The sequence below is a fragment of the Saccostrea echinata genome, unplaced genomic scaffold, assembly GCF_033153115.1.
Source record: "Saccostrea echinata isolate AGI-Se365-2 ecotype Australia unplaced genomic scaffold, CSIRO_AGI_Sech_v1 ptg000025l, whole genome shotgun sequence".
In the NCBI taxonomy this organism is placed as follows: Eukaryota; Metazoa; Mollusca; class Bivalvia; order Ostreida; family Ostreidae; genus Saccostrea; species Saccostrea echinata.
In genome coordinates this window covers 26,134,502-26,278,680 of record NW_026889774.1, presented here as the reverse complement: position 1 = coordinate 26,278,680, position 144,179 = coordinate 26,134,502, and the positions used below count along the sequence as shown (strand labels likewise).

Here is a 144,179-nt window from a genome sequence, read left to right as displayed (position 1 = left end):
TAATAAATTCGGAAACCTAATTTTACCAGTTCTTGGACTTTATATTGGAAGACCATAAGGAATACGGCACCTTTCTCGTTTGAATTGTATTACGGCCCCACAGCGCCGCTACTTTATTACCCGCCAACATTCCTTCTTCCCCGTTTACGATAAAACAACGGATACAGTCCAGGAATTACTTTTATAACTTTATAACCAAAATCTAACTGGTTATAATTTATGACCACGTAGTGTGGGTCAAAAATATTATATGTCGTTGATCGGGTAAGAGGGAATGTTGGCGTAAAACGAGTGGCGCTGTGGGCCGGAAGAAGTAGTGCCGTATTCCTGGGGCTCTTCCCGAAATAACATATTATAAATCCAAAGTAACGGGTAATTTAGTTTCCGAGTTTATTAATAAAAGCATTTAATTTAATGATGGACAGCAATTTTAACATTCAAGAAATACATGCGGGGAACACAGACGGAAGTGGCCAGTATTGCGTCAGGCCTCCGAACTGCCACATACAATTCAGATACTTCTATATATACTGATAAAAGAGTTCTTTGAAAACAATTAGTAAATTGAGTGACAAAATGACATATGTTGAGTAAATTACAATCTGTGAAAAGTTTTGATAAGATGGACATGAAAGAAAGATAAATTAAATAATTACACGAATGTTTTTATAAGGTATCAGAAATTAGTAACGGCGTTGACACTCTGTCCCTTTGTAGTTCTCAACAATTGTCCAGAGAGTGTCACTATGCAATTAAGTAAATAATTCGGTATTTCGTAATCCAACAATAAATAAAGATTCAGAACTAATTTCAATGAAAATAATTGACAAAAATTGTATCAAAATTCAAAGTTCAAAATAACAGTTCAAAAGAGAATTTGTAAAAAGGGTCAATTCTGCACGGTGATAATTGTATCATGTATTGTATTTTCCAGTTTTCCTCTGACGATTATTTTACACACAAATGTTTACACATTTGTTCCCCAAGGAGGGAAGAGTGTAGGAAAACTGGTTTTGTTTACAGCCAAATTGCTTACCTTTTTATCTTTACATCTTTAAACTTGATTGTTAAGAGTTTTTACCTCATTATATTGGTGCTATTTCAACGTATTTAACTTTATGTCTTCAGATGGTCGGCAGGCTCACCGCAGCTAGTTTTTGCTTAGTTTTATAAAGATTAACTCAAACACATTCACAGAGATGAATAATGTCATTTATTTAAATGACGGTATAAAAGAAAATACTTTACACAAAAGAAGGAAGATCAGACTCACAAGCTCAGATTGAATGTTACGTAAGATATGAAAAATGTCTGATCCCCCAAAAAATGACTAGAAAAATTTCCTATAAAACAATAAGATCAAACCTTTTAAGAAAAATATATCAAAAAGATGGCACATCAAAACAAAATGGGCCACAAGATGTGATATGCTTGCTATTCGCATCCGTGCCATCCAAGGTGAGCATGCACACAAACACAAAAAACAATAACTTCTTTAAAAATCGCAGTAAATCTGTATGACAGCAGTTAAACACTGACCTGTCCAGATAAGCTATTTAACAATAAACAACAGAAAAATAAACATTCTAACATACTCTTATATAAACTATAAACACTTTCTAAGATATGTAGTTCTATAGAAGGGCAGCAGTTAAACACTGGCCTTCCAAGCTGAAACTTGCGAATAATAAAAAAAAAAAAAAAAAAAAAAAACAAAGACATTATATTGTAATACATAATTCTCATTATATTCCATGGACAGCAGTTAAACACTGGCCTGTCATAGATGCCTAATAAAAACATTGCAAATAATGACTAAATATTATCATATGAGCCAGCAAGCAAGGGACGTAAGGAAAGGGTACCAAAAAGAATTGACAGCAGTTACTCACTGACCTGCCAATGACAGCAATTATACACTGGCCTGTCTCGACCATGCAGCTGCAAAATGTTAAGAGCCAGGTACGTTAGCTAATGTCAACAGGCCCTGCAAAATGCTTAAAAAATAAAGTTTGTGTTTCCTCACTAACCATGTATATTTATAAATGTTATGATCGGCCACGAAGAAATTTAAACCAGAAATACTATAACATAAAAGGGATTGATTTATACAGGTTTCGTTCTGGCCGTGGGCTGTGGCCACATTGATTTTTTACAAATTCTGATATTATCAGTCGTCTGCTATACAGATCTTGAAGTGAGGGGAATGGAATATTAGCTTGGTATTTTGATTATATTCGTAGAAAATAGATAATAATTGAAAACATGTTTATTTTGTAGAAATCTAAATGATAAAAGTCATTATTTTAATAACTCAGTTGTTAAAAATTCGTATCCGCGACCACCTTTTAACTTTCGTTTTCATTCTCGGACAGGCAACAATTCGGGAACAAGCAAAACACAGGTAAATGTCATGGCCGTAGGAACCGGGGGGGGGGCACGGGGGGGGGGGGGGCGTGCCCCCCCCCAAATAATTTTGCCGATATATAGATTACTACTGAAAAATGTATGGCTGTGCCCCCCCCCCCCCCCCGAACTGAAATTGCTTCCTACGGGCCTGAATGTACATGTATAACGTCTAAATTTCAGAAGGTCTATCGTATAAAGGTATAACTGAGATGATATTAGGTTACTAAATTTATTTTTAAAAAGTATCTTACGTTAATTTTAATTCAAAACCCTAACGTCTCTAGGTTGTACATCGAACTCTAAATATAGACGTCCTCATTGTTTACATTGACAACGTACAGTAACGCGCCAAAAGTTTTTCCCATTTTTTGTCATCTCCCTCGGGAGATGACACATTAAGTTCGTTATCCGGAAGTGAAGTCCTTGTGTAAGCTGCCATCGATAAGCTGGTGCTCTGGAAAAATGTCCTGAAGATGACACGATTTCTAAATATAGAGATGTAAACAAAATTGAGCGTTCTGTAAATGGCACATCTTAAAGTAAATCTACACAGGGTTCATTATGGATAATAGAGGTAGAATCACTTGCGTGGTGGTCTTCAAAATACACATAAACATTGTATCTAGGCTATTGCGTTAAACGATGGTCAGCGCGCGGGAATCAAAATACACAAAACGTATCAGCCAAGGCGTGGATCCAAGATTTACTGACGAAAGAAAACAGTGAAAACATTCACGTTAAATGCATATATATATACAATGGCAAAAACTTAATTCTTATGTGTACGTACTAGTCAATCGATAATTACTGCCGTATATACGTTGTATGTAAAATAAAACAGAACTTATTCAAAAAAAAAAAAATCGAAGAAAAGAAGTTTTACCTAAAAGCACAATTTAAGCAGAAACATAAATGTCTCTGATTTAAGTAACTCAGTGCTGCAGGCATTGGAATAAAGATCATAAAGAATCATTACGAGTATTTTCTCGGATGTCTGCACTATTCTTTTTTATTATTATTTAAATTTACCCCTGCAGAAAAGTTTTAGGAAAAACACAATTTTCTTTACTTGGCTAAGATTTTTTAAGGATTAATAAGTAAAGCAACTTACCATTATCTTTATGCAATTCTAATTGCGTTTTTTGCTAAAAGGAAAGAGTAAAAAAAAAAATCACTCCTCGTATTCTTGAAATAAAGCCAAAATTACAAAAGTGTGTCTCATGGAACAGCCTATAAAATCGATGTTGGTAGATTGGGGTTCTTTTGATTGTGCAAATGCTTAATTTTAAATGGTAACTTTTCAATTTTATAACTTTTCTATGCATGCTATTTTCCCAGGAGCGTATACATGTACATGTACTTATACATAATATAGCGTCAAAACATCAATCGGCATGGAAGGGTATGAGGCAGGAGAGTCTCAATTTTTCCCTTGATATTCCCAGTGGCTCGATGGCCAAGTCACTTCAGAGGATACGATTAAGGAAAATAAGGAAAATCTTTGGAAATTAATTGAGGTTCGGATTACATTAAGTTAGCGCTTTAAAATTTCTTTGCTGCCGTACAAGGCGACTAAGAATTAAAGTCAAAGGGAATGCTAAGGTTTTATATCCATCTTAATAGGGAAAAAATTGTTATCTAATTTTTAAGAATATTTCTCAGTGGTTAGATTTTTACAAACATTGTACAAACAATATTTAAAATGAATAAAGCATATTTACAACAGGTAAAATAATACAGGCCCCTTCCACTTTTCCCCCAATTAAACATTGAAAACATTCATTGAAAGGCGCGCCCTTGCCCCATATGCATATTCCATCTTTTGTTGCAGTATCGTACGTCAAATCATCCCATGGGAATGTATTATAAAATATGTTTGTTGGAAAATTTGTAAACCCCCCCCCCTTCCAAGAAATGAAAATGTTGAGTTTGGACAGCCCCTTTTTCCCCTTGTCAAAGATTGTTCAGATAAGTCGTTGATTTTTTCTTTTGCCCCCCCCCCCTTCTTTTTTTTTCAAAAGCGATACTACTGCTGAGAAAATGATATAACATTCCACTGTTTATTCTGTGACATTCATGAAGCCAAAGAGATGACATTTCAGGCTCTCTGGAAAGCCAAACTTGTCAGTCTTTCGTTCGATATTTTACTGTAAACAATACGTTGTTTTATCAAATATTTTGATAAAAAAAATGATTGAGAATTTCTCATAGTAAGAGAAAATTGTAGTCAGATGATTCATTTTAGATATAAAAAATCTCAAATTAACGACTTTTTATTATCTGTAAAAATGCTGGAAAGTTTACATGTTTCAATGCACAGATGAATTATTTTAATATTATAGCACTGACATCCTTTCTCCAAAAGCTTGATTAATACATACTTATACTCAGTATATTTAAAGTATGATAATCTTTCAATGAATCAAATTTATATACCATCACCTAGAAACGAAAAAGAAAACATACACCATTATATATGTTTTGAAATCTTCTTGAAGAAATTACATAATTATAACTATTAAGTTTTCCTTCAGAGCAGTTGAGATGAGAATGAATAAAATAATGTTCGACTAAAATGATACTCATTATAATGAAAACTTCTGAATGGGACAGCTTCATATAATTTTATGAAATTCTAAGATACTAAAGCTTTTTTAAAATTTATTTTATATATCTGTATTTTTTTCGAACGCAGTTATTTTACACTCTCCCTTTTGTAACAGGAAAAATTTTATTTGCAAATTCATTGATTCCTACTAAATCAAATAATATTAATAATAAAAATGTCTTCCTATGAGAAATACATGTATACAATTTGATCCTATACAATTATTACATGACATGAGGAAAATATAAAGTTTTATTCAGCCAAGAAAAATTAAATGAATTTTCTTGGTTAAAAAAATCTGCGTGTTTCCTTAACAATCATGCAATAAATTCTTACTATACCGAAACAAGCAAGGTCTTTAAAAAAATAACCACCTCTTATATAAACACGGTCTTCTACAATAAGGATACTTAAACCAGAAGTCTCTGACGAGACTGTAGCTCTACTGGTTGTATTTATAAAGGAAGATAAAAGTAGCACTTGGACTTGAAACGTTGCAACAGCAATAAATAGAATAATGATCCTTAGTTTAGTCTCTTTTGTGGCAAGATTTATTATTATATCAGACTAAAACTGTAGGAGGAGTAGCCTTTTAAAACAATTTTACAGAAATTTTGATTTAAGTAACCATGGCAACATCATTCAACAAAATCAAAAAACAATAACACCAATTATGTATCTCTGTAGTCTACTTGTACGCTACATTATACTGAAATCAGACAAAAAAGTGTAGGAGGAGTAGCGTTTTAAAAGTATTTCAAGAAAATTTATATTTTTAGTAACCATGGCAACACTGTTCATCGAAATCTGAAACTGGTACAGAGAATTATGTATCTTAGTGTAGTTTACTTGTGTGCTAAGTAATACTAAAATCAGACCAAAACTGTAGGGGTAGCATTTTGAAGGTATTTCAAGGAAATTTCTATTTTTAGTAACCATGGCAACAATGTTCATCAAAATCAGAAAATCAATATAAAGAATTATGTATCTTAGTGTAGTCTACTTGTTTGCCAAGTTATACTGAAATCAGACCAAAACTGTAAGAGGAGTAGCATTTTGAAAGTATTTCACAGAAATTTCTATTTTTAGTAACCATGGCAACACCGTTCATTGAAATCAAAAACTGATACACAGAATTATGTATCTTATTATAGTCTATTTGTGTGCCAAGTTATATTGAAATCAGATCAAAACTGTAGGAGGGGTAGCATTTTGAATGTTTTTCACAGAAATTTCTATTTTTAGTAACCATGGCAACACTGTTCATCGAAATCAAAAACTGATACACAGAATTATGTATCTTAGTGTAGTCTACTTGTGTGCCAAGTAATATTGAAATCAGACCAAAACTGTAGGAGGAGTAGCATTTTGAAAGTATTTCAAAGAAATTTCTATTTTTAGTAACCATGGCAACACCGTTCATTGAAATCAAAAACCAATACACAGAATTATGTATCTTAGTATAGTCTACTTGTGTGCCAAGTTATATTGAAATCAGATCAAAACTGTAGGAGGAGTAGCATTTTGAATGTTTTTCACAGAAATTTCTATTTTTAGTAACCATGGCAACACCGTTCATTGAAATCAAAAACTGATACACAGAATTATGTATCTTATTATAGTCTATTTGTGTGCCAAGTTATATTGAAATCAGATCAAAACTGTAGGAGGGGTAGCATTTTGAATGTTTTTCACAGAAATTTCTATTTTTAGTAACCATGGCAACACTGTTCATCGAAATCAAAAACTGATACACAGAATTATGTATCTTAGTGTAGTCTACTTGTGTGCCAAGTAATATTGAAATCAGACCAAAACTGTAGGAGGAGTAGCATTTTGAAAAATTGTTTACAGACGGACGGACAGACAGACAGACAGACAGACGGACGGACGACGGACACCTTACTATCGCATAAGCTCTTCTGGTCTCTGACCAGTAGAGCTAAAAAACAAAAGCAAAGACATCTAAATGTGAAGTGTGTCATTGCATTCAACGCTATTATTTTAAATTTTGTGATGCCTGCTGTTTTCGGGAGTTTTCGTCAACGAACGATTTATTATATTGCGAGAAAATGGTTAAATATGATGAAAAGCATGACGACGGCAGGGAAATATGAAGGCCCGTTACCTGACAATTTAGAACCAAACAGATAACACGTTGTATAGACTAATTTCAGTGGGGTATGATAATAAGATGTATGTTTGTGTGTGTGTGTGTGTGTGGGGGGGGGGGGGGGGTCCCACTTAAATTAGGCTATTTATAAGCATATATATATATATATATATATATATATATATATATATATATATATATATATATATATATATATATATATATGTATGTATATATATATATATATATATATATATATATATATATATATATATATATATATATATATATATATATATATATATATATATATATATATATTTAAATCATACTTAAAATCTCGGAAATCGGGAAGTTGAACTACTGGGCCAGGGATCTCAAGGTAACCCCCCCCCCCCGGCCCTTGCCTCTGACACCCCCCCCCCCTTCACCAACTCAGGTGACGTACGTACTAGGAAGAAACTGTATGTGTACTTTAAAAAGCGGGCTTCATATTTAAGCGACTTTGGAAAAGATTGATTGATTGATTGTATATTGTTTTACGTCCCATTCGAGAATTTTTCACTCATATAGAGACGTCACCATATACCGGTGAAGGGCTTCAAATTTTGACCTTTACTCGGCACTCAGGGCCATTGAGCAGTGAGGGATCTTTATCGTGCCAACGCCTGCCGTGACACGGGGCCTCGGTTTTTAAGGTCTCATCCGAAGGACCCGCAACTTTCAATTCAAAGTGCCGAGCGCATGGCGAAGGAACAGTTGCTACCCTTTTTTTTATCGACTTAGGTCTGTCGCGGCCGAGATTCGAACTCACGACCTCCCGATCACGGAGCGAGCGCTCTACCGACTGAGCTACCGTGAACGGTCTTTGGAAAAGACAACAATGCGCTATTCATGAATACCGTAAATAAATCATAACTGAATACAATGCAAGGCCCTTAAATCGGTAGTGTTAATTTATGGTTACGCCATCTGGTACATAGGAAGTCATTGCGCTAAATTTTGAATACGTTAATTTATGTACACGCACTTTTTGATATAGAAAATATTTAGCGTTACAATATAAAGACTCAGGAGAATTATTTTCAGATCTTAATTTCTTGTTGTTGTTTTTTTTTTTTTTTGTCCCCAAATGATCAACAGTCAGGTTCTAAAGCTGAAACCACGAGAGGAATAAATTCAACATGCCCCTGGTTGATGCGTTATTAAAAGTCATGTTCGTTTAACCTTATGCTTACAGTCATTTTGAATAATCCCGCGTTTCGAGACTGGTAACCTTATTTCTGTACTTTGCATCCAACTTAAGACAACCCAAGTAATAACTTTTTTTGTAAAAAAAAAAAAAAAAAAGAAGAAGAAAAAAATCGCCATCTTTAAGGTCGCAGATAGTGCGTATGGCCTAGGGTTGAAATGTTACAACTTTTTTATGAAGGGTTGAAAAAAATATACCTATCTTAATTATATGTCTCTATATAAACCAAGTCAAAGCTTAATAAAAATTGAATATGTCGTGTGTGAAATGAGTCGACCGTCTTCATTTTCTGATATCTTTGATATCAATTATTGGAGGTATGATGGATATGTTCAGAAAAATCACAAGTAATGCCCATGAAAACAGGACAGCGGCCAATCATAAAGTTTAGTGTTGATATGGTAAAAACGGCGTCAGAGACATAATTAATGATTGTAAAAATTACTGGGAATACTCGAAATATTTTTTAGCTCATTTGACATTTTTTTAAGCAATTCATCTCATATTTCTCAAAGTTTTGGAAGAAAAGTATTGTCTGAATTCCCAATTAGACAAATGAAATTAAAGAGGGTGTTGCAGACACTCGCGATTATTCCCTATATAAAGAAGGACATTTAAATACCCACGACGCCTGAAGATAGATGACTGTTTACGGCGGGTATTTCCAGCTTGATATAGCAAAACACTTCACATTTTACGTTTATTTCATGCATAGTTTTTCCTAATGTAGGAACCGATTGGCGACATTTTAGTGAACGTTAACCTTTTCATTTTTTATTTTACATATATTTTTACATGTGTCAACATCGCCGTTTTGTACGAGAAAGGTTTGAACAATAAGAAGCACATGCAATGGCCAGTGCACTTTGCACAGCATTTTGAAAGATATACGGCAGACAACGTACGTCCGTGAATATTTTTTAAATAAAGAAAACCATGTCCCATAATCACACTGTTTATGCTACATCCAGGACATTCCATTTGTTTCAAATCAAATCTTGGCCAATAAATAACAGACCAAAAATGAATCAAAATGAGTAAACTATGTGAAAAATAAATCATTTAAAGCAATATTTTATTTTCCAAGACATCGCCTTTCAACTAAATAATAGCATTGTGTAGTTAGTTTTGGGTCACAGTATCAAGGAAGACAATTTAAATCTGCATGCGTTTAAAATATTACTCATTAACTTCTTGACATTCTCTCTCTCACTCTCTCTCTCTCTTTCTCTCGCTCTCTTGAAATAGATATTTTATTGCACTTCCATATATGAAAAAAGTGAGGAAGAAAAAAAAATGCAAAAATGACCAATTCCAGGATTCGAACCCATTCTCGGGTAAAAAGTTTGTTAGGAGTCCACCAGCATATCCACTAGACTATTTCAAACACTATTTATATCTGCCTTATTTTATGTACACATTTGGCATTTCGTATGGATAATAATTTTTATTCAATTTTTGTGTTTTCAAAAAATATACCTCTTTGAAACAAAAATCGGAAATGGCAGTTTTGAAGAAAATTCCTGCCTCTTTGTGCATATATCAAAATTATTCTATTTCAAGGAGGCAGTTTTTCAGAACAACGGGGATTCCTTTTTAAAATACAGAAAATCTTGTATATTTTGCTATGTTACTTATTTACACTTCATTAAATGGCAAATTGGAATTCAATATGCAGCTTCCAGATAATGTTCTACATTGTGCTGTATATCCCGTTGTATCTGTAAAAAGATAACACCGTTTTCAGTAACTTAAAATTCTTCTTTTAATCTGCTACACATTTAGGGAAAATAACAAAAGAACTGCAACACCCTCTTTTATCACTACAGTGCACTATTATTTGAATTTACATTAGCTGTTTTGTATGGCTTTGCAAGTTCCCTGTTGGTAAGTTAGGAAGATGATTTTAATTTATTCTTAGTTAGTTGACACCTTTGTCTGTGGTCCAAATTCAAAGATCAATTTGCAAGGTCATCGTAAACAAAAAAAAAAATGCTGATGGAAATGATGAAGGCCTGTCACCTAGAGCCCGACTCTGAATCAAAGATATGTAATTTAGATCCAGTCTATACTGTATGTATGAGTCTTGACAAATAAAAAAGTTAACTTTGACGTACAGTTCACATGGGACCTTAGGGTCAACTTAGATTTTTTTTTTGTTATTTGTTATACCTGTGGCTTACTTTTACCCCACTTCCACCCTTTCTCAGTGCAATAGCGACCGAGAATATGTTTTTACTATTAACAAAATCTTGGAGAATTTCAGGATTCTGAAGTCAATGAATTTTACTATATATTTCTTAAGCTGCAGGCACGTAATATCAGATTTGAAATGCAGGGGTGTGGGTGGGGTGGGGGGGGGATCAAACTTGAAAATCTTATTTCGTGGGAGGGAGGTCCAACTTCACAACTTCTTCCACATCAATTTTTTTCAGACATTATCATATAACCCTGCAACAGAAAGTGGGGGGGGGGGGGAGCAACTTGCCCTTGAATGGACATTTTCGATAGAAAGGATAATGCTTGAAAAAAAGGGGAACCCCCCCCCCCAATACTTCATGCCTGAGTTGTCATTAAATCCTGGTGATATAATTCCTTATCATTTTGCTGCCCATTGATATCTTTTACATGAATAATTTAATACTGTTTTGAATTGTATTGATTAATCTTGAAAAGGGCAATTTCGGTATTATAATTTGAACCTAAGTGCAAATAGGTCAAAATTAATTTTAAAGCACATTATAACATATTTCCTCATGTACTTTTATTGTTTGTTAATAAAAGCTTCATTTCAAAGATCGTTTTGAATTCTATATCTATTTTTTTAAACATTCCTGAAAAAAATAATTTGTGGAGAAAAACAGATTGGACATTATGCAAGCAATTTGACTGCAGTTATGATATTTAGATATATCAACACTATGGAGGTTATTTATTATGTAAAACGTTCTTTTTTGTGCAATATTTTCTTTTAAGTAAATAAACAATGCAATGTAAACATTTTAATATGAGATATCTTACATATAGCATACATTGATACATTAAAGTTGTTATTTAAATATTCTTAATTGACGGCAATTATGACGTCATAGTGCTCAAAGCAGTTACATGCAATAAAATACATTCCATCTTTAGAGGGCTATTGCAACTTAACTATAAAAGATAGATCAAAATTGTTAATATATTTATAAAGTGTACATCCTCAAGTCATTTCTTTATAATTATTTTAAATTTTCAAAGAAGGGCTGATTTTCACTACTAACGTACCTGGCTCTTTGTTTTTTAATGCAGCTTAACGTGCATCGCTTGAAGAAGACATAGAGCAGCAGTTAAACACTGACTGAATGTTAAAGACCCTATTAAAATTGAAAAGATTTTATCCTTATATATCTATGTAAAGCATTTGAATTCCAACGTCCCAAATGTTGAATACAGCTTTCTGAATATCCTATTTGCGCAGCATGAGTGGCTGCGCCTATACGAAAACTGTGACCTTTAAAACGCTTTGGGTCAAATCCTGCAAAGGATATGGCTTTTAAAAGCTGAGAGCTGACAAACGAGTAAGTGACCGGGGGGCCGTCTACAAACTGAAAAAAATGGACCTGCTGAGTGGGGTGATTTTTTGCAATACTCATGCAGGTCTTGGACAGGACAAAATTCACTTCCCGAACTTCCCTGAATAGAGATAATTATAGGATCATTTTTCTTTTGTGTTTTGTGGTGACGAATGACAATTTCAACACTGTGTGGCAGGTACCCATCACCATGGAATGTGACATCCTGTACTTGCAAAACCCGACCTCTGTCTGCTACTGACTTTACAACAACCTCACCTAACCGTAGGAATGCATTAAAATAAAGGAGATACAATGCTTTTAACAACAATTGATTCAGTGGCTGAGATACTGTCATTTTAGTTGCCTTGATAAGTTTGTGCAGGATCTCTTTAGTGATGGGTAACCTACTATCTTGTGAAGATAACAACCTACTACACCCTTTAAGTAATTTCTTAACAAAAAAGGTTTGAGTTGGGTCAGGGAGGTTCAGGAGTTTATGCAGGTAACTCAATGCAGACACATGTGATGCAATGCTACTGGCACTGTACTGTTTTTCGAATAGATAACCGATAAAATTACAAACATTTTGTAGACTCAATGGAAGAGAGCTAGGGCCTTTATTCATAATTTGAAATAAGTTCCACAACTGCCTGTATGCAGCACGTGAAGCTCCCGAGAGCGACGCAGCCAAAATGGAACAAGTAGTTGAGTTCAGATCTGCAAGAGATGAGAGGGGATAGAAGTTGGCAGATGGTCCAGGTGAGGAGCCTTCTCCCTGACTGCCTGAAATTGAAACGAGATAACTTATCTGCTATAATATTAAATTTTCCTGGAATATGCTTTGCTCTAAACCAAATATTGTGCAACAACGAAACAAGAACTAAGCCGCGTACTAAACGCATCAAAAGTTTGTCCATTCTAGATTGTTTATTTATGATATGCACCACTGCCATGTTATCGGACATGAATAGAATTTTCTTATTGCTCATTTTTGAACCCCAAATTTCCAGGGCTAGGACGATTGGGAACAATTCGTTTATTGCAATATTAATATTGGCAAGGCTTTGATCTCATTCACCAACAAACCAATGAGAGTCAAAAACTGCAGCGTAACCAAAAGACCCTGACGCATCCGTATATAATTTGAGGGTGTCTGAGGATTCCCAGGTCTCATGAAACAAAACCGATCTCCCGTTAAAATGCTCTATGAAGTGAAGCCACATAGTTAGATCTGCTCTTGCTTCACAAGAAAGGCGAATAAAATGATCCGAGCTTTTCATACCTATATCAAGCGCCGTTAAAAGGCCCTTCCAGGAACTACGACTAAACAAGCAAAGTTTAAAAGACCTATAAGAGACTGAAGATCTTTCAAGGTGACCTTTTTTTTTTATAATATTGCAGAAGCATGTTGCGACATTTATCGATTTTTTCTTGCGGTAAACGACTAACCATCTCCTGAGAGTCAATTTCTATTCCATAAATAGTCAAAGAAGTAACTGGCCCAAATGTTTTCTCTTTGTTAATAGGGATGTTAATTCTCTCACACAATGAAAAGAAGTTGTCTAAATCATGCTTGCATTTGTCTGAATTTGCCGGGCCTATAAAAAAGAAATCATCTAGAATATGTGACATTCCTGAAGCACCGAGCTTAGACAACATAACCCACTGTAATGCATCACTCAACTTTTCAAATATTTGACATGAGCAGCTAGCTCCCATGGGTAGACAACGTTCAAAATAAAATTGTCCTTTCCATGCAAAACCAAGAAGGTGGTAATCGAGTTCATTTAATGGCATGATACGAAACGCATCTTTGATGTCTTATTTCGCCATCAGGGACCCTTTACCAAATTTACGGACCAGAGCAACCACATCATCAATAGAATCATAAAAAAACTTCAGCATTTTCTCTTGGAATGTTGAATTTACAGAGTCCCCCTTAGGATATGAAAGATCGTGAATGATCCTAAATTTATTGGGTTCGGATTTGGGGACAACACCTAGAGGAGAAGTTTTAAAATGTGGAAATGGAGGATATAAAAACGGCCCTGAAATCCTTAAACCTATCATTGGCTAAAACAGCATTAATATAATCCTCAACAACCTGAGGATGATCGATAGCGGATTTGTGTTTGTGAGGGGGGTGAGTTGATGGGGTTGTTGTACATCCAAATCTAAAACCATATTTGATGCCATTAACTAAGTACTGTAACTTGGAAGTGTCTTAACCCATTAATTCATTTTGTAAGTTTTCCGGGTTTATTGGTGTTGGTAGGGGCCTCCTCCTGTGGGGTAGATGCCTGGGAAACTTTGACTCCAGAGCATTGTACTTTGGGATGGGGGGCATTACAGTTTTGGCATGAATGGGAATATCTACATTGTTTGGCGTTACACTTGAGTCCTCTATGTATCCGTATCAAAATTTGTTTGCACGAAAGGGCTGAATTTTTTCCCACATTAGGATGAGATTTATTCAATGACCTAGCGGCCATGGAGGCTGCTTTAAGGCGGAGTTCTGTAACGGGTTTTTCCCAAGGCAAATGTGCCGATTCTCTAATCTTTCTGAAAGATTCATCATAGTTTCTCCAGGCTTGATCAACATGAAGCCTGCTTATTTCTCGGACTGTATAAGCGTATTTAATCAGATTGCATGCCTCTTGGGGAAATTTTTGTAAGTAAATGCAACTAAAAATATGTAAAGCATCTGTCCATTGATTTATTGATAGTGGGGTTTTGCTTGTAGATGCTTGTTGAAACTCAATTTTGCCTGCCTTTATTGTTATTGATAAGGGGTCTTCATTTGTGGATGGTAAAAGTAAGCGCATCTCCACATATTCATTATTCCATATTTTTTGCTTGATTTTGGGAGATACCATTGCCCCAAGAGGCACACAATCACTTATTTCAATGGGAACATGCTCATATGACCTGCTTGCTGACTCACCTGCAAAAACTGTGTCTAATAATGATGTAAGTGATGAGACAAGTGCGGATGACTTTTTTGTAGATAGTGCTGGAATAATCTGTCCATTTGGCTGGCTTTGAGTTAACGCCACAGGGGGCAACGCTGTTGTAGCTTGATTCAGAGTTAGAGGTTGGGACGCTGTGTGCGTACCTAAATTCTGTTGTTGTGCCAGTATTTGTTTTGCCAGCTCAGCATAGTCAATCGAGACTTGATTTGACACTAGAGTGACAGCAGGCCGAGGTTCAAGACTTGTAGTTTGATGAGTGGCTCCTTGAGCTCCATCAGATGGTTCTCCTGTGCCGTTATTCTGAGGCAGGGTAGGTACAGATGTAGTTGGTTCTACCACTGTGATCCCCGGGGACTGAATCCTCCTCCTTTTTCTCGGAGTTTTTTTCCAGCTTGTTTAGGAGGCATTGTTCCTGAAACATACCAAAATCGTGTAAAACATGCCAAATTTGTAACCGTGCTTTATAATATTTACCTGGTTATATGAATGGCAAATCATTAAAAAGAATACCCAGCATTCGCTTTTATATATATATCTTGTCAACTTACGATATGTGCGAATATATGAGAACTTTGATTAAACTAACACTGGGTAACGTATCAACGACTACTTAACTAAAGCAAACAGTGCAGTAGCAATTAAAACTTTCTCAACACAATCATTAACATTAATACGACAATATATAACCCATTATCTCAATTGATCTATAGGTAAATTTCATTCATATCAACACAGTTAATAAACTTGATAACAAAAACCAATTTTTAAAATTCCAAGTGCGACTGGTACATATAAAGACTAAACTCTGTACTATCATTTAATATGTGGATAGGTACATAAAAACTCTGAACCCAAACCCCCGCACAATGAGTACATATATACGGCCTACTCTGTACTATTGCTAAACAACGTGGGTAGGTACAGGTATACTTTGTACCTAGACTCCAACACAATAAGTACATAAATACGGCCTAACTTTGTACTATTGTTAAACAACGTGGGTAGGCACAGATAAACTTTGTACCCAAACTCCCACACAATAAGTACATATAAGGCCCAAACTCTGTACCATTGTTAAACAAAGTGGGTAGGTTCATATATAAACTTTGTACCTCTACTTCCACATGATAAGTACATATGGCCTAAAACTCTGTACCAATCTTAATCAAACAGATAAAATATAGACTCTGTACGATAGTTTCCTACATATTTTGCACCGAAGAATAAACAATATAGGAAACTTGGATTAATCCGTTACTATGTCCAAATAACTAATCGCTACATAAGACGGAAACGATTGTCATTATGAGCAACCTGGTCCTTAACAAAGCAATCGAGTTTAAATAACAGAACAAATGGGCCAAATCTGCTTTAAAAATTTAATTATGTCTTCACAGAAACAAGCTAACCAAACATGCCTGTGTAATTATAAATATTTGGAACATATTTAAATTCCTAACAGCAGACAGTCATCTACTTGCCTTTAATTAACGACATTGTCTGACAGAGTATCTAATTTTATCTTTACGACCTAAATCTTCGTAGCCTATCACAAGCATAAGCACCCCACTGTGCAATACATGTATAATGAGACAGAATGTTATACTGGCCTTAATAAGTTAGGCGACTGAATCACTGCATTCCTTATACTTCGAAGGAACTTCCGCATGGGCTGGTCGTGCGAGGGGGTGCAGCACAGATGTACGCCATCTGGATCCAGATAGATCAAGTCATGCCAGAAATCCCTGTGAATGAATCCCCGGCAAAGACTGGGTCCTGATTTCCAGCTGCATATTTGTCTTTACTACTTTGTCATGAAAGCCTTTGCAGGTTGCGAAAGGCAATCGTCGTATTAACTGTCCAATTATCACCATTTTTACACATTTTTACATAGTCTCCGGCTAACTTTTCACAGCAAGTCAGGTCACTTATATGAAATATATGGAGATAACGAACAGTATCCAAGCTCAAAAGTCCATTAAACAATACAAAATAGGAGCAGAGCAAACACGGACCTCCAAACATCAGAGGTGGGATCAGGTTCCATGGAGGAGTGAGTATCCCCTGCCGACCGGTCACACCCGCCGTGTGCTCCTTGATCGGGAATTAACGGAAAAATCCGTCGACAATTCAGTGTGTAAATAATGGCCTAACAATTAGTATGAAAAACGTCAGTCAGCATTTGACTCAATGATAAATTGTATTTGCTGACAAGGTCATTGTATCGACCATAGAACTTACAAAATGATGACTTTAAACGAGACAGCTGATATTCTTGTTTCATTAACTTGTTTGTCAATAATTTACCTCGTTTTAGAAATTGTACATACGTAGAGCATGCTCTTGCGTATCGAATCAACTGAGAAATATATACCCCGTAAGCAGGTGATGAAGGTATATTGCTGCATAAGTAAGGGAAGTTGACGATTGAAAAGTTAAAGTTTCATTTTATTTTCCTACAGGTCGGGGAAAATGAAATATATAGAGATAACGAACAGTATCCAAGCTCAAAAGTCCATTAAACAATACAAAATAGGAGCAGAGCAAACACGGTCCTTCAAACATCAGAGGTGGGATCAGGTGCCTTGGAGGAGTGAGCATCCCCTGCCGACCGGTCACTTCCGTGTTTGCTCTGCTCCTATTTTGTATTGTTTAATTGAATATTTGATAGAATTTTATTCAAAGTAAGTAAGGCATAATTCGAATAGATAGTAAATAAAGAGTCGAAAGAAGAAAAAAGAAACAAAGAAAGAAACATATTTGATTTTGTTTACAGAATCTGAACCGTTTTTGCACACCTGAGCCAAGACTCAAGTGAACTTCTATAGTCAAAATTAAATTTGTCCGATGCCCATCACTGTCTTCGTCAGTGTCGTAATTTCGACGAAATTTTTTTCCCTATTTCATCTTCTTCTCCAGAGACTCAAACATTCTGAAGAGCATTGAATATTTGATAGAATTTTATTTAAAATAAGTTTTTAACAAGGCAAATGTTCTAAATAATTCGAATTGATAGATAAATAAAGAGTCAAAAGAAGAAAAAAGACACAAAGAAAGGAACATAAGTTTTAGTGGAAAAATGTTCCAAAATATCTAAATAATTTTTAGAAGAAAGATAATTCAAAAATATTTAATTCAAATAAGAAATTTAATTAATTTCAAAAAAAAAACTGTTTAGGAAAGAAATTCCGAATGAGTCAATGACTCAGTTATCAAAAATACACTGTAAAGTGAAAGTAGCAGAAAAAGAGTGAGGTGCTGAAACAGTACCTGTACGGAGTGTTCTGCCGGACAACTCCAATGAGAAAAATACAAGACTGTCCTTTTATACTTTATTGAACAGTAGAAAATCAATGAATCGATAAGTTTATATCAAACAAAACTATTGGATTCACATAACGCCAATTAGCCAATCAGAGCGGACTTTACAAAGGTAAGTGAATACACAATACAGGAAGTTGCATTGATTGTTTACAAATGGAGAACCGGCAACATGTGTTTGACTTCGCGTTGTGTTTAAAACAGCATTTTTTCTTTTAGTGTAAAATATTTGAAACTAAGTTTCTATATATTATATTACAGTGTTATAGATAACGGCGTCTGTGGCGTAATTGGTAGCGCGTCGGACTGACAATCTCGGGTCGATCCCCGGCGTGGGCGCTGTCGGATTTTCTTCTGAAAAAGAAGTCGTGCTCTATTTCGGCATAGTATGCTTACGCTATATTACGCTAATCCTTAGACCACAATGCGAAAATAGTTGGGTATTGATTATATTGAGACAAACTGACAGGAAGCATAATAGATATAAAATACATGGTTACTGTCTTAAAATATAAGCGATATTTGGGCGAGGATAAGAAAACGTGATAGAGGGCGAGGCTTGCCGAGCCCTCTATCACGTTTTCGACCCGATTTCAAGACAGCATTCATGTATTTTGTATATCCTCCAATAAATTTTTACATCAGAACTATAAAACGAGCTATTTTCAACCCAATTTAGGCACATCTCTGCAATTGAAACTAAAACAGTATGGCGTAAACATTGCAATATTTATGACGTCACAATGGTTTTAGAACGTCTGAATACATGCACGAGGCTTTAGTAGGACATTGACCGAATAAAGCTTTGGTTTATTAGGTTACCTTTATTAGGTCAATGCAAGGGGTAGTTGCAGGATAATTGAATTTATGTATTAAATGCGTTGTATTTACTGTTTACTATATAGAGGATATTCAATGTTTTGTAGTTGGATATGGAATTTATTTCACGAGTGGGACAGATTTTTTTTTATATATTTTCACGAGTGGGATGCACGAGTGAAAATATATTTTAAAAAATCCGGTCTCAAGAGTGAAATAAATTCCATATCTAACTACAAAACATTGAATTTTCTGTTTATTACATTTTCTTCGATTTTCCCTTTGCCACTGTCTTTTCTTAACACAGTGTCATAGGCTGTGACGTCAGAGTTGAGCAGTTGAGACGTCATAGCATTGAAAACATTGTAAAATGTATTTTGAAGAAATTGGCAGTTTTAGCTCTATCAAGATGGTTTAGTTACTATCTCTATCTTATTACAGGTCAGAAATTATTTTTTATTTACTTTGACATCCTTTATACTGTGAGAGAATATCATTTTGATATCCTTTCACACTGTGAGAGAATATCATTTTTATTCAATAAATAAATCACAGTATTTCACTGTTGAAAATGTAATAAAGCATGCTGGGATATTCAATGCTGATGCTGAAGCATTTTTTTCTACCTTCAATGATATAATATTCAACGACAAAACATAGGACAGAAACATTTAATTTTAAGAGGAAATAGAAGTTTTTATCATTATAAGAAACGTTTCAAGATTTCAATATAAGATTTTTTAATGTTGATATTTAGGTTGTATTTTACATTAATCATCGATTTTGTTATACTAAGTAGTTTTATTTCATTTCAATGTATTTAGGCAGAAGATTTTATGCAATCACCAGAGCGTACTATTCCGATTAATATAAAATGAAATTTATCAAAATAAAGCACCTTCTCAATTTTGATAATTACAACAAGAAATCCATAAGATTAGTCAAGGAGAACCATTTATTCGTAGATACGGGGAGTTTTCCCTAATCTTTTTAAAAATCAAAGTTTCACAATTGTAATTGCAACTTTTTGAAAACGATCGAAGCCTGTTTTAAATAATCATTTTGTTCTCCTCTCACATAATTTATCTATTAAATTCCAGTCTTTATCTCGATGATAATTAAAAGTTCTTTCTTGCATATCACAACCTAACTAATTAGCTTTGCTTTTGAATTTTTTTTCACTTAGCTTGATTTCTGTTTTTCTTTTTTAATGTTGAAAGATTTTTCTAAAGTAAAATATCTAGTATTTTTTAACATTTGGTCTACATTGTTGTTTTTCCTCTGTTCTACCGAAATATATAATCAGGTTAAATTGTTTTAAGGTGTGAAGCTAATTTGTCTCGTTAATGTTCTTCGAATCCCTATCCTTACTACTCACGAAAAATTTAAATACAATCATCGCTTACGATAAATGAAAAACGTGTTTTGTCATCATAGACAACTGCTTCCTCATTGAAATTTGAATGAGGAAAAGAACTATATTCAGTGAAGACATAACGCTGCCCTATATAGTAAAATTTTGAAAATCTCTTGAAACGTGCAATAAATATAAATATACATTATTATAACAGTAACTTGATCCGAAGAGTCGTATCACGTCGATGATCCGCGCCTGTCAACGAGACGTGATACGGCTCTTCGGATCAAGTTACTGTTATAATGATAAATTTATTATATACCCCTTTACAACTAGCAAACTGTAATAAAAGGTAACTTTTTGGATAAATTACATAACTTTTATACATTAAACAAACCATTTTTTCAAGGAACTTTTTGAAGCGCGAGAATAAAAACGTCATTTATCTGTGTACTACGTCATCAGTTTCAGAGAGGTGTGATATGGATTCAGAAAACCACCGTGTGGTGATCCGGAACGTCAGATCACACCGTCATAAATTGCATAAATTCAACAGTAAAACTAAGTGACAAACAGTTGGGTATATAATAATGTATCGTATAACTATTTTCCCTGCGTATCCTGCGTATAATTTTTGCAAAATGTTCCAAAACACTTTTTTTTTAAATAGCATAGTCCTTTTTTTGCGGTTCTCCCTGTGAAATATAAGACTAATCTATATAAACTATATGGTAAACAACTGGTGACAATCATGCGAATTTATTAATTTCATTAATTTTTTTTTTTTTTTTTTTTTTTTTTTTTTTTTTTTTTTTTTTTTTTTTGCGATCTAAAAAGACGCTTGCAAAAAAGTGCAAACTGGACTATCGCAAAAAACACCCTTTATACGGTACATACCGTATGAGTTAACAAAATATATAATTAATTGGAAACAATTTAATGGCATATTTTGTTTCTATGACGTCAAAAACTATTGAATTTCATCGAGAAGAAAATGTACAAATTGTGTTTAATTTTGACTACAGCATGCACAGAGCATGAACTTGCTCAGGCGCTTCATTCACATATTTGAGTGATAATATCATTTTACACATTATACTAGGGTCGATCTAAAAGTAGTGTCACAACCCCTATATAATCGTTAATAATCCAACAAAATATTAGGTATGAATACCTCTAGTCATTTGGACTTCTGCTTAAGAATCTCCTTCAGATATAGGCAATACTTTTTATAATTTTAAAATAAACACAACTTTGGGTCTTTTCTATCGCCACACAGCAAGAATATACCGACATATTATAATTTACATATAAACGGATTTTTTTTTTTTTTGAAAACCCACTACATGAGCACAAGTTAAGAAAACAATTGCTATTTATTATCAATTAACATTTTTTTTTCTTCCAGTAAAATTTCGACCCGATACATCCCAATAAACTCAAAATAAAAGACACCATGAAGTCTGACATATCTGTTCCATATTTTCATTTAATTTTATATTCAAGTAAATAATAATTATTTAACAAAGCTCTTTATTAGGGTTACAAACCTGATGAAGGATCTGTATTTAAATATGAATCGATTTAGGGAATAATCACGAGTTTCTGCAACACCTTCTTTCTACTTTTCTTAAGTATTAAGGATAAAGTTTACCTTGTGAAAGTGCAAGAATGTGTCAATGAAACGCGTCTCGAAATTTGTAGTTTCAATAATTTCCAGATAAAATAAGTTTTTTTTTTATTATATTTCCGTGTGAAATGCTATAGCAACATGTAAGTCATGATATTATACAGAAAATTTGAAATATATCAACTTCAAATGTGTGTCCAGGCCCCTTTTAGTAAAGTTTTTAGGATTCCAGACACTAAATGAAAAGAAAATTAACGTATGCATCAGTGCCTAAAAGTCGTAACATACTTTATCTGAAATGTGTCATCTTGAAGTAAATATTTTATGTAAATTCATGCTTCACCGTGAAAAATGATAAAATTGGCTTCGTGACTGTTTTTCAAATTTGATTTTTAAATATTATAGTATAATCACTGAAAGAAATATATAAAGCGTAAATATAAAATGTTTAACTTCATTGGTTTATGAGGAACTCAAAGTTCTGCCATCATGAAGGTAAACTTTGTTTACTTCTCCTTCTCCTGTTTGTTTACATCTTTCATCACTGGAATCAATTTTCAAAATATAATTATGGTTTACAAAGTTACTAAGTTGACATTACTAAAATAATGGTTCTTAAAATCAAAAATATTCCATCCGAAAAAATAAAACAGACCACAACTTTGATAATGTTTATTGTAAACATACCGGAATAACATTTAGCTGTCTATTCTATTTTTTACTGTAAACATACCGGTATAACATTAAGTTTTGTGGTCTATTTAACTATAACTATATATTGGTACAGTGAAAACTGTCTAATCCGACACCTGTGCAATCCGTCACACTGTGAATTCCGACGTAAAATTTCATTCCCACTTCACTTTTTTCCATGTTTTTTACACTGTGCAATCCGACACCTTGTCTATTCCGACACAAAATTCGTCTCCCAGTGCATGTCGGATTAGATAGGTTTCACTGTATTACATTTACTTGTGTGATGTATTTTACTGTAAACATATATGTATTACATTACCTGTGTGTTTTATTCCACAGTAAACGTGCCTATAATACATTTAGCTGTGTGTCTTTCGTGAAAAAGGTGTCTGCTAAATCCATTTCAAGAACACAGCAGTTTCTTATCTGATTGAAAATTTCTATAACATAGTTGTCTTAAGTATCCTATCCTATGTTCTTAAGTTTTGTTTTAAATTTTCAATCAAAAAAAAACTTTATTACCTTTTACGAGAATATACCTTTGTCTCTTTTTCTATTCAAAGTTTAATCAATTACAGTGGCGCCGCATTTATCCGGACGCCATTTATCCGGACACTTCACCATCCGGACGATATTTTTTGGGAACCGATTTTTTCCACGTTATTTTGTCTCATTAATCCGGAAATTCGCGTTCCGTATCCGGACGGTCAATTTCTACTACAAAACATAATAGTTCATTGAAAAATGACTCGTTTATCCGGACGGTAATTTTTCAAGTGTGTTTACCCCAATTCAATCACACGTTTATCTTTATTATGAAGCTCAAAGAATTTAGCTGACACTGTGCTTTAATTAAATAATAATCCGTTCAAAATCATATTGCTAACCGTATATACATCGGGAGAATTTTGGAGAGTTGTAAATAAAATGAACAATAAATAACGAGCGATTTCGTAATGCTCTTTATCATGTCGATTGCGTTAGTTTAAAATAAGATGTTCCATTTCTAAAAAACGTAAATGTATTTGAAACCCTTTTTTCCCTCAAGACAGTATAGAAAGGTACATAATTGAAGAAATATCTCTATTTAATGTACTACCGTTTACAAACGTCCATTACATATAAAACTGGCGTTACGTACAGAAGTTGATTACGTTTTTCAAGGTATTTTTTAATGATCGAAATTCGAACTTTGCGTCTGTAGAAAAAATTATATTGATAATCATGAAGATAGCTTGTGTTTACGAATGCTTTTAATACTTTGTTTGAATTAGCTTGCAGTGTTCAGTTAATTTTATAGTGACCCTGTGTAATGAATATACCGGGAATATACAGGGTTAGTTTATATTTGAACATTTTCATTGATGATGCTGAACAGTTCTGTCATATCATATATGAGCTTCAATAATTATGATATATGGCGAAATAAAACAACATATCAGATCAAAATTTGCTCAACCCATGAAGTCACATGCCAAAGAGAAGCTAAGCGAATTAATGAAAGGAGGTCACGGCATAAAATTGCCCATCCATTTTTTTTATTGTGTAAATTACATTTTAATATATTTTTTCATTAATCAATTACTGCTTTTAAAACATTTAACCAAAATATAATTTAAAAGTTTTTTTTTTCTTTGCTTTCACATTTGAAACAAGAATGTGCATATATACATGCTTAGAGAGAGTTTTTTTTGGATGTGATTCAATTATCCGGACAATTCATTTATCCGGACATTTCGTTGGGGACAGAGTCGTCCGGATAAACGGATTTTCATGCAAATCTTGTTTCAGTGTGCTTTGTTCTTAATTGTAACATTCCTCTGTGTTACCAATCTTACCGATGCTTGAGAGAAGGAAAGTGAAATAAGATTCGGGAAAGGGAGATATGACATTGAGAAACAATGCTGGACGGAAAAAACTACAAAGTCCCGCTTGGAGGTCCGTTCTGAGTGTCAGTCTTTGACAATCAGGTCAGAATTCACTTCATTTGCAGTAATCTATCACATTTAGAAAATAACTAGAACAGTATTTCATTGTGTGTTATGAAAGGAAAGGCAACCATGCAATTAAACAATAAATGACTAATAGGTAGAGTTTTAATTTTTAAATAAGCAATGTAAACATCTCACATATAGATGTTCCTAATTATAGTTGTTTCTTTGATAACGTTTTTGCTTCTGAAATAGAAAAATGAATTTAATTGCTCAATTTTTTTTAAATTCATAACCTTATGAATGTACATGTTTCGCACTATCACAGGATTAAACAGAATTCCACGATAAAAGGACCGATTCATGATAAAAAATATTTACTTCAAATTGCAAATTGAACAATATTATTCTCTAAAGGACAATTCACTGCACTTAATTTTTTTTTTTTTTTTTGAAAACTTACGAATTATCCACAAATCTGGTATCGTTTATATTTTACAATAATTTTTATATTCCAGCGATCATAAGACCATTTTCAAAACTTAATGCTTAAACAGGACTCATTATACCTGCAACTTCTTAAGAGTTTTGACTTGTACATAATTTAATGTTTAAAACCCATTCCAGTCAAAACTTAATGTTGCTTCACTCATTTACAAATTCAAAAAGAAATTTTTAGTTGTATAAGCATTCGGAATTAATTGCATGGAATATTGCAAAGGAAAGTTTTTTCTATATAAAAAGAAAAAAATCTCTTCTCACAACAAATTCATAGATCTTGTTTCATGCGAAATCATAGCATGTCGCAGAAAATAAAGTAACTTCCGTAAAGTTTTCTTTTTAAGTTGGTCGCCCGCGTGGCGCAGTGGTTAGAGTGTCTGCTCTAGAGTTGCGGAGTAAGGAGTTGATCCTTACTTTGCAGTTTCGAATCCCACTGCGGGACGTGGAGACCGGTCCTTCGGATGAGACCGTATAAACCGAGGTACTGTGTCGCAGTAGGTGCTGGCACGAAAAAGATCCCTCATTGCTCAATGGCCCTGAGTGCCGAGTAAAGGTCAAAATTTGTAGCCCTCCACCGGCAAGTGGTGGCGTCTCCATATGAGTGAAAATTCTCCAGAGGGACGTTAAACAACAAACAATCAATTAAAAAATCTTTCCAAGTTGCACACAAGCCATGCAGATATGACAATGAACTGGAACTTGCAGAACCATACAAACTGGCTTACCACGGTCGTCTTTGACCAAACGCTGCATACCCTTTCATGTTTTTTTCTGAGTTTTTAATGAATGCAAACATAAACATAAAGAACACAATTTCAAAGATATTCTTTTAAAACGTGTGAGCACGATTTTCATGTACTTCTATGACATAGTTCAGTTATTAATTATTATTTACCTCTTTGGGCATTTAAACATCTTAACTTTAAATGATGGTTACCTATTTATATATCAGATAAGTGACATGATAAGAAAATATATTCTTTGTTCATGTTTTTGAAGACTTAATGAAAAGTACTTAAATTTGGCTAAAAACATGAGTCTAAGTCATCCTTCAATCCCATTAAGGGACCTGTAACATGTTTAAATCAAGGTCCAGGGACATGTTTCATCATGTTCAGATACGACTTTTTTTCTTTATCGATTAACATAGTGACAAATATTGATGGTACGCCGTTTTTAAATTTAACATTTAATACATTTTAGGAGAAAGATTCTTCGTGCCTTGAAACAAGCCAGGAATAAGGGAGTTTCTAGAGCAAACTTGATTGTAAACTAAGGTAAATGCTACTCACTCCGTTAATGTGTTAAGATTATGGTCCATACTGATCATTTCTGATTGTGTTTGGCCGACAAAGAATTTTCTATTTGTACCGTTGATATGTGAGACTATTTTCTGAAAGTTTCTTGACATGCACTTTTCTGTTTAAAATACCCTAGAATGTTTTTTTTTTTTCAAGGAAAATGAAATATAAGTTATTACTCAAGATTTTTAATGCGAAAAAATCCTTTTTTATTTCAATCACTTAAAAAATGCTTTTCGTTTGTGAAAAAAATTAGGACTAGCAAACTGGATTTGGACTTTGTATAATACAGTAATTGCTTTACAAAGTAATCTGAAATTCAACAGAAAAAATCTTTCAGGAGATATTCTGGACTGAAAACGTTTGCCCGCACAAATTCCAGTATGTAACAAGGAAAGTCAGATACAGAAAATCATGCTATGTTGCATTTCCGCACAGGCAATGTATAACATACGCCAACTGTGAAAAGAAAGAGTAAGTAAAACCTATGTTATTCATCAATCTTTTTCTCTCCTCAAAATGAAGTTTGGGAGGAGAGGATATATAGTGTATGGGTGAGTGGTGCGTAACGGAAGTGATAATTTACATCGGGTTCGATGTCATTTGCTGTTCTGCTGAATTGAATACTATGTATTTCGTATTATAACTTGTTTTTGTTAATTTTAGTACTGCAATTAACAAAAATGAATAAAACAAATTAAATAAAAGATTCAGTATTTTAGCGTTACTGTTCTTTATTTCTAATATGAATATTGAGTTGTGTATAATTGGATTCGTTATGATACTTCGACTCGAATTTGACAACTCAATGATTTAAGTCAATGGGACTACAAGACTTGTATAGCTTTTTCAAAAAGCTTTGACGTCTTTTAGAACAATTTTCAGAAGTAACCCGTATCGGACCGTATTATTATTCTTGAATATTTCTTGTCTTTGTATTTACTTGACAGACATTAACCCTACCATATAAAAAACAAGGGGAAAAGAATAAAACACAAACTGTAACTTTTGCATGCAAACAAGAACATTTTTATTAACTCTGGAAATATAAAAAAAACACGTTTTATAATTACGATTAAATGTTATAGTGTCAGTTTCATTTAATGCATTTTTTATCTTGTTCGTTTTCTCATTTTTTTAAAGAATGGAAATCCTTAATTACAGGGGTTGCTCGAAAACTGGTCGCGAAAACTGGTCGCGTAAAGAGTGCTTGTTTACCTGATCGACACCACATTTTTAATGTCTGGGTGAACTGTGTAGACAAGTATAGATTTGAGCTGGAAACTTTAGATCGAGTTACCCCAGTGCTGTACCTGTAGCGAATGCTCGCTTTGCGATGGAGATGGCGGTGGCGATGGCGCTGGAGGGCATTAATGATACTAGAAATCGTAATGTGAGCATAGGATGGAATAAAAAATTTGAGGCATTAAAGAAAGTAAAAAAAATGAAAGTGAAAATATTTGACAGAATGTCATGAGTTTTATAGAAGCAGAACCTTTAAAGTACGTTACAGTTTCGTTTCTAATGATGTGTTTTCTCCACAATGGTTATGAACAGGTAAACAAATGCCAGTTATTTCTTGTGGAATGAGTCATTACAATAATGAGTGTATAGTAAGAATGATAGTAAGAAATCAATACAGCTATGTTTATTGACATTTAGTTTTATTTATCAAATCATTATTATCAATAAATGACAGGATCTTTATAGGAAAATATATAGAGAGTATACCTCATTCCGACTTTCCTCCACTTGACAAAGGAAATTCAATACAAAATGTAAACACAGCATAAATGGTTCAATATAACTACATTATTACACAGCGAATATGCTTATCTCTGGTAATTTGGATAAATAATAAGACCAGTCACTGATAATTTGGGTAAAACCTTACAATTGCGATTCAGTTTTCATGTGAAGCGGTAAAAGCTGGAAAGTACGTTCGGAACACCGAACACCGATGTACTCGGGTGCGTACAATAAATTAACTGGACCCGACGTTTTCCGGATATTTGAAGTTATGGCACCAAATCATCATACATTGGACGTCATTGAGGGTCTTACTGGTATAAATACGAGCTCTGCGAGCTCAGTTAGTCAGACGTCTGCAGTCTCAACTCCAGAAAGGTTCTGAGAGACATAAATTGGCTTAATGACTCTAACAGAGCATAGCATCGAGGAATATAGATGGGTAATTATCATTAACCTGATCTAATACTAAATTTGTTAGCAACTTTTGATTGCTTTATTATTTGTTACTGCATTTTATGAGTTCTACTCAGACACAAGTAGTGATCTGAATTCACCGTTGTTAATAACTATTTACTCAGGCAGAAGAAGTGACCTGAACTTAATATTTATAACTCCTGACATCATTATTAACAAATGCATGATGCATTGTATATAATTCTACTGAAAAATTAGCATTACTTTTTATCCCTGTACAAATAGTTGTTCGCAATACCCTCTGATATTTTGCATTTTATACTCACTCGTGAAGAAATCACCAGTTCAATCTTTTAACTCAGATCTAAAGGTCTTAAGTCTATTCGGCTTTGTTTAAAGGGGGGGGGGGTTAAATTAACATTTGGTGGAAAGGGTGGTTGTTTTGTTATTATATCAGATGCAGAGCCAAGGAAGAATGTTGTGTATATTTTTTTTGATAAAACAATCACACCCTCTTGTCTTTCGTTCAACATTCAGATTAAGGAGACCCACAAAGTTACCTCGCTAAACATAGACAGCTGTAAGTCGTAACAGATGCATAGCTTTTTTTAAAACAAAAAAGCATCAAAGATTTAATTGTTTAATTAATTCTTTCTGAGAACATTATTGTCAATTCTATTTCTCTTCACTTCATGGTATTCCGTTGAACCATCATTCAACAATATTAATAATATTAGTGAATTTGTGGATCTCCTATACCCATGATAATGATCAACGGTAACTTTGACAACGAATCGTTCCACTGAGTTTTCCGTGTATACAAATTACCCTACAAATAATGTCCCCATGAAGGAGTAAAATTTTGCTTGCCCACGAACATTGATCCCCCAAGAACTAAAATGAATCCACTCAAATAAGGTCACTATATTTGGTTCCAAATTTCATAGGGATAAGAGTCCAGGATTATTATTTTTTCTGTCCACCTATAAGTAATACAAAAACATTTATAATTGGCCCTGTTCAAACAGAATAACAAATATTGAGAGGGGTATCCCCCCCCCCACCACATTTCAAGATAAGCATCCTAAATTCTTTATCTGATAAAAAGGGATACACCCGTAGGTGTTGTTCAACATTCAGGCTTTATCAATTATATTAGCAATTTTGAGCTATTTGAGTTCTATGAAAAAAGTCCTTTTCAAGCAACCTGTTTATGAGTATGTATTCCGTGAGTATTACAAAAGCAATTCTACTAGTCGCCTACCGGTTAATGTAATTAGTCTGGTTTCTGCAATTTTGATTTGTAAACTATCAAAATAGACACACATAACATATATTATCTCAATATCAGCAAGCAAGTATGATAAAAGAGCGGAAAACCAAGTTGGATAGACCTGCAGAAGAGGAGGAAACCTATCGTCACCTTCGTTTACATCGGTACGGGACTACTCATAATTCTACATCCCCTTTTCTATATTTAAGGTGCAGTTGTGCCTATCTTACTCTTCTGTTATTTCTTGATCTTTGATATTATATGTTTTCGAAACGTCCATCAATGAAGAAACATAAAAAAAAAAGTCCGTTGACATTTATAAAAACAAAATTAAATACATTGAGAACTTGGGATCAAAGACAATTTTCATCTAATTTTGTAAATAACAAGGTTTTTATATAGATCTACCACTCTATACTATAGATATAGAGGGTAGACCTATATAGACATATATATATATATATATATATATATATATATATATATATATATATATATATATATATATATATATATATATATATATATATATATATATATATATTGTCCATGGATCTGGTCTAACCTCGCTTTTTTTTTGTAGCTGAAGTTTACCATTTTACGTGTAGTTTTTGCAACACTCTGACGCTATACTAGACAAACAATTGACGTCATTGTAACAGCAATGGAAACATGGATTCAACCCAAATATCAGAGTAAATTTTTAACTTGATATCATGAACAATGATAAAATAGAATTCCAGTTTCAAAAGCAAACAATATTTTTTTCTGTAATATCACACTTTAATATATCAATACGAAATATAACACAGTGATTCTGATTGTAAGGTGGTTAGCTGAAAGGGAGGTAACTCTTGCCTATTATAACGAACTTTAAATGAAATATATGGAGATAACGAACAGTATTCAAGCTCAAAAGTCCATTAATCAATACAAAATAGGAGCAGAGCAAACACGGACCTCCAAACATCAGAGGTGGTATCAGGTGCCATGGAGGAGTGAGCATCCCCTGCCGACCGGTCACACCCGCCGTGTGCTCCTTGTCATGATCGGGAAATAACGGAAAAATCCGTCGACAATTCAGTGTGTAAATAATGGCCTAACAATTAGTGTGAAAAACGTCAGTCAGCATTTGACTCAATGATAAATTGTATTTGCTGACAAGGTCATTGTATCGACCATAGAACTTACGAAATGATGACTTTAAACGAGACAGCTGATATTCTTGTTTCATCAACTTATTTGTCAATAATTTACCTCGTTTTAGAAATTGTACATACGTAGAGCAAAACAAATAATATTGAGGTCCCCTTCGCCACCGATTTTTTTTTAATCTGAAAGATGATATATTTCTAGGTTTCTTTTAGATTTTAAAAATCTGTTGAAAACGTTTTAGATTTTTCTTTTGTTTCCATCCTATATTCAATGGTTTATATAAGGAAATTCCACAAGACAAAACATTACAATGTTTAAATTTATGTTACATGTATTTTCAAACAAATGTTCAATTAAATTAGCCTACATAGACATATAATTTTCAAGAAACAATCAAATAATTGTCATATTTGATGTGCAGCCTTTTCTTTCATATTGCCTTGTTTTCTAGTGAACTACCTCTTAAGTGTTACATGTTTGAAAATATATTCACTTAACAGATGTATGCTTTATGTAATACTGATTTGTTCCACTGCTCAGGAAGTAAATATTGGCTCCATGATCTATGAAATGTTGAAGGACCTCTATGTGTTTGTATTCTTCTGCATACTGTAATGGGGTTTTGTCCGAGTTGTCACAAAGATTGATTTTGCCTCCAAATTGAACTAGAAGTTTGACAATCTCTGTACATCCGTTTTGTGCTGCGTAATGTAATGGTGTTCTCTTGCGACGATCACAAAGGTTGACATCAGCTCCATGTTCCAAAAGAAACTTAACAATTTCCATATATTTATTCTGGGCTGCTTTCAGCAATGGAGTTTCGTTTTTCCAAAGATCACAATCATTGACCCTAGCATTATTTTCTATTAGATGTTTAACAATATCTTTGTGTCCAAATTGTGCTGCTAAATATAATGATGTTGCTTCATTCCAATCGACTCGAACATTGACTTTGGCTCCATGTTCTACTAGATGCTTAACAATATCTTTGTGACCGTTTTCCGATGCATTAGACAATGGCGTTTTTTTCCAGATATCAAAAACATTAACCTTCGCCCCACGTCTTAATAGATATTTAACAATTTCGGTATGCCCGTATTCTGAGGCTATATGTAACGGTGCTTCGCCCTCCCATAACGTAGCAAGATTAATATTGTCCCCATGTTCTACCAGTTGCATAATAATCTCCGTGTTTCCATATTCTGATGCTTTATGTAATGGTGTTTTGTATTCGTGATTATACAAATTAATATTGGCTCCATTTTCTACTAAATATTTAACAATTTCAGGATGTCCACGCCTTATTGCTATATGCAATGGTGTTTCTTTTTCCCGAAAACCTAAATCAGCCTGTCTTTTTTTATCTCCATTTATATTCTCTGTGGAGAAAAGTGATGGAGTGCAATTGTTGGTAAATTTTTCATTTGAAATATTAAGGTCTACTCCATGCACCACCAGTGTTCTAACAAGATCCAGGTTCCCTCTATTTATTGCAATAGTAAAGGCTTTTTGCATTGCTTCATCTCGGTCTTCAGAATGGAAGTTACGGTTTAACAGAAACTTGACTGCTTCAATATTATCTTTGGCTGAAGCTTTCAATAAATGCAAATAACTCCAAGGAATATCAGGACACCTTGGCTGGTCAAACGTTTTCAAGATAATCTTCAAAACATCAAAATCATACGACACTGAGACATATGACAAAATGGAATTTATCTCATTTTCCAACAGACTATCAATTTTAGCTCCATGATCAATTAACTTTATAAAAAGATCAATATCTTGTTTCTGTATAGCCCATTGTATTATTGTTCTACCTTCACTGTCCAGAACATTCAGATCGAATCCTTTACTTAACATCAGATCAATGATTTTGTTACTTAGAAGCATTTCATATACACCGGATTTAACTAGAATCCTCGAAATGTCAAAGTAATTATTATTAATAGACTGAAATAAAGCTGTCTTCTTTTCATTATTTTCACAGATTGTAATGTCTGCTCCATTGTTCACTAATACTTCTACTATTTTCAAAAATCCCTTTTCGGCAGCAATAAATAAAGGAGATTTATTGTAAGCATCACATATGTTAATGTTAGCGTCGTTGGTAAGCAAGTTTTGAACGACGCTGAAATGGCCGAAATATGAGGCACAATACAATGGTGACTTATTAACACCATTGATCTTGTCAATATTGGCATTTTTCTTTATTAAATGATCCAACATCTTTTCATTTCCTTGTTTGGCTACATGAGTCAGTGGTGTATCTCCTTCAGGCGTGTCATCACGTTTGTTAATATCTGCACCAGCATCAAGCAAGGCATCTACGATTTCACAATTGTATCCTATGCATGCAGCAGTAAGAGGTGTAAAACACATGTGGATATTTAGTGAGTCGAATTTTCCACTAGGACTATTGTCAATACAATTATTCTCCAAGTATCCAATCAATTTCTTTGTAATTTGTGAATTTGCACTAAAAGTACTCAGCACAAGAAGATGAGATTGCTCAGATAAGGAAAATCCAAATATTTTTCTACAAGTAAGCTCATAAAGAATGTATTTATCAACAAGGAATTTTAGAAGATCCTCGTGACCATAAGCAACTACCCAGTTGAGAGCCCGAATCTGATATTTTGTTTTATATGTTGTTATATTTTCAGGCATTTCTTCATCTTCAACCATAAAAGAATCGGTCATTACCTCGGAGTATGTTTCACAAACAATGAGCCTTTCGAAAATGTACTTGCGTCCTTCCTCAACCTTATCAATAAATTCTGTGGCGATAAGATGAGGGACATAATCATGACCTTTCAGAAAGGCTTCAGCTAATTCTTCGTTTGACTTAGTATGTAGATATTCTATGAAGACCTGTATAAAAGATAGCTCTTTTAAACATTCATTTTGGAAGACATCATAAAACTGTTTCTCTTTGATATCAAGATAAAGTCTTTCAGCCAGAACAGAGTAAGTTTCTTTTGGAATAATAACAGATGAATTAAGATTTGAGTTAGCATCTGTTCTGAGCCTTACACATCTAGAAATATATCCACTGTTCATCTTTGATATGATCATTTCGGGGAACTCTCTCCCGTACATGTATGCCATTACTTCAAAAATAGAGTCGTGAACAAAAGCGTATATTTCATCAATTTTGATGACATACGTTCCATTCATTTGGTTTAATGCATCGCATACTTGCAAATCAGATAGTGACCCCTCTATCCTGAACTGTTTTGTCATGTGACTAAGGGTTTCAGTATCCTTCCATTCCTGCATGTTTAGCCTATTCTGTGAAAGCACACAGAGAACTAATGAGGCGTAGTGAATCTTGTTTAAAAGTTTCATTTTCTGGAATTCCTCAATCAGGCACTTTTTAGGCATTTCAAAAAATCGTTTGCCTTCTTTTTGGTATTGTGTTTCTTTCGAAAACAGTTTGCATAGTAAAGGAAACATCACAGATCCTGACTTAAGTGACAGGGATTGATAAACAGACTTTTCAACTTTGCACTTTTCACAATGAATAGTGAGCATTTCTTTCATTTCAGTTGGCAAAAGGGATATTCGTTCGTTTTCGATATCGATTGTATTTTGAAATATGTACAGATCTAATTTTCTACCCTCATAATACACTGATTTTCTACAAGTAAAAATGAACTTTGTTTGTTTTTCTGATAAGAGCTTAATCGTTTTTGTAAAATCTACCAAGGAATTGTATCTTGACCTATCAAACCCAAACACACCTGCTGGATCATCGTACAAAAAAATCTGTTTCACATAGGAATGTCCAAAGTTTTTGATATCCTCTAAACAAATGACCGGGATGATCTCCCATCCCTCGCTTTTGTATTTGATTGCTAAATGGCGTGCCTTTGCTGTTTTACCAGTACCCGGTCCCCCAATGATGGTGACAACATTATGAATATTCATCAATTCTTCAAATTCTTTATAGGCCCGAGTTTCGCAAAACACCTCGTCGTCTTCCTCCCAGAGTTTTACCTCATCTGTTTGACGTTCTGAATAGAAATTATGAAAAAGAACTAATTTAACGTTTTCACAGTAAAAATACCAAATATGAAAATGAATGCTTTCTCTTTAAAACGATAAAAATCGCGACAAAACTCTCGATTCTTCTTCCCTTCACGAAAATTGTTATAAAGAAAATACTCCTTATAGATAGGGAGAGTAAATTATCCCTCCTGGCTCGGACTAAAACTGCCAGTGTCTCTCTAAACTGTTCTTAATATCTATGTTTACAATTTTCATTCTCGCCATGCTGAGTTATGATGTCTTGATATTACAGCCTACGTAAAGGTTGTTTCACTTTTTCATTAAATATAAACGAACATGAAGTGTTATTATAAGTATTTTACTTATTTTTCCCATCTACTCTTCAGTAAATAAGCTTCAATTATGAAGAACTTTTTTTAAATGGGAGAGAAAATACCTTTAATGTGCGCTGGTATGTGAGTCTGCTCTAGCTCTGAGACTCTATATTTCAAAAGATCAAAGTCATCCATGATACTCTTCCTCGCTTTCTTATCAAATTTTCTCGTCTCCAAAGAAGAGGTTTCTTTTTTCAATGATCCATTACTAAGACGAAAAATTGCCTGAAAATTTCGTAGGAAATATCAAATTAACAATTGATTGCCATATAGAAACATGTTCTCACATGTATTATGTATATGAAAATACATAGATTTATGTCTGTGTTAAATGGGATTGAATTTGAATGACGGTTTCTTGATTGAAAACATTATTAAAAATTCACATTTTTCATATATCACAAGTTTCTTGAAGGAAAAAAGTGACAGGCTATCCTCATTAAAATCTAAATACATATACATACATAATCCAAAGATGAATTAAATTCTTACTTCTGATAAATCAGACCAGTTCCTTTGAAAGATCGATAGATCCATTGAAGTCTTCCCATGACAGATGGAGTTTCTGTGTATCCTTACTCGCTCTACGTCATCAGTAAGAGAGGTATTGTAAGGAAAAGGATCATTTCCCCAACCGTTAGATGGCTGCGTAACACTCAATGTATTACGGAAAAGAGCATAGAGCAAAGTTGTATCAAAGTTTTTTGTTGATACAGAACCGCCTGAAAAAAATTGTAAAGTTTTACTGAATATATATACATTTAACAAAATGAAAATGGTAAAAAAAATTATCTTTTCATATAATATAACTATTTGCAAAAACAAATTATTCAGGAAAAAACACAAGTTCTAGATGTAATGATTTAATCAGTTTGGGAAATTTCAACGAATTTTTATATTAGTTACCTGGGAAAAGGACTTTCCTCTGAGAGGCACATTTCTCCAGTAGTTTGCATTTATGAGTCTGTAGATGAGATGCCAAGAGGGATGGTGGAACTTTATTGTCAAATGCCATTCTCAGAGCGTCAGTGCCCAGCTGTGCCAACAAGTAAAATCTCAAGAACCTATTTTCGTCCTCTGTAATGGCGTCATCATTGTCATCTGTTCCAATTAAAAATTAAAAAGAAAAAATAATATAATAAAGTTTTAAATCTTAAGTCAAGAGAAAAGTTTAAAAAAGAGGTCCATTGGCCACAACGCTCACCTGAGTTACCTTAGTTCTTCAGAGGATTTTAAAGAGATTTTTATATTCTGTTGAAAAAACTGTGCCCCATATTATGGCCCCACCAAGGCCTACCTCTAAGGGGTCTCTGAATCCACACCACATAGGGATGCTTTAATATCGACATGATTAAATGTTCTTTTACTGATGGAGAAGAAAATTCTTTTCCTCTATTTATGCATATTTAGTATAAATTTGATCCTGATTTTATCCAAAAATAACCCGGGGTCCATGATTTAAAAAAATCGCACATCTTGGAATGTTTGGAATTTAACTTAGGCAGCAATATACCCTTATCACATGCATACGGAGTTTACATCTCTCAGGTAATTCGATACGCAAGAGTATGTTCTACGTATGAACAATTTCTAAAACGAAGTAAGTTATTGACAAACAAGTTGATGAAACAAGAGAATCAAAGGTCCCGTTTTAAGTCATCATTTCGTAAGTTCTATGGTCGATACAATGACCTTGTCAAAAAATACAATTTATCATTAAGTCAAATGCTGACTGACGTTTTTCATACAAATTGTTCCGTTATTTTCCGATCATGACAAGAAGCACACGGCGGATGTGACCTGTCGGCAGGGGGGGGGGGGGATACTTACTTCCCTGTGGCACCTGATCCTACTTCTGATGTTTTTAGAGGTTCGTGTTTGCTCTGCTCCTGCTTTGTATTGTTTAAATGGACCTTTGAGCTTGAATACTGTTCGTTATCTCCATATTTCATTTCTTTAGAAGATTTAAAATAAATCCTTATATAGTTTCAAGCAAAAATTTGACCCCCTATTGTGGCCCAACGCTACCCGGGGGACCGTGAGTTGAATAGTTTAAAATCTACGATACCTCAAGAAGCCTTCAAATAAGTTTCATCTTTTCTTCTCCAGTGATTCTTGTGATTTTTTTTTTAAAAAATCTTACATATTTCAATGTAAAAATTTGAGCCCTCATAGATCCCTCATTGTGGCCCCAACCTAACCTCCGGGTCCATGATTTGAAAAATTTAGATTCTATATTATGTCTACAAGTGTTGTTGTGGCCCCAACCTACCCCCAGGTTGCATGTTTTGAATAACCTACAAACAACATTATCTCTGGAAGCTTTCATATAAGTTTAACATTTTCCGGCCAAATGGTTCTTGAGAAGATTTTCAAGACGTTTCTTATATATTTCAAAGTAAAACTTTGATTCTTTATTGTGGCCCCTTCCTACTCCAAGTTGTCTAGTGGTTCTTGAAAAGAAGATTTTAAAGGTTTTTCTTATATATTTCAATATGAAAATTTCCTTTCCTATTGATGCCCCTTCCTCACCCCGGAGATCATGATTTAAACAATTTAGAATTTACGCTTCCTCGGGAACCTGACAACTTTCACCGTTTCTGGCCCAATGGTTCGTAAGATTTTTTTTCCTATATTTTCAACACAAAACTTTCATCCCCACTCTCACCCCAGGGGTCTTGATGTGAACAATTTAGACTTACACTTCCTCAAGAACCTTCCACATAAGTTTCACTTTTTCTGGTCCAATGCTTTTTTAAAAAGAGGATTTTTAAAGATGTTTCATATATATATATATATATATATATATATATATATATATATATATATATATATATATATTATATTATATTATATTATATTATATTATATTATATATATATATATATATATATATATATATATATATATATATATATATATATATTTCAGTGTAAAAAAAAATTTGATATCCTATTATGGCTCCACCCTAATCTCAGGGGTCCTGATTTGAATAATTCAGATTCTACACTTCCTCGGGATGCTTCCACATAATTTTCGCTTTTTCTGGCCCAGTGGTTCTTGAGAAGAAGATTTTAAAAGACTTTTCTTATATGTTTCAATGTTAAACTTTGATCCGTTATTGTGGCCCCACTATACCACTAGGGTGCATGATTTGAACAATTTAGAATTTATACTTCCTCAGGAAGCTTCTATAAAAGTTTTCCTTTCTGGCCCAGTGGTTCTTGAGAGTGAAATATTTTAATGGCCCTATTCTATTGTTGCCTTTTCTTGATTATCTCCCCTTGGAGGATGCTTTGTGCCAACGTTAATTAAAATTGGACAAGTAGTTCTTGAGAAGAAGTCGAAAATGCAAAATGTTTACAGACGGAAAGACGGGCGGACGGACGGACGCCGCACAACGGGTGATCAGTAAAGCTCACTTGAGCAAAAAAGAGGCCTTTGATTCACATTGGGTCTGTTCTTTATCAGAAGATTTTTTCCCTATATTTTCCTATGTAAAATTTTGAGCTCCTATTGTGGACCCACCCTTCCCCTTGGGGGCAATGATTTTAATAGCATTGAATAAACACTTGCAGAGGATGCTTGCTCATAAATATGACTATTTATGGATTTGCTTTTCTTAGAAGATCTTTAAAATCTTTTCCCACATAATCCTATGTAAGAATTTAATTGCCTGTTGGGTGCAATTCCACACTCCACCCTTCCCCTTGGGGTCACATTTGGAAATACAATCTTCACTACCTGAGGATGCCTCCAAATTAATATGACCATCTTTGCTGTTCTTGATATGAAATTATCTTCTAAGTAAAACTTGATATAAGATTTATGTAAAGTAGAAGGGCCGAAAACTGTCCATTCTGTGATAGAAAGAACTAATCGAGGGCCGTAGGCCCGAGATTAGTTCTTTCTCTCACAGAATGGACAGTTTGAGGCCTTCTCCTACTTAAAACATGATGTTCTTTGTATTGAAAATAAATAAACTATGTTCAAAACTGGTATCAGATATAACAGGTAGCACACATACAATGGCAAGTTCATTGTTTACGGAATAGACAGTCACAGGTAAGCTAGGGATGCAGAGCAACTTGTTGAATAGCCATTGTGTTTCCAGATGCAAATAACAAAAGGTTTTTGTCGCAAGAATGGACAGATACAGGTGGATTTTTGGGATACTAGTATTTGTACAAGTATGCAATGCTTCAAAACCAGTTTACAGTTTGCGTTGTAAAGGCATACATGTTTTCTTATGATAGAGAGAGTATATTACAGAATCAAAATCTAATAAACCAAAATATGCACAAAATTAGTGATATTTGGATCTTGAAACAGAAAAGTAAGAGTAAAAGAAATATTAGCCAAATTTTGACCCAAAAATGAACTTTGACGACAGATACAGGTGATCAAATTCGAATCAAACCTGGAAATGTTTTATTTGAATTCTGTTTTTGAGGATATATTAACTGCAGCAGTGTAATGGTGAGATGCAAATTGTGTTCTGAGTGGTTGATTAGCCATGAGCCAAATGCAATCTTCGACCTGAAAATGTTTTTCAAATCAAATCTGGAAATGTTTCATTTTTATTTATTTTCTACCGAAATATTAACTGCGGCAGTGTAGTGTTCATGGTGCAAACTGTTTTCTGGAAAGAGGATTCAATGTTAGACGTACTTCTATCTGAAAATGAATTCTCCTCGAGGGAATGATTTTTCCGAAATTTTAATCAAATGTGAAATTGTATCATTTGAATTCAAGTTTTGTAAAAATCAAGTTTTGAGTATTGAAATAATGTGCATTATTCAAGGATTTAAAAGAGTAAAATCGAGTGGATGCTGTGCAGACATTGTGTTCTGGATTAACTTTGATCTCCGCATTCTTTTTGTTATTTTATAAGTAAATTTAAAAAAAAGCATTTAATGTATTTGTTTTTGTTTCCCTCCTGAACACTTCCCAAAGTTTACCTGTAACTCTCCATTCTGTTTGATTTAACTGTCCATTCTTTTTTTTTAAAAAAACTGTCCATTCTTAAAAGAATGGACAGTTTTCCAAAAAGAATGTATACTTACAGGTAACTTAATGGATTGTTTGAGGAGTTAGCTCAACATTAAGCTATAGAAAGGACAACACAAACAAAAAAGGTTTACGTCAAAATCATGTTTTAATTCTAGTTAGGCAATTATTCACACATTGAATTGTCTACGTATTTTCCGTTTTCTAGATCATGACAAGGAACACACCGCGGGTGTGACCTGTCGACAGGGGATCCTTACTCCTCCATGGTACCTGATCCCACTTCTGATGTTTTTAGAGGTCCGTATTTGCTCTGCTCCTGCCTTGTATGCGAGTTTGATTACTGTTTGTTTTCCCCATATTTGATTCTATGTAAAACTTTGATCCACAAACCTTCATTGCCCATAGTGGTACCACCCTACACCGCGGGGCCATGATTTAAAAAGAACTTGAATCTACAGTACCTGAGGTGGGGATGCTTCCACATTAATATGACAAAACATGGCTTTGCTGTTTCCGAAAAAAAATATTCTTTTCCTATATATTCCATTGTAAAACTTTGGTCGCCTATTGTGGCAACACACTACCCCAGGGACAATGATTTGAACAAATTTGCATCTACACTATATCAGAAAGCTTTCAAATAAGTTTCACCGTTCACGATAGCTCAGTTGGTAGAGCGCGCGCTTCGTGATCAGGGGGTCGTGAGTTCGAATCTCGGCCGCGACTGACCTAAGTCGATAAAAAATGGGTAGCAACTGTTCCTTTGCTATGATCTCGGCACTTTGAAGTGAAAGCTGCGGGTCCTTCGGATGAGACCTTAAAAACGGGGGCACCGTGTCACGGCATAGGTTGGCACGATAAAGATCCCTCATAGCTCAGCCCTGAGTGCCGAGTCAAGGTCAAAATTTGACGTCTCTATATTTGACGTCTCTATATGAGTGAAAAATTCTCGAATGGGACGTAAAACAACATACAATCAGTCAATCAAATAAGTTTCATTTTCTGGTTCAGTCGTTTTTGAGGTGACGATTTATTTCTTGATTATCTTCCTTTGAATGGAACTAAAGTCTTTATTTTCCATTCACTCAAGAATGCAATATGGCGACGGGTCCCTAACAAAATAATACTATAGTAAACTATAGTTAACTAGAGTTTACTAAAGTTAACTATAGTATCAAAGTAAAAACTTTGGAACTTTGATTTACTTAAGTAATAACTTTGGAACTTTGATTTACTATAGTGAAAACCTTTGGTCAACTATAGTAAAAGCTTTGAGACTTTGATTTACTATAGTGAAAACTTTGGAACCTTGATTAACTATAGTTAACTATAGTAAACTATAGTTAACTATAGTTTACTATAGTATTTTTTGTTAGGTTTGATCAGAAAAGCTCACTTGAACCTTTGATTCATGCGACTAAATTTAAACACTAGCTAACATACTCTTATTTAGGAATGGAACATGTATATATATATATATATATATATATATATATATATATATATATATATATATATATATATATATATATATATATATATATATATATATATATATATATATATATTTCAGAAACCTGATAGAGAAAAAAAACTTATGCCTATGAAAGAAATATACATATAATTTTGATTTTGCAAAAAGAAACAGATTTCAATAATACAGAAAATGAAAAATGTAGAATTGTACAACTAGTAACGCATATAAGCAAGAGTTGTTAACAAAGTTTTGTTTTACAAATGATCATGTTGAAAAAAGAAAATCATGTGACATGAACAAAAAAGTTATAACTGTATAACCTTCAGAAAAATGATAAACGATATAGTAGTTTTATTACTTATTACTTACATGTAAGCGTTAGATGCGAAGAACATGGAGATGACAACACTGATGAACAATTCAAAGAAGTCAATGTTGATGAGGAGGAAGTGCTACAAGACGTGACTGATAGACTGACCAAGGATTGGCTAGGTAGTTTCTTTGACTGACTCGTGCCTTGGATATAACCCGACAGTGGATTGAGCTTGGCTGTTGATATTGACTGGACATTTTCCAATGTCGTTTGGTTGTTACTTCTTGTTGTAAATTGACTATTGCTAGCGACAGGAAAGGTGGTTGTAATTGTATTAATCAAATTGTTGGAAGTAATTGTTTGTGGACTATTTTGAGTAGAAATGGTTTGCATCATTCCATGTATATTTGAATCCCTCGTACTTGACAAATAATTCCGTGATGGAGGGAAGGATGTCTGTGTCGAGGCGGTCATCTTATGAATTTGTGGTCTTGGTAACATGGATTTGCGACAAAAAACTGGATAGTTTCTTTTTCCTGTATGAACAAATATATACATATATATTATATAAATTGAGCCCTTTCAGGAGGTCTATCTATAGATATATCAGGTATATCAACTTCACAAAAAAGCATTTCGACTGAACAAAAAGTGCTTTTGTGTGAAGTCGATATGTAGCAAAACAGGCATTGGCTGATTTTTCGGACAACAGGACTTTGGTTTTCAAAATGCGCTACTTGCAGTCTTAACCTTTGAGCAACACTTTAGGTTCAGAGCGAAATAATCATCTGTTGTCCTAGGACCTAGTCAACAACTTTTTATGAAAGCATTATTTAAACGCAAAAAGAGAAACATCGGCAAAGCAGCTCAAAAATACAGTTTCCTCCCAAGATATTAATATGAAGTAAAAAGAAACCCCTTGTTAAAGGCCAAAATATATCTGAAAGTTAATCTTAGAGAACATTGTAGCAATACCTCATTTAAGAATTAATGCAACGACAGGTTGCAACTCTATTTGGAGTGTTTGTTTGTTTATTGTTTAAAGTCCCTCTCGAGAATTTTTCACTCATATGGTACGCCACCACTTGCCGGTGGAGAGCTACAAATTTTGACCTATACTCGGCACTCAGGGCCATTGAGCAGTGAGGGATCTTTTTCGTGCCAGCACCTACTGCGACACAGTACCTCGGTTTATACGGTCTCATCCGACGGATCGGTCTCCACGTCCCACAGTGGGATTCGAACCCGCGACGTAAGGATCGACTCCTTACTCTTCGATTCTAGAGCTATTTGGAGTGAACAAAACTCAATCAACTTAACTTTGGAGACCATTTATTGAATCATGAATCTTTATTAAAGGTCAAGTCACAGTAATAAATTTTGCAATGTATTCTTACCAAAAATGCACAATTGTGAGTAGATGATATTAACAGATCTTGTAAAACAATTCTTTATAAGTAATTTAGTACCAGAAAATATAAAGCCATCCAGCAAAGAACGCAAGTTTGTTTCGGTCGAAGTCGAGTAGGTGCTTGAAAATTAAGTGCAGAATTTTATTACTCTCCACAAATACAGTAAACAAAAAATCCAGCACACCCAACATTTTCATGAATCTGGTATGTACTTAAGGAAGTTTTTAAGTTTTATGTGAGTTATTGGTGTGTAAGTCCCACAGACTTGTCACGTAGGCATATTTCATGAAGCGCACCAATAATTCATACTAAACTGAAAAACATTCCTTATATTTACATTTTACATGTTCAAAAGCACCAAAATATACTCAATGTTTGAATTATTCGCTGCCCTATATCTTACATTTTATTAACGATTCTGTAGCTCATTGTGACGTCACTTTAGGGCGAGTTTCTCCGTGCGTATTTCTACGCGTGAGTATACACGAAAATGGCATTCAAATCAATTTCACAGTTGATTTAATAGAAAAACACAGCAAATGTAAATATAGAAGTTTACATGTAGTTTTTCATCTCATAAAAAATCCAGTCCCTGTATAGGATCAAAAAAAATTCCAGAATCGAGAGAGGGGATTCAGGAATTATTTCGTGTCAGCCATGTTTTGACGAGAACCGAAAGTACATTATTTTTAATGAACAAAAATTGAAGCTAAATAAACACTTTCTTTTTCTGGCTAAAGAGTTATAAATTACCCAACTCTGGTTTTACTATTTAAAAGCATTCATTTTCTCATTTTAATTGCCTTAATTTTTAATTTGATCCTTTCACTAAAGGATTTCATTGTGCGTGGAGTTTACAGATAAACAGGCAGATGCAGAGACGATGGGAATTTAGATTTGAAGAGTAATGGCTTCGGCTAAAACGTGCTAAATAAATTATTACTATGATCGCTGCGTTTCTTTCTGGATATCAAGCTTTGCTGTTCAATGATTGCCTTTCTTTTCCGTTGATATGTTGACCGTTGAGAAGACGCTGAAATCCCTGAAAAAATTATTTCATGATCAATTAATTCATAATGATCATCATTATTTTTATTATCATATTCATTATTCTGAAATACATGTTTATACCTTTCATTTTTTCGACTTCTTTAATAATCTTATGTCTGTAACCATACTCCTGTATCCCAGCCTCTTTCAAGTTATCTGAAGTCATCTCCTTTAGAATATCCATGGTTATCTTCTGTCTGGAGAACAGTTTTATGAGGCACTCAAGGCCAACGCCTATCAGAAACTGCGTAACAGTCTCCTCTTCAGCATCCTCGCCCTCTGCCATATCTGCTCCCGAAGTCCCAGCCATGTTAAAGCCTAATATCAAACTACATGTCATATAAAGGAACAGTTAAAAATAATTCTTAAAATGTATGAAATTTGATTTCTTGAATGCAATTATGTTGAATATTTTTTCTCACGTGAAAATATTGACTTCATCTGGTCTGATTTGATAATGAGATAAAATCATAAAATATTATATAATTTTGTAGACGTGAAACAAAATTAATTTGTATTGTCCTGTAATGCATGTGTTTGTTAAACATACAATGATGAGAAATAATTTCAGTTAACTTTAGTTATTAATTTGTAAACGGGATCAGGAAGAGTTTACCTTTCCCAGCAAATTTCCAAACATTTCTGAGACAAAGTAAACATTATACCTAAAACATTTCAAATTTAACCTAAGTAAAAAATCACACATAATAATAATAAAATAATAATATGTGTCACATGAAAGTTTTTATATTAATGTGCCTCCTTTTTTGGTCACTGTATTATTTCCTTAACTACATATGTATCCTTGAAAACAAGACATTGATACTTATCAATTTTTCGAATTCATAACAGAGTTCAGTTTTTTTTTTCTTTTACTAGAGACATTCAAGCTTGTTCATCCACCTTCTGCTTTCAAGTAATATACATGTATATTTGTGCCACACCTGAGCGCATGTTCAATAGAAGTAGTAAAACTTGTTTTTCTGTTGATTAGGCGTTAGCAGCAATACTTTTTCGGGTCATTAAACAAGTTGAAAGTCTTTAGAAAATACATATATTTCAAATGAGTTATAAATCATCTGTTAAAAACAAGATATGAAGTTTAGCTTATCACAAAAGGATTTTTATTATAAAGCTATTCATCAAAAAGATCCAAATTCATAAGTTTTTAATTTTTCAAAAATGAAACTTAGGATTGTTTGATCAACAATTTCTTTCATGTTGTTTATAATAAGTTAACACTGAAATGAGAAAAAAACCTGTCAACTTCAAATAGAAATCGTTAAATATTTTCGCAAAATAAAAGTCTATAATTAGTCAAATAAGCGTTTGGGCACGGATGAGTCCTGTCTGCATGAAATTCTTTTCGATCAAATTTATAGTTTATATTTTATTTTCAACTTCATTCATCAAAAAAAATACCCATTGGGAACCCCCGATCTGTGTTGAGCTATGGAATCCCCCTATGCTGTTTTTAGTATCATACTAGTTATTTATATCACTGTACCATTATCTGACATAAATTGTGTCAATAAAAGGCTGTATTATAACTACTTCGTTATAGCGCAGTTTTCATTGATAAATACGAAATGTCAGATAAACTAAAATTTAAAGTTCGGCGATATTCAAATCTTACAGAAGTGCCATCTTTGCATGAATAAAAAATGTGTTTCTTTAAAAATTAATTATCAAAGATTCTCTCAGAAATGGAGAATAGAATATGAACAATAACAAGCCTATATATAGATAGGAAGAGAATCATTTTGCATATACACTAGTCCTAATTTTGTGAATACAAATTAAATGTAGAAAGCATCACTTACATGTACTTTATTCAGGCGTTTTTAGAAAAATGGCTGCCAACACTTTTATGCATAATTATGTTACATTTCACTTCAGCGGCGAAAAGTATCTACCAATCAGATTTCATGTAACAAAGAAATTACACATTACATGATTTACTTTCGATTTGAACATGCAGAATACTAGTATTTGAAATCAAAATAATGCAAATATTTGGGACACTGACACTTGAAATGTACGTATTTAAAATGAAGACTAAGTATAAAGTCAGCATCTGTTTAGCAAGTAAGTGCATTCATATATTTTACACTAGATCGTAACAAACAATGTAATAAATCTTAATATCATTTCTGAATTAACATAATTTTAATGACTATAAAACGTCACAAAGAAAGATATTTGAATTAAACCCAATCTCCCAAATCAGAATTCCGTTATTGGTTATAAACGTATTTCACAATTTTAAATCTGATATTCGTGATATGATGATCTATAATGATAAAAAGACATCGCATTACAAATGAAGAAATGATATGATCGCAAAGTTTTGACTAATGTTAAGCTAAGCAAGAAGTTAATGAAATTCGCAATCATTTTTTAAGGTTTTCTAAGTACTAAAAATGCAAATAATAGATGAACTTCATGAACAAGTTTCCACACCAACCTTCTATCATTTCTATTCATCTTGATGATATTCTTGTGCACTATTTAGAGGAAAAGCAGTATACTAGCTTAAAGAGAATTTACATTTTTTAAGTCTTGCATTTTTCTTATTTCATGTATTGTTAAAGCTTTATCACACACAACCTATCCATAGTTTGTTTTAGTGTGCTTTACATTCCATACTTTGATTAAAATATATAACATTTTGATTAAGAACTAGTATTATTATTTATATAACGTTTTTCAACAAGTATTGCTGATTTATTTTTAAATTTCATCTAAAGAGAATCAAAAAGGTTAAGAAAACGAACAGTAGTCAATCTTGCAGGTGTCAGGGAGACCTTCCCTGTCAATTCTTCCGTATTGATCATGTAAACAGAGTACTCTGTAGTCAAATTATTATAAAAATATAGACTTGACAGTTTGTCTGAAACATGTCAGTCAAAACACAACCCAACGATAGGCTGTATTTGCAAACAAGGTCATTATAACGACAATAGAATTTCCGAACTCAAAATCTTGATGAGATTGTTTAAAGCTCTGTAGCATCTTTTTTTATTTTTTTATTTTTTGTTGTTGACAATATATACTCATGTATTGATCACTTGAAGTATCAAAAGCAAGTTTACATTTTCATCCTTTGAGTTATGGACAAGTTTAAGGGCTCCTAAAGTCATAGTCTAAGTGGTATATAAAGCTCATACCCGGTATGAACGAAAATGATTGAATATTACAACTTTCTGCATTGCAAAATCTTTGATAAAATATCTAGAATGTTTGTGAAATTGGTATAACTATGTTGAAGCAATTATTGTTCACGTTAAAATCACACTGTATGTTTTTGTTTTTTATTGATAGTGTTACCTTATAAAATATTTTTTATCAGAATGTCTAAAGTAATACATAAAGTATCCGACATGTGTTGATTTAAAGTTGGTGAGAAATAAAAATATTGCTATTTTTACTTTTGATTATGATAGAAAAATGATGTAGTATGTAAAAATAGGTAAGTGCAAGCTTGCTCTGTATTACTTCTGCAATTGGAAGTATACAAAATATGTATTCATTTTCCACAATCGTATGTTTATGTCGATATTGTTAAACATATGAGCAAATATCAGTTTACAATGACATGTACTTTCTAGCTGTGCAAATCACATTGAATGTTCAAACTTTTACAGAGAAATATATTAGACAGCAGGGCCAAAATCAGTCAAATTAAATGAATATATTCCAATTTTATAGGAAATGGGAAGATAAGGAGCAGTAATGATGCTCAAAAGTTCAATTAAACAATACAAATTAAAGGCGGATCCTGAAATCATAAGAGGTGGGAAAAAATCATAAGAGGTCCCCTGTTAACCTCCGCTGTGAACTCCTTGTCATGACTGGGTAAACGGAGGAAGTCATACTTTCGCAAATTATTGGTTTAACTGTTAGAAAATACAATCTATCGTTAAGTCGAGTCTTTACTAATGTCTTTCATACAAACTGTTAAACCATTATTCTCACACTGAATTTTCTACGAATTTTTCAGTTTACTCTGTAAAGAAAAGGAGCAAACGGCGGGTGTGACCGGTCGACAGGGGATGATTTCTCCTCCATGGCACCTGTTAACATCTCTGTTTTCAGAGATTTTTGTTTGCTCTTCTTAAAATTTATATTCTTTACTTGAAATTTTGAGCATTTTTACTGTTCATTATTTTAACGTTTTGTGATTTGATTCTCTACTGTGGCCACGTCTGGAAAATTGGAGATGCTTGTATACTAATATCACCATTTATGAGTCCTATTATTTAAGAGAATGTAAATCATATACGGTACCAATTTTGATGCACCAGATGCGCATTTCGACAAATTATGTCTCTTCAGTGATGCTCAAGCCGAAAGGTCGGGAATCCAAAATTTAAATAAAAAGAATTGGAAGAGCTGAAAAAATTGCCAAAGCCTAGAGCCAAATACGTCGAAGGATCAGAGCTTTGCATGAGGGAGATAATCCTTAATTTTGAAATAAATTTCCAAATATTACCACAGAGATTAAATATATATCCGTATTATTATACATTTTTTAAGATTTTTATTTCTTCGCCCCATCCTAGTCTTTAGACCATGATTTGGACAATCTTGAATCTATACTACATGTGAATACTTGCATAATAAATATGACAATCCGTTGTCCTGCGATTTTTTAGGGGAATTTGCTAAGGGCAGGTCTATAGTTGGGAATCGAATAGGCAAACTATTTTAAAGATTCCAAAAACAGAAATGTATATATATATATATATATATATATATATATATATATATATATATATATATATATATATATATATATATATATATATATATATATATATATATATATATACATCATATCATAACATTAAAGATGAGTTAATTTCTAACCCTTTGTTTAAAGACGGAATGGTTTTTTTTTCTGTATACAAAGCAACCAAAGTTCCAGATCAATTTCCTCCATTTTCTTTAGGGATATTTTCTGTAATCTGTATTGCTTGCCATAAATTTTTCAACCTAAGCCCCATGTCTCGTAGAGGTTGGATGGAGAGAGTTTGTTTGTTTGTTGGAGTTAATCACGTCCCGTGCGAGAATTTTTCACTCATATTAGACGTCATCAGATCCCAGTGAAGGGCTTTAAATTTATATTTATACTCAGCACTCAGGGCCATGATGAGATGATCATTCTTTAGAGTATAACCACCTGCCGTAACACGGGACATTGGCTTATAAGGTTCTATTCGAAAGACCCGCGATTTTCACTCCAATAGTGCCAGCGCTTGGCGAAGAAACAGTTGCTACCTATTTTTTATCGACTAAGGTTTGTCGCGGCCGGGGCGAGAACCTACGAATTTCCGATACTGGAACGAGCGCCTTACCAAATAAGCTACTTTGCTGGTTGGGTAGAGATGACAACACCAATGTCTATTGTAAAAGTATCTGTCCATCTTGCTATATATAATAATATTTTTATCCCGCACTTTCTAAAGAAAGTTCATTATGTTGTTGTTACCCTAGTCCGTCCGTCTGTCACACTGTCTTCTTCCTCAAACTCCTCCTCTTTTATTTTAAGCAGTAAGCAATTGATCTTTTGAAATATGATAGATGGTGTCCTGTAGATGTGCAATAAGGTTTTGGAATTTTCATTTTCACCCTGAGGGTCAAATGAGAAACGATGCTTCTTTCTACAAAAAACCTGATTCCCTGAACTCTTCTTACATTTTAAGCAGTAGCCAAATCATCTTTTGGAAGATGAATGGTAGTGTACTCTAGATGTGCAATAAGGTTTCGTAGGGATCAAATGGGGGCTGCAAATTTTGACCTATACTCGGCACTCAGGGCCATTGAGCAGTAAGCGATCTTTTTCGTGCCAGCACCTACTGCGACACGGGACATCGGTTTATAGGGTCTCATCGAATGACCGGTCTCCACGTCCCATAGTGGGATTCGAACCCGCGATGTAAGGATCAACTCCTTACTCCGCTCTAATCACTGCGCCACGCATTATAATGACTTTGTTTGTAAATACAACCTATTGTTGGGTAGCATTTTTCTAACATGTTTTATACCATTCAAATTTAATATTAAATTTGAATACTCTGTATACCTGATCAATACATAGGGCTCACAGAGGGTGTGACCGGTCAACAGGGGATGTCTACTCCTCCTAGGCACCTGATCTCAACTCTGATGTTTCCAAGGCCCGTGTTATTGTCCTGTTCGCGATTTGTTTTGTTTACTCGATTTATGAGATTGAATTCTGTTCGTAATGGACTTTTGCGAGAAGCGCTGACTTTTACAATCAACGGCTTACTTTTACACCAAGACAATATATGGAAGCTCTTTTGCGATATAAATATTAAGCTTAACAGTTAATTAAACGATAATAATGGCACATATTACGTTGTCAAGGAAGGAAAAGACAACCACCATACCCTCAACCCCTTCCTTTCCCACAGTGACCAACTCTTACTTAGTTTTCCTTCCGGAATTTTTTTCTTCCTTATTTGATTCCTTCAAAAAATGAGATTGAAAGGAGATACTACCCCTCATGAATAAGGTAATTTAAGTTATGCAATTCTGCCTCCCATCATCACTTGCGTTGATTGCATACCAGTTAATCATGGTATTGTCCCAAACACCATACCTATAATCACTATTAAGAGTAAAAGTCAGTTGCTTCTCGCAAAAGTCCAATTTTCACCTTTTACCTCATTAATCCAAGGATTTTTTTTTAAGTTTTCAGAATTGTTAACCTGATTATAAAGTAATTGCTTTTAAATATTAAAAAAAATATCCTCATCCAGCATCAAAGAATTTTCTTTCTCCAAATGCTATTCTGCAACCGAAACCACCTTGGATTTTTTGACGGGCTCCATTTTTTTCCTGTTTAATCCCGTTTTCCCTTTGATCTTCGAAGAATTTTGGCAGGTGTTGTTGCTGATTTTATCTTTGCTCTCAATGTTTTAAACTTTCAACTTCTACTACTAAAATGCTGCTTGAAGATCTCTTAATCTGCTACTATTTAATCTTATGTGTATCTTTCTCCGTTTCTTTTGATTCTTTAACTTTTATCTATCTGAATTATTAAAAGTTTTGTGTTTTTAAAAACTTATTTTAATTAAAATTCTATCAGGTTTTCAACTGCCGATGCTGAATCGAATCTTTTTCTTCCTTCTATAAAAATATGCAATTACAAAATATAGATCAGGAACATGCAATTTTAAGAGGCAAAATATTTTTTATACACACACTTTATTCTTTCATGATCCTATGAGCAAATAGAAGTTTTTATCATTATACCAAGCGTTTCAAGATTTCAATATGAGATTTTTTTATGTTGATATTCAGATTGCATTTTACATTAATCATCGATTTTCTTATACTAAGAACTTTTATTTCATTTCAATGTAGATAGGCAATAGATTTTATACAATCACCAGAGCGCACTATTCCGATTAATGTAAAATGAAATTTATCAAAATAAAGCACCTTCTAAAGTACAGCAAGAAATCTACAAGATAAGTCAAGGAGAACAATTTATTCGTAGATTCGCGGAGTTTCCCCCAATCTTTCGGTATTTAAGAATCAAAACTTCAAAATTGTAATCGCAACTTTTTGAAAAGATTTAAGCCTGTTTTCAATAGTCCGTTTGTTCTTCTCTCATTCACTTTATCTGTTAAATTCCAGTCTTTATCCTGATGGTAATTAAAAGTTTTTTTCTTGCATATCACAACCCAAATTAATAAGCTTTGCTTATGCTTTTGGAATTGTTTTTCACTTGATTTGATTTCCTTTGCATATATTTAAAAATTATAAAAATATCTTTTCATAAGTTTTAAGAACTCAATTGACATATTATGATGAATGGTTTATTTTTCTGTTTTTTAAATGGTGATAAATTTTTCAAAGTAAAATATTTAGTATTTTTACATTATTGTATTTCCTCTAGTTCTACTGAAATATATAATCAGGTTTAAAACTTTTTTAAGGAGTGAAGCTAATTAGTTGCGTTAATTTTCTACCAAGTCCCTACCTTTACTTCTCACGAAATATTTGTGGTACAATATATTCAAGAAATTGTGTTAATTAAATGTCTATTCTCTAAACCTACAAATATCTTTAGAAAATTTGAAATCACAAAATCTTACAAAAACAATTAAGATAAGAAAGTATGAGTTTTAAACATTTAAATACAACCATTCCTTAAGATAAATGAAAAAAACCTGTTTTTGTCATTATAGACAAATGCTTCTTCAATGAAACTGGAATTAGGAAAAGAACTATATTCAGTTAAGACATAACCCTGCCCCTATAATAGTAAAATACTGAAAATCTATTAAAACGTGCAAACATTTTGCGAAAATATTCCAAAACATTTTTTTTAAAAATAGCTTAGTTCTAATTTTTCGATTCTCCCAGTGATTTATAAGAATTATCTATGTAACCTAAATCTAAATGGTAAACAGTGACAATCATGCGAATGTATTTTTTGCGATCTAAAAAACTCTTGCAAAGAAAGTGCAAATTGGACTATCGCGAAACCTGTTATACGGTACATTCTGTATGAGTTAACAGAATATAAAATAAATTGGAAAAAAAAAATCAATGGCACTTTTGTTTCTATGACGTCGCGAACTATTGGGATTTCACTGATATATTTTAACAAGAGGAGAAAATGTACAAATTGTGTTTAATTTTGACTACAGCATGCGCAGAGCATTAACTTGCTCAGGCGCTTCATTCACATATTATAGTGATAATATCATTTTACACATTATACTAGGGTCGATCTAAAAGTAGTGTCACAACCTCTATATAATCCTTAATAATCCAACAAAATATTAGGTATAAATACCTCTAGTCATTTGGACTTTTGATTAAGAATCTCCTTCAGATATAGGCAATACTTTTTATAATATTAAAATAAACACAACATTGGGTATCGTCTATCGTCACACGCAGAAACATTTTTTTTAAAAAAAAACCACTACATGAGCATAAGTTAAGAAAACAATTACTGACTATTAACATTTTTTTTCTTGCAGTAATATTTCGACCCGATATATCCCAAAGAACTCGAAATAAAAGACACCATGAAGTCTGACATATCTGTTCCATATTTTCATTTAATTTTATATTCAAGTAAATAATAACTGTTAAACAAAGCTCTTTATTATGGTTATAAATCTGATGAAAGATCCGTATTTAAATATGAGTGATCTACTAAAGGAATAATATAAAACAATCATTAAGGGGACCTGGAAACAGATTTGAAGTTAATAATTTCTAAAATTTTCTGTATAATATAATGACTTATATGTTATATATGTTACAACAACATTTCTACTTTTCTTAAGTATTAAGGATAAAGTTTACCTTGTGAAAGCGCAAGAATGTGTCAATCAAACGCTTCTCGAAATTCGTAGTTTCAATAATTTATTTTAAGTCATGATATTATACAGAAATTTTGAAGAAATATTAACTTCAAATCTGTGTCCAGACCCCTTTAAGTTTTTAGGATTCCAGACAGTAAATGAAAAGAAAATTAACGTGTGCATCAGTGCCTAAATGTCGTAACATACTTTATCTGAAATGTGTCATCATGAAGCAGATATTTTATGTAAATACATGCTTCACCGTAAAAAAATGATAAAATTGGTTTCGTGACTGTTTTTCAAATTTGATTTTTAAATATTATAGTATAATCACTGAAAGATATATATAAAGCGTACATATGCAATGTTTAATTTCATTGGCCTCCAAGGAACTTAAAGTTCTGCCATCATGAAGGTAAACTTTTTTCTTCTCCTTCTCCTGTTTGTTTACATCTTTCATCATTGGACTTAATTTTCAAAATTTAATTATGGTGTACAAAGTTACCAAGTTGACATAACTAAAATAATGGTTCTTAAAATAAAAAAAAATCCATCCGAAAAAATAAAACAGACCACAAGTTTGATAATGTTTACTGTAAACATACAGGAATTACATTTAGCTGTCTGTTCATCTTTTTACTGTAAACACACCGGTATAACATTTAGTTGTGTGTTCTATTTTCTACTGTAAACATACCGATATAACATTTAGCTATGTGTTCTATTTCTTACTGTAAATATACCGGTATAATATTTAGTTGTGTGGTCTATTTTAACTGTTAACATACCGGTATAACATTTATAGTTGTGTGGTCTATTTTAACTGTTAACATACCGGTATAACATTTATAGTTGCGTGGTCTATTTTAACTGTAAAAGCACCAGTATAACATTTAGCTGTGTGTTCTATTTTTACTGTAAACGTATTGGTATTACATTTATTTGTGTGATCTATTTTACTGAAAACGTACATGTATTACATTATACCTAATTGTTCTATTTTACAGAAAATGTGGCGATATTACATTTAGCTGAGTCTCTTTTGCGAAAAAAGTTTCTGCTAAATCCATTAATGGCTAAATGTCTTGTATATATAGATCTGTATAAAGGACATTCAGAAAGAGCTAAACGAAGCCATATCAACTTCCGCCAAATATAATACTCGCTAAATATAACGTTAGACTAAAGTATTTTTACTACATCAATTTCACAGATACCTGGGTTTTTCTTTGAGAATTTATAAGAAAAAGACTATGCAGAAATTCATTCTTTCTGTTATATTAAATGCTTGATACGTGTTTGTGTGATAAATACTAGTATGCATTTCAGAAATAATAAAGCCTGTACAAAATGTGTAACAAATTTTTATAACATAGTTGTCTTGAGTATCCTATCCTATCTTCGTAAGTTTTGTTTTAAATTTTTAATAAAATAAGACTCTTATTACCTCTTACGAGAATATACCATTGCCTCTTTTTTCTACTCAAAGTTTATTTAATTAATATCTTAATATTACATTGCATCATGCAAACCTTTTTCAGTGTGCTTTGTTCTTAATTGTAACATTCCTCTGTGTTACCAATCTTACCGATGCTAGAGAGAAGGAAAATGAAATAAGATTCGGTAAAGGGAGATATGATATAAAGAAACAATGTTGGAAGGAAAAACCTACAAAGCCACGCTTGGAGGCCCGTTCTGAGTGTCAGTCTTTGACAGTCAGGTCAGAATTCACTTCATTTGCAGTAATCTATCATATTTAGAAAATATCCTGAACAGTATTTCATTTAGATAGAATGTTCTATCGTTAAAATGATAAATGTCCTACAGACCCGGTTTAACGATAGAATGTGTTCCGTGTATTTTCTATGTAGCAAAGAAAATACGGGAGATATCCCTAACTCAGTGCATTTACTTTGAAAAATCCCGAGAGTTCCGAATGTCAACATGGTGTGTAAATTTGAAACGAGTAAAAAAAGTTGGTGAAAAAGTGTTGAATTCTTCCATTATATGGATTAAATTTTTAGGTGAAAGGTATTTACAGTCTCATAAAGGTTTGTTATGATTAATTTGACTGTTATTTTCAATGTAACTTCATCAATTTTCTTCAAAATCGTTTCGGAGCGATTCTGCAATTTTCTGCTACATTACGGGTATATGGGAGGCATTCTAACTGTGATGCGGGCCTGTCCCGAGACACAGTTAGATTATTCTAACTATACTTCATTGTATGTTATGAAAGAAAAGGCAACCATGCAATTAAACAATAAATGAGCAATAGTTAGAGTTTTAATTTTTAGATAAGCAATGTAAACATCTCACATATAGATGTTCCTAATTAAAGTAATTTCTTTGATAACGTTTTTGCTTCTGAAATAGAAAAATGAATATAATTGCTCAATTTTTTTTAAAATTCATAACCTTGTGGATGTACATGTTTCGTACCATCGCAGGATAAAATAGCATTCTACGACAAAAGGTCCGATTCCGGAGTGTATATCATGATAAAAATGGTTACTTCAGATTGCCAATTGAACAATATTATTCTCTAATGGACAAATCACTGCACTTAAAAAAAAATTCTAACTTACGAATTATCCACAAATCTAATATTGTTTATATTTTACAACAATTTCGATATACCGGCGATCATAATACAATGTGTCAGAAATGTTTAAACAGGACTCATTATACCCGCACTTTCTAAAGAAAGTTCGGGTATATTATTGTTATCCTGGTTACAAAATTACCGTTGTTAAATCATATTTATAATTTAAAAGATCAATTTTAATTCTAGGACATACATACATGGTTTCGTAAATATTTAACGATATAAATGCAGTTCAGATATTTGACTTGTACATAATTTAATGTTTAAAAACCCATTCCACTCAAAACTTATTGTTGCTTCACTCATTTACAAATTCAAGACGAAATTTTTAGTTTTATTAGCATTCGGAATTAATTTCATGGAACATTGCAATGGAAAGTTCTTTCTATATAAAAAGAAAAAGAATCTCTTTTTACAACAAATTCTTATATAGAACTTGTTTCATGCCAAATAATAGCTTGTCGCAGAAAATAAATTAACTTCCGTAAAGTTTTCTTTTTAAGTTGCACACAAGCCATGCAGATCTGACAATGATCTGGAACTTGCAGACACTATACCAACTGGCCTACCACGGTCGTCTTTGACCAAACGCTGCATACCCTTTCATATTTTTTTTCTGAGTTTTTAATGAATGCAAACATAAACATAAAGAACACAATTTCAAAGATATTCTTTTAAAACGTGTGAGCACGATTTTCGTTGATTTCTATGAAATAGTTCAGTTGTCATTTATTATTTACCTGTTTGGGCATTTAAATATCTTAACTTTAAATCATGGTTACATATTTATATATCAGATAAGTGACATGATAAAAAAATATGTTCTTTGTTCATGTTCTTGTAGATTGAATGAAAAGTACTTAAATTTGGCTAAAAAAATGAGTCTAAGACATCCTTCAATCCCATGTAAGGCACCTGTAATATATTTAAGTTCAAGGTCTGAGGACATGTCTCATCTTGTTGATACGACTTTTTTTCTTATATCGATTAACATAGTGATAAACATTGATGGTACGCCGTTTTTAAATTTAACAATAAATATATTTCAGGAGAAAGATTCTTCGTGCCTTGAAACGGAGGCCAGGAATAAGGGAGTATCTTGAGCAAAAGTCACGTGACTGTAAACGAAGGTAAATGCTACTCACTCTGTTAATGTTTTACGATTTTCGTCAATACTCAGTTCTGATTATGTTTGTGAGACTATTTTCTCAAAGTTTCTTGACACGCCCTTTTATGTTTAAAACACCCTAGAATGATATATTTCAGGGAACATGAATTATAATTTTTTAATCAAGATCTTTAAAGCGAAAATATTGGGGGTTTTTTTCAATTCCTTAAGAAAATTGCTTTTCGTTTGTGAAAAAAAATTAAGACTAGCAAACTGCATTTGGACTCTATATATAATACAGTAATTGCTTTACAAAGTAATCTGAAATTCAACAGAAAAAAATCTTTCAGGAGATATACTGGACTGAAAAACGTTTGTCCGCACAAATTCCAGTATGTAACAAGGATAGTGAGATACAGAAAATCATGCTATGTTGTATTTCCGCACAGGCAATGTATAACATACGCTAACTGTGAAAAGAAAGAGTAAGTAAAACCTATGTTACTCATCAATCTTTTTATCTTCTCAAAATGAAGTTTGGGAGGATTTAGTAGTGCCATTTGAGTGTTTGGGAGAGTGGTGCGTAACGGAATTGATAATTTACATCGGGTTCGATGTCATTTGCAGTCTTGAATACTATGTATTTTGTTGTTACTATAACTTGTTTTTTGGTAATTTTAGTATTGAATATATTAAAAAATATATGAATAAAACAAATAAGATAAAAGATTCAGTATTTTAGCGTTACTGTTCTTTATTTTTATTTTCAATATTGAGTCGTGTGTAATTGGATTATACTTTCCTCGACTCGAACTTAAAAGCTCAATGATTTAAGTCAATGGAACTATATACAAGTATAGCTTTTTCAAAAAGCTTTGCTGACTTTAGGAACAATCTTAAAAGGTAACCCGTATCGGGTCGTATTTGTTATTTTTGAGTAGTTCCTGTCTTTGTGTTTACTTGACAGACATTAACCCTACCATATAAAAAAGGGAAAATGAATAAAACACAAACTGTAACTCTTGAATGCAAAAAGAACATTTTTATGAAATATGGAAATATAAAAACCCGTTTTATAGTTGCTATTGCTATTAAATGTTTAAGTGTCGGTTTCATTTAATGTATTTTTTTTCTTGTTCGTTTTCTCAATTTTTTTAAAGAATGGAAATCCTTCATTACAGGGGTTGCTCGAAATCTGGTCGCGTAAAGAGTGCTTGTTTACCTGATCGACACCGCATTTTCAATGTCTGGGTTTACTGTGTAGACAAGTATAGATTTGAACTGGTAACCTTGGAGTTACCTCAGTGCTGTACCTGCAGAGAATACTCGCTTTGCGATGGAGATGGTGGTGGCGGTGGCGACGGTGGTGGCGGTGGCGACGGTGGTGGCGGTGGCCCTGGAGGACTATAATGATACTATAGTTATCGTAATGTGAGCATAGGATGGAATGAAAGTTTTGAAGCACTAAAGAAAGTGAAAAAAAAAGTGATGGCAGAATCTTACAAGTTTCTAGAGAAGCACAGCCTTTAACACGTTATAAAGTTTTGATTCCTATGCTACATAGCTTTGAATAAAAGCATCAAAATTTAATTGTCTGTTTAATTCATTCTGATAGCAATTGTCAATTCTAGTTCTTGTGCCTTCATGATATAGTATGGAATTATTATTGTTCAATTGAGAGACCAATGTTGGCAGATTTCTTGGGTCACCTATACCCACTTATTAACATCCTTGCGAACAATTAATTTGTCAACGTATATCTGTATCTACAAATTACCCACTAAATAATGTCTTCATGTGAACCAGTTAAATCTTGCTTGTCCGAAAACATTGATCCTCAAGAACTAAAATGATATAACACAATAGTTGGTTACTATAATTATGTGGTTCCAGACCCCAAAGTATAAATGTTCACAGGAGTAGACACACTATTGTAGCAAGAGTGTTATTTTTAGATTTCCATCTAAGAGCAAAAAATTTTTTAAAATGTTCCTACTCCAACAGAATGATAAAAGAATTGGAAGAAGTTCATGTATTTGTTACCATAGTTTACAACCAGTTGTCGAAATAAACAGCCCAATTCCTTTTTCTCACAACCATGGAAGAATGCGGGATGCCGTTAAACATTGAAGCTGTATCAAGTAGAAATGTGATGAATATAGGTTCCAAAACCAGTGGGAGTGAGAAACCGGTTTTTCTCAAACTTTCGTTCCTTAATTTCTTTAATTTTCTGATCTAGAAACACCAGACTTGCCGAGCGCTTCTTGAAAATAAAAAAAAAGGAACGTTAGAGAAAACCGGTTACTAACGAGCACTGATCATTTTATTTTGTCAATGAAAGAATTCTATAAAAGATTTATTATCATACTTATAGTCCATCATCGAGTACACCCTTCCGTAGACAACGGAATGGAAAAATAGACAGGTCATTCCAAATGGTATCAAAGCCGGTAGTTTGGAAATCTTTCAAGTTAACAGTGTAGCAATGTGAATATGATGGAACTTAACGATACAGAGACGTAAGCGAACCTATTATACACGATGTCTCTTTTGATTCACTACTACCTTATGTAAATAAACAGTTAGTATTTCATCACATTCGCACCAAGCCTTACTCTTCTTCACCCTATAACTATAGTCCTGTTGGACACGTTATTACTGATGACGTAAATGTAGTTCATAATGAGGACCTTGAATCACTTTCAACTGGCGTCATAATTTCAAAAATATTATCAAGTCTGTGGAAGATTACTACAGGCGATGGGCCAAACATGAAAAAAAAGACCTTGACACTTTGCCAGAATGGAACAAAAGTATCAGTTGGATGTTGAAATCTCGCGGCCGAGAGGCAATATGAAAACCATCTTACATGTATGATCTATCCTTCTGTCTTCAAGAATTTAAAAGTGAGAAAAGAATTAGATAGATTACACGATCAATATGTACTGGTCCCAGCTGACAAAGTGGGTAACAGCATTATCTGTAAGGATCATTTATCGTGATTATTTTAATTGTATTTTAAAAGAACTTGGTTTAAATTTTCAAGTGGTTATCCAACTTATACTCATACAATGTAGTTCTATGAGGAAATTCTTCACAGTCATATGTAAGTTTTCAAATTTTAAAGATTCCCAATAATCAAATTGAATTTGAATTTTCATACTTATACTGGATTCCTAAACTACATAATGAAATATATGGAGATAACGAACAGTATTCAAGCTCAAAAGTCCATTAAACATTACAAAATAGGTGCAGAGCATACCCGGACCTCCAAAACATCAGAGGTGGGGTCAGGTGCCATGGAGGAGTGAGCATCCCCTGCCGACCGGTCACACCCGCCGTGTGCTCCTTGTTATGATCGAGAAATAACGGGAAAATCCGTCGACAATTCTGTGTGTAAATTGACTCAATGATAAATTGTATTTGCTGACAAGGTCATTGTATCGACCATAGAACTTACGAAATGACAACTTTAAATGAGACTGCTGCTATTCTTCTTTCTTCAACTTGTTTGTCAATAGCTTACCTCGTTTTAGAAATTGTTCATACATAGAGCATGCTCTTGCGTATCGAATCAACTGAGAGATATAAACCCCGTATGCAGGTGATGAAGGTATATTGCTGCATAAGTAAGGGGAGTTGACGATTGAAAAGCTAAAGTCATCAGGTTTATCATAAAGCTTGGTTGTAAGATTACCATTAATGTCTTTTTCAAATAAAATATCCAAATATGAAACAGATGTGTCAGACTCTGTAGTACCTTTAATCTCAAGCTGACTGGGATATATCGTATCGACATACGAATGGAAATAACCGTTGTTAATTGACAATATGTCGTCGATATATCTAAATGTCGAGTTGATGGCCACAGCAAGTGTTTTCTTCTTTTCACGTATAAGATTTTGGACAAATTCTGCTTCATATGAATACAAAAATAGGTCTGCTAATAATGGGGTGCAATTGGTTCCCATGGGAATTCCAATAAATTGTTGGAAGACCAAGTCTCCAAAAACCACATAGATATTGTCAATCAGAAACTCAAGCATCTTTTTAATGTCAACTTCAGAGTACTTGTGTGTACAATCAGAATGTTTTTAACAAAATAATTTTGCAAATGACCAATGACAAGGTAAGTAAATTTATGAGTTCCATTTTTATTGAAAAAGCAGCTGTCAATGATATCAAAAAGCCTGGATTTTAATTTATCGTGGGGAATGGTTGTGTATAAAGTTGAAAAGTCGTAAGTTTTTATGTTGTTAATTTTGGTAAAATTTTGTGATTTCAAATTTTCCAAAAGTTCCTTGGAATTTTTAAGTATCCACATCTGATTTACACCAATTCTCGAATATATTGTTGCACAGTACTCTTGAAGTTTCCCTCTAATGTTAATATTTTATTGAGGAGTAAAGAATAAGGTTTGGTAAAATTTTACTGGAACCTGCTATGCATCTTTGTTTTTAAGGATTTTTATGAAGCTTCGGAATTCAATATAGATATGGTAATTCAAATTCATGTTAGTTGTTGGGAATATTCAAAACTAACATATGATTTTGAAGAATTTCCTCCTTAGAAAGGGAGCTATGGGTATAAGTTGTATTATCATTTGTTGATTTAAAGGTGCTTGGACACAGATTTGAGGTTAATATTTTCTCAAATTTTCTGTATAATTTCATGACTTATATGTTGCTATAGCATTTCATACTAAAATATAATAAAAATCTTATTTCATCTCGAAGTTATTGAAACTTCAAATTTCTGAACGCGTTTGATTGACACATCCTTGTACTTTCACAAATTTTATTCTTAATACATAAGAAAAGTGGCAATTTTGTTGTGGATTAATGAAAAATATTAAAGCTATAATCCAGAAAATTCAGAGTAGAAATGTTCAAAAGCAAAACCCACTCACAGTATTGTCAGTCCGTGCTCAATGATGTGTGCAGAATTTAACAATCGAACACACTCGGTGAATCGTAAACATTAACAATAACAGAGCTCGTGCCCTGTTTACAAAAACAGTTTACGTTTCACGGGTTGTATTCAATTTGTTAAACTCTGTATACAACACTGAGCACGGAGTGACGATATTAGTGAGGGGGTTTGCTTTCGCACATTTCTACTCTGAGTTTTCTGGATTATAGATGTAATGTTTTTCATTAATACACAACAAAATCGCTTCTTTTCTTAAATATTAAGGATAAAGATAAAATTTGTGAAAGTGCAAGGATGTGTTAATCAAACGCGTCCAGGAATTCGTAGTTCCAATAATTTCCAGATAGAATAAGTTTTTAATTATATTTTCGTGTGAAATGCTATTGCAATATGTAAGTCGTGATATTATACAGAAAATTTGAGAAAATATTAACTTCAAATCTGTCTCTAAGCACCTTTAAATTCCAGTTCCTCTAAAATACAATGTAAATAATGAGCCTTACAAATCTCTTGCTGTGGCGTTCAATTTAACATTTAGATAAAACGTTTTATCAATTAACAATATTTTCATCCCTACATCGATGCGATACATGTATCTCCCTTTAAACTTAAAATTAAAGTTAACACAGAATCTGACACACCTGTTTCATATTTGGGTATTTTACTAGAAAAATGACGTTAATGGTAACTTTATGATAAATGTGATGACTTCAACTTTTCTATCGTCAACTTCCCTTATTTATGTAGCATTATCATATATATATATATATATATATATATATATATATATATATATATATATATATATATATATATATATATATATATATATATATATATATATATATATATATATATATATATATTAGGGTTGTCAATTTTGTCAATAATTAATATTCGAATATTCAATGAGAGTATTCGAATATATTCGAATATTCGATCAAATAAATAAAATCTGGTTTATTTTAAATACCGGTATACATCATCCTCCTCTCATGAAAGATTTTGCGTAGGTATTCTTATATTGGAAGTAAAATTGTATGAAGACTTTTGTATATGTACAATATGGAATTCCATGTGATATTTGTCAATGTTTGAAATAAATAATTGATTTAAATGTAGAAAAGTATAATTTTAACGAATGAAAGATGTGTATTTATAGTAGCTCCGAGGAACCAGTCGCCTTACCAAGGATAGTCGTATACTGTTCAGATTTCAATACATGTAATTAATTACAATTATCAACCTAATAAGAGATGTGATTATAATCTTTAATACAATGTTTTTTAAAATATAAACAAATACTACCAAAGACAATTTTCCTAGGTAATTAACTAATTTCCCGATAATGAATATAAAATTCAAGATTATGTACAACCCGAGATAATCAAGTAATTTACACATTATTCTGAAACTGAGCCCTTTACAATATTAATTACAGACTAATTCTATCGGACAATCGTTCAATGATCAATTAAATTTATTTTGATAAGTTTACTCTTTAGGTCTTTTAGACATTCTAAGAAAGTTTTCATTTTGTTGTCCTCGATTCTAGATCCGATCGTATTTATTTAATAAAAACTAGGAAAATACGTTTTGTATCATACATAAAGCATTGTTGTATAATTCTTTAATACCTTACACAAAACAAAGTAATTTAGTAGATATATACGATAAGAAAGTAGTGAAAGAAATCAGGCGATCGAAATTGATCGCTACATGTAGTAAATTAAACAGGGATAATTCCAGCACTGTTCTAATCAAAATTTATTAAACACAGTACTTCTTTTTATGAAATCTGAAAAAATACCGAATATTCGAATCTTAAATTCATATTCGAATATCAACTCATCGAATGAATATTCGAATGTTCGAATATTCGTTGACATCCCTAATATATATTATTGAGTTGATGTCTCCCAGTTGATTTGTTACGCAAGAGTATTCTCTAAGTATGAACAATTTCTAAAACGGCGCAATCTATTGACAAATAGGTTGATGAAACAAGGATATGAACAATCTCATTCAGTCAACATTTTTATGGTCGATACAATGACCTTGTCATCAAATACAATTTATCATTAAGTCGAATGTTGACTGACGTTTTCCATACAAAATGTTAGGCCTTAATTTTCACACTGAACTTTCTACGGATTTTTTCTGTTTGTTCGATCATGACAAAGAGCACACGGCGGGGTGTTACTGGTCTACAGGAGATGCTTACTCCTCCGTGGTACCTGATCCCCTCTGATGTTTTAAGAGGTCAATTTATACATAATTTTTAGGGATGTCAAATCGGTCAATTTTTGATAATCGGTTACTCGGACGTTTTTCCGATCGAGTACCCGGGTACTCGGTAAAAAAAATGTAAATACTAGTGTATTAATTTTCTTGAGCCCCGTTAAGCTCTCTTAAACCCCAAAGCTGTTTTTATCACGTTTTATAAATGGATATAAACATCGATTCCAACGGAAATGATTTTTTGGTACTAAATTTATTTATCAAACACAAAAGACACAATTAATACATCAAAAATTACAACGCAATTGTTTACATTCTTGTTTAAGATCTATTTCATCAAAAGGAGGACAATCTGTCACGCATGTTTGTGATGTTTAGATTAGCGAAAGAGAAGGAAAGGTCGTTGTTGGGATCGCTAGTCTAATATTATATTTCATATGCTGATTGTTTCCCCCGTATACACTAAACTTACTACGCAAACTGACTTTCAACATTTTTTTTTTAGTCTTTAGTAATTTCTAAACATTTCTTCACTTTTGAAGTGGGTAGCGGCATTTCTATGCATGTCCGATTTCGTTGCTGTATATAAACTAAATAATTTTAAAATGATTTGAAGATAATAAACCATCGATGTTCACTGAAAACAATCATTGAAGCCATTCAAAAATTAAGGATCACAATAGGTGAGAACAGCTGGGTGATTGGATTGGTCACTAATTACTATATATACACAGCCACAGGCGATAACGGGTGTTTTACAGGTGTAGATGACGACACGCTAAATACCGTACGCATATTTAAGTTATTTTTTGATAATTTTTTGGAAAAAATATGTACTTTGAAATAAGAAAAAATACACATCCGAGTAACCGAGTACCATTTTTAGTATTCGATACTCGGACGTTCGATCGAGCACCCGGTTAACCGGGTACTCGTTGACATCCCTAATAATTTTATTTACAAAAGAGTGAATGAGATTGGGCAGAAGGCATAGCCTATTTTAGCCTCTCCCCACAACAAGTATTGTTTATATGGACTTTAGAGCTTAATTACTGTTAGTTACCTTCATATTTCATTCTACATGAATATAAAAAAGCTCTGATGTGAATGGGCATGGAAATAAATGATACAGCAATTGATAACACTTTAGATAATATATTATACATGTATTTAGATTTTATGTATATAGAAATGAAGACTATTTGTAGGTTGTTCTTAGATATTTATCAGTAAAATATTCATATTCGCCACTGAGAACATTATAGCGAAAAACCAGGTAAATATACATGCAACAGGTATCAGTTAAAAATTTGCTGTCAATTTATTTGATTATGGTATTAGAATTGTTCAAATATATGAAGTAGAAGTGGTGCATTCTAGGTTTTCACTTTATTATGCTTTAATCTATACATTTCAGTGATTTTTCGATGAATACAGTGTTTACCGTTTGTATTGAATAGGACTATACATAAGGCGTGAAAAGCAATTTTTTTTTTAACAAAAAGAGCGTGCTAATGAATTTATCAGATTCTTTTATCCTTAATGGAATTGTGAACAGAGCACCCGAAGTACAATCAAGTATCAAAAGTAAAGTTGCTGACCTGAAAAGAGGAAATGTCAATCAATAAAATTGGTATTCTTCAAGTCCTTAAAAAACACAGGGAAGGGGGGGTGGGGGTGGGGGTGGTATAAACTGTGGGTTTTGAACAAATTATATTTTCTTGCAATGAGACTGTAATGAAATATGGAGACAATGAACAGTATTCAAGCTCAAAGTCCATTAAAACAATATAAATCGAGAGCAGAGACAACATGGACCTCCAAAAACATCAGAGGTGGAATCAGGTGCCATGGAGGAGTGAGTATCCACTGCCGATCGGTCACACCCGCCATGTGTTCCTTGTCATGATCAGGAAAAACGGTAAAATCCGTCGACAATTCAGTGTGTAAATAATGGCCTAACAATTGGTATGAAAAACGTCAGTCAGCAGTTAACTTAATGATACGTTGTATTTGCTGACAAGGTCATTGTATTGACCATAAAACGTGGAAAATGGTGACTTCAAACGAGACTGTTGATAGCCTTGTTTCATTAACTTGTTTGTCAATAGCTTGCCTCGTTTTAGAAATTGTTTATACGCAGAGCATAATCTTGCATTTCGAATCAACTGGGAGACAAAAACAAATAAGCAGGTGATGAGAGTAAACTATATCGCTACATTAGTAAGGGAAGTTGACGATTGAAAAATTGAAGTCAAAACTCATTATGTTTATCATAAATCTTTGTTGTTAGGTTACCATTAATGTTTTTTTTTTTCTAATAAAATATCCAAATATGAAACAGATGTGCCAGACTCTGTGGTATCTTTTATTTCAATTAAGCTCACTAGGATATATCGAGTCAACATATGAATGTAGGTATAACTATTGTTAATTGATAATATGTCGTCGATATATCTAAATGATGAGTTAAAGGCTACAGAACATGTAGAAGTTATTGAATAAATTCTGCTTCATATGAATACAAAAGAAAGGTCTGCTAATAACGGGGCGCAATTGGTACCCATGGTATTTCCAAGAGCTTTTTGGAAGACCTGATCTCCAAAAACTACATAGATTTTGTCAATCAGAAACTCGAGCATCTCTTTAAATTTCAACATAGTACTTGTGTGTACAACCAGAATGTGTTAACAAAAAAATTTTGCAAATGACCAATGACAAGATAATAAAGTATATTTACGAGTTCCATTTTTATTAAAAAGCAGCTGTCTATGATGTCAATACGCCTGGACTTTAATTTATTGTGGGGAATGGTTGTATAAAGCGTTAAAAAGTCGTACGTTTTGATGTTCTTAATTTTGTTAAAATTTTGTGATTTCAAAGTTTCATAAAGTTCTTTGAAGTTTTTAAGTAATATTCACATCTGATTTACACCATTTCTCAAATATACTGTTGAACAGAACTCCTGAAGTTTCTCCTTCACTGTTGTAAATATTTTAGTAAGGAGAAAAGAAAAAGGCCTGCTAGAACCATACAGGAACCCGCTATGTATCTTCAGTTTGTTTGTAAGGATTTTTTATGAATAGGGGCTTGTCTTCTGGGCCCCGTTTTACTAAAGAACGTACGACTAAGACAAAAATTCTAATTTGCAAATAACTCTTTTTTTTTAAATTAATTTGGAAATCTTTTTGATCTTTTAAAAGGGAATTTTGGAGGATATATTTATGAATGCAATTTTAAAACAGAATTATTTATTTTGCAATATTTTACCAGCAACTAAACTTTTTGGTCTAAGTCGTAAGTTCTTTTGTAAAACGGGCCCCTGGATTGTTAAATGTAAAATAAATTTTAAAAATTTTGAATCTTCTTTGAATACACTTAAAAGTTGATTAAATAGAGATTCTGACACTTTCAGTCAAGAAAAACCACGTTTAAAAAAGACGTACCACACCTATATACATAATAGGTGTGGTACGTCTTTTTTAAACGTGGTTTTTCTTGACTGTGTCAGAATCTCTATTCTAACAACTTTTTAGTGTATTTAAAGAAGATTCAAATTTTTTAAAATTTATTTTACATTTAACAATCAAGAAGACAAGCCCTTATGGTTCAAATTATATGCCTAATGAGGCTTGGAAACAAAGACAATTAACCTGTCAGTAGATATTATCTGATATGTTACTATAAGTCTTCCGTCACGGTGGTTAAATTCATTTCCTTGCGTAACTAGTAGCTCAAGACGCTTTGCAAATACATCGGGATCGGTATACACTATACCGAAATGGGTCTACCCAGTCTCTTTCACAGAGTCTATTTGTCACACTTTATAAATATAAATGCTATTCTATCGCAGTTATTATCCGTGAATTATAATACTAGTAAGCAAATAAATAACTGACCGCTCATAGATTTATTTCTATCTTTTAATGGTGCCATCTGCAAAATTAATGTGGTCCTGGAACACGCTCTCATCACCATGATCACTGGCGGATTTAAGGGGGGGGGGGCGTGGGGGGGCGCACCCCCCCCCCCCCCCTAAAAATTTCAAACTATGATATGACTAATATTAATAATGCCATACTTAAGTATATAACTAACCAATACCACTATTTTTGTGCCTGGTTTTACTCTTAAAATACACGAAAACCCAGGAGCTTCAGGGGGCTTCGCCCCCTGGGCCCCCACCAGGGCTTCGCCCTGGACCCACTGGGGGCCTTAAGGCGGCCCCCAAACCCCCTGCCTGAACGAAGTTATCCACGCCCCCCTAATCACAAATCCTGTATCCGCCCATGCTCATCAATCCATGGTTTCATACGACACATCAATCTCCCTTGCAGAGTTGTCGTTCGTTTCTCTCTCAGACACGTGAATGTATGAGCCGATGGTAGAGAGTGACGACACATGAGCTCAATTAATTTTTCACTTGAATTCATAACTATTTTTTTTCTTGAGGTTGATATATTTGATTTGTAATCAACTCGGAAATGCTGTTTACCATTGTTTACGTATTCATCAATGATCAATGTAACGTATTTTTATATTCAGTGCCCGAGGAGTTCCGAGTCAGTCAGTTTAGCTCGAAAGCGCAAACTGAAGAGACGGAGGAGAGAAGAGGGAAACAATCGCGATGAATCGGGCCTAAAATTCAGCAATCGAACGCCCGAGTTCAGTTAGAAAGAATTATAAATCCCCTTTCAATTAAAAAATGTATAGCCAAGAGGAAGGTAATACGTTTTGTAATTATTTTAGACGATATAAATACGGCAAATAATATTTTGAAAGTGGACTTCCGGTGTAAACGAAAAATGCGCGTCTTCTTTATTGTTGCACTTGTCAAAATATAAAGATTTACGAAAAGTTATGAAAATGTAGATACTTTTAAGAATCAGCATTAGTCATTGTATAGTGAATCGGTAGTAGCGTTTCAAGCTTTTGAACACTGTTGAATAGAGTATTATTCAATAAGAAATGAAAGAGATCTTTTCTTACAGTTACATGTATGTAACTATCATTTAAAAAGATGACCATAACTATTAATTTCTAAAAGATTGTTCATATTATATCTGGTCATGGACATACAGTGTAGAAACATGCATTGTATTATTTATTACATGTATCAACAATGCGATTCCTTTTGGCTAAAGTTTCTTAGGCCAAAAAAAATAATAGTCTTGTTTCCTGCTACCAGCCTGAAAAAAATAGGGTAGGTAGGAAAATTATTTTATTTTATATTTTTATTTTATTTTTTTCCGACAGCATTTTTTGGATATGAACTAATATAAAATCAAATTAAACATGTCACAGGTCAATATTGTCTTTTAAAAATTAAATTTCATGTCTTTTTATGCACAACTCAAGTGGTATTTTATGAAAGTCCATATTTAAAACAAGAATTTCATGAAATGCTTGTTTTGTGTTAACACGGAATCCGATTACGGTGACAGAACGATGAAATTCTGGAAATTATTGATTTTTTTTCCGTCCAAAACTAAAAAAAAAACTTTAGGTTAGGGTGCAAAAAAATAGGGTAGGTCGGGTAGCAGGAAACAAGACTATTATTTTTTTTGGCCTTACAAACAATATGGTTTTTAACAGAGATGATGTACGAGGCCGAGGATGACGGTGACGAGATTACTGCAGACCTCTGGCAGGAAGCTTGCTGGATCGTCATTAGTTCATATTTTGATGAGAAAGGCCTTGTAAGACAACAGCTGGACTCGTTTGATGAGTTTATACAGATGTCGGTACAGCGAATCGTGGAGGATTCTCCACAGATAGATCTGCAAGCAGAGGCTCAACACACTTCAGGAATGGTGGAAACTCCAGTAAGTTATAGACGATAAACATCATCTAAATGATGTATCAGGTGCATTCATGTACAGTTGGAATTGTCTGTGTGTCGGGACAGGCTCTCACCATAGTAACAATGCCTCCCATATACCCACACCCACAATGTAGCAGAAAATTGCAGACTGAATTGCTTCCAAACGATTTTGGAGAATATAAATGAAGATGCACTGAAAATAAGTTTCAAATTAATCATAACAAAAACCTTTTTGAGATGTTGGATATCTTTCACCCTAAAATTTTTTCCATATAATTGAAGAATTCAACTGTTCCCACCCCCTTTTTCCTCAGTTTAAATTTACACACCATGCTGACATTCAGAACTCTCAGGATTATTCATAGTGTGCATTATATGCACTGAGTTAGAGTTATTGCCCATGTTTGGTTTGCTCATTGCCAATATTTGGAACGAATTCAATAGTGAAATTTGGTCCGTAGGACATTTAACGATTGAACATTCTATCATATATAAAGTATTACAGTACAATTCGTTTATTATCATAGTTTATTTGTCAGGCCAAAACTTTATAATAAGCAACTTTTATAATAACCATAGTCGGCTGAAATTCATGTCCGACGGCTGACGATACGACGTTTGTGTAAATTATTGGATGTATTATACATCTTACGTTACATATAATTTCGATTTTTTAGGTTTATTTGAAATACAAGTTAACTGACATATCATTTCACAATATTTACTCACTGTTTCAACTTTTTATTATAAAGAAATTCACTTAAATAAAGCTTAATACTCTTCAAACTCAATCTTCTAGATCCCTTGGCATCCATCTTGTTTATTTTGATCTACTTTCATTTTCAATTTATGGTCAATTCAAATTACCAATGTTTTGTTTCGTTTTTTTTTTTTTTGGTCACATATTAAATAAATTAACAGAGCAACAAAGCATACATTCAAATTGTTTCTTTTATTCATCCAAAGTAGACATAAAAAAATTACCTGTTTACACATAATGTCGCCGTATAATTAAAATTAATTGATACACTGATGAGCATATGCATTCAAAGCCGCTTGGACAGACTGGTGGAGTTAATTTCACTTAATTATTTCTTAATTAATCGGGTAGTTTTGTAAATGTAATTAACTATGAACATTGATCCAGACACCAAGCGTAAGAAAGCTTGGGTTAATATTGACACTAAATTTAGTTTCAACACATTTGGTAAAACGTATTTATTACGAACGTACAATTCAGGATTAAGAAGAAAATAAGTTATGAAAAAAAAAGAGTCCGTGTTATCCTGTCATGTACTTCATGAAATAAATAGACTCCTGCCAATCGCTCAGGTAAGTGCACTGAAGTGTGACTAATCTCCCCAGTCTTTCACTATCGGCAAATTTCAAAGTGAAAATCAAGCCATTGTGTATAGACAAGCGACAGTGCATGAACCACAGGTGTATATAGATGTCATCTTTTGTTTTGTTGATTGTCCCAAGAGTGAAAAGGTGTGAAAAAAATATTACGGACGGAAATTTTCTATTATAGTAAGCGAAGTGTATACTTTTACCTATGATAATAACAGACGAAATTTATAATGAATTATTAAGAAATGGTTTTGTGTTTCAGATATCTATGATAAAAAAAGAAGTATGATATAAAACCGGTATGATAAAAAACGAATTGTACTGTATAACAATATATCCCACATTCTCTGGATATGCCCAGGTCAACAGGAGAATATTTTGTCTAATTAGATGTCCATTAATGTGGATCTGAAAGGTCCAACATTGTATACATAAGAATTACAAGGGAATTTAGAAGGTTATAGTTAAAAGCACAAAAAGTGAAAGATGTTTGAATTTATCAGTCTTGAATCCAGTTGTTAAAATTTTATATTGCACACTGATACTAATCTGAGTTGCTGAAGAATACAAAGTAGGCTTATAAGGACATTTTAACTTTGATATATATATGTACTAGTTTGACCCTCCTGCCCACCTGATGTTTAATGTTCATTTGTTAACGAGCTGGTTATAAAAGTATATTTGTGGAAGTGCTTGCATAAATTGTTAAAATGAGTCATCTTTAGTTTATGAGATAGGTCTTGCTAATGTTTGAGTAGATTCACTTTGGAACAACCTTTTAATTGAATAAATTTATACTCTGTTGTCATGTTGTAGCCAAGATACCTGCTGAAATTTGAACAAATTTACCTGTCGAAGCCTACACATTGGGAGAAGGACGGAGCTCCAAGTCCCATGATGCCTAACGAAGCCCGACTGAGAAATCTCACGTAAGTCCAATCTCTGATATTAACATAACAATGGACAAAGAGCATGAATTACTTATAAACAGAAGTATATGTAAATGTAGGTATTCAAGTTGGATTTGATTGGTTTATGCAGCACTACAGAAAGGGTAATTTAGACATTGTTTAACTTAGATTGATTAGCCCTTTCACCCATAAATTCCCTTGGTACGAATAAAACCAGCTCCTTCTCCAAGCAAGATTTCATCCCGTAATTGGTAGGAAAATTCAATGTTTAAATCTCAGTATACCAACAACTGTCAAGATGGAGTTGTCTAACCTGATCCCAGTCTACCAGGAAATGTCAGAGAGAAAGGGTTAATATATGAATATTGTAAAAATATAGATGAATACTCAGTAAATTTAATAAACATTGCAGCAATATGTAATTCCTACTTCAGGTACTCGGCTCCCTTATATGTGGACATCACTAAAACTGTAGTAAAAGAGGGGGAGGATCCCGTGGAAACACAGCACCAGAAGACCTTTATTGGAAAAATACCCATCATGCTTCGCTCCACCTACTGTCTTCTGAACAATCTAGTGGACCGTGACTTGACGGAGTTGAACGAGTGTCCGTTAGACCCTGGGGGTTACTTCATCATCAATGGGTCAGAAAAAGTTCTCATAGCTCAGGAGAAGATGGCTACAAACACAGGTAAATAGTGTGGTACATATACAGAATATGTGTCTTAATATGTCATACTGATGTCTAGAATATGTATATTAAAAATTACAGTTAAATTCTGTAACATGTATCTTGAATTCTATTTGGCTGAGAAAAGCTTCGCAAAAAAATCCAAGGATTTGAAATATGGAGGTTAAAAGTGGTTTGGACTTCTAAGTCACTTAACATATCCATGGTATTTGAGATCATTAATGTTTGAGGTACCAAAGTTATATTGCAAAGAAAAATGTGATATTATAATATTGTTTGTATGCACATTTGATATTTACATGTATGAATTTTTAACAGTGTACGTCTTCCAGCAAAAGGACTCTAAGTATGCCTTTAAGACAGAGATCAGGTCGTGTCTGGAACATTCTTCACGCCCCACTAGTACTCTGTGGGTCAACATGATGGCTAGAGGGGGTGGGGTAAGTATTAATCTATCATACTCTTTGGGTCAACGTGATGGCTAGAGTGGGTTGGGTAACTTTAAATCTATGGTACACTCTTTATAGAGTTAAATACACATGTATTTAAATTTATAAAAGTCATCCCAGTACTTTAATGTGACACGATGTGAATATTTCAGGGTGCCAAGAAGAGTGCAATAGGACAGAGGATCATTGGAATCTTGCCATACATCAAACAGGAAATCCCGATCATTATTGTTTTCCGAGCCCTAGGATTTGTATCTGACCGGGACATATTGGAGCACATTATTTATGATTTTGATGACCCAGAAATGATGGAAATGGTAAGAAAAAGGTTTTGGTAGCATGCTTAAATGTTTATGAGAGTTTTGAGCATGTGAAGAAAACTCGTATAAGAAATAATACTTAAATCATTAGCTAGATATTTTTTATAAAATAAGAATGTAAAAATCTCATTTTTTTTTTCTTTTTCAGAAATATTTAAATTAAAAAGAAAATGTAGGCATATACATGGTATACTAATTTTGTGATTAATGTTGACAGGTGAAACCTTCCCTGGATGAGGCCTTTGTGATCCAGGAACAGAATGTGGCCTTGAACTTTATAGGCTCCAGAGGGGCAAGGCCAGGTGTGACCAAAGAGAAGCGTATTAAATACGCTCGTGAAATTCTACAGAAGGAAATGCTGCCCCATGTAGGAGTGAGTGATTTCTGCGAGACCAAGAAGGCGTATTTCCTGGGGTAAGGCAAACAGGCGGGGCAGAGAACTATATCTTGCATTTATAATTATTGTTCATCATTCACTGCAACATGTCGCTCAAGTTATGATAGTAATGGAAATCTATAGAAGAGTACATGGTTGTGTGTAAAATTGATAAAATTTAGGCATCCAAAATTGTTACAGGTGGAAATTCAAAGAAGAATAAACTTGATATCAAGTACATACATGTATAGGGATATATGTAAGAGAAAGCTTATCCAGTAATAATTTGACATACATGTAATTACAGATACATGGTTCACCGATTGCTGCTGGCAGCCATTGGTCGTAGAGAAGTGGATGACAGAGATCACTATGGTAACAAGAGACTGGATTTGGCTGGTCCTCTCCTAGCCTTCTTGTTCAGAGGGTAAGGGGAACTTCCTGCAGTCTTGTTCAAAACATCCATGTTAACATGATTTCAGTTTGATTGCAACTGTGAAATATATGTTATTTAGGATAAATATTAAGAGGATTTTAAAATGCATGTATTATACAAATTTTACAGGAATAATTATCCCATGATTTTTTAGTGTTGAAAACAATTATTGAAAACAATCAAAATGCTCATATTCATAAAACTTGCTATATAATTGTCTTCTAGTGTCTGAAATCATTTCCCAATAGAAGAGTTATCTTTGCCTAAGTTTTTTTTTTATTAATACATGTACAAATGTGCATAAGATAATTTTTATATGTGATTTGTAGGTTGTTCCGGAATCTGATGAAGGAGGTCAGGTTATACGCCCAGAAGTTCATTGACAGAGGGAAAGACTTCAACCTGGAGCTGGCTATAAAGACCAGGATAATCACCGACGGACTGAAGTATTCCCTGGCCACAGGGAACTGGGGGGATCAGAAGAAGGCTCACCAGGCCAGAGCGGGGGTCTCTCAGGTAAGCTCCAGGGTCAGGAAACTTTGGGGGGGGGGTCAGAAGAAGGCTCACCAGGCCAGAGTTGGGCTCTCTCAGGTAACCTCCAGGGTCAGGAAACTTTTGGGGGGGAGGGGGGGGTCAGAAGAAGGCTCACCAGGCCAGAGCGGAGGTCTCTCAGGTAAGAATCTAGAGTCAAGGAACATTCAAGTTATATAAATAAAATACTAAAAAGAAAATCTCTGAAGAGTAAAGAAAAGTTTACAATGTGATCTTAATTCTATGATATACATGTAATCTGCATTCGAAATATAATATTAATATTACACTTGCTGACCTAAACAAAATCAATCAATTACAGTAAATCTTGGTTATAAGGAAATTACTGAGACCTCGAATTTTACATCCTTATAACCAGGATTACATCCATATAAAGAACATAATGAAAAGTCTTTAAGAGGATTCAAAAAAGATTCTTTATAAGCAATGTTTCCTTATAAGGGAGATCTTTATAACTAAGTTGACTGTAATTATGTTTACTGTTTCAGGTGCTGAATAGACTAACATTTGCCTCAACTCTGTCCCATCTGAGGAGATTAAACTCACCGATCGGTCGAGATGGAAAGCTTGCTCGGCCTCGACAGCTACACAACACACAGTGGGGTATGATCTGTCCTGCTGAGACCCCAGAGGTCAGTATTCTGTCAAGAGATAATTTTGAAAATAATCAGATTCTGTCTTTGAAAGGATTGAAACCACTTGATTAGGGAAAGATAATTTTCAGCTTTTAAACTACGTTCTGTGTGACGTTATAAATTTATGGATGTACTACTTGTGTATATATATATGGTTCCCTGAAAAACCATATCATTATACTCTGATTTGACAATGAATTGAATTATGTCGGTGATTTTCAACCTCTTTTAATGCTGTTTAAGCGTATAATTGTGCACTTACTGTACAAGTACAGTATGATAGAACTTTCCCTTTGTGAATTTACAGAACACTCATAATATAAAGATTTTATATGTATTCTGAGAATCTTAGCCTGTTCAAGATTATCAGTTTATGTCTGTTTTAGGGAAGTGCTGTAGGCCTGTCCTGGATTATTTCAGAGCCTGATTTTGTCTGTATTTCAGGGAAGTGCTGTAGGACTGGTGAAGAACTTAGCTCTAATGGCCTACATTTCTGTGGGCTCCCAGCCGTCCCCAATCCTGGAATTTTTAGAGGAGTGGAGTATGGAGAATCTAGAGGAGGTGGCTCCCTCAGCGATTCAGGAGTAAGTGGTTCTATACAGTGGCACCCAGTTGTTGCCAAACATTGACATTTAATGGGGTCTATTTATAGAGCAGGTTCTCTTTGTCATTTGAACATAAATCTGTGATGTTGAACTGTGATGTATGTGTACCTGTGGTCAGAAAGGTGTGTAGTAAAATGCATGTGTTTTTCATTTTTTTTCAATTTTTCGCAAGACTGTTTCGTTTTTACATAGGATTGTTTGAAATTTTTTGTTACCTGATCTGTTTACTGAATTAATTTGATATTTTTGTAGTGCTACCAAAATCTTTGTGAATGGTTGTTGGGTTGGAATCCATCGAGATCCAGAACAGCTGATGAACACCCTTCGCAAACTCCGCCGAGAAATGGACATAATTGTTTCAGAGGTAATTACTGCAAAAATTCAATTGGGATACATGTATTGTACAGTTTTATACCTTGTATGGATATTTTTATGATCAATTTTATAGAATTATCATTTGATTGAGCATGCTTTTTAAATGCCTTATAGATGATGACACAGATTTATTGTAGATTGAAACCAAATCAACAATGATCAGAATATAAATAAAATTAAGTTTTCAAAACTATTTCAGGCTTTTAGATACAGTGTATATGGCAAGGAGAGACTTTGATGGTCTACTCTAAACCCTTCAGTATAATCATCTTACAGAATATTGTAATCATGAAATCCAAGAAAACCACAAACTGTATAATTTCTTTTCAAAAGATGAACACATTTCATGGTTTTATTGTTTTCAGGTGTCTATGATTCGAGATATCAGGGACAGAGAAATCCGAATCTACACGGATGCAGGTCGTATTTGTCGTCCGCTGCTAATTGTAGAAAATCAAAAACTACTACTGAAGCAGAGCCACATAAAACAGCTCAAACAAAGAGAATATAACAATTACAGGTGAGTGGCAATTAAAACACAAAGGATTCAGCAGCTCATTGCATTAGTGATTAACTACAGCAGATTGATCTTTGTAATTCAACACCCCAACCCCCTTTCAAAATGGCACTCAGAAGCAAGTATTAAAGCTGAACTCTTTGTACTTGTTAATGTTCTGCCAAGGTTTTTAGATACAATCTTCTCCAAAGGAAAATGGCTGTTGAATTTGAAATTTCCTGTATTTCTTAAAACGCAAAATTCAATGTACAAAGTTCCTTATATGCAAGTGTAACAAGCAGTAGTTGTCCGAAAACTTGTTATTTAGTGTGCCGTAGCTGTCCATGAGGTTTCTGTATGTAACTGATAAAAGGCTAACCTCTATTTCTGTCTTGTCTGAAAGAAAGCTCTCTGTAGGTTTTCTATATGTACATGTACATCTCTTTATTGTAGCTGGCAGGACCTGGTGGCCAGTGGTGTGGTAGAGTACATTGACCCTCTTGAGGAAGAGTCAATCATGTTGGCCATGACCCCTGATGACCTCTCAGACAAGGATGTCCAGTATTGTTCTACCTACACCCACTGTGAGATCCACCCTGCTATGATCCTGGGGGTCTGTGCCTCCATCATTCCCTTCCCTGATCACAACCAGGTCAGTGTTAATTTTTATTTGTATTAAACAAATGGTGGGAGAATCAAAAATTATTGTACCTGTGAATCAGGTTTTAGGAAATGATAGTAAGTTTGACATAAACCTGGGAGAAGACTGTTCTGAGAGCAGGTTCAGATGTACATTTAGTTTTACTGCAAATAAATCTTGCTTAACTTTAATCTCATTCTGTGCAGTAGAGGAAAAGAGGATTTTATGTAGAAATTTGTCCATTATTCTTCAGAAAAATAAATTACTTTGAAAAACATATTATTATGTGCTGAAGTTTATGATAGTGCTTAAGTTTCAATCTGATTGCTTTTATAGTCTCCTCGTAATACGTACCAGTCTGCTATGGGTAAACAAGCCATGGGTGTGTACATCACCAACTTCCATGTCAGAATGGACACCCTGGCCCACGGGCTGCTGTACCCCCAGAAACCACTGGTCACCACACGCTCTATGGAATATTTACGCTTCCGAGAGCTACCCGCGGGTAGGTGACATCTATACATATACTGTATACATTTTACAACTGTCTAATTTATATCATATATACTGTAGATTCCTAAATATACGCGAGGAATAAATTATCGCGTAATTACGCGAGAAGCACTACTCGCGAAATAAAATTACTCGCTTTTATTTTTATGGTGCTTTAATGTATGTAAAATTTCTAGATAAATCACCAATTCGCGAATTATTGTTCCCGCGATTTGACGCCCTTGGGTCATTTCGCGATATTAAGTACTCGCGTAAAATTAGGAATTTACAGTAGTGATTTAAATTTGATGTTTGTGTGTTTGTAGGTATTAACTCAATTGTGGCCATTGCGTCCTACACGGGATATAATCAAGAAGACTCTGTCATCATTAATGCCTCCGCCATCGAGAGAGGCTTCTTCAGGTAACAGAGATTACTATAGTCAGCTGGTTTATGATTTAGATTTATTGTTAATGGCTTTTGTATGTTCTTTAAGTAATGGAGATAATCAATAGACAACTGATTGACATGTAGATATGTTGTTAATGGCTGTTGTGTGTCTACATATATATGGAGTAGTAGGATGGGATTTTTTTTTTAATTGAAGAAAATAAAATGTTTGTTTTTTTAAGCCATTCTTCAAGCATGCATGTACCGTATATGAATAGGCTAGTGATAAGTATTTACACTCAAAATTTACATGTACAGATGTATGCATGTATTTGAAGCAGATGTAATTGTTATATCAGTAAGCTTATATATAGCAGTATTGACTCATCTGTATATTATGGTTGTGTGATTGTATATAGTCTTACTTCTATTTTAGGTCGTTTTTCTTCCGTTCTTATAAAGATTCAGAATCGAAGAAAGGCTTGGATCAGGAAGAGATATTTGAGAAACCAACACGGGAGAGTGTCCAAGGTAGGTACATGCAGGTCCATCAACACTCTGGAATTTTGTTTGCTTATCGACATGTATAGTCAACCATTGATTGTTATCTTGAACTTGATGGGGCCAAAGAAATCTTTGGGGATATCCTAGGATTCATGGTATTGAGATTGAAATACATAAAGAAAAAGTGGTTGGGTTGTTGATGTTTGAGATAAAGAAGTCCAAGAGTAAAAATCTTGAAAATTTTGACTGTGTACGTGCAAGATTCTACTGAAATCTGTATGCAACTGTGTATAATCTGACCGCAGTTCTACTTTCACTTTAAATGTAATGCACATGTACATGTATATTATTATACAAATCTTAATAATAATTTTGCAGGTATGCGACAGGCAGTTTATGACAAACTTGATGAAGATGGAATTATCTCCCCTGGAATTCGGGTTTCAGGAGATGACGTATTGATAGGGAAAACTCTCACACTTCCTGCCAATGAAGATGAGGTAAAATAAAATTTATGGCTGCTGGATGAGAAATCGAGAAAATGGAGTTTATATGCTGAAATATTTAAATTAGTTTACAATAGTATGAAAACTGTGTATATACATGTACTTACATGTACATGTTTTGTATTTAGAATTATAGCTCTGAAATAGTTTTTTTTTTAATGTTTAATATATGTAAACGTTTATAATTTGAATTAAATGCTTGTTTATATGACAGTTGGAGGGTACAACAAAGAGATTCACAAAGAGAGATGCCAGTGTGTTCATGAGGAGAAGTGAAACAGGAATCATAGACCAGGTAACTATACTTATCTGCATATACTGTAGCTGTGTTAGAAAACTGGGTCTCAGTGATGTGTTCACATATTTCATTTCTTAATAAGGTGATGATAACACTAAATCAAGAAGGTTACAAGTTCTGTAAAATCAGGGTACGGACAGTGAAGACACCACAGATTGGAGACAAGTTTGCGAGTCGTCACGGACAGAAGGGAACGTGTGGGATCACATACAGACAGGAGGTAAAGTGTCTGCAAAGTGTGGAAACCTTGTATAACAGTAATAGATCAATTTATTGTTTGTTTTTTTTTGGCAGCTCATTCCAAGCCTATTGCAAATGAAATACGTTGTAAACTTAACAATTTTTTACAATGAATTATGGATGCTTTCCATGAAATATTTGAAATGTATTGAAAATCGTGTAGGGGTACCACTTCTTTGAGTCATTTAATAGGGCTCTGATATTTTGATTTAGGACATGCCGTTTACCTGTGAGGGAATCACTCCAGATATCATCATTAATCCCCACGCCGTGCCCAGTCGTATGACCATCGGTCACTTGATCGAGTGTCTCCAGGGTAAAGTGGCCGCCAACAAGGGGGAGATTGGTGATGCCACACCCTTCAATGACGCCGTCAACGTACAGAAAGTCTCCAACCTTCTACATCAGTATGGCTACCACTTACGAGGGAACGAGGTCAGTAGAAATGTCGCTTCCTAGCAAACTAGTTCAAAGGATGTAGTTTTTATCTTGCCACATAAGGGCTAAAAAAAATAAGTTTGTTTCCTGTAACCTGACCGACCCTTTCAAATTACCCCCGGGCAGATTTTTTTTCTGCCAAATTTGTGTTTGCTCTTTGGTTTGATCAATATTAAAGCTGGTTCCATTTATTCAAAAGATATTAATTGTAGCTTTATTTGAGATATAAAATAGGTCATCTTAGTCAACATTTACCTTGAATATAAAGAGTAATCATTATTGTAACAACAATTTCCAACCACAACTTTTTGAAGTTCGTTTTCTACCGCTAGGCAGTCATTTTGGGTGTCCACTTTAAATATAACACCTGGTTAATTCAGTCCGGGGATGTTTGACCCCCTTATCCATAAGCAAAAAAAAAAAAAAAAAAAAAATCCCGACCTACCGACCCTTGATTTTTTCGGAATGTTATGGGAAACAAACATATTTTTTTTTTAGGCCTAAACAATCTATTAGTTAGGATAAGCATATTTAACTTTGCTGATCCATAAGATTATGGTGATAAAAATTGGTTATATTTCATAATTGTCTTGTCCCAGCAGATCTGTGACACATGTACATTGTTTCTTAGTCCTGTTTTGAAGTTCTCAGTACAGTTGTTATAAAGATTTTTGATATTACCAGGTGCTCTACAATGGATTCACAGGAAGGAAACTGAATGCCCAGATTTTCCTTGGTCCTACTTATTACCAGAGACTGAAGCACATGGTGGACGATAAAATCCACTCCCGAGCTCGAGGGCCGCTTCAGATTCTGAACAGACAGCCCATGGAAGGAAGAGCTAGGTACAGTATAATGATTCATCTAGGAATGATATGTCTAGGACCTCTCAGCTCACTAGAGCTGTATCATGCAGTTCAACTTTTTTCTTGTGTGTACAGTTTTTTATCTGTACACTATAAATGTCTATTTGTCATTAGCAGATAATTTATTGATTTTTGCAATAACATGCACAGGTGTGTATAAGATTAATTTTGTTCTGGATTGTGCATTAGTACATTTATCTGCAATTTTTATAGTGAAATTACAATGTGTATTATGAATTTATATCATTAGATCAGTATTCTGCATACATGTATGTATATTGTTGTAGCCTTATAGAATATTTCTTGCATACTGAAACTACAGTATAACAATTTAATTTTTCCAGAGATGGAGGACTGCGATTTGGTGAAATGGAGCGTGACTGTCAAATAGCCCATGGTGCTGCCCAGTTCCTGAGAGAGAGACTCTTTGAGGCCTCAGACCCTTACAGGGTGCATGTGTGCAACTTCTGTGGCCTAATTGCCATAGCAAACTTACGCAACCAAACATTTGAATGCAGAGGCTGCAAAAACAAGACACAGGTAAATATACATGTATATACATTAACTTCAAATGAAAACTTGTATGAAAAAAGTGGGTTGGATGATTATGACATTCAAGTCGAGCAAAGATGTAATTGGTACTTCTCATCTACACGTACTTGCTGAAATTTCTCACCCAAAATTTCAAGTTCTGAAAGGATAATTTTATTGAAGTGTCTCCATATCCACTTATCAAAATGAAAAAGAATGAGTGCCTCCTGAGTGCACTTTTAACTTTCATTTTGTGATTTTACTTCATTTTAAGATTTTACTTTCATTTTGTGATTTTACATTCATTATATGATGCTGTGATTTCAGATCTCACAAATTCGTATACCCTACGCTTGCAAGCTTCTCTTCCAAGAGCTGATGTCAATGAGCATTGCCCCGCGAATGATGGTTATGGGGTGAAGAAATGATGAAAGGTTTAAAATGAAGGACAGTTTAAATTATAAAACAAACAGACACACTAACAAAGGAAGTCCATGTTTTCGAGACAGTATTCCTTCTTGGTGCCTGAGTTGTCTTACTAAGATGAGAAATCAATGTCTGACCCAATCATGTGTGACATTTTAGTTTGTAAATTATGTCAACATCATGGTCTAGTGTTGATTCATAGAAAAGCAGGTCATGGTTGTTAATAATGCTTGAAATCTTGCATTGAAAATATCATGTCCATGATTTTGGTGTATTTGGAGATAGCGACTATTCTGATCAACAGTGTCCATGAACATGATGATATTGTATCATCAAAGCCGAAGTCTTTTACTACTAGTATTGTGAATTTGCAAATCTGGTACATGTACGTTTGTGTTATAAATGAAAATTACAAGATTGTCAAACTTTTATGAAGATGTTTGTAAATTGTAATTAAACATTTTAAAAATGATTCACTGTTCGTTATATTTCAGGTACACCTATACATACCTCGGTAGTATGTCATTTTATATACTTTGATTTTTATTGACACTTAGAAGACATGAGGTATTGATTTGAACCTGTCCAATTTATGACCAGCATTGTGTGATGTACGTCTTACGATCTGTATCAATGATATGGGAAGTCATTACCATCAATATTCCTACAGATATGGGCAATAAGTGAATTACTTAAAGAAAAAAACTATACCGACATTTTTTTAATGTAAAGGCTGCCAAACACAACAAGTTTCATTGGCACAATATTCTGGTTGACCTTATATATGGCAGGTTGGACCAGAGTTTGTATTATCAGCATTAATCAATGTTCCTGAATAGGTTTTGAAAGTCAGTTTAATATCAGATAAAGAAAAAATTTTGAATATAAATTTCAACCATCTGTATTAGAATTATTAAACTTGCATAAATACAAAACTGTGTTGACTTTTACGTCATACCAATTTTGGTGATTAATTCAGCAGAATTTGTGTAGTGTAATGAAGACGTCACAATTATTCAATCTTGATGCATTAACCCAAGGATTTATGTATGCAATGTAAATGGCGTAATTGTACAAATAAGGAAAATCTGTATAATATATGTATAAAATTAATGCACATTGTACACCGGTAACAATACATTATCACAGGCAATACTTAATCAACAACACTACATGTATACATGTAAACCATGGTTTCTTGTTTTGCTTCTGACTACAAACACCTTAATCACAAATCTTCACATACACAGCTGTGAAACTTTGTGATCAACTTTGTAAGATGTATCCAGTGTTGTTTACATTTTTGGCCATACATTTACAAACAAGCTGTCAAACACACAATCATATATATAAAACATACATGCTCAATAATACAATGTAAATGTTTCAATATACAGAATAATCCACATAAAAGTTAAAACTTCATCTCCATTCATACTACAACCCACAAATTAAAACAGACAAGATTAATATAAATGTACAGTGTAGTTTTGATCTTTTAAACAGAAGTAATATTACTTATGATGCAGCACACGAATCCTGCTGTACAGTAGATAAAATTATAAAGTGAGGTGATACCCAAGTATGTACATATGTTCAGTATAAATTGCATATTTAAGGAATCACTGTCTAGTTAGTAGAGTATGCCAGGGCATCAACGATAGTTGGAAACGTGGGATAATTTGCATAACGGGCTTCATGGTTCCCCAAGGGAGGAAACTATTTCCCGAGGCGGCGAAGCGTTTTATTATACTTATGTATATCATAATTTCTGAGGGTTGAATTACCTGATGCTACAATTTCATAGCCAAAACATAAAAACTTCAAAAGAATAGTTATAAAAGTTTTGAGCAAGTATTTGGAGTAAGATTATAACACTGCAAGAATGAGCCTGAAATCCTGATGATGTCACAATGCTACTGAAGTCATAATGACATTATCAGTCTATAGATTGATTACAGGAAATCAAAATTGGCGGCAAAAATTGCATGGACATTTTCTGAGGGGTGGATAGCACAAACTATACCCCGGGGTATAGCTTTGCTATGCGTGGAAATTTTCAGAATATAAAAGATAGTTATATTACCTTCTTAACTTTATATAGGAAACATTTTAACAGAAGTATAATAATATACACTTATCCACTGGTTGTGAGTGGGATAGCTTCGCCGCCTCGGGAAATAGTTTCCTCCCTTGGGGAACCATGAAGCCCGTTATGCATAAATTATCCCACGTTTCCAGCTATCGTTGATGTCCCTGGCATACTCTACTAACTAGACAGTGATTCCTTATATTTCCATTTCATTTTGAAATAAAATTGTAAATTTAGATTTTAAAAATGTATACTAATAGATTTAAATTACACGAGGCCTCACATGTCAATTTCAATAGTCCCCGCCCACTGACGTCAAACACAAAGACAGCCGCACGAGAATTACATGCATATTAGGCCTCCTTAGAGTCAGACACAAAGACAGCCGCACGAGAATTACATGCATATCAGGCTTTCTTAGCTCCTGACCTTTCGCTTGGCGAAATTTGCATTCCTTTAGAATGATCAGGAAATCAACTCTCTTAACTTTCAAAGAGTTATCACAGAGAAAACAAATAGTAATGGAAATATACACGTATAAACTAAAAATCTTAAATAAAATATATTTTATATATACATGTAAATGTACAGTACTATACATTTAATATACACGTATGTTTAACTTACTAGTGCTTTTTGAGTTTTCATACAATATGCATAAGTAATACATGTACATTGCCTTGTACTTAAGCTTTACTTGACTTAATATACTGCTTTGTCTGTTTTACCATTTGGGATTTTCTGTTCTGCATCATTTCAAATGCTGAAGCATCCTCATTCCCGATACAGAAATATATGTATTCCCACCCTGAAAATTCTCCTACTAAATCTCACACTAGAACAACCTCAACAGGATCAATATATCCTAATCCTGGAACTTTGCCGACCCTTGACCATCATTCATTATGCTGAGAAGTTCTCATACTGCAGTATCTGCATCAGTTGTGGTCTTCTTCTTCTTCTTTTTCTTCTTCTTCTTTTCAAGGTCTTCTTCTGAGAGTAAAGGTACTAAAAAAAAGAAACAAAAGCATTTCTATCATGCATGGATATGTAAAATTCTATAAATATTGATAATTGTTGACATACACGAAGCTAATGGGATTAACTTGATTTTTTTTAACCAATGAAAATTGGTCTCAAATGAGATTATCAAATCAATAGTAAGAGATATGATAGATATGTGTAACTTGACCATGTTGAGAAAGGTTCTAAGCTTAGTCCATGTAATGGCGTACAGGACATATTGTAACGTGTAATAATTTGAGTACTTAAGAAAAGTACTGGATCTATTAAATGATGGTCCCTTAAATTTACCTGCCAGATAGTCCTGCCTGTTCAGGTGTCGATGGACTGAAATTTTACCACTGGAAGCAGAGCCAACCAAGACAACATGGTCTTTGTTGCAGTAACCCAGACTTCGAGGTTTTTCAATTCCATCATTTTCTGTCAGCAAGTACCGCTGAAATTGGCCATTTTTGTCTATCAGCTGGACAGTGTTGGTGTGTTCATCACACACCAGGATATTCCCTAGTCCATCAACACATATTCCACCTGGTCTAAATCCTGATTCTTTGGGAGGACCCGTGAAGGAAAAGCGGTGTTTTCCACTGCTATCAGTGACCACCACAGTGCCGCGGGCTTCCATATGGTTAGACACCACCACATCTCCATTGTGGTTCTCTGTGATAAATCGCGGTATGTTGTACAGTGCCTCATTGTCATCATCAAATTGGATTGTTTGTTCCTCTTTCCCTTCGTTGTTGTATCGCACCACTTTGGCCTGAGCTATAGAGTGGATCATCATCGCCACCAGAATATCCCCTTTTTCCAATGTACAGAATACACTCAGAGGCTCCCAGTTCTCCTCTCTCCTAACAAGGATGGTTTCCGTTTTGTTGTCTTTGGACAGTTTTTTTACATTTAATTTTTTATCAATGTAGATCAGCTCTTCCTCTTCCTCTCTTGCGGTATGCACCCCTGATTCACGATCCAGCTTATCTTTCACTTGATGTACTGTTTTCCCTGACTCGTCTGCCAAGATCAGGTTATTTCTATCGCTGACCCAGATTTTCCTGGATGTCACACCTGAAATGTGGCGTGTGGATTTAACGCCTTCTTTTGTGAATGATCGCAGTTGAATGACTTCTGGTATCATCTTAAGCATGTGCTCATTCTGTGCCTGTCTGATGCCGACTTCTGTAATTTTAATTTCCCCCAGTAATTTAATAACATCCTCTTTTGTGACTTCTTCATTATATTTCAGGATGGGAAGTTCAGTACAGCTATCTGGGATGTCCTTTATGTCTGTGAGTGGATTATCTCTGAGAAAACATAAGAATTCTGCAGGTTTGTTAGCAGAGTGTTCGTACTTGTAGACCAATTCTCGAAGGTAAGCAATATGTTTCTCCATGTCCTCACACTGACGGTTTAATCTATCAATCAATTCTTTTTCCAGCTGCTGTAGTTTCTTAGGACAATCCTTGGCTAACACTTCATCGATCATTTTTTTCAGCCTCTCTGCCTTCTCTTTCATTTTCTCCTCCAGGTTGGCAATTTCAGTCTCGCACGCTGCTATATCCGGTTCGATTCCGGCCAAAATAGCACGGTTGTTTGGCAGCACCTCACATCTGATTTCAGCGATTATTTTCCTATACTCTTCTCGATAATGTTTATACACTGTCTCTAGATCCTGAACATCATGCCCGTTATGCTCGCCTCCTTTTTCTTCATAACACACATCACAAAAAGGAAAGTTACAATCATCACACCATCTATTGTACACCTTACCCTTGTGTACCTCACAGTATTCCGGGTAGATAAAGTAGCCGTACCTCTCACGGTAAAGAACCACGTCATGGTTGTAACAGTCCAAGTCTATCATGTGTTTCCCCTTACAGGGTCGACACAGATCCTTTCCACAGCTGTTGCAGTAGAAAATTGTTTCCGAGGGACAGTAAGAACATACCCTTACTCGATACATTCTGCTAATAGATATCTAACTCCACTATTGATGGACTATCTACAAATTATATAAATTATGCTCGTGTATAATATAAAATCACATGTATTTTAGAACCAGTTCAAGATGTTAAACAAAATGTTTTAATAAAACTACATGTAGCTTTCATTAACATGATTAAAGACAAAAAATTGTGAAATATGTTATTTAAAAAAAAGCAAGATAGTAAATTTGCGAATTTAGTCTCAAAAATGAGATTACTTTAATCACACCTACTACCAGTTGATTACTATTAGGCCTTAGTTAGCTAGTCCACTTCCCTCGAAACGCCTATTCAGCATGATCTCTTAAAACGAAAGTAGAAACAAGTCCCAATAATATTCTTCAGTGATTCACAAAAATTACATTACACAAACCTCAATTATTTCTTGTTGGCTTTCAATGCAAAAGGTCTAATGCTGAGTAAAACAGAATCATAATCCTCAGTCCTAGAGTTAAACGTTTTGCTGTCCTTTTCAGTTTTCGACGCGACTCCAGTCAACGGGAAATCCCCAAAATTCGGTCATAGTTGTAAAACCAAGTGCGGTAGGAACCCTTAAAATCCCGGATAATCTCTATTTTTTTCACGTTGAAAACATTTTCTTCGTATTTATTCTATTTAAATGACACCACAGCTGTAACATGTAAGTAATTAATAATTTATAACTGTACCAACTTCATAGGAATCATATTTGGTAGCACCAAAATTTTACACCGATTTTCATGAAATTAAAAGTTTTACTTGGATGTTGGTCATCTTGGCCAATTAATTTTATAAGTTGTTGTTCAATATTATTTTTCCAATTTTATTATACAAGAGACCCAAGGGAAATTTGAAGAATGGGCAATAAATTTTTTTAATAAAATTAAAATAGACTATGTATATATGTCCCCAGGTGCATCAACTTTAATACTGCATCAAAACAATTAAGTAGCCATAAACATACAAAAATATCACAAGTTTCCAAGTCTGACACATGATGTGACAACTATTTATGATCCTAGGCCTGTTCATATTAAATCTTAAAAGATTTTGACAATGAATTTCAAAAGGTATTTCAATGTGGCCTACATTTGGGTTGATACACCCCTGGGCTAAAAAAAGGAATTTACTCATTAGATTTGGCGATCCTACACCTCAAAATGTTCAAAGCAGGTTAAAAGTTTACAAAATGAAAAGCCAGAACATTCTAAAATTGGGTCACTGTGACCTGCTTTTAGGTTGGAACACCCCAACACCCAAGATAGATCAAATGACAAGGTTGATAATCTAAGGAGGAATCAAGCTTTTTAAGATATAGGCTACACACAAGACTGACAACAAATGCTTTATTACTAATAGCCATGCACCTAAAAAGAAACATCTACAGAATGACTACTTTTAACCTCAGAAGTGTACAAAACAGTCCCAACTCGGCATCAATTATCATACCGTAACATTACAATGTTCAGATTCTGAAATGACTCTCAAGACAAGCAGCATATGTATGGAAGGAGCTTTATTTATGGTGCTAATCTGCTGTACAATATATTAATACATGTAGAAGCTTGCATGGGCATTAAACAGTATAGAACATTTGTACACAGTATCCTGATTGGCAGTTGGGTGGGTGGAATGTAGCATAACATCACATTTAAAATAATTTTATAGCAAAAATTCTCAACAAAATGATTTATTATGCACCAGTATGGAGGTTTTTCTTGGTAACTTCTGAAGTGTACACATTCAATAGAAAGGTGATCTCCGGTAAGGACCAAAAATCAAGGAGAGATTTCAAATTAGTTTGAACTTTGAGTTACAGTAAAATTCAATAACGGCTGGACTTCATTTTTTCCTGATGATCTAGCCAACATTTAAAGTACATTTACTTTGCAAGGTAAAGATGTTCATACTCATATTCAAGATGTTCATACTCAGATTAAAGATGTTCATACTCAGATTATAGATGTTCATACTCAGATTATAGATGTTCATACTCAGATTAAAGATGTTCATACTCAGATTATACACATACAACTTTGTAAGAGAATGATCTGTTGAACAAGAACACAAAGTTACATCATATGCAATGTTAACATTAGCACCTCTGAAGCACTATGCTTTTTTTTCTAAAACCTGTATCAATTTACAATAAATTCTACCTAGTATGTTCTGTATATCTATGAATAGGATTCCATCACATTCCATATATTATTATCATGGAAAACATTTTCTTACAGATAAATTCTGCATTGCTATTATAAGCACTTTAAATCTGACTACAGTATATCTTTTATCACACAAACATTCATCTTTAATCTTGTAGACAATTCGATAATAAAGATAAAATACAACGTATATATAAAATAATTTGTGTTTTAGTAGCAGTCATTAATCTAGCAGTAGGGCAGAGATAAGGTTTTCTGTTGGGGAGGTTGGTGAAATAGTCATCAACGTGTAAAAACTCCTTAAGCTTTCCCTTGCTATACTGTCATAGGTTGTCATGAATATTTCCTGTTTGTAAAGCATTTTTACGACACGGATCATCATGACGAAACGGATCATCATGAGGATTCCTGTGCATTGATGCCCTGTGTATTCTCTTCACTGCCATACTTATTGGACAACACTCGGGAGAGATAGTCCCAGTATTGTGATCTGATCGTATCGTACTCCGCCGCTAACGACTGACACAGCTGTAAAGAAAAAATTTAAAAACTTAACATAATTGTGTTGAATTAAGAGGTTATTTTGTTGCCAAGTGGCATTTAGAATCTCATGTATCTGAAATGGACTTTAATAAAGTGAATGTATTTAGCTGGATTTTAAATATTTTCATAGAATGTGTTGAGTAGCCATAATCCTTACTGCAAAGATGAAACACTGATTGATAAGGTGGGTCAATAAGAGAACTCTGAGGACCAAACAAACTGATGAGCAAGTTTAGGGCCAATTAAACTAAAGAATCGTATCAAACTGAAGAGGAAAACATTCAAAGGCCATTCATATACAGAGGACAACATGAAAGGGCCAAAGTAAAAAGGAAAACATTGCTGGGCTGCTCAAATAAAGAGGACAAACTGTGAAAGCAAGTTCTTGTGGAAAAAAAATCTGAAAGCCAGTAAACATTGAGTATATACCAACACAGCATTGATACACTGACAAAGTATGAACATATCAACACAGCATTAACATATCAACACAGCATTAACATACCAACACAGCATTAACATACCAACACAGCATAACATAGCATTAACATACCAACACAGCATTGACATACCAACATAGCATCAACAAACCAACACAGCATCAACATTCTGACACAGCATTAACATACCAACACAGTATTAACATACCAACACAGCATTAACATACCAACACAGCATTAACATACCAACACAGCATTAACATATCAACACAGCATCAACATACCAACACAGCATTAACATACCAACACGGCATTAACATACCAACACAGTATTAACATACCAACACAGCATTAACATACCAACACAGCATTAACATAACACAGCATTAACATACCAATACAGAATAAACATACCGACATGGCATTGACATACCAACACAGTATTAACATACTAATACAGCATCAACATACCGACACGATATTAATGTAACGACACGGCTTTAACATACCAACATGGCATTAACATACCATCACAGCATCAACATACCAACACAGCATTGACATACCAACACAGCATTAACATACCAACACAGCATTGGCATAGCAACACAACATTGACATATCAACACAGCATTAACATATCAACACAGCATTAACATACCAACACAGCATTAACATATCAACACAGCATTAACATATCAACACAGCATTGACATATCAACACAGCATTAACACATCAACACAGCATTAACATACCAACACAGCATTAACATACCAACACTGCATAACATAGCATTAACATACCAACACAGCATTGACATACCAACACAGCATCAACAAACCAACACAGCATCAACATTCCGACACAGCATCGACATACCAACACAGCATAAACATACCAACACAGCATTGGCATACCAACACAGCATTAACATACCAACACAGCATTAACATATCAACACAGCATTAACATACCAACACAGCATAACATAGCATTAACATACCAACACAGCATTAACATATCAACACAGCATTAACATATCAACACAGCATTGACATATCAACACAGCATTAACACATCAACACAGCATTAACATACCAACACAGCATTAACATACCAACACAGCATAACATAGCATTAACATACCAACACAGCATTGACATACCAACACAGCATCAACAAACCAACACAGCATCAACATTCCGACACAGCATCGACATACCAACACAGCATAAACAAACCAACACAGCATCAACATTCCGACACAGCATTGACATACCAACACAGCACCAACACAGCATTAACATACCAACACAGCATAAACATACCGACACTGCATTGACATACCAACACAGCATTGACATACCAACACAGCATTGACATACCAACACAGCACCAACACAGCATTAACATACCAACACAGCATAAACATACCGACACAGCATTGACATACCAACACAGCATTGACATACCAACACAGCATTAACATACCAACACAACATTGACATACCAACACAGCATTAACATACCGACACAACATTGACATACCAACACAGCATTAACATACCAACACAACATTGACATACCAACACAGCATTAACATACCAACACAGCATTAACATACCTACACAGCATTAACAAACGGACACAGCATTAACAAACCGACACAACAATGACATACCGACACGGCTTTCTCCAGAACCTCTCGCTGTTCTCCACAGTTCTGCTCCAGCATCTCTTCATATGTGTCAATCATACAAGCAATCAGGTATGGAGATCTGTATCGATCATCATACAGCTGCTGACAAAACTCCAGCAGGCCTGGGTACTTATACAGCTCAAAGTCCATCAGCACCCTAAAATAAACAACTCATATATATATACATGTACATCATTAATCCCGCATTATACAGCTCAAAGTCAATCAGCACCGTAAAGTAGACAACTCAGATAAAACAATCAGGTACAGAGATCTGTTGCGATCATCATACAGCTGCTGACAGAACTCTAGAATGCCTGAATACTTATACAGCTCAAAGTCCATCAGCACCCTAAAACTAAGATAAAACAATCAGTTACGGAGATCTGTAGCGATTGTCATACAGCTGCTGACAAACTCCAGTAGGCCTGGGTACTTACTCAAAGTTCATCAGTGCTCTAAAGGAATACAATTAAAAAGCTACAAGATACATATACAAAGCCTTCACCACTTTTATTTCACAGTCTACTTTTTTCATACAAAAATCTGTCCACCATTTCTTTTACGTGTGACTGTATGATAATAAGCATAATTCTAAGTTTTCTGTGAACCCGGCGATAGCAGTGCAACATGTTCATATAAGTACAAAATGATTAACGATACGAGTCTTACCCTTTCAAGTAGTTCCAAGAACTCTCATTGTTGGGGGCCTTCTTGATAAACTCTTGTGTGTATCTACAAAACAGTGTATATGTAAAAACTTTCATTTCATTTACATTAATGTGTGAAACTTTTCTAGTTTACAGAAACAGCTTTGACTTTGGATCCAGACTTACCCTAACATCTCATGTTCATTAATGATTTTTATTTCATTTATAAGCTTCTGATATTCCCCGAGTACAAATACAAAGTTGTACCCAAAATATTTCCTTCCAATAATGTTGAATAAATGAAACAACCTACTGATATAACATCTATCTTGGTTTAATTCATGAATGCCTCTGTCACTAATTATGGAAATATTTCACAGTGTGTCCTTTTCTCTAAAATGAGTGGTGTAATTATAAAATTTTATATACAGTATAAGAGACTAGTTAGAATTCTGTCCAGCTTTTAAGAGAGTAGCTGACATTCCTGTTTACTTTTTTGTAAGTGTGACCTTGAAACAGTCCTCCCTGGAAAGCTCACCTGACCTCCTTGTTGACCACTTCCTCAGTAAACCCAGTGGTGTTGTTGATGACGAAGTATCGTTGATTCCATGCCGAGTTGTTCCTGAGGTCTTCCTGTAGGAGAGAGTCCACGTATTCCAGCTCTCTGTCCCACAATCCAAACTCCCGGATCACCCACTGCCTGTAAGCAAAGGTCAAAGAGGTTACACAAAGGTCAAATAGGGTTAATGAATCACCCACTATCTGTAAGCAAAGGTCAGAGAGGTCACAAAGGTCAAATAGGTTAATGAATCACCCACTATCTGTAAGCAAAGGTCAAAAAGGTCACACAAAGGTCAAACAGGGTAAACCATCAGTACAGTGTTCATTATACACTTTCCAATGTCCTGCCTGGTGGCAGGGAAATAGCAAATGTCATATAAAGGTCATATAGGGATCATAAACAGCTATAGCATTTGCCTAACAACCTAAATTCTAACCCTTGGTCTAATCAAAGGTAAAGAATTGCCTTATTATCATCAATGGTGCTTCTTTAACCCTAAACTCTAGGAGCTACTGCCCATCTGTATCAAATATGAAAACACTAAAAGACGATCCAAGTCTTGTTATGAATTCAAATTATGAAAAAAACTGTTTTTCACAACTTTAACATTACGCAATAACAGATGTTTCTGATTTAAAACTAACAGTTGAAAATCTCAATGGATTAAAAGAAATGTCTTACTATCAGAGAGAACTTCAACTATAAGTCACCTGTGTTGCCATGTATGGTAATTCTTAGCGTCCTTTTTCAAGATCTGGGCAGTAAATTCAAGTTCTTGTGATGGGTCCTGTAGCCATTCCACAATCACTCGGCGGTGGTGCCTGATATAAACGATAAAACGAGACAAATCAGTATATCAGTAACAACATAAATGATAAAAGTTTTATACTTTTTCATCACGAGAAATGTTTTACAAAATTTAGATCAAAGCTGATCTTGAAACAAATCAACGTTTGAGACAAATGATTACTGAAGAAATAAATTTCATAATCGTAATGCGGGAGAGATTTATCAGTTATATTTATCTATCTTACCAAAGTGTCACTCTATAATAATTTTAATATACCCCCCCCCCCTCCCTCCCCATCCATAGCTTTTTTTCTAATTAGGCTAAGTGAATAAATCTGACAAGCTTTCACCAAACTTGATAGGTTTTCGGGTGGAGCTGATCATGTCAGTGATGTATTTTAGGAAATCTAACAATCTCTCACCAGACTTGGTAGTTTTTGGGGTGGGAGATGATCATGTCTGTGATGTATTTTAGTTCCTCTTTCAGGTCTTTTTCCAGCTCTTTTAAGAGAATTCTCCTGTAATGCCTGTGAAAAAGAAAAGAGATTAGAGATGTGTAACAGCAATGCTCTCAAGTTCTGTAACAGTCTGAACAATTAATTGGACCGTAATAGATCTAACTGACACATTTCAATCTGCATGTCAGAACTTACAATGGTGAAATTGTAGATCATGCTTTAGAGTTTTCCAACATTTTTCTAAGAGATCATAATAAATTCCAATGTGAAGATTTCCATTTGTGACCTTTATGTAAAGAATGTGTGAACTCTTGCAAAATTCACACAAATTTTGAGTAAATATCATTTCTTTAATCCGTTTCAATTAACATAATAGAATTATTATACTTTAAAGGCAGGTGTGTCTCTGAAGGATTAATATTATTAAATGAATAAATAGTAAACAGACGTCCAAAAATCATAAAGAAAAAAATTGACTAAACCTCTCGTGTGAAAAGTGTGGCGGTGGTGGTGGTGGTGGTGGGGGGGGGGGGGGGGGGAGATATCCAGTCTATATGCTTATATACTACTGACTGTCTAGGCTTCTTTATTCTTGTCAAGAGATTTTTTTTTTCCTAAACACAAAAAGAACCAAGATATTAAGTGTAGGTGATTTTTAAAATCATAATCAAACAATGACCTTTTTACATAAGATAAACACAGCATACACGTGCCAGTACATGTATTTCACACACATTAATTCTAAAACGTGTCACCTTTTGACATTGTAAACAGCACTAAATTAGAATTTTAATCTCTTCTCTGGCAATACCATTCATTTTTTATACCCACTTATGGGAAATTCACAATAAAACACAAGGACATTGCACCTTTATATATCAATACAGCATCAATGCACAAAAATCATTTAATGGAGAAAAAACAGAGATCTATTTGGCTTACTTGAGCAATTTCACAAGCAAAGACCCTTTAATAACGAGAAGCATAAAAGAAAAATTGATTTTAAGATTGGTATTGGAATTTTTTTTCCCAGTTCTTGGCAATATTTCAAGACTTTCATCAGGAAATGAAGTCTTCTCCACAAAGAAGTGCTGAACAATCAAAATCTTACTGATCTGCTGCCCCATAGTACAAGTCTAGTACCTTCATTGCAAACATATTTAATATTAACAGTGACATATATCGTAAGGGAAAACTATTTTGAATATTTTTACACACTGAATACCACAATGACAAGCATACTAAATAAACATGCCAATGACATTTTAAATGACATACATTCAGAAAATATCAAAGGTGTACAAATACACTAGATTCCTGCAATCTAATCACAAGTTTCTACTTGTGATTCCACTTTGATTATACAATTTGAAGATTAAATCGCTAAAAAAAAATATAATGCCAGTTGAAAATAAACAGTCGGAGTCCTCCCTTACTTTTACAACAAATGTTTACAATATGTTTACAAAGTATTTAGCATTTTCCCTGCAGTTTACATTTTAACATTTTTACAAGAGAGTAAGATGGTTGAATTCAATCATCATGGACGGACCACTAATGGAAAATATCTGTATAGGACTAAACAAGAGCATTAGTTTAATCATGCTTTGAAATGCAGGGCTTTCAGACCACTTTTTGGTACTAGGGCCTGGGCCGTTAAAAATGGGAAAATCTGTGAATTTAGGGAAAATCATTATATGTACCGAACAACATAATTTGTGGTATTTATTACCAACAGTAGTGCATATTCTTCAATTATCACACTGTCATGTTACAACTGGAAGTATCCATCATATATAAAGACTCGTATTACAACACATAATATGGCAGCCTTCATCATTTACCACACAGCTTAATATGCAGCATTGAAAGCTTAAACATAAAGTATAAGTGACTACGATCACTTACCATACAGTATAATTAGCGGCATTTAGCCGTGCTGCGTCTTTCGTTAACTCCAGAGCACGATCACTCACTTCTTCCTTTGCAATGATGGCCCGGAAGTAGTCGTATACATCTTGAACTGCAAGGAGAAAGTATTTACAGAACTACTGACTCTGTTTACTACATCTTCACAGGCCAGGTGATTCTCATACACTTCTTTACTTGAAAAACCTTGGATTACTGTGACATTTAAAAGTTGGGATTGTTTTTATTCCTTGAATTCGAATCCTATCTCTATACACAAAGATTGCATCCAATCTCCCTCCATAAAGGTTGCATCAAAGCTTAAGAGAAAAACAAATAGCATATTAAAATCATTAAATTTAAGCATTTGAATATTGACCAGGGATTAAGATATGATTATTTGAGAGGATTATAGTATCTATAGATATATGATTGTGCAATGTAGACTGCATTCTCATCCACATTATCAAAAGTTTACTTAGATGATGCCACCATGCACTATTTATAGGGCAATTGTCATTTCTTGGAAGATTTAGTAAAGAAACATCCAAAATAGAGATATTGTAAATTAATAAAGCTTTGCAATACAATCGACTATCAAGATGCATCACATTCCTAAAGAAAATTTCTCATGAGTTCAAAAATTCCACCTTGCTGTACACGGTCCACATTTAGTCTAAAAGTCATGAAGAAAGACCATATCAATTGACTTCTACGATAAAAATATCTTAAATTTTGACAGTATGATTGTCCATGGATTAGAGAACCCATCAGAAAAAAATTTGGCAGGCAATGAAATATGTATAATTTACTGCTATAAACATGAACAATTTAGTTGATGTCAACAGTTTAATATAATCATTTATAGGCTGAAAAGTGAGAACTTGACTATTTAGTAAATGGAAATTTACAGAGAGGGAAAGGTTCTCCCTCCATCCAATAATAACATACAGTTTCCTAATCCTCAATTAATCACAGGTTATTAATAATTCCAGATTGAGCAGAATAGATATAAACAAGTAAAAGATCAATTAATCTAAGTCTATTGTGTGATGTCTGTGGATTTTGATTACAAATATTTGGAACATACTAAAGACCTGACCTACTAAAGACCTGACTGACCTGACCAACAAAAAAATCTCCAAATATCAATATTCTGAGTTTTTATATCAACTTTTTCATGATATTTTCTTAATCATAAGGTGTAATTCAATTGAATAAAGGTATATTCAATCATTTTTACCAAATTTATTGTCATTAATCAATTCATTCCATGAAAATTTAATGACCTGACCAAATATGAAATGACCTGACCAAATGATAATCATTCATAATTGTTATCTTTTTAAAAATATTTGATACATTATTAACATATATTCTCTATTATAATGATTGATAGTTTAGGCAAAATGTTTTTAGAAACATTTCTACCAAATATTTAGTCTGGTATCCATTCATTTCATGAAAATTTAATGACCTGACCAAATTTGAAATGACCTGACCAAATGATAATCATTCATATTTGTTATCTTTTTAAACAAATTTGATACATTTTTCAAATTTGTTCTCTATTAAAATGATTCATACTTTAGAAAAAATGTTTTAGAAACATTTTTACCAAATATTTAGTCATTTATCCATTCACTTCATGAAAATTTAATGACCTGACGAAATATGAAATGACCTGACCAAATGAAAATCATTTGTAATCGTTATCATTTTATAAAAATATTTAATACATATAATGTTAATTTATAAATATTCAGGTGTAATACTTTGTAATTAAACATTTCTGACAGATAAACACAAACTTACGAACCTATATATTAAATATGCATTGACCTGATGAAACTAAGCCGAATTTACATAAGCAACTTTTCACCAATTATAATTTAAAGTATCGTATGCACTTAAATTAAAAAATCTTATCTTATATTTTTTAAGCATAAAATAAAATATAGATGACCTGACAGCAATTGCAGTGACCAGACTCAGACCATGTCTACACTAAAAACCTGACTGACCATCATATCTATACTTATTGTACTGACTGATCATATCTACTAAAGACCTGACCGACCATATATACATATTAACTAACATTGTTCAAAGACATAAATACATTAAGTAAAACAAATAGTGTTGACCGACCAAATAAAATAAATAAATGAACGGAAAAAATAAGGAAAAAATAACCATAAAAGAAATCTTGATTAAAGATACATGTAATATATACTATCTTTGATATTCTTAGTTTTGTGCACTTCTGTATGTAAATTACATTCAGAAGTGCACAAAGTTAGAAATATCAAAGTTTCACGTATCTTCTAAAATAATATATATTTACAGTACCAGTATTTATTTAACCTTTCCAATATATTTATTATCTTGTTTTTTGCATGCATAACATGATTTGTAAATTATCTCAATTTATTTGTTATGACAATCATGCATCATTGTGCTTGTATAACAAGGAGAGGATCTATTAAGTTGAAAAAAAACTTGTATCCAATCCTTTTGTATGTAATATACAATAAAATATGTTCAAAATCAAATCATTTTAATAATATTTAATTTGTGCTTGTAATATCATCATTTCAACCTGTTTGGGTATTTTTTTTAATTTTAAAATCTATAAACTGTATATCAAATGGTGAAATGGATAATTGTTAATCCGCTTACTCTCCTAATTTATTGTGATAGAAGTGTCAAGAGGGGGCACTGATCACCCATTGTTTGTTCAACAATTACCTACCTATATCCCTTCAAGGGAGCTTGTGTATAACTAGTGGACTATATCATGTATATACTACACTACTGATTAAAATTCGAGTTAATCAAATTTAAACTTAATTGTTTAAGATCCTATAAGAAGAACAAGTCATCACTTTTATCCTTGTATGCAGAAATTATTTTTCAAGATGATGTTTTATGACGAATGCATGCACTGCTAATAATTAGTAATGTAAATTGGCATCAATAGTTACCCCCACCCCCCCACCCTCTTTTTTCCAAGCATTTCCTTTTTGATATTTAGCTGCAATAATTATGTTCAATTATTACTTAAAATTATTTTCTTACTAATGAATTTGAATAAGATACAGAAAATAAGCCATTCTGGCTATTCTTAGCCACTGGACGCAAGCCAAAGAGAATTCCATACATGTACATCGACCACAACAAACACATTATCCCCGGGTGACGACACCATGTTTCAGATTCTCTGGCACTTTACTTACATTCGTCAGAGTATGCAATCTGGACCACGGGGCCGGGACCGTCATCCTGGGGGATGGGGGAGACGTCCTTCCACTCATCTCGGTCTCTGTAAGGGACCCAAGTGGAATTTTTCATCCCCTCGTCTGAATCGCTTTCCGACATGGCGGGTAACCGACGGTAAAAGAAGGAGACAATGGGATTAAGGTAAAATCTAGAGAGTCCCGAATGATTTATGAATCTCGAACCCGAACAAATCACATTTTTTAAAAACACGCTTGAAATGAAAATTGACTGAATACAAAAAAGAATTCTCAGTATAATTAGACATAATTCTCATCCATAACAATCTGTATGTAAAAGCAGAATGTTTTGCAATTCATCATCTTGATAAATTCATCCGTCAAGTTCGAGGTTTTTTTGTTTTTTGTTTTTTTTCTTTTTTTCAGCTGGACGGAAAAAGCCGAGTGATTGCTGTCTGTCCTTCAAGGATTATATATCATTTTTTTTAATCTATCCAGTAAAAAATCATATTCAATCAGAAAAACAAAAATCAGAGTAATGGCAATGGTAATTTAGAAGTAACTATAATGAAAGGTATTACTTAAAAACTATCAAACTCACTCCAAAAAATGACATCGCAGATCGGGTCAATATTCTACATTACATCTGCCACATGTGTTTAATTGATATTGACTTTCAACTGTCCCATCGTCATTTACTAATATTTATTCCACTTTCACATGCATATATATGTTGTTAATATCTCCAAACTGATTCGGCATGAAAGAACATGCTCTGTGTACGATATTTTTTAAACCGAGGAAGGCTACTGACAAATAAGTTGATATAACAGGGCTTTCAAGTCAGCATGTTACAAAGTCTATTGTCGTTATAATGATTTTGTTTACAAATATCAATTCCTTTGGTCGTATTTTGACTGACCGTGATGTTTCATGTCGCTTGTTATAGGCGATTGTTTATCTATACTAATTTGGAATACAGATTACTCCGTTTACCTGAGCAATATACACGGGGCTCACAATATTGCTTATAAATAGATATGTTATCCTCCTTAGCACATGGGATCCATTTAGATAGAACGTTCTATTGTAAAATGATATTGTCCCTAGACACAGTTAGATTATTCTAACTAGGGCCCGTTTTACAATGTAACTTACGACTAAAACCAAATTATAATTTTGCGATCGAATAACTTTCATGTTTACATTACTTGTAACTTGAAAATGGTAGTGATCTTTTTTGAAACACTCTCGAAAGTTATTTTCATGCAAGCATCTTTTCGCATAATATTAATTAATATTGATAAGATTCTAGAATCGGCTAAAGTTTCTGGTCTTCGTTGTAAGTTCCTTTGTAAAATGGGGCCCTGATCAAACCTTTCGTGTTTCCAGGGGAGCGTGTTTTCTCCTGTTCTCTAATCGTATTGTTTTAAGGATTTCTGAGATCAATCTTCACCTTTTCCCATTTCATTTCAAGAGAGAGAGAGAGAGAGAGAGAGAGAGAGAGAGAGAGAGAGAGAGAGAGAGAGAGAGAAGTGATTTTAAAATGTTATATACACAGGAAACATTGATATCACCTCACATATCAGCCAGACCCAGAGGGACCTTCCTTCGTAGTGCGTTCGGGTTCATGTAAACTGGTAAATGTATCGAGATATGGGATACAAAGAAACGTATTACAAATGTTGTGACGTCACAAGTGTACGGACATCTATAAGACAGAAATCGAGAATGATACATACTACATTGTATCATATTTGCTGTTCTTATGCAACACATACAGTTCTCCAATATTAATTAAAATACATGATAACGCATAAAAGAGACTGTACATGTACCTTTTTTTGGACATAAAATTGACAAATTGAAACGCGCTCGTCTCATTCTGTTCCTATGTACAGGCCTGTACGTGTTAGAAGTACATGTAAGAACAATGGTAGCTTAATTTCACAAGAAGGGGGAATCAATGAAAGCACCCGTGATTTCACCGATGGTACATCAAACACTGAGTGTTTTAGTATGGCACTGTGGTTTGTTTGTGATTGTTCATCTAATTGAAAGAACTACATGGTGTCGTGTCCAGTTTTCTACAAATGTATGTATATCCGTCTCAAACTAGCTTATGATCAAGACACAGTAATCTCATGAATTTTTTTTAATATATGCATAAAAATGTAAGCAAAACTAGATGGTTCTCGTTGCGAGCAACGAGTGGGTCTTCCGTCTGATTTTGGATAAGATTAGTCAAGATCTTGACTGAGATACTCGTCTATTAAAAGCGAAAGGATGCATATTGTTTAAAACATTATTCTGCACATCTTTTGTTCAATATTGCTTATCAAAATATTTCCCCTTTTCTAGATATAAAGCATCAAAGATCCAGCATTCTTGCCCTTTATGGCCCCTTATTACGTAACATATGACCAAAATTTTATAATATATAGTTGCAGAATGTTAAGATGAACATTTTTGCTTCAGTAATTTATAACAAAATATTGATCATTAAAGAGTTATAGATGAAAGACTTTTGGCCCTTCTGAGCCCCTAATTTGAGGGGTCAGCCCCTTTTTCTTGATATCAAATGAAAGGTCTTGTGATTTTGAAGACTTTTTGTTCAACAACTATTCAGAAATTTCCTTTCGTTTAAGAGATATATAGAATAACAATATTTATGGGCCAGCCCTCCAAGTCCTTAATGGGGATGTCTTGCAAAAATTAAAAGGGTGTATATTGTTTAGAACATTATTCTGAACATCTTTTGTTCAATATTGCTTATCAAAATATTTCTCCTTTTCGAGATACCAAGTGTCAAAGATTTAGCATTCTGGCCCCTTATGGCCCCTTATTACGTAACATATGATCAAAATTTTATAATATATAGTTGCAGAATGTTAAGATGAACATTTTTGCTTCAGTAATTTATAACAAAATATTGATCATTAAAGAGTTATAGATGAAAGACTTTTGGCCCTTCTGAGCCCCTAATTTGAGGGGTCAGCCCCTTTTTCTTGATATCAAATGAAAGGTCTTGTGATTTTGAAGACTTTTTGTTCAACAACTATTCAGAAATTTCCTTTCGTTTAAGAGATATATAGAATAACAATATTTAGGGGCCAGCCCTCCAAGTCCTTAATGGGGATGTCTTGCAAAAATTTAAAGGGTGTATATTGTTTAGAACATTATTCTAAACATCTTTTGTTCAATATTGCTTATCAAAATATTTCCCACTTTCGAGATATAAAGCGTCAAAGATTTAGCATTCTGGCCCCTCATGGCCCCTAATTATGTAACATATGAGATTTTTATTATAATATATTGTTGTAGGTTGTTCAGATAAACATTTTTGCTTCAGTAATGTATAACAAAATATTGATCGTTAAAGAGTTATTGATGAAAGACTTTTTGCCCCTTTTGGCCCCGATTTTGAGGGGCCAGCCCCTTTTTCTTGATTTCACCTTAAAGCTCTTATGATTTTGAACACATTTTGTTCAACAACTATTCAGAAATTCTTTTTCGTTACTGAGATATATGCAAAAGAAATATTTAGGGGCCGGCCCTTCAACTCCTTAATGGGGACGTTTAGCAAATATTGAAAGGTTGCATATTGTTTAGAACATTATTTTGAACATCTTTTGTTCAATATTGCTTATCAAAATATTTCCCACTTTCGAGATATAAAGCGTCAAAGATTTAGCATTCTGGCCCCTTATGGCCCCTAATTATGTAGCATATGAGATTTTTATTATCATATATATTTGTAGATTGTTCAGATAAACGTTTTTGCTTCAGTAATGTATAACAAAATATTGATCGTTAAAGAGTTATGGATTTAAGACTTTTTGCCCCTTTTGGCCCCTAATGTGATGAGTCAGCCCTTTTTTCTTGATATCATATAAAAGATCTAGTAATTCTGCACAATTTCTGTTCAATATGTTTTAAGAAAATATTCATAGTTTGTAAGATATGATAAAAAATGTCTCGAAAATTCACTCCTGATTCATGTCCTAAATTTTGACCCCTACCGAGCTTCCATACTAGGCACTTCCAGAAAATTTGAAAACTGAGGTGCACAACTAGAACATGTCCTCTATTATCACTGAAAATTTCAGCACTCTAGCTTTTGTCGTTTTTGAGTTTTTGTGTAGACAAAATGGTCACTAAAAATTCGATTAAAGGGCGATAACTTCCGACCGGAAGTGAATTTCCAAAAAATAAAAAAAATGAATAAGGTTTAGATCATGATACATCATCTCTGAAAATTTCAAGTGAATCCATCCAACCATCTCTGAGAAATCGTCTGCACAAAATTTGGACAGAAAAAAATAATAATAATAATAATAAAAGTGAAAAAGAAACAATAGAATAATAGAAGGGTCTTCCGTTGGAGACGGAAGACCCTAAATATACAAAAACAAATTTTAAAAATGGTCACAACATTTACAAGATAGAATATCACTCGATGAGACAACTTGATCTATATTACAAAAAGCACCATAAACATGAGGAAAAAATGCATCAAATACAGTTTATGATAAATTCAATATTCTAAAAGCGACAATTTTTCTAATTCCTACAAAAAAAAATAAACAAGTTGCTCTACTTGTTTTGTTAACCATATATCAACAACTCTCTCTCTCTCTTTCTCCTCTCTCTCTCTCTCTCTATCCTAACCATATTTCATCCAATTATTAACATTTTGAACTTTGTTCATGTTGCATGTGATAGAATAGTACAAAAATAATTTGAGAATTTGTTTTTAATTACTTCAAAAAATAATTACGAGTTCCACTTGTTTTGTTAACAGTATATCAACAAATTTCTCTCTATCTCTCCTTAACAGATTTCATACATCCATTCACATTTCAACTTTGTTCATGTTGCATGTAAAAGAAATAGAACAAAAAATATATGATATATTGTCTTTGATATTCCATTCATGGTACCTGCAAAAGAAACAGAATTGTTTAACTCAAAAGACCCTGTGTTTTTAAATTCAAACAATAGAAAAAAATACATATTAGAAACCCGTTAAAATGTTGCTAAATGAGAGAACACAGAATATTACCATGGTTGTTGACATATCTGCATTTCAATTCGTCACTTCCGTCATGACATTGTAGCGTTTTGTCACATTTCTGCGCAGCCGGAACACACTGTTGTCTGCTGTTACACATAAAGTCTTCCTTTTTACACTCCGATAAACTGAAAGACGGAGGAATAGCTGAAAAATTAAAAAAAATCTTATATATTCATTTGATACATTTTCTTTGCAATCGTCCTTAAAATGATTTAATGCTGAATAGCATTATCTCAACTATCCAGTCTTCGCAAAACGTCCTTAAATAATTTAATGTCGATCGGATATCTAAACTATCTATTCTTCGCAAACGAGGAAAATTATTGACAAACAAGCTGATGAAACAAGAATATCAGCAGTCTCGTTTAAAGTCATCATTTCGTAAGTTCTACGGTCGATACAATGACCTTGTCAGCAAATACAATTTATCATTGAGTCAAATGCTGACTGATGTTTTTCATTCTTATTGTTAGGCCATTATTTACACACTGAATTGTCGACGAATTTTTCCGTTGTTCCTGATCATGGCGGGGAGCACACGGCGGGTGTGACCGGTCGGCAGGGGATACTCACTCCTCCATGGCACCTGATCCCACCTCTGATGCTTTAGAGGTCCGTGTTTGCTCTGCTCCTATTTTGTATTGTTTAATGGACTTTTGAGCTTGAATACTGTTCGTTATCTCCATATATTTCTTTAAACAATGATTAACAACTTTATGTCGGATAGCATTATCTCATCTATTTATTCTTTGCAAACGATCTCAAAAAAATTATAACGTCAGATAGCATTATCTCAACTTTTCCTTTTTTGCAAACGTCCTTAAATAATTTAATGTCGATGGGATATCTCAATTAACCATTCATTTATTATAAAGCAGGACATGCTCTGGTGCCGATTTGTTTAAACCTGAAACTTGTTTTCGAAACAGAAATGCACAATCTAGCATCAATATTTTAACGTTACTTCACTGACATCATTAAGTTATCCTTTGATCCCAAAATCATCTTCAGAAGAAATTGTGGCTGCGGTACATGTAATCATAGACAAAGCTTTCTTTCAAAGAAATTGAGACTCTTTTTTTTTTTAATCGAATGGCCTGGTTACGCTTCAACGATAGGGAATGAGAGTGGAAAATGACTGTTTCCCCTATTTTACAGATTTTATATGCCAGTCCTTACAAAGAATTGAAATGTGCAGAGGAGCTCATTTTTGGTACCAAAGAATTTCTGATCCAGCTAGAGGACTGTCCTTTGGAGCGGATCTGAAAAACTTGACTAGCGAAGATGGAGGCGCTCATACTGCCCAGTGTTACAGTGAGAGCTATACACTTACTAGGACATGGTATTACTTCACAAGCCCTGCTCTCATTCGCCAGACCTGAACAGGGCATTCCCCCGTTAGCAGGTTTTGGGTTGACACAGTAGCGGTATCTCTCCTGACGCCCGGGCCCACAGATTGAGGAACACCAGTACCATCCAGACCACGTGGTCCAGTTACCATCAACTAAAACATGCCAAAAGATCGACTTTACTTAAAATACACAATCAACTGTCATTACCATGGGCAATTTAAAAGTTACCAGTACCTTCATGAAAAAAAAAATGTAACGGTTACCCGATGTGAAAATACATATATTATAGCCAAAGTATTTGTTACATGGTACCCATTAACAATAGGTATCCCAAAAACATGTTTAGGAAATTGAGGACTTTGGTCTGTCTCATATCTTACCAGAAAAGTATTAAAATGGTAAAATCGAAGGCTATAAACAACTTACCCGAACAGGACTTGGGAATGAATATCCCATGTTATCATGTAACTTACCAGGGCAGGACTTTGGGAATGTAACATCTAATGTAATCAAGTAACTTGCAAGGACAGGACTTAGAGATGTAACAAAAATGTTATCATGTAACTTACCAGGACAGGATTTAAGGATATTAAATCCCATGTTATCATGTAATTAACCAAAGCAAGACTTGGGGATGTAACATCCCATGTTATCATGTAACTTATCAGGGCAGGACTTTGGGATGAAAATTCCATGTTACCATGTAGCTAACAAGGACAGGACCTAGGATTGTAACATCCCATGTTATCATGTAACTTACCAAGGCAGGACTTTCGGATGTAACATCCCATGTTTTCATGTAACTTACCAGAGAAGGACTTGAGGATGAATATAATATACTATATTATCATGCTACTTACCAGGGCGGGAATTAAGGATGAATATGCCATTTTATCATGTAACTTACCAGGGCAGGACTTTAGAATTTAGCATCCAATGTTATTTTGTAATTTACCAGGGCAGATCTTTGGGATGAAACATCCCATGTCATCTTGTAATTTACCAGGCATTATTTAGGGATATAAAATCCCATGTTCTCATGTAACATAAGAGGTCATGACTCAGTTATGTAAGATGTAACTTACCAGGACAGGTCTTTTGGATGTAACTTACAAGGACTAGGTTTTTGGATCTAGCGTTCCATATTTTTATGTGTTGTCTGTAGCTTACCAGTGCAGGACTTTGGGATGTACCATCCCATGTTATCATACACCAGGTTTCTTTCCAGGGTAGGACTTTGGTATGTACCATGTAACTGTCCAAGTCAGGACTTATTTTCATAACTTACCAGGACATTAGTTAGGAATTTAACATCCCATGTAACTGTGTGCTGCCTGTAACTTACCAGGACAGGCCTTTGAGATTTAACATCCCAAATTATTATCACGTTTTGTTCTTAACTTACCAGGGTGAGACTTGGGGATGTAACATCCCAAGATATCGTGTGTTTTCTGTAACTTACTGGGACAGGACTTTGGGATGTAACATGTAACTTACCAGGGCAGGACTTTGGGATGTAACATCCCATGTTATCATGTGTTGTCCTGTTCGTCCTCTGTCCATTCTTGTCCACCCAGTACGCTTCCCTGTACATCAGACCATAACCACACGTCACTGAACATGAGGTCCAGCCTGACCAGCCAGTCCATCCAGACACTTTCTGCTCAGGGGTCACCACTATCATAGAGATGTGACAAATACTGTTAAGGTTCACCTACACTCTGTTCACTTCTATACAAATTTTGCTTTATCTCTAAAGATTTTCCAATCTAATTTTAAATAAAATGCACACAATTTCAACATACCTTATGGTCCAATCTTATTTTAAATAAAATGCACACAATTTCAACATACTTTATGGGAATAAAGAAGATGGGCAAAAAAGGCGTGCAAAATGCCTATAACTTCAACTGTATAGAAATCAAATTCAGTTTGTGAATCAAATATTTAGAGTGACTTTTAATTATTGAAAAGAATGAATTTATGACAAAACACTTTTCTGCCGAAAATTATTTAGTTAAAATTATTTTATGGTTAAAAAAGATTAGGAATATCTTGGGATTTGAACCCAAGCAAAATAAATCTCGAGTTTCAGTTTATTAGAGACTGACACGCTAACATCTTAGGAAAAGTAGCGGCATTTAAATCTTTTGTCCGATATGGTCCTTTAAACATTTCTCGGAAGATAAGAATTTTTCGTTATATACAATGTATATATAAAAGGTATTTTTAAGATAGAATGAGTTCTTGCTACATGTTTTTGTTATGCAAAAAATGTATATTTTAAAGCATACTTTGAAGAAATACTTTCAAAAAAAAAATGTAGCGAAGACCCACTTACATAAAAAAAAATTGTTTTTGTATGAAGAAATGATCATTTTTGCCCTCTTTGGTCTGTGTATGCTATTTCATGGAATAAAAATTTCAACACTTATGATATTGTTGCAACTTGTAAAAATTTTACTTTAAGTATACATTAGTGTTAACTGCATGAAAGGTTCACTTCTATATAAATAGGAGTCTGACCTATAGGGCCGGGCTTGGTTTTTTTCTCTACAAAAAGCTTGTCGATTTCCGTTCCGGTTAATGACTTGAGGCTGAATACATGTAACAATTTGTTTTTCATAAATCTTTATTTCAGTGAGTAGAGTTAATAGGAACACTTTCACTGATATTCTGAGATTGTTAAATAATCTTCAAATGTAATAATTGATATTTTTCTTCACTTCTAATTGTACATAATGATAATGTCTACTCTCTCTCTGGTATTCTATTCTTTATGTATAGGCTATTTATTTTACAACACTATTCCGTGGATATAATAAAAACATGTCATTAATGTATGCAAATTATATAGGCCTAAATGAAATCCAAGGGAGTACAGTTACTAATATATATGTAGCCAAACTGTTTCAAAACTTAAGATCTTAGAACATTGACTGAAAACAATAGTACATATATGTTATTCTAAATATATTAAGCTCAAACAATTCAAGCAATACGTAACATACTACATGTAACCCAGACAAGCACTAGTACATGTAGCACAGACAGAATAGAAGCAATGTGATTAAATTCTAAGGGATATATACAATTGAAATTCATCGCAGCTCAAAGCTGCCGAGAATACCTGTATCGAGTAACACAGAGTGAGTTATTCTTGTCCTCGGAGAAAGTGTTCCGCCTGACTGACAACTGTACATTGGATTGTTACGATTTGAGCTCTCTCTAGTGTTTCGTATATCAAGAATGGGAATGCATAAAGGATAGATAATTGAGGGAAAATAAACAAGCCTATAAAAAATTTAAAATAGCCTTTGAAAAGACGAAAATTTAAAACTATAAAAGTGTGGCACCAGGTGGATTCGAACCCCCGACTTTAAAAAGATAATATCCACGACATAATAGTCAGCGTATATATCAACTGAGCTATTCTGACTATAAAATTTACTGGTATAAATTTGAAGCAGATTGTCAAAATCAGGTTTCCTTATTTTTTGTAGGTTTTTTGTGAATTTCGACCCTAGGGCAGGGGTGCCCCTAAAAATATCCTATCTTAAATTATTCCTTACATCCCAACCTATCAAAATATCAAAATTTTATTTAGGGGCAGGCCTGCCCTGAAGGACTTCTAGGCCAAAATTCATGCAAAAATCAACGCTTTAACGGACAAAATGGTGTTTCGGCCAACTTTGGAGGTTTATTGTAAAGTTGTAAATAATAAATTTTAGTTGTAAAATACAAATATGAAAAATTTAGACATATATACGGTAGAAAACAACAAATAAAGATTGATTTTTAAATGTAACTTTTTCCGGGAAATTGTTCTCTCCTATAGGTCAATTCTTTTGTAATAGTGAATACATCCTTTCACAGAAAATTGTGTGATGATTGACATTCAATTTTTCACTTTCTTATTTGTCAAACCATATGCATTTTTATCGCTTGCTCGCTATCGCCCATCTCCTTTGACAGAAATTGCCTTTGAAGCCGACATGTTAATAAAGGAATGAGAATCATGTATCCCAGGGAGTTGTCTCTCTTATTAGATGGTCAGTGAACCTTAATATGAAATTGTAACTCTTGAATTATATTGCCTAAACAAATAAGACAGGTTTTGACTGAATATCTTGTAATATAGAATATGTTTTAATCATTTTTTTCACTGCATTACACAGTCTTAAATTCTAAATTCAACGTCTATGAAAAGCTCAGGAAACACTTTACGTACTGAAAAGAAGCATAAAAAAGACTACCATTCTAAATATTACAAAGTTTTAAGATTGTTCACTTAAAACTTTTTAAAATTATAATTCTAGTTAGTTATATTTGCCATTTATGATGAAGAACAATTAAGCAATTAACAAGTCGATTCCGTGATTTTGAATGATCTTATTAAACAAAAATCTTTAAAATATCGGAACTTTTATCACCAACAAAAACGTTATCTTTTATTCTTTCAATGTTTTTTTTTCAGTTTTGTGATAGACTGCTTTTGAATGCAGCCGGTAACAATACGCAATATTTAGACAAGTTCTCCCCGGAGACTAGCCTTTGTTGTCTTTTCACCCCACGGACAAATACGCACCACTGAGGAATTTTAATTCCATCGTTTTAGCATACTTATCAGGTGTTCCGCACGTAAGGTATTTTTTTTTTTTACACTTGTCTTTTATATATGTATATATCTATGAGATGAGGTCTCTTAACTCGTTTTTTAATACTAATAATAAAAAAAGTAATTTGTGATTGTTTATATAGTTGTTTATTAATATTTTTCGACGTTCAAGTATTTATCATAAACGACGAAGGGTCTGTACATCGGTATTCTCTAAAATTAATGTGATAAATAAAATCTTGTTTTTAATAAATTAATGAATTTGGTAAAGGAGCTACGTTCACAAGGGTTCAAGCAGTTTCGATTATTTAGAAATTTATTTATTAATTATTTAGAATTTAGAAATTAGAAAGTGAACCTTGCTCTTTCCTCTTGAAAGCTAGTGGTTAATAATAAAAGCGATCGTGTATCCTGAAACTTTTTCCCAAAGTGAACGGAATACAATGATACGTCTGTCATTTTGTCATCTTGTCGAAGTTAAATTCATGCACTGTGTTGAATTTTTAAAACAGTTTAACGGGAATTAATATTTTGACAGACTTTTCACATCATAGATTTAATTCTAATTAAAGTACCATTGGCTGAAGAGAGAGAGAGAAAGAGCACATACCTGCATAAAAACAACTGATGATCACCAGAGAAAGCACGGAAAAACACCTGTGTGACATTATTACACCTGGCGGGGAATATACGTTCACTTCTGTAAATAATAAAGTCATGTAAGGTATCATTACAGGCCATCAACAAACTCGACATTCTGATAAATATCTCTGTAAAATATCTTGATTAAGAACAGTTACTGTTTAATTAATGTCAGATACCCACTGTGTCCTATACAAAAGCGCCAGCGCCCAGGTCATTATGCTGCAGCGCGGCTTTTTAGTTTTCGGGTCATTAATGTCCTCGCCATTGAACCGAGAAAATGTCAAGATAAGTTCACGATTAGAAGAAATAGATTTTTCAGATCATTTTGGGATTGTAATATGTTGAAAAAAAATGGGTTAACTTAGAACGTACATGTATAAGCACTTGAGTTACTCCAGCCCCATTCCCCTTTACACAATTATATATTATGTCATTTTCATCTTCCTTTCTACTAGGGAAAACTTTATTGACATATTTACACTGTACCGATCACATTTCTAATCAAACAATAAGTAGATTACGTACAGTCGTTATAAACAGTAGACTTTAATTTACATAGTAAATACATTGACTGCGCTGAACATTGTACATAGTTGTTGAGCATGTTGAGTGACCCTAATTTAGGACAGTCTCGGGAGGGTATATATCATGTACATGTACGTCGATATCCACTTTCGTTTGAGAAATAAGAGATGATCGAAAGAAACCTCCTTACCTCAGAATCTTGTACTGATATGGTGACTGGGGAACATTTCACAATATCTTCTTGTCCCACGCCATCAGAATTATGACATAGATGCACAGTGGCCTGTTTAATGAATCACACTGCGACACACACTTTGTGAAAATGTTTTTAAATTTGTTTATGCCGGTACGTGCTTGTTGAGTAAATAGAGGCGGATCTAAAATTAAAAAGATATAGGAACACTTCAGGGAATTGTTAGTGTTTCTTTTTTTTGTATGAGTGGTTTAGAGAGAGAGAGAGAGAGAGAGAGAGAGAGAGAGAGAAATTTCACGGTCATCTAAACCTTATAAATAACTTACATTAAAATACATATGGAACATAAAAAAATTTCGATGATATAATGATTAATAATTAATTAAGGTAATATAACACAGGTAGGCCAAATTTTTCCTCAGATTCAATTTGTTTGAAACGTTGATATTTTGTTCTAGAATATAATTATAAATCTCTCTTTGTGTGCAATATGACAGAAATTCAGCCACATGCACATTTTTTGCCTACACAGTTTGGTATACATGGTATATAGTCTATCAGATTCCTGTATTAAAAAAAATAGATAAATAGTGAAATCAGACATTCGATCACCATTAGAATGTGCATTAATATTGTGTAAACATTACAATTTGATATACGTGATGCTGTTTATGAAGGTAACCTTTTTAGCTCATCTGAGCTTTTCTGATCAAAGAGTGTCCGGCCTCCGCCTGTCGTCCGCCGTCTGTAAACTTTCCACATTTTCGACTTTTTCCACTGGGCCAATTTCACCCAAACTTGCCACAAAGAATCCTTGGGTGAGGGGGATTCATTTTGTTCACAGGAAATGTCACACCCTCTTTCAAGTGGAGATAATTAAGTTTTCGTGTAAATTTGGTGGTATCTTTTAAAAAACTTCTTCTCAAGAACCACTGGGCAAGAAAAGATGAACCTTATGTAAAAGCTTAATTACATACTCTGAATTCAATTTTGCTCATATCATAACCCCTGGAGGTGGGGCGGGGCCACAAGATGGGGTCAAAGTTTTACATAGAAATATATAGGAAATGTCTTAAAAATCTTCCTCTCGAAAAGAGCAAAGTCATGATTAGTTATATTATTATAAAAGTATCCTCAGGTAGGGTAGATTCAAGTTTGTTCAAATCATGACCCCTGGGGGTTGGGCGCAGACACAAACAGGGCGCAAAAATTTTACCTAGGAATATATAGGAAATATCTTTAAAAAAATTCTTTTCAAGAACAGCAAAGCCATTATTAGTCATATTAATACAGAAGTATCCTCGGGTAGTGTAGATTCAAGTTTATTCAAATCATGACCACTGGGTGTAGGGCGGGGCCACACCAAAGGGGCAAAGTTTTACATAGGACTATATAAGAAATATCTTGAACAACTAAGCCATTATTAGACATACTTATGCAGAAGCGACTTTAGGTATTGTAGAATCAATTTTGTTCAAATTATGACCCCAGGGGTTACTGTTGGAGAGGGGGGGGGGGCATTGTAAAAATCTTCTCCTCAAGAACAGCAAAGCCATGATTAGTCATCTTATTACAGAAGTACCCACAGGTAGTGTAGATTCAAATTTGTTCAAATTTAGGGTGGGTCCACCATGAGCGATCCGAGTTTTACATAGGAATACTTAGGAAAAAATCTTTAAAATTCTTCTGCTCAAGAACAGCAAAGCCATGGTTAGTAATATTGATATGGAAGCATCCTGAGGTAGTGTAAGTTCAAGTTTGCCCCCCCCCACCGAAAAATTTTCAATACTGAACTGATTTCCGCTTTTTCCTAGCCAATGTGCTCAGATGAGCGATGTGGCCCATGGACCCCTTGTTAAACGTTACTATAATTCTGTAAAAATGTTATATCACTATTTTCTAAGCGTACTCTGTGATGTAATAATAGAACATACATAGCTCGAGAATTGCAAATTCGCACGTAAATATGCTACATTTAAAGATCTCTTAATTAGAAGAAAATGTATATATAATTCAAGTTTAACAAGAAATCAACAGATTGATTGAATATTTCGGAGATTTAAAAATTTCAATACCAACAAAAAGTATGATACATAGATGATACATATATTTGACCTTGACCCCTAAACATTTATTATATACATGTATAAAGCATGGAGACACCCTAAACACAGGTCCAAACATCAGGTCTTTACTACGAAGGTATCAATTTTCGTTTTTATTTTATATTTTCGTTTTTTATTTAGTTTTGGTTTCCACTATTGGGCTTCCGTAGCCCGCAGTAAAGAATAGTTTTTTGATGTTGTTTTACTATGTAAATTTTCATTTGGAAGCTGCCCCCCCCCCCCTCCCGGCCGGTTGGTCAATACTGGCAAATTCCAGCATTTGTAAAAAGAATATACCGAAAAGTTAGAGAAAGACCCACACACCCCACCCCCGAAATAGGATTTACGAGTTTCGGCAGTTTATTTTATTTTTTTTTAAATTAAATACAGGCTCGAAAAGTTACACTTTATATTTAATAACAGATGGTTAAATGGCATTTAGAAGACATCAAGACATTCTAAATGTATATTCTAGAATGTCCAAAATATGGAATATGTTTCCATTTTTTGTAGACTAGTGTAAATGCATGTTATAGTTTATATTTTTTCTTACAAAGATTTTGATTATTGACATACTGTGTAGTTATTTTATTCTTTTTTTCTGGTGTATTTTAGAAAAAGTGAGTTAAAACTGATTTCAAGGGTGTTTTCACTACTTTAATGCACAAAGCTTATGAGAAAAAAAATACATTTTACTTTTACAAGGGAAGATCTAGCAGGAGGGAATGGGTTGGGGGGGGGGGTAAAGCAAAAGAAATGTATAATGATCGAAGTAAAGAGAGTTTTATGACGGTGATAGCTAACCCCATGCAATCCTCAGGCGCTTGTTTCTGTAATATTTACCATTTTTGTATTTCTTTGTCCAAGATAAAACTACAAATTGAAAACATACTTGATTTCTACATAAAGCGACTGGTTCATTAAATAAAATCAAAAGTGCGGGAGAAAGAGAAGAGACAGAGTAAGAGAAGTAGGCGGGGCTTGTAGCATACAGTGTATGAATGTACTGAATAACTGTCGGAATTTTTGATTTCATGTTGGTGATCACGCAATTGGCTTGCGTGATAGTTTTATACATAAACGCCTTCGGCATTTATGCAAATTATCACGCAAGCCAATTGCTTGATCACATCATGAAACCAAAAAAATTAGACAGTTATTCCTTAAATAATTTTTTTAACCAGTAATAATAACACGTGTTATTATTATACTATGGATTGAAAATTTTATTACAGAAACAAGTGCCTTTGTCCCAACCCCATGAAATGCGCATGCACGTATAGTTTTTTGTGTTTGTCCTTTTTTGGTCAGTGAGAAGGATTGCCCCCCCCCCGTCCCCGGAAAATTGCTTGGATCCCCCTTTTAGGAAGGTTCATAGTCCAAAGTATATAGTGTCATATAACAGTATAAGGCAAAACATATGGATCTCTTAGAGATACAACATATCAATACTCATTAACATAACAACTGCATGCATGACTCTTTGTCCACTCAAGCTTGAAGATAATTTTAGCATGAATTTAAAAAAAAACCATTTTCTTTTAGATGTTTCATTACCGAAACTGATCTCTTGGAATCACTTACACACAGAAGTTTAAAAACTAGACAGCTATATCATCAGATATTAAACGTGGATAAATCTTGAGAAGATAAAAAGTATTTCGTAAAATTTTGAAAAATCTTCTAAGTGCTTGCATTTTACATTTAAACTGCAACTTTTTTTATTAAAGAAAAAAAGTTGAGAGAAGCATGAACATATTCCAAACCATTCCCTTTCAATATTCTCTGTTTAAAATTCATCACCCCTTATAAATACATTTATTCATGATCATTGTACATGCATATGTATATCAACGTACATAGTGCTTAAATTTTACTCTCTTTTTCTTTCTTTTTTTTTTTTTTGGATCATCTCCGTCATCATTTTTCTCGTGGTCTGAATAATTATTTACTCTATCAGTTAAAAATTCATCCTATTCTTCGGGTTCGGCATTCTCTTTTTAAAAGTCAATAAAAATGGCGTCTCCAGCGAAGAGTTCTCCGCGAGATGCACAAGTAATGGGTGCAATTTTAAAAGAAATGGGTGTTACTGAATACGAACCTAGAGTTGTGAATGTCATGTTGGAGTTTGTATACCGTAAGATCATGATTTCAGTTTGCAATTCAAGCGTTTCTCTATCAAATCGTAGTTAAAACCTATAACCTCTTGGACTTCGTTCCATTCCGTTCAGTACCAAATAATGATGCAGCCTTCTTTTTATTTTTAAAGTGCAAGGAATTCCTATTGTCTTTACACACTACTCTTCTGTAAGTAGTAAGTGAAGATCGTGATAAAATTATTAATTTTTTAATTGTTGATCGCTTGTAGTGTTAACATGATTAACAGGTTAAGGATGAAGACAGTTTATGTTCATTTATTAGGACTGTGCCATTTACCCCCCCCCCCCCCCCCCCCCCCCAGTAGGGTGTTGCTAAAACGCGGAACGGAAAACGGAACGGAAAACGAAAATATGATGTCTCGTTTTTCACTATTCACAGGTATAATTCAGACATAGGAAGCATTATTCTTTATCTAATACATGTAGTTTATATCAAATTAAAAGTTTTTGTAACAATGTGATTTATTCAGTTTTTCCCCTCAAAACATGCGGCATATACATGTACATGCATTGGTCAATAAAATGCACAATAATTAGACTCGCATCCAAATTATATATCAGAATGTCTCATTTATCACTCATCCAAATCTGAATTTAAAAAATGACTTATTCGTCAAAGACAAAACATCATTATTGATTATGAAAGGGAAAATGTAGTTTCGAAACAGGCGAAGTGAAAGAGAAACACAGAGTATATTATATTATTTTATGTTAGAGACAACGATCACTGGCATAATTGAAATAGTGGATATAACGAACAGAATTTGAGCTCAAAAGTCCATTAAACATTACAAAGAGCAGAGCAAACACGGACCTCTAAGGCGTCAGAGGTGGGATCAGGTGCCATGGAGGAGTGAGCATCCCTTGCCGACCGGTCACACCCGCTGTGTGCTCCTTGTCATGATTGGGAAATAACGGAAAAATCTGTCGACAATTCAGTGTGTAAATAATGGCCTAACAAAAAGTATGAAAAAAGTCAGTCAGCATTTGACTTAATGATAGATTGTATTTGCTGACAAGGTCATTGTATCAACCATAGAACTTATGAAATGATGATTAAAACGAGACTGCTGATATTCTTGTTTCATCAACTTGTTTGTCAATAACTTACCTCGTTTTAGAAATTGTTCATGCGTAGAGCATGCTCTGGCGTATCGAATAAACTGTGAGATATAAACCCCATATGCAGATGATAAGGGTATATTGCTGCATAAGTAAGGGAAGCTGACGATTGAAAAGTTAAAGTCATCACGTTTATCATTAAGCTTTGTTGTTGGATTATCATTAACGCCTTTTTCTAATAAAATATCCAAATATGAAACAGATGTGTCAGACTCTGCTGTATCTTTTATCTCAAGCTCAGCGGGATATATCGTGTCGAGATAAGAATGGAAATAACCATTGTTAATTGACAATACATCGTCGATATATCTAAATGTCGAGTTGAAGCCACAGCAAGTGTTTTCTACTTTTCACGTATAAGATTTTGAATAAATTCTGCTTCATATGAGTTCAAAAATAGGTCTGCTAATAATGGGACACAATTGGTACCCATGGGAATTCCAATAGATTGTTGGAAGAATAAAGGATACAATTTTAGAAAAAACTAGATGCGATCTCGTTGCGAGCAACGAGTGGGTCTTCCGTCCGATTTTTGATAAGATGAGATAAGAATTTGACTGAGACTTTCGTTCAAATATAATGATATAAATAAATTGTTAAGACGAACAATTTTGCTTCAGTAATCTAAAACAAAATGTTGATCATTAAAGATTATAGATTAAAGACTTTCGGCCCGTCTTGGTCCCTATTTTGAGGGGCCAGCTCTATTTTCTTGATATCTTCTTACAGCTCTCATGATTTTGAACACTTTTTGTTCAACAACTATTCTACATTTTTTTTTTCGTTTCCGAAATATCTGCAAAAGAAATAATAGGGACCGGCCCTTCAACTCCTTAATGGGAACGTTTAGAAAAAATTGAAAGGTAACATATTGTTCAGAACGTTATTGTGAACATCTTTTATTCAATATTGCTTATCAAGATATTTCCCACTTTCGAGATATAAAGCGTCAAAGATTTAGCATTCTGGCCCCTAATGTCCCCTTATAACGTCAAAGATTTAGCATTCTGGCCCCTATTGTTCTCTTATAACGTAACATATGATGCTAACAACGTTATATAGTTAAGGAGTGTGAAGATGATCTATTCTGCCTTAGTAATGTATTACAAAATATTGATCGTTTAAGAGTTATTGACGAAAGACTTTCGGTCCCTGTCAACCCTTATTTTGAGGGGCAAGTCCCTTTTTCTTGATATCACCTTAAAGATCTTATGATTTTGAACACTTTTTGTTCAACAACTATTCAGAAATTCTTTTTCGTTACTGAGATATATGCAAAAGAAATATTTAGGGGCCGGCCCTTTAACTCCTTAATGGGGACGTTTAGCAAAAATTGAAAGGTTACATATTGTTCAGAACATTATTGTGAACATCTTTAATTCAATATTGCTTCGCAAAATATTTCCCACTTTCGAGATATAAAGCATCAAAGATTTAGTATTTCTGCCCCTCATGACCCCTAATTATGTAACATGTGATTTGAATAACATAATATATAGTTGTAGTTTGCTCAGATAAACATTTTTGCTGCAGTAATATTTTACAAAATATTGATCGTTAAAGAGTTATTGATGAAAGTTTTTCGGCCCCTCTCGGCCCCAATTTTGAGGGGCCAGCCCCTTTTTCTTGATTTCACCTTAAAGCTCTTATGATTTTGAACACTTTTTGTTCAACAACTATTCAGAAATTCTTTTTCGTTACTGAGATATATGCAAAAGAAATATTTAGGGGCCGGCCCTTCAACTCCTTAATGGGGATGTTTAGCAAATATTGAAAGGTTGCATATTGTTTAGAACATTATTTTGAACATCTTTTGTTCAATATTGCTTATCAAAATATTTCCCACTTTCGAGATATAAAGCGTCAAAGATTTAGCATTCTGGCCCCTTATGGCCCCTAATTATGTAACATATGAGATTTTTATTATAATATATAGTTGTAGATTGTTCAGATAAACATTTTTGCTTCAGTAATGTATAACAAAATATTGATCGTTAAAGAGTTATGGATTTAAGACTTTTTGCCCCTTTTGGCCCCTAATGTGATGAGTCAGCCCTTTTTTCTTGATATCATATAAAAGATCTAGTAATTCTGCACATTTTCTGTTCAATGTGTTTTAAGAAAATATTCATAGTTTTGAAGATATGATAAAAAATGTCTCGAAAATTCACTCCTGATTCATGTCCTAAATTTTGACCCCTACCGAGCTTACATACTAGGCACTTCCAGAAAATTTGAAAACTGAGGTGCACAACTAGAACATGTCCTCTATTATCACTGAAAATTTCAGCACTCTATCTTTTGTCGTTTTTGAGTTTTTGTGTAGACAAAATGGTCACTAAAAATTCGATTAAAGGGCGATAACTTCCGACCGGAAGTGAATTTCCAAAAAATAAAAAATATGAATAAGGTTTAGATCATGATACATCATCTCTGAAAATTTCAAGTGAATCCATTCAACCATCTCTGAGAAATCGTCTGCACAAAATTTGGACAGAAAAAAATAATAATAATAGTAATAAAAGTGAAAAAGAAACAATAGAATAATAGAAGGGTCTTCCGTTGGAGACGGAAGACCCTAATTACACTACAGGGGTGTTGATGCAATCCATAGGGATCTGAAACGGGGATTTAAGAAAGATAGCATACATGCATATGGTCAAATTGTGCAAAATAGCACAAACTGATTGCACAGAATAATGTAAAGATGGATGGGGAAATTACATATTTTCGAAAAAAAAAATTAGAGTTGTTATATTTCCGTATGGGGGTGGGAGGTGCAGAGATGTACGTTATCTATGCTTAAAGTGCATGGGTACATATGCATTGAAAATTATGGGATTTTTCGCTCATACGGATCATAAGAATATCGAATACCTGTCGTTCATATTGATCAGAGTGATTTTCAATGAAATTTTCCCACTCATCCATATTTTAGTTCAACATGTTTCCTGTATATGTGCACGGCATTAGATATTTTTTTGTTCTGTTTTTTTTTTTTTTTTTTTTTTTCGTACCCTGTGCTTTGTCTATGTTCAGAGATCTTCATGAATAAGAGAATGAACATGACTAATCAACTCTTATTTTAATAATTAAGGATTAAATATGAAAAATTTATATGCTGTATACTGTTTCTGGTATGATTTTTATATTCAAAGAGATTTAACCTCGAATCATATTTTCCGTTCCGCGTTTTAGCAACCCCCCCCCCCCCCAGTAGACGTAGTTTATTTTGCAATAATTTTAGGCATTTTTAATTATTTCATGTATCAGAAGCCTTTCATGCATATGGTAGTTTCCTGTACCAAAACAGTGAAAACACACTAATACTAAACTTTGAAATCAATTCTAACATGAGAAAAAAGCTTTTAACAACAGCAAGTTAAGTTTTGATTGTTTATAATATAAACGAAAATAAAAAGAAAGAACCAGGCATGAAAATGTATAGATTGTCTGAACACAGTGACCAGAAATTCGAACTATAAAGATAACACAGATTATCATGATTATAGGAAGATGGATTTAAGCTTTCCTGGGTATGTAAAATAAAAACTCTATATGAGAATACAAATGATAAGGATTGAAGTAAATAGAATCCCCCCTTTCCCCATAATTCCTTAACAGAAAGTTCTACTGCAAAGTAAACGTGGGGAACCATGGGGAAAATAGAAACATATAGGATTATGATAAATAAGATTCTTCCTGAAAATATAATACCAGGGTAATTCTGACTTTGTCATTGAGGAAAAGAATTATTATGATGAATATTTTTGTGCCTCAGTCAGATTCAGTACATGTATGTAATCTTTTGTTAATAGGTTATGTCACAGACATATTAGAGGATGCCAAAGTGTACTCGAACCATGCCAACAAGAAATTACTGGACGCAGAGGACATAAAGTTGGCCGTCCAGTGTCGTATGGACCACTCCTTCACAAGTCCACCTCCCAGAGATGTAAGAAGTAGCAACAATTTTCAGCTTTTTTAGCTCACCTGAGCTGAAAGCTCAAGTGAGCTTTTCTGATCACATTTTGTCCGGCGTCCGTCTGTCTGTCCGTCTGTCTGTCTGTCTGTAAACTTTTCACATTTTCGACTTCTTCTCAAGAACCACTGGGCCAATTTCAACCAAACTTGCCACAAAGTATCCTTGGGTAAAGGGGATTCAAGTTTGTTCAAATGAAGGGCCACGCTCTCTTTCAAGGGGAAATAATTACTAATTACTGAAAAAATAATGGCATCATTTAAAAATCTTCTTCTCAAGAACCATAGGGCCAGGAAAGATGAAACTCATGTGGAAGCATCCTTAGGTAGTGTACATTCAAGTTTGTTCAAATCATGACCCCCGGGGGTAGGGCGGGGCTGCAATGGAGGATCAAAGTTTTACATAGAAATATATAGGAAAAATCTTTAAAAATCTTCTCAAGAACAGCAAAGCCATGATGAGTCATATTTATATGGAAGCATCCTCAGGTAGTGTAGATTCAAGTTTGTTCAAATCATGACCCCCGGGGGTAGGGTGGGGCCACAATGGAGGATCAAAGTTTTACATAGAAATATATAGGAAAAATCTTTAAAAATCTTCTTCTCAAGAACAGCAAAGCCATGATGAGTCATATTTATATGGAAGCATCCTCAGGTAGTGTTGATTCAAATTTGTTCAAATCATGACCCCCGGGGGTAGGGCGGGGCCACAATGGAGGATCAAAGTTTTACATAGAAATATATTGGAAAAATCTTTAAAAATCTTCTTCTCAAGAACAGCAAAGCCATGATTGGTCATATTTATATGGAAGCATCCTCAGGTAGTGTAGATTCAAGTTTGTTCAAATCATGACCCCCGGGGGTAGGGCGGGGCCGCAATGGAGGATCAAAGTTTTACATAGAAATATATAGGAAAAATCTTTAAAAATCTTCTTCTCAAGAACAGCAAAGCCATGATAAGTCATATTTATATGGAAGCATCCTCAGGTAGTGTAGATTCAAGTTTGTTCAAATCATGACCCCCCGGGGGTAGGGCGGGGCCGCAATGGAGGATCAAAGTTTTACATAGAAATATATAGGAAAAATCTTTAAAAATCTTCTTCTCAAGAACAGCAAAGCCATGATAAGTCATATTTATATGGAAGCATCCTCAGGTAGTTAGATTCAAGTTTGTTCAAATCATGACCCCCGGGGGGTAGGGCGGGGCTACAATGGAGGATCAAAGTTTTACATAGAAATATATTGGAAAAATCTTTAAAAATCTTCTTCTCAAGAACAGCAAAGCCATGATGAGTCATATTTATATGGAAGCAATCTCAGGTAGTGTAGATTCAAATTTGTTCAAACCATGGCCCCCGGGGGTAGGGCGGGGCTGCAATGGAGGATCAAAGTTTTACATAGAAATATATAGGAAAAATCTTTAAAAATCTTCTTCTCAAGAACAGCAAAGCCATGATGAGTCATATTTAAATGGAAGCATCCTGAGGTAGTGTAGATTCAAGTTTGTTCAAATCATGACCCCCGGGGGTAGGGCGGGGCCACAATGGAGGATCAAAGTTTTACATAGAAATATATAGGAAAAATCTTTAAAAATCTTCTTCTCAAGAACAGCAAAGCCATGATGAGTCATATTTAAATGGAAGCATCCTGAGGTAGTGTAGATTCAAGTTTGTTCAAATCATGACCCCCGGGGGGTAGGGCGGGGCTACAATGGAGGATCAAAGTTTTACATAGAAATATATTGGAAAAATCTTTAAAAATCTTCTTCTCAAGAACAGCAAAGCCATGATGAGTCATATTTATATGGAAGCACCCTGAGGTAGTGTAGATTCAAATTTGTTCAAATCTTGACCCCCGGGGGTAGGGCGGGGCCACAATGGAGGATCAAAGTTTTACATAGAAATATATTGGAAAAATCTTTAAAAATCTTCTTCTCAAGAATAGCAAAGCCATGATGAGTCATATTTATATGGAAGCATCCTGAGGTAGTGTAGATTCAAGTTTGTTCAAACCATGACCCCTGGGGGTAGGGTGGGGCCACAATGGGGGATCAAAGTTTTACATAGAAATATAAAGGAAAATATCTTCTTCTGAAGAACTGCAAACCATGATTAATCATTTTGATATGGAAGCATCCTCAGGTAGTGTAGATTCAATTTTGTTCAAATGATGACCCCAAGGGGTAGGGTGGGGCCCAATGGGGGAAGGAAAGTTTTACATAAGAACATATAGAAAAAATATTTCTTCTCAAGAACAGAAAAGCTATGTTTAGTCATATTGATATGGAAGTATCCTCAGGTAGTGTAGATTCAAGTTTGTTTAAATGATGACCCCTGGGATAGGGAGGAGCCACAATGAGGGATCAAATTTTTACAAAGGAATATATGGGAATTTTTTAAAAAAAATCTTCTTAAGTACAACAAAGCCATTTGTTATATTGACATGGAAGCATCATCAGGTAGTTTAAAATTCAAGCCCCTCCCCCCCGTGTCTTTTCAATACTGAACTGATTGTGCTTTTGCCTAGCCAATGTGCTCAGGTGAGCGATGTGGCCCATGGGCCTCTTGTTGTTTTTTATTGGGAAAAAGAAAATGAGGTACATTGAAATTTCTCACTTGTCAGGCTTTGCATACTGACAAGATTAAAAGCTTAGAAGCCAAAATATAATTAAAGAAGGAATAACTATCTTTTTAGCTGCTGATGGAGATTTCTAAACATAAGAATGGCCAAGTCTTACCTCTCATCAAGACATATACAGGACTACGGCTACCGCCAGATAGATATTGTTTGTCTGCCCCTAATTACAAAATGAGCAGTCATAAAGCAGTCAAAAAGGTGTGTCGTACTTAGTTCCCGTCTTCCAGAACACGAGTCTTGTGATTTCTATTCATTGCTTTTGTTTTGTCAAAAAAGGAATAAAAATAATAAATAAATAAATATATTAGGTAAAAATAAAAATTTGAAAATTACTTTTCTAAGCTTTAATTAAGTTGTGTCTTTATTTTTATATCATAGCATGTGTTTTTGAAAGAACAATATATTCATTAGGCATATATTATAGATATCATATTTTGAGTAAATTTTACATTTATGAATTTATATTTGTATCAGCATCAGGCAAGAATACAGATAGGTCTGCCACAATTCCAGCAGAGAATCAACCTGAACCAAATGTCAATGACACCAGGTGAGTAGAAAATAAATCTTAACCAGATGTTTGTGATGTCAGCAATCTAATTAAAATTAGATGTTCCGAATCAGATGTCATTAACAAAGGTAAAGAGTGATTCCAAACCAGATGACTATAACTATGATGTCAGGCAAATAAAGAATGTATTTAATCCAATGTCTTTGGCAAAAAGATTGTTTCTGATGTCAACATTTCTTTGGCATTTTCTCCTCATGCAGACTTCTGTGTATCCTATCTTTAGACTGTGTATCCTATCTTTAGACTGTGTATCCTATCTTTAGAGTTATCTCGCTTTACCTGGTATACTTATTGTGACTGATTTTATTTTCAGGAAAACTTGGCCCGGGGGGTCCACATCTCACTGTCGTGTCCAAACCCGGGATGACTGTCCCTGCTGTTACCATAGTAACCAAACCCTCGGGTCAACATCACCCTGTCCCAAAGCCTGCTATCAGAATTTCTACAGGTTTGTATCAGACTCTTTTTTTTTGAGGATTTTCAAAATGTAATGGTTAAATTTCTTCCTTGCCCCAAATATGTTTTTTGTAAATGTTGTTTGGATTAGGTTCACACACAATTGTTTTCAGCTTTAAGATATAGTTGAATAAAACTTTTTAAAAGTTATAGTTATGTCCCTTGGCTGCTAACTTTGAGGAAAAACCCTTAGAATTCTCACTTTAACCTTTGTAGCCTTCTGGTCTAACTGACATCATATGACATGATTATATCATTTGTATATAATAACCCCAGGATGGGGCCACCCATACATTGAAAAAAATTAAACACAGTGAGATATCGCAGCACACCCAAATGTTTGGTAGTAAAAAGAAGAAAAACATTGTTGATTTCCCTTTTGATCTTTCAGTTGACCCTGCAAAAGGACACATTTCAATTTTCTTTCTGAAAAGTCTGAATTGAACTATTGGGATAGCTAAACTGCATTTCAATAAATTAGAAAAATTCTGCTTTTCTAAAAAATTCTGAGCTTTTAAATTTTGCGTTTTTCTGACGAAACCATCATATGTTTTGTAAAGAAGGAAAAAAAACACATAAATATGCCATCTAACTATTGTTACAGAAATATGTATACATGTACTACAATTACAGACATGTATATAAATACAAAGTACAGGCTGCATAACTAAAACAAAATACCTGGCTAAAACTGGGGTCTATGGAGCAGAGAGAACACATATGAGTTAATCAATTTTTTTATGTGTCACATTTCAGGGTTGGCAAAAAACTGGGAAATACTCATATTTCCCAGGATGGTGGGAAATACTGGTAATTACCGGGAATTACTGGTATTTCCCGGGAAATACTGGGAAATAAGAAATAGCTACTAACATATTTCGTTCATAATGATAAGTAGTACACCTTATTGGCTAAGATATCTACCTGGTATCATTGTCCCTGATTTAAAAAAATCTGGTTTCCAAGTAATTCATTTTGTATAATCATAACACAGTATATTCATATACCAGTCATAAGTGTCATTTGTTTCATGCTTGAGACAGATGTAGTCTATAAAGGTCCATGAAATGAACCCAAAGATCCCAAATGGGTTTTCATCTAAGAAAATTCTTAAATGTAGAGTATGGTATTAATATCAAAACTAAGAAGAAGCCTTTCAGTTCTACTCAAGGTAATTATATCTTAAAACAGGAGCACAAAACTGTCCAGAGCAATTTGTTAAAACAACATGATTGTTTGTAATAACTACAGTGTTTATAGAAGGATTAAAACAAGTTTGGGTTTTTTTTTTGTTCTTAGATTTATGATTAATAAACTTTATAATTTTACAAAACTGAAAAGAAACTTGAATTGGAAAACTTCAGTTTTACACAGAATGCTTATGGGAATGGGACCTGGAGTAGTGATACATTCTGAATATGTTCAATTGCAATTTGAGACATATTCCATATTATTCATCTTTGTTTTTATGTTTATTTTATTTTTGAATTTTGTATAAGATTGAATGAATTAAAGAAATAAAAAAACTTTAACTTTGTATTTCCCAGTATTTCCCACTTTAGAGAAATTTGTAGTATTTCCCGGGACGGGAAATACCGGTATTTACCACTGGTAATTCCCACCACTGGTATTTCCCGGCCAACCCTGTCACATTTTCACTAAATCACATTTGGATGACAGTGGTTCTCAGAGTACCTTTCATTTTCTCCATGTATACCTCATTATTCCAGTCTTTTATTAATATCCGAGGAGTAACTTTCAAAGTACATGTACCATGGTACTTACGGTATATGTAAACAAGACACTGTAGACACTTTTATTTTATGCAAGTACCTGTACTGATATCTGATATAATGAATTTTAACAGTATTTTTACATATACAAGGTTTGACAATGCATGTTTGTATTCAATTCCTAAAAACTTTTTGTTGTGAATTGAGAATTTCTATTTTATGTTTTGTAGGTCCATCATTGAACTCATTGAATCAGGCTCGTACATTCCAACATGCAGTTCCGATGTCTGGAGGTCATCCCCCCATCCCTCAGCCCACGATCCAGTTCCAACCCCTACAGAGTACCACAACCTCCCTCATCAGCGGGCAGTCCTCAAACCCACTGAAGCGTAAAATGGAAGACGAAGATTACGATAATCCCTCATAATGAGGAGGTGGTTATTCACAATAGTATTACAGTGCTTTCTATTCTCCATCAACAGAGGAATTTCATCTGAAATATGTGTTGTGCTTTTGTAGCCACAGATTATTGGAGATATACATGCATAAAAACTGAATAGGATGGAAAGATCATGAAGTTTTCAGGCCTTCAAACAGAGTGAAGGGTTGAGTTTTCTGGCTGTTGTCAAGACATAACCATGTATGAATATGGTGGTAAAGATAATCAAGTTGACATGGATTTAAACAAACCTGAGCATATACATGTACTTGATGTTTTTTCTGTATGTTGTCAAACTGAATGAAAATTGTAATGTCTACTTATGCTCAAATTGAGTATTTATGAATAAAATGGGACATACTTCTATAAATATTCATTTTATTTTTGCCTTTGGGAAAGTGGGTATATTACAGTATTTATTCATTTCTGGGTTCTTTTTCACATTTGAGAGTTTTATGTTCTTTTCTATGTGATTGAGTTAATAGAAGAGAAATACGCTATAAAAATTAACACTCCTCATTTTTCTAGTGTATCTTTAAGGTAGTCTGATCCTCAGGTTCTGAAAATCAGCTTTTAAGTAATTGAAAATGCTCACAAAAATGTCTATGATTTCACAGAGTAAAGTGAATTTACCCACGGTATTTCTTCAAAGTTCATCATTAAAGTTAATCATGTTATATAGGGAAAATTATCAAATCTCAAATATGTTTTCAGGAAATATGAATAAAAACACCAGCTATATATTTTCTAATTGAAAATTGATCAACAAATATATTTTAGGATTTAAAAAAATATATAGGTATCCAGGCATTTGGAGAAAATTGCATCTTTTTTATATTTATACAGTATTTTAGTTCTTCTATTTACTTCAATTGTTATATAATACATAGTGTAAAAAGTGTGTGTTATCATTGCTAGACATCACAGATCACGTCTTACTAGTATTTCATATCATGCTAATAAGCATTGGTATTTAATGCTAGATGAAAGGAAATTCGATTTCCCTAAAAATTAATTAATTTTTTTCTTTTAAGGGGTACAAATGTCAACTTTTTACAAGACCGTAACTAAGACTTCAAGGAACCGTGAATCATATTAAGATGCATAAAATGAAAATTGTTGCACGAAAAAATCTGAAATTCAAGTTTCATTTTGAGACTTTATAAATAGGAAATAATAAATTTAAGAGTTATCCTTCCTGGCTGAGGATTGGATATCCTTAATAAATAGATATCTCGAGTTACTGCACTTGGGAATGGAAATTGGAAAATTAAAAAATATAAATATATAAACATGATCATGATAAAGAAGTCAGAGCACCACTATGGCACAGGGTTTTGAAGGCACTGATATCTGAAAACATCACAACTCTGAAGTGAATCACAGTGAATCTCAAGAGAATCGTAGATTTAATTTATCTATACTTTTTTTTAGCACACATTTATGAATATTTTTTTCCACACGTTTTCTGGTGACAGTTCTCAGTCCAGATGAATCAGTGACTTATTGCTGCCCCTTATGTAGATTTTATATGCATTCAATCATTGCTTACAATAAGACTTGTACAATAAAACACTCTTATAGGGAAGTTACATAGACCAACAACTTTGATCCATAATAAACATAATTCCTTATTTAACGGGTAAGCTGATGATGTGCTTTAAAACTACATGAACAGATGAAATGAAAATCACTTTGCTGTAACCATAACATTGTAACCATGTTTTACTGTACATTTCCTACATAGATCTCATGTTTTTATTTAAATTATACTTTCTAATTGATTACTGTTGGTTTCAATTTCGTTTAACTTTATAATACATTTACATGCTAAGGCATTGTGAACAATTCTTACGTGTACTTTAAAAGTGCCACATAAGTGTACTTCTTGTATCAGATCTAATCCCACCTCTCTATCTATATACTGTTTTAAATTCAAATGCATTACAGGACTGGAAAATAACATTCTGAAAATGACAAATTTCTGACACTTTATAAACAAGTCAATTTAGTGTATTTTTATGACAATTTTGATGCGATAAGAACGCTCATTTGATATAACAGATACATAAAAACGCTTACTGATAAACCGTTTCGCGGCGTGTACCGTTATGAAGCAAAGCATGTTGTTTTTAGGAATAAAAGAAATCAAATATAATTTTAGGGTGAATGAATTTTTCAGGATCATAAACCATCTTCCAAGCCTTGGCTCGACTTTCACAAGATAAGTTTAATGACTTTTTTGTTTCTGTATCGTTAAGGGTATAGTTTGACACGCGTTATAATATTGAGGGGATTCTTCTGCCAATTGTGAGCCGACATTTATTGTCTTGCTGTGTGGAGTCTGACATTAAATCTGATTACCCGCTGCCAGAAGTTAACGTGTCTGACTGGCACGTAAGTGTCCTCCAGGATGCCTAACGATGTCAAATTCCGAGGATCGTCACTTCCGGTATTCCGAATATTACTAAAAAATATTTATATTTCTAGATAGTGTCAGATATTTTTACAATAGTTAAAATATATCGAATTTTAGAATGTAACTCCGACGAAGTTCAACCTCTTGTCAATCAATATCTCTGTCATCGGACCAAACTTTCAGGATCAAATTGTCTCTGAGGAGACTGTTGCACGTCAAACCTAGATTCATAATATTTTTTTTAAGAGTGACATTTCTTTAAATACTCAATGTAAACGGGAAATGTTCTACAGACAAATAGTACACTGAAAGAGTTTAACAGGTTTTTTTTCGAAACAAGTCATCATTTCGTAAGTTCTATGGTCGAAACAATGACTTGTCAGCAAATACAATTTATCATTGAGTCAAATGCTGACTGACGTTTTTCATATTAATTGTTAGGCCATTATTAACACACTGAATTGTCGACGGATTTTTCCTTTATTTCTCGATGATGAGAAGGAGCACACGGCGGGTGTGACCGGTCGGCAGGGGATGCTCACTCCTCCATGGCACCTGATCCCACCTCTGATGTTTAGAGGTCCGTGTTTGCTCTGCTCCTATTTTGTATTGTTTAACGGACTTTTGAGCTTGAATACTGTTCGTTATCTCCATATATTTCATTTCAGTACTTTAAACAAGTTTTTATGAATATATCAAGTACCCTTTAACTGATACAAGGATCAACCATATCTACATGTACATACTCTTTTTTGCAACAAAGTTAATTATTTGGAGGACTAAAGTAATAGCAGAAAAAGGGGGTTAGAAAATAAAAATGTTCGAAGAATAATAAGTAAGATTCTTTGATAGCACACTCCATTTATTATAACACAGTGACTGCCTTCCTTCAACTGTTCTGTTTTTGACAAGTTGTTTTCTTCCTTTTGCAAAGTCCAGAATAAATGCACATATTACCCATACTAACTTGCATGCATGTTTAAATACAAAACACACGTAAGATACACAAGGCTTACATCCAAATGACACTAATCAAAGCACCTGTCACACCTATGACGTCACAATGAAGAAACATTTCGTGACGTCACAATGTGTTGTCCACGCCCTTCTCTAACGACAAAAGCGAATCACGAGGCTTATCACAGATAAACAGACTAGTTACCACCTGTTAAAGTTACAATGTCTGCACTTACACCTGATGATATATCGGTAGGTAGCAAACACCGACTGACCGCCCTCACAATTCAGTCGGATAGCTTTCATAATGGACAGGGAGTCTCTGCAACACTTGCAGTGGTAATTAAAGGGGCGGTAGAGGACGGGGCTAAAGGTCACGCGTGGCTCGGTCTTGGACTTATTGCAGAAACCCTTACACCGTACCAGAAGAACATGCTGAAAAAAAAAGATGGCCGTAGTTAAATAATGTCAAGCAAAATAAGCTTTGTAGTATACAAGGTTTTTCCATGAACATTTCTTGATAACAAAGTGCATTGCAATACATACTACATTTTTTTTAATTATTAAAAATGGGAATCATTTTCAATTCTCATTATAGATACTTTCTGTATGCGCGATATATAAATAAACAATATTATTTCGATAATTGGAACGTTTTGAAATATAAAAAAATCATCAAGTATAATAAAATTAAAATCAACACTTTTTTTTTTTAACTGAGAATGAATTCTGAGTTATAAATTGTTTATAATTACAAGCAATTAAACATACCTCAAACAAATTTATCTCCCAAACAGAAGAGTTACACATGTATTTATTCAATATTTCTTTCAATGGAAATGTAATTTAGAATTTTTTCTTGTGTATAGTGTAAAGATACGCTTTTGAAAATGTCCCCAGGAAGTCTGCAGTAAGAAAACTTTACATTTTTAGAACTTTTCAAAATTACATTGAGCTTTAAAGTTGTATTTTCGAGCTTTTTAACAAATTATGTGGCTTGGTCAAACATTTAGCTGTTTAAATAAACAAATATCACTTCTAAAGTGAGAGAGGCACTTATTTCAGCAAAGATATTTGAATTTCGGAAGAAAAAAGTTTGTGTTATTTATCCTTAAGTATTGCAGTAAGACATATGTATTTATAATAAAAGGGCCCTACCTTTTATTTGACCAACCTTTTTTATTGTAATACTTGAATGGTAACATAGAATTGTACCTCAGGTAAGCTCTCAAATCAAAATGGAGTAGATTTCAGATTATCACTTTGCTCATTATCTAGAAGCTAGTGGAGGAACAGTTTGGTATATAGCTTATTTATTAGAAGTCCGTTTACCTCTCTACATCCTTTGATTTATATCGGAGTTGTCTTAAAATTGTAGCACCATAAACTCTCAATAAAAATACAAACGAGGATATCAGTGTATTCAACTTAATCATTTGTCTTCCGTATTTACTTGGCATCATCACGAATAACGTGACTAAACTGTTTAAGGCAATCCAAACATGGATGTTTTGTCAAAGAGAACCTGGCATTTCACAGTCCCCAAAACAACGCGGGTCTTGAGGTATAGAGTTTTGCACAAATTGTATATGATGAAGATAACTACCAAAAGAATGCTTACATAAAACAAATTTATGTTGAAGTGCTGAACATGTATTTTAAGAGAGTGGAAAATAAAATAAATCAACTCTAATAGGTCGAAATTGATAATAGTTTTTCAAGAAGGAACGTCTTCAATGGAATGAAACAAATTTTGTTTGTCATGGGTAAACGTAATTGTAGACAACTAAACAACTGGACAGTACAGAACATATCTGAAAACGGTTAATTGTTACTAAGAATTATTATGTAAGAAGTTACCGTCTCTACCGAAAAAAAGGTCCATGCAAAAATGATAATTTCTTACCTTCTTTTCACAATTCTTTTTCGGGTGTTCGATAGTATGAACGAAATAATGCCTCATACATTTGTTTTCTTTACGTTTCGAGTCTACCATCTGAACACCCCACAGCAGTACAACACAAATGGTCCACACAAATAAAGCGCCTGGGCTACGTGGACTTTTTACCATATTAAGTCATCAGTGAAGATAGTTTGGCGCCACAGACATCTAGCTTACAAAAGTTTAGGTGTACAATTAATTTTTTTTACTTGCTGTGCATGAAAAGCGGTTAGAAATGTTATCTCATTGAACAACGTCTCAACTGCAGGAATTGTCGGCTGTCTCCGGTTGTCAGACAACCATACCTGTCCTCACAGCATCCAAACAAAACAGATTGATTAATCTGGAGACTGTCAACACACTAAATCTGCTAATCCTAACCGTAGATAAATTCTAACAAACTTGCACAGAACGCGCTAGAAAGGTTTTCAAATGTCATTCAAGAGAACTATCCGCGATAAGTTTTCATTTTTCTAAACAATGAAACTCTCCGGCTAGCACAGACTCTTCAAGTTTGACGTGGGCTTGGATTAGCTGCAATTGACGGCACATTTCTGATATTCCAGTCCAAATTTCTTCAGAGGTGTTCGGGTCGAGTTTTCCGGTACGAATTGTAGAAAAGGGGACTAGAATGACTATTTTGTCCGTCTCCTTAACGTGGTAAAATAAAATTAGTTTAGAAATTAGTCTTAAACATAACAGGAACACTATTAAAAGTTTTAATCCAGTTCTTTTGTTCTATTTTCCATGGAACATTTTGTCAGTTTTGAAATTTGTCCTCTTCACACTCTTTTACGATATATCCATTCCTGTATTCTACTGCTCTGTAAATCTACTTACATTCGGTTCCACTTGCTGTTTAAGATCTCTATGTAACCTTTTCCTTCCAAGCAAACAATTTAATTTAACCACTTTGTAAGTTTTAGTTATTCATCTACCAAAGACATGATACGATCTTTTTTTTTTTTTCAAAATCAAGGCCTTTTTACTTAACAAAAAATGTAAATCCATTATCTTTCATCTTGCACTTCCCTTCATAAAACGAGCATCTTACCCCCTCTTTTTTATGGGGATATCGACGTTAATGAAATCTATTATGGTTTATTTTTATTCTCACCAGATATTGGCACGATATAAAACTCAAGCGAACTTGACGGAAGAAATTAAATGGATAAAAATTAATCACAGAAATTATCGGAGAATTAATGACAGTGTTTAACACTCCGTGTTCCTCCGCAAGCAGGGGTTATCACTCGAGGTTACCTGACACTATTGCAGTGGCGGAGACTTCGGGGGCGGTGAGTGATTGGTGAGGACAGCATGCTTCAGGTGTGCAAGTCTGATTTTTGCATGAGGGTATACCAGGTTGAGGGTATCATGGAACTTCTTGTTATTTTGTACAATGTACATTACGGATGATATCAAATGAAGGAGGACTTTTCCGGATGTTTTTGAGGAGGACGATCAACTTCTAGTGAGAACATTATTCGCATAAATTAATCCATGCGACATTAGTCTGATTTTTCCTATACTATCTCGTATTTTTTAAAAAAAAAAAAAAATTAACAACGAAGTAGTAGTAGAACTTTACAATATACATATTACAATATTTGTCACATTATAAATTTGTATTAATTATACTATTATAAATTGAAAATATGACACTTTGACAACAGTAAATCTTTTTGACATCACCGTGTTTATGTGACACCAGTAAAAGTATGTCGCTGCCTACATGTGACGCCAGTAAAGGCATGTCGCTGCCTACATGTGACGCCAGTAAAGGCATGTCGCTGCCTACTGGGTGTCCACACTACCGATGAGATTGCACTAAATGGAGTCTAACCAATTGTGTGGATTCTGGTCATCTCTTTCACTCATTCCATATGAAGAACGGAGGATGTGTTGTATTGGTATGGGGTAGTTATTTAGATCAGGTCAAAAATCACCCTCGATCGTTTTTTTAAAAAAAGTAATTGAGCCGTATGAGGTCTGATCGTTTAAGGACTATATGGAGTCTTCAGAATTCAGTTCCTCTTAATTGTGGTAGAATAAATCTGCCGGGGTCTTTATATAGATGAACATAATAATTTCTACTAGGCGTCCAGATTCTTTAGATATTATATCTGCTAAATCAGGAGTATTTGCATATAATAATTGTTGACATGGAAAATACGGCAATACATGTACGTAGATCGTTTCCCATGTTCAATCAGTGCTTCCTTAAATCTTTGACAATTTTGGTAATCTGGACTATTCTCTATATTCATGACATCCTGTTTAAATGTACATCACTTTTTCTGCTTTTACCTATCTTTTTTTTTATTTGACGATCCATTAAGGACATCATATATAAATTAAAATCAATTAAAAGGTCAAAAATGTCGAATGAACAATCACTGCAATTTTGGTGTAAAAAATCCCAATATGACAAGTCTTATCCTTGGTAATAATTCACGTGGTGTTACATCAATTAACACTGTGAAATAATGTAATTTTCAATGAATATACATGTAAGGCGCTATTGAATGTTACTTTTTCAATACCCCCCCCCCCCTTAAATTTTCATACTTTAGAAAACCAATGCATCATATACATATATTGATCTTTTATATATATATATATATATAAAAAAAATAATAATTTTTACCACTTAAGCTTGAATTTCAACATCTCCCTTCGAACCAACCGCTGATATTTATTGCGTATGAACAACCTGAAAACACTCGTGATTCGCCAAGTCTTGCGAGGTAAGGATTCAGCGTGTTAATCCCTATCAGACATCAATTAAAACATCTAACCCCGACCGCGGCGGCTGGTATATTATTTTTTTTTTATTAATTTTTTACCCTTGCTTTTTTATATTATCTTCGATGTAGAGAGGATACGGCTTTTTACTTTTGGTAATGACTCGCTTCAAAGTCTGAAGTATCCTCAAAATGGGCCACTTGACTTTAATGTTTCAGACTGATTATTTCACAGGTGTCAGTAAGCCATCGACTATAAAGTCAAGTACCTGTAAAATACCGTATCTACAGCATTAGTTAGCTACATTAATGTGTAGTCTGGTTACCAACATAATCCTTACTATCACCCCGTGCTATTTATTCTTAAAACCAGATAAGAGGCGATCTTTCAATGAAATCATCTCGTAAGTGTTTTTTTTAAGCATTGTTCATTAAAGATGAAGTCTCATATTTGCAACAGAGTGTGCAAATTATGCAAACCTGTTTGCACAAACCGCTGCAGTTATAAAACTATATCTTTCCAAAAATATTGATTTAATGCTTATATTTACATTTTTTGAACCCATGCTTTGCAATTTTAAATTATATTCTAAAATTTCCGCTTTACCCTTCATGTAAGTTAAATTGCAATTAACTGAAGAGCCATTGGAAAATACCACTGTAAAAGTACTAGTGTCACATGCCAAATATTATACAAATAAATTAACGCAATTACAGTTAATTGCATATAAAATTAAAATATCGGCACCCTGCCTCAAAGACACACGAGACACTAAAAAAAATGAAAAATTATGTATCTTTTTTCATAATTTTAAGATATTCCCAGGTTTTGCCATTTTAATTCGTTTATAATGACGTTTCAAAATAAAATAAAATGAACCACAGGACTTATTTTAAGATATCTATTTACAGGTTTCCTTCTTTTGTACATAAAAAGATAATACAGTAATGCTTTGGCTACCATGCACAGCCTATATATATCAGTGCTGTAAAAAAAAAAAAGAATGCAAAACACTGAAAGATTTAATTATCGGATTTTTAATTTTTTTTGAAATCTGATTGCAAATAACTTCAATTATTAACAAAGTTATACAATGTTAGTATATCTTGTAGAGAGTTCATATATATATTTTAAACTGTTGTTTGCTGTATTAATACGCCCTACAGGCTTTTGTTATTGGGTCTTCTGTGTTATGTGTAGATCTATATCACCAGAAATTATCTAATGCTTTTAATGAAGGGAAAACAAAGTAAATGTAAATTCATGTAAAACTGCAAATACCTCCGCAATTTTGTCAATTAATTATTTAACTTTCTTAATTTATTACAAAACAAGCCATCTTTCTTTGAGATAATTGACTCTAAAAGAAAAAAAAGGTTTTCAACAAGTTTTCAAGAGAAATAGAATTTGTTTAAATATCGGCATACTTGCCTTTTATTTGCTTAAGACTGTAACATTCAAAGAAAGGATTTAGGGATTTAATTTTCCTACTGAGAAGTAAAGTAGGCCTCTTTTGTAAATCTAGTCCTCAGACTGACGTACAGGGAGGCCTGGTACCCCGCCCCTCTTTACGTATATATATATAGCTGTAACACTCTGAGAAGAGTCTATCATTCAAATCTATAGACAGGTTGCACTTGACGGGGAGGCGTGGCGAAGATTCACAGCCTGTTAAGGAATCAAACTGATCAACATTCACTACCGTCTTCATATTAGATTCTATCTGTGTATTATATAACTAGCACTTTGTGACAGAATGTTGACAGTGCCGTCAAACTCGGTCTATTCGGTCAAGGGTTTATGTGGAGCGGAGTGGATTAGAAACCCTTGACTTGGGAAGATGCCCACAGTACAGAGTTCTATGTATGAGAAAGAAACAAAAATATGCAAGCACTAGGAGGAAGAAACAGGAGTGTGAGGTCCTTAACATAAGATGATCAATGATGACCAATGATTCGAGAATTGGAAACGATGTCAATGGAACATCAGTAAGTAATGTTTACTGATAAAGAAGCGACGGGACTCTGCATACCTTCTATAAACAGGCTTATGGCCATTTGAGTTATTAGGACACAACAAATTACTTTTTTTACGAATTTTCCATGAAGAAGAGAAAAAAAGGATGAAATGGGAGTCGTATCTAACATACATGTATATTTATTGTCGACTGACATCAACAACGTTCATCTCACACCCGGTCTCCATACACAGATACATGAAATAATCTGAAACCTCACTAAATTCACAACAGGATAGACTGGTTCTTCATTTACAGTAGATAGTCTTCAGTTTTCAAAAGTGTGTTCATTGTAAATTGATAGAAGACTTAAAATTACACTAAAAAGAGACGAATGTTCACTTATTCACGTACATTATAAAATACTTAGAAGGTTGAATATTAAGCACATTCTTTCAGGATAACTGTAAATTGCTTCTATAGAAGATTAAATATTAAATATTCAGGAAGATGGTAAGTTACATGGAATGTTGAGTGCACATATTCAGGAAGATTCTCAGTTACTTGGAAGGTTGAAAATTGTGTACAATTATTCATGAAGATTGTAAGTTACACAGGATGTTCAATATTGAGTACACTTATTTAGAAAGATTGTACGTTACACAGATGAAAGATGTGAAGATAACGAACAGTGATTGATCTCACAGAAATCTTTAAAACAGAACAGATTCGTGACCAAGGCATAAAATACGGACCCTGAAATTGTGGGATCGGGTGCATAGAAGGAGTAAGCATCCCCTATTGACCGGTCACACCCATCGTGACCTTATGTATTGATCAGATTGAATAATCTGTAGTCAAATTTAGAATAAAATTACTGGCTAAAAGCTGCTAAGAAACATGTAGGTCAAAATATGACCCCCTGATATATTGCATTTGCAAACAAGGTCATTATAACAATCAGAGAATTTTTCGAAATGCTGACATTACACGAGGTTGTTGAAATCCCTGTAATAACAAATTATTTATCAGTTGCCCCATCGGTTTAAAAATAGATCGTACTCAGAGCATGCTCTTGAGTATCGAAAAAGTGAGGATGAAATATGGAAATAACGAACAGTAATTAAGTTAAAAAGTCCACTGAAACAATACAAATCGGGAGCAGAGCAAACATGGACCTCTAAAAATATCAGACGTTGGATCAGGAGCCATGGAGGAGTAAGCATCCCCAATCGACCGGTCACAGCCACCGTGTGTTTCTTGTCATGATCGGGCAAACGAAAAAATCCGTAGTCAATTCATTCGTCTGTAAATAATGGCCTAACACCAATAAGTATGAAAAACGTCAGTCAGCACTCGACTTAGTTGATGATAAGGTTATTGTATCGACCATAAAACTTGAGAAATGTTGACGTAAAACGAGACTGTTGATATCCTTGTTTCATAAACTTATCAATAGAATTGAAATCATCTTGTTTGTCATGCAGGTTTATTGTTAATTGTTGGCCATTATCTTCTATAGTCATTAAAGCGTCCAAATATGAAACAGATGTGACAGACTCTGAAGTGTCGTTTATTTCGATTTAATCTGAAATATCAAGTCGACATATGAATGAAAGTAACTATTGTTAACTTCGTCGATATATGTCTAAATGTCGAGTTGAAGGTTACAACAAGAGTTTTGTCCTTCTCATGAAGAATTTTTTGAATAAATTTTGCTTCATAGGAATATAAAAATAGGTCGGGTAATAAAGGAGCACAGTTAGTGCTCTTCGCAATTTTAACATTGTTGGAAGACCTGGTCTTCAAAGACATACATAGATGTTGTCCATGAAGAACTCCAGCATCCTTTTAATATCAACCTCAGAGTACTTGTATGTAGAACCAGAATGATATTTAAAAGTAATGTTGATGTCTATTCACAAAATACAAAAAAATTTTAAGTTTCACTTTCATTGAAGAAGCAGTATATCAAAAAGTCTAGGCTTTAATTTATCGTGAAGAATGGTTATATAAAGTGTAGAGAAGTCAAACGTTTTGATGTTACTGACTTTTGAAAAAAAAATAATAATTTGAATTTTTCTAGAAGTTCATTGGAGTTTTTGATTTACACCACTTCTAGAATATGCTGTAGCACAGTAAGTCTGAAGTTTCTCCTCTACAGCAGTTAATATTTTGGTGAGGAAGAAAGATAGGGGCTTTGTAGAGCATTTGCGTGACCGTGCAGTGTACCTCTGTTTGTAAGGAATTTTATGACGTTTAGGAATCCTGTATAGGTAGGGTAAATCGAAGTCACTCTAATAGACTAGAATGTTAAACGTATTTTAGACTGAAATGTGATTTTAAATAATTTCAGACTTTAAAAGTGACCTGTGAGCATAAGTTGGATTTCCGGATACATGTACATTGCAAAAGAATAAAACCCACATTCTTCTAACATACAGTTGCAATAATGAGCCTTACAAACAAAGACGATTTTGTTACAAGCCCTAGCGGCGGGAACCAAAACATAATGTTCATGTATATAGTCTTTCAAAGTCTTTTAGCACTTCCGGTTTATAGAAAACGGAATGATTGATGATTCAGGATGATCGTTAGTAACAAAAAATGTTGGATAGTGAGTACACATATTCAGGGTAATCGTAAGTTACATAGAATGTTGAATTCTGAGTGAACTTATTCAGGAGGGTTGTTGATTAGAATATTGAATAATAATATTGAGAATACTTATTCAAATGGCCTTTTAGTTACTCACATTTGGAGTGTTGAATACTGAGTACGCTTATTCATGAGGATAGTTGGGTCTTTTTTTTTTTTTTTTTTTTTTTTTTTTTTTTTTTTTAGAAGATTGAATATTGAGTACACTTACTTAAGAAGATTGTAAAATACTTAGAATGTTGAATATTAAGTACACTTATTCAGTAAGGCTTTTCTGTTACTTTCATGTAGCATGTTGAATATTGAGTACCCTTTTTCAGGAGGATTGTAAAGTTCATAGAACGTTGAATATTGAGCACACATATTACATGTCAGTTTTAAATCATCTTAATATTAAAAAAAAAAAACAAAAACAAAAACAAAAAAAACCCCCCAAAAAACCAAGTTGATTTTGAATTGCCATACCAATACTGGATTCCAAAACTTTGTAAAAAATCTTTACAAACAGAGATACAAAGCGGGATCAAGCAAAGGTACCAATTGTGTCTCATTATTAGCTGACCTGTTGTTGTATTCCTATGACGCAGAAATTATTCAAAACTTCTACGTAAAAAAAGAAGAAGTCTCCTGCCTTCAATTCGACAATAAGATACATGTTTATCGATGACGTTTTATCAATTAATTATTATTTATTTCATTCATACGTTGATACGATATATCAGTCGGATATAGATACGCATTGCTTTAATAGTGTTATATAAAAGAAAACATTTGCAAATGTATATATTATAGAATGTAGAATATTGAATACACCTCTTCAGAAGGATTGTGAGTTACATAGAATGTTTTTCTGATGAACTGAAATAAATCAGATAAAAATGGTGAAGATAAACGAACAGCGATTGATCTAAAAAAAAAAAAAGCTATAAACAAATCGCTGATCTAAAAAAAAATCTATTAACAATACAAATATGTGAAGAGGCATAAAACACGGACCCCTGGAAATTCCAGAGGTGGGATCAGGTGCCTAGGAGGAGTAAGCATCCCCTGTTGACCGGTGAGCCTCATTTGATCAGGGAGAAAGAACATTCCGTAGTCAAATTCAGTATAAATACAAAGGCCTAACGATTGGTATGAAACAAGTCAGTCAAAATACGACCCAATGATGGGTTATATTTGTTAACAAGGTCATTATAACGACCATAGAATTTACGAAATAATAATGAATAATATTTTATAAGTACACTTCCTGAGTATTCCATAGGACTGTAACTTACATGTAATCAAAATGTATGCTTTTGAAACAGACCAAAGTATGCCATCAAGCAAACATTGTTACATTTCTGCGAAATATAACATAGAATAATAAATTAATTATTGAGAACATATGAAGACTAGTTACAAAGGATTGTTAATTAGGTTCAGGAAAAGTCTATTTAGTCAATTCTGAACTAGATACAGGTAATGTATATGATCTCTACAATATACAGGAAACATACACATAGCTAAAATGTGTACTAAAGGTCTGTTGTCAAGACCAGCTCAGGGGCAAATGCATCTCTTAATTTGAAAAAAAAAATAATTTGATTGACCACAAAGCTGGCTATTCTAACTAGCCTTAAGGGTTTTTCCCTGTCAGAAGCATAATTTCATGCTTGGAATCCATAACCAACACTAAGCCTGATTTTATGTTTAGGTAAGAATGATAGAGTACCTGCCCTTTGATCGAAACCTACACATGCATGGATCCATACACCTGCAATACAGATTTAAGCCTCCAGACCCTTAATAATTTTGTCAACCTATTCATTGTCCTTGATCTTTAATTACAGTTAACCTTTTTGGGGCTAATTGACACGATTAAAATACTACCACCATCTCTTACGTTAATGAATTATTTTGAGCGTTTTACATACACTGTTCTTTATTTGTGTTGTGTTACTCCATGATGATGATTATCTTCCCTTCTATCAAGACAGCTTAAACGAGTTACTCATCTCAATGAAATATGGAGATTACGAACAGTATTCAAGCTCAAAGTCCACAAAAACAACACAGATCGGGAGCAGAGCAAACACGGACATCCAAATACACCAGAGGTGGGATCAGGTGACACGGAGGAGTGAGCATCCACTGCCGATCGGTCACCCGCCGTTTGCTCCTTGTCATGATCGGGAAAAAACGGGGAAAAATCCGTAGACAATTCAGTGTGTAAATAAAGATCTGTTATCAAGACCAACTTCAGGGCCAAATGCAACTCTTTATTTGAAAAAAAAAATCACAAAAAGTTGGCTATGCTTAACAGTCTTACGAGTTTTACCCTGTCAGAAGCATGATTTCATGCTTGGAATTCCTAACCAACATTAAACCTTATTTTAGGTTTAAGTATGGATGATAGAGCCCTTTGATCGAAACCTACACATGCATGGATCCACAGGCAATACATATAAGCCTCCAGACCCTTCATAATTTTGTCAACCCATTCATTGTCCTTGATCTTTTATTTCAGTTAACCTTTTTGGGGCTAACTGTCACGAACAAAACATTACCTCCATCTCTTATGCTGATGATCTTTTGAAACATAAAACATACACTGTTCTTTGTATTGTAGATCTCCATATTGAAAATTATCTCCCCTTTCTATAGAAGCATGCAGAGCTCGAACGAGTTCATCACCTCAATGTTTCGTCCCTTTTGTTTACCAATCACTGCACCTAGAACTGAGACAGATGAACGCCCGTGTATTCTAGGGTTATTACTGATCATAGATAAATTTTGTAATAGTGTCATGTTGTAATTTTTTAATTTATCGGGTGGAAGTAAATACAAAATCTACATGACAATTTGTCATGCAAATTTTGTATTTATTACAATCCGAATGTGCTCGAACCCACAATCTTCCGATTACGAAGCGAGTGCTCTACCGAATGAGTGTAGAAAAGTGAAAGATACGTATTAAATGTTTTGTTTTGCTGGTAAATATAGATATATTTGCACATGTTTCAGCTGTAACTGTGAACGTACATCTTTTAGCGGTAATCATAT

General features: G+C 33.8%; 8 protein-coding genes across 10 annotated transcripts; 3 read left to right on the top strand and 5 right to left on the bottom strand.

Moving 5' to 3' along the window:
- Positions 1–31,374: 31,374 nt before the first annotated feature.
- Positions 31,375–45,015, bottom strand: LOC133192274 (uncharacterized). Its single transcript, XM_061328270.1, has 7 exons — positions 44,793–45,015; positions 44,605–44,703; positions 42,306–42,785; positions 36,353–36,547; positions 35,939–36,168; positions 35,509–35,671; positions 31,375–35,077 (listed from the first exon to the last, which is right to left on the bottom strand). The coding sequence occupies exons 1-7, from the start codon at positions 44,995–44,997 to the stop codon at positions 31,551–31,553; spliced, it is 4,899 nt and encodes a 1,632-aa protein (XP_061184254.1). The 5' UTR covers positions 44,998–45,015; the 3' UTR covers positions 31,375–31,550.
- Positions 45,016–54,478: 9,463 nt separating this feature from the next.
- On the top strand, positions 54,479–59,336 carry LOC133192786 (uncharacterized). The gene is made up of 5 exons (XM_061328793.1): positions 54,479–54,485; positions 55,612–55,790; positions 57,728–57,808; positions 58,137–58,271; positions 58,968–59,336. Exons 1-5 carry the CDS (start codon positions 54,480–54,482, stop codon positions 59,194–59,196), a joined length of 630 nt encoding a protein of 209 aa, XP_061184777.1. The 5' UTR covers position 54,479; the 3' UTR covers positions 59,197–59,336.
- Positions 59,337–69,578: 10,242 nt separating this feature from the next.
- Positions 69,579–83,785, top strand: LOC133192273 (DNA-directed RNA polymerase II subunit RPB2). Its single transcript, XM_061328269.1, has 24 exons — positions 69,579–69,686; positions 70,558–70,787; positions 72,953–73,065; positions 73,482–73,738; positions 74,057–74,178; positions 74,340–74,504; positions 74,725–74,921; positions 75,191–75,310; positions 75,649–75,835; positions 76,360–76,503; positions 76,951–77,090; positions 77,364–77,475; positions 77,852–78,006; positions 78,436–78,634; positions 78,959–79,127; positions 79,441–79,537; positions 79,941–80,035; positions 80,387–80,508; positions 80,729–80,809; positions 80,895–81,032; positions 81,266–81,487; positions 82,175–82,335; positions 82,701–82,896; positions 83,215–83,785. The coding sequence occupies exons 1-24, from the start codon at positions 69,668–69,670 to the stop codon at positions 83,305–83,307; spliced, it is 3,534 nt and encodes a 1,177-aa protein (XP_061184253.1). The 5' UTR covers positions 69,579–69,667; the 3' UTR covers positions 83,308–83,785.
- A 2,236-nt stretch (positions 83,786–86,021) lies between these two features.
- Positions 86,022–88,874, bottom strand: LOC133192266 (uncharacterized). The gene is made up of 3 exons (XM_061328263.1): positions 88,781–88,874; positions 86,720–88,424; positions 86,022–86,413 (listed from the first exon to the last, which is right to left on the bottom strand). The coding sequence occupies exons 2-3, from the start codon at positions 88,383–88,385 to the stop codon at positions 86,325–86,327; spliced, it is 1,755 nt and encodes a 584-aa protein (XP_061184247.1). The 5' UTR covers positions 88,386–88,424; positions 88,781–88,874; the 3' UTR covers positions 86,022–86,324.
- Positions 88,875–89,884: 1,010 nt separating this feature from the next.
- LOC133192265 (protein farnesyltransferase/geranylgeranyltransferase type-1 subunit alpha-like) lies at positions 89,885–101,016 on the bottom strand. 2 transcript variants are annotated; one of them, XM_061328260.1, is made up of 8 exons: positions 100,841–101,016; positions 97,602–97,716; positions 95,658–95,762; positions 95,157–95,267; positions 94,423–94,584; positions 93,907–93,969; positions 93,217–93,391; positions 89,885–91,079 (listed from the first exon to the last, which is right to left on the bottom strand). In XM_061328260.1, exons 1-8 carry the CDS (start codon positions 100,980–100,982, stop codon positions 90,948–90,950), a joined length of 1,005 nt encoding a protein of 334 aa, XP_061184244.1. In that variant the 5' UTR covers positions 100,983–101,016; the 3' UTR covers positions 89,885–90,947. The 2 variants fall into 2 exon arrangements, with proteins under 2 accessions (XP_061184244.1, XP_061184246.1); XM_061328262.1 differs by lacking the exons at positions 89,885–91,079; positions 93,217–93,391 and adding an exon at positions 93,442–93,586.
- A 4,230-nt stretch (positions 101,017–105,246) lies between these two features.
- On the bottom strand, positions 105,247–113,350 carry LOC133192785 (semaphorin-5A-like). Its single transcript, XM_061328792.1, has 6 exons — positions 113,248–113,350; positions 112,498–112,587; positions 108,767–108,946; positions 107,251–107,421; positions 105,906–106,061; positions 105,247–105,783 (listed from the first exon to the last, which is right to left on the bottom strand). The coding sequence occupies exons 2-6, from the start codon at positions 112,553–112,555 to the stop codon at positions 105,713–105,715; spliced, it is 636 nt and encodes a 211-aa protein (XP_061184776.1). The 5' UTR covers positions 112,556–112,587; positions 113,248–113,350; the 3' UTR covers positions 105,247–105,712.
- Positions 113,351–117,365: 4,015 nt separating this feature from the next.
- LOC133192784 (transcription initiation factor TFIID subunit 9B-like) lies at positions 117,366–128,823 on the top strand. Of its 2 annotated transcripts, XM_061328789.1 has the most exons (7): positions 117,369–117,492; positions 122,455–122,591; positions 125,312–125,452; positions 125,729–125,804; positions 126,139–126,273; positions 128,245–128,448; positions 128,534–128,823. In XM_061328789.1, the coding sequence occupies exons 1-6, from the start codon at positions 117,372–117,374 to the stop codon at positions 128,439–128,441; spliced, it is 807 nt and encodes a 268-aa protein (XP_061184773.1). In that variant the 5' UTR covers positions 117,369–117,371; the 3' UTR covers positions 128,442–128,448; positions 128,534–128,823. The 2 variants fall into 2 exon arrangements, with proteins under 2 accessions (XP_061184774.1, XP_061184773.1); XM_061328790.1 differs by having other exon boundaries at positions 117,366–117,492; positions 128,245–128,823.
- A 2,932-nt stretch (positions 128,824–131,755) lies between these two features.
- LOC133192783 (norrin-like) lies at positions 131,756–134,623 on the bottom strand. Its single transcript, XM_061328788.1, has 2 exons — positions 133,736–134,623; positions 131,756–132,264 (listed from the first exon to the last, which is right to left on the bottom strand). Exons 1-2 carry the CDS (start codon positions 133,898–133,900, stop codon positions 132,031–132,033), a joined length of 399 nt encoding a protein of 132 aa, XP_061184772.1. The 5' UTR covers positions 133,901–134,623; the 3' UTR covers positions 131,756–132,030.
- Between the last annotated feature and the right edge of the window lie 9,556 nt (positions 134,624–144,179).

What these genes read in the sequence shown, in the direction of transcription:
- LOC133192274 (XM_061328270.1), bottom strand. Translation starts at nt 44,997, where the DNA reads ATGGCAGAGGGCGAGGATGCTGAAGAGGAGACTGTTACGCAGTTTCTG. An exon ending in AAAGAAACGCAGCGATCATA is followed by an intron (nt 42,786 to 44,604) that starts GTAATAATTTAT and finishes TTGTTCATACAG; the next exon opens with GAAAAAGAAACTATCCAGTT. An exon ending in TTCGCATCTAACGCTTACAT is followed by an intron (nt 36,548 to 42,305) that starts GTAAGTAATAAG and finishes TAATTGGAACAG; the next exon opens with ATGACAATGATGACGCCATT.
- LOC133192786 (XM_061328793.1), top strand. An exon ending in TGTCAGTCTTTGACAGTCAG is followed by an intron (nt 55,791 to 57,727) that starts GTCAGAATTCAC and finishes AATATATTTCAG; the next exon opens with GAGAAAGATTCTTCGTGCCT. An exon ending in TCACGTGACTGTAAACGAAG is followed by an intron (nt 57,809 to 58,136) that starts GTAAATGCTACT and finishes AAAATCTTTCAG; the next exon opens with GAGATATACTGGACTGAAAA.
- LOC133192273 (XM_061328269.1), top strand. An exon ending in GAAGATGGCTACAAACACAG is followed by an intron (nt 73,739 to 74,056) that starts GTAAATAGTGTG and finishes AATTTTTAACAG; the next exon opens with TGTACGTCTTCCAGCAAAAG. An exon ending in GCTCCCTCAGCGATTCAGGA is followed by an intron (nt 77,091 to 77,363) that starts GTAAGTGGTTCT and finishes ATATTTTTGTAG; the next exon opens with TGCTACCAAAATCTTTGTGA.
- LOC133192266 (XM_061328263.1), bottom strand. Translation starts at nt 88,385, where the DNA reads ATGTATCGAGTAAGGGTATGTTCTTACTGTCCCTCGGAAACAATTTTC. An exon ending in CAGGCAGGACTATCTGGCAG is followed by an intron (nt 86,414 to 86,719) that starts GTAAATTTAAGG and finishes TCTTTTTTTTAG; the next exon opens with TACCTTTACTCTCAGAAGAA.
- LOC133192265 (XM_061328260.1), bottom strand. Translation starts at nt 100,982, where the DNA reads ATGTCGGAAAGCGATTCAGACGAGGGGATGAAAAATTCCACTTGGGTC. An exon ending in GATTGCATACTCTGACGAAT is followed by an intron (nt 97,717 to 100,840) that starts GTAAGTAAAGTG and finishes TTCTCCTTGCAG; the next exon opens with TTCAAGATGTATACGACTAC. An exon ending in CCCAAAAACTACCAAGTCTG is followed by an intron (nt 95,268 to 95,657) that starts GTGAGAGATTGT and finishes CGTTTATATCAG; the next exon opens with GCACCACCGCCGAGTGATTG.
- LOC133192785 (XM_061328792.1), bottom strand. Translation starts at nt 112,555, where the DNA reads ATGTCACACAGGTGTTTTTCCGTGCTTTCTCTGGTGATCATCAGTTGT. An exon ending in CATCAGTTGTTTTTATGCAG is followed by an intron (nt 108,947 to 112,497) that starts GTATGTGCTCTT and finishes TCTCTATGATAG; the next exon opens with TGGTGACCCCTGAGCAGAAA. An exon ending in CAGATATGTCAACAACCATG is followed by an intron (nt 105,784 to 105,905) that starts GTAATATTCTGT and finishes TTTCTTTTGCAG; the next exon opens with GTACCATGAATGGAATATCA.
- LOC133192784 (XM_061328790.1), top strand. Translation starts at nt 117,372, where the DNA reads ATGGCGTCTCCAGCGAAGAGTTCTCCGCGAGATGCACAAGTAATGGGT. An exon ending in CAAGTCCACCTCCCAGAGAT is followed by an intron (nt 122,592 to 125,311) that starts GTAAGAAGTAGC and finishes CTATCTTTTTAG; the next exon opens with CTGCTGATGGAGATTTCTAA. An exon ending in GTCATAAAGCAGTCAAAAAG is followed by an intron (nt 125,453 to 125,728) that starts GTGTGTCGTACT and finishes TATTTGTATCAG; the next exon opens with CATCAGGCAAGAATACAGAT.
- LOC133192783 (XM_061328788.1), bottom strand. Translation starts at nt 133,900, where the DNA reads ATGGTAAAAAGTCCACGTAGCCCAGGCGCTTTATTTGTGTGGACCATT. An exon ending in AAAAGAATTGTGAAAAGAAG is followed by an intron (nt 132,265 to 133,735) that starts GTAAGAAATTAT and finishes TTTTTTTTTCAG; the next exon opens with CATGTTCTTCTGGTACGGTG.